The sequence below is a fragment of the Diabrotica undecimpunctata genome, chromosome 3 (genome assembly GCF_040954645.1).
Source record: "Diabrotica undecimpunctata isolate CICGRU chromosome 3, icDiaUnde3, whole genome shotgun sequence".
Lineage (NCBI taxonomy): Eukaryota > Metazoa > Arthropoda > Insecta > Coleoptera > Chrysomelidae > Diabrotica > Diabrotica undecimpunctata.
In genome coordinates, this window is record NC_092805.1 from 79,089,124 (window position 1) to 79,211,019 (window position 121,896).

General features: G+C 32.2%; 1 protein-coding gene across 1 annotated transcript; it reads left to right on the forward strand.

The window, feature by feature from the left end:
- The first annotated feature begins 19,907 nt into the window (after positions 1-19,907).
- Positions 19,908-121,541, forward strand: LOC140436943 (lysosomal acid phosphatase-like). The gene is made up of 5 exons (XM_072526122.1): positions 19,908-20,205; positions 70,894-70,992; positions 78,535-78,800; positions 99,086-99,312; positions 116,226-121,541. The coding sequence occupies exons 1-5, from the start codon at positions 20,071-20,073 to the stop codon at positions 116,627-116,629; spliced, it is 1,131 nt and encodes a 376-aa protein (XP_072382223.1). The 5' UTR covers positions 19,908-20,070; the 3' UTR covers positions 116,630-121,541.
- Positions 121,542-121,896: the final 355 nt, after the last annotated feature.

The following is a 121,896-nucleotide window of genomic DNA, read 5'->3' on the forward strand; positions in this document are numbered from 1 at the left end:
ATGTAGGTATTTACGAACTAAGCAAACAGTTTCTAAAATATATAAAGAAGGAAGTAAAATCCCGTGATCTTTGAAGTAGACTCTGCAATGTGTTGTTCTTCTGAGGCCAAACAGATACTTTATTACTTTTTTTATTTAATAATATCAACGGATTGGGCAGCTGTACCAGAACCCCCAAAAGAAAGATCACATCGAAGATGAGACTCGAAGAAAGAAAAATATGCAATTTTGGAAGATTATAAATTGATCGCCTTCGAAACAGATCTTATTGCATAGCAGGCTGAGGCTAGTTTCTTACTTAACAAATCGATATGAAGGGACCATTTAAGGTTGCTGTCTCAAAAAATACCAAGAAATTTTACAGAATCAGCGGTACTGATCTGGCTTTTAAGAGTTGAAGAGCTCCTTGATAGGATAATGCTACTGTTTTATCCAGGTTAAAAGAAATTAAATTAGAGTCGGACCAGGTTTAAGCTGAAATGTTAAATAAGGTTTTTAAAATGGAAACTTTTAAATACAAAAACATATAAAAAACAAAACGACTCAAAACCAGAATTGGAACAGTTTAAAAAATTATGTGACAAATTTCCTAATAAATTGTGAAATCTCAAGCACTGTTGCAGAGAAAAGTACCAAAGGCCAGAATGTATTCAAAGAAATACAAACAATTCGCTTTCACATTATACTTTTTGAACCCAAAACTTAAAACTTTTTAAAAAAAATTCTTTATTTGCCAACTAAACGTTGTTTGGAAGAAATGACTGGAAACATTGTTTGTAAACCTGGATTAACTCAGACCTCTGTATTTAATGCTATCCAGTTTAAAGTTAAGACTATGTCAGAATTGGATAAACATTGTAGTATATGCATTTATGAAGTTGTGCTTAAGTCAAATCTTTATTTTCATTTTAGTTTTGATGAAATTGTTGGATTCTAAAACATGGAGAAAGAAAAAAATCAGTCTGTAGTTGCATAAAACTGTACAGTTATTATGGAAAGAGGACTGTTTCAGAATTGGAAACAGCCAATTGCTTATTTTTTTAATTCAACCTGTGACGCGAACGACTTCACTAAAGTTCTCACTGAATGTGTTACTAAATTATCAGAATCTGGTTTACATGGTCACATTCTACTAACTGATTTAGGTCAAACTTTATAAAGCTTTCCAGAAAATTAAATGTCACTGCTTAAGCTTATTTAATTTTTGATCCTCCACATCTACAAAAATCACCTAGAAATAACTACCGACGCGCATATTCAACCAACAAACTTTCAAAAAATGAAAGTGAAGTTAGCTACTCAAGTTTTAAATGGAACAGTTGCAAGCGGTATGCAGACTTACATAGTACCCCTAGTAACACTACCCCTTTATGCTGCAGGTATTATTGAAATGATAAATAAATTTTGATATATTCAGTTCCACCAATATATGTCACCACATAAATTTAAAAATGTTTTTTTAAGATTTGGATTATCAGCTCAATTACCTCGACAAGATATGGATATTTTTGGATAACTTAAACGTATGTAAAGAAAACATCGATGTATGATCAAGATCTAAACTTCGTACCGGTTGGATGGTGACAATAAAAAGTCTAAACGTTCTTTGGCAGCGACTGGAAAGGGCAGGATTTATTAACTTAAAAGTCAGCGAACAAATCAAGATAGATTAGAAAATTATTTTCGGAAATTTAAGACCACAAGGGGGAAGCTCTGTAAACTCTACTCCAATTCAATGTGAAAGATCATTCAAAAAATTAATTTGTCTTAATTTTTACACCTGGAACATATGAAGTAAGCAGATGACTTAGGGATTATATTAACAGGTTTAAGTAATATCAAACATAATATTTTCGAACTTATAAATGTTACAAAAAATATAAATACCGCTATATCCATTTCAGATTCCAACTACAGGTACAGAAAATGCCTTTACTTATATATGTGGATATTTGATCAAAAAAGCTTGACAAATGCATGATTGCGCTGTGTGTAATAAAGTTTTTCAAGAGGCTAAAATTAAAAATGACTGGTTTATTTACTAGACTAAAAGCATACAGTACTAAAAAAGTGTCGTGTTACATCTGTTCCATGGTTGTGTGGATGCGTGTGTGATAAACTTATTTTCCACGGAAACAAAATAAAAATAATAATAAAATCTAATAAAATGTAACAAAAACTGTTAATCGTAAAACGTAATTAATTCTCGAATGGAAGGTATTATTGTATGTATCGCGGACTGATGCAAATTGTGACTGTTTGATTACTAAACTAAACACACATTCTTTGTTTTAAAAGCCAGACTATAAACTCAAATATTATCGGCCTGTTCTCATGTAATGTCATTGCTTACAATAGAATATTTCGTTTTCCATACATATAAGATTTTCCGTTTTTGTATAAGAATTATTAACTGCGAAAATGTAAATTTTATTATGAGATCTGTTATTTAATTTTTGAATAGAAAAGTTATAATTATTCATAATTAGCTTGTCGCTACACAAATTTATTAACTTTCTTAAAAAGGTAGAATTTCTAAAACTTAATTTAAGGAGATGTCAAAAGAACATTTTCATCATCCATGTCTTAATTTTCCAATATCGTACATTGTAAAACTATTTATCAGATCCTACATTATATTGAATCCTCTGTATTATTATTTTGTTGCCTTAGTAGCAATAATAATAAGTGCATAATAAATAATTTATAAATGAAGTATTCCTAAAAATTGATTTAAAAATTTGAATCTTAAAACAATAATAAGTGCATAATAAAAAACATAAAAAAAATCTTGATAGGAGCCCTCTTAACTTAATCACTATATTATTTGCTTGAGTATATTATATATTGCTATATATATATATATATATATATATATATATATATATATATATATATATATATTGTTATGATATGTAAAATCGAGAAAAATATTGGGTTGATTAAAATATTTCAAAGTTCAAAAACATTAAAATAATTCAGATAAGTAGGATAATAACCAACAAACATTTCGAAGAAGGAAAGTTATTAAATTCTTGGATTACCTGTACTAAACAAAATGTAAGCTATGCATAAATTATTTCTTTGTTATACTTGAGTGACCCGCATAATTTTAAGTGAAATCCAAAGACAATTGAACCGGGTTTTCCAAATACATTAATGCAGTGATTAAAGACAATAGAAGAGATTTTAGAAAGAGGTTTTTGTTAGTTTTTAAGAATTATAGAAAAATATTATTTGTAAATAAGTTTTAGGAAATTTTATAATTATAGGTAAAAATTTGTTTGTTATCGAAATGAAAAAATGGGGGAATTGTGACGAGTTTTGATTGGCGGAGATTGAAAAAGGTGGGATAGGTATGTAGGAATGAAAGTTTAGCTAGATTTAGGGGAGAGAAAAGATAATCAGTTGGTTTTCCAAGTCTGTAAGACGAACAGTGATTGTTCTCTGGCGGTTCCCGAAATATAGCAAGCAGTAGTGTTGAATGTTAGTGAGTTTTTGTGGAGTTAGTGTATCTGACAGAAGCTGAAGCAGCAAAATATTGTAAGTCATATTTCTCTACTTATATTCCAAGAGTCACTGTTCAGGCCAACGAGAGATTCAGTTTATCGTAAAGAGAAGATATTCCAAGAGTCATTTTTCACTCGGGCCAACGAGAGATTCAGTTTATCGAGAGGAGAAAGGCTATCATAATTTGAATGATTTGTGCTTTTGAAGGAGATCATTAAGGACGATATACTTGCAACAATCGGTTGTAAGATTGCTGATTACATAGGGAGCGGTTGAGAGGAGATAATATAGTCTACAAGGAACAAGGATTTGGACCACTCATCATCAGAGAGAGATATTTTTGTTTTCTGCAGTTTTTTTCTTTTATTGATAACACAATTTTTACACTTAATTTAGAAAGGATATAAATATTTTGATTAGGAGAGTTAGAATAGTTTGGGATTTTGAGATTTCAATTAATATAGTTTGTACTATTAATTTTGATTGTTCACGTACGTAGAACAAAATTTTGAGAATCATTATATGAGATTTGTTTATTGAAAACTTTTGAGTGTGAATTATTTCATTATTTTTATTTCAATATACAGTGTTAGATCATATGTGTTTTTTATTATTCCGGTATTCTTTGGACCTTACCTTTCACATGTAATAGCATAGATATGGAAGCACGAATTTAACCCTGAGATAAAAGAATTAAAAATTGTGATAGAGTCATAATCATATCATTTAAATAATTTTAATTAATCAAAAAAATGAATTAGCTAATTATTGCTTGGCGCACCAAGACTTTGAATATCACAATAACTGGCTTCCAAAACGTGGGGCTTGAAAATATCGCAGCTTTACATTTGAAGGAAGGGAAAGAGATCTGGAATAAGTACAGGTGATCCAGAGATAAAAACATATAACATTGAGGGAATTTAAATTTGAAAGTAGTTTGACAATTTTTCCAGGGAATATAAATTTGATTTATTGATTGATCGTAGTTAGTGGATATTTACTGCTATTGAATTATTTGATTTTATTTTCTTTACCAATCGTACATTTGATATTTATTTTGAATTATTTGAATTTTACTGATTGCATATTTGATATTTGTCGTGAAAATTTAATACATTTGGGGAGAAATATTGTCGTGTTCTGAAACATATAGAGTGCTGTAAAATTTCACATTTGGCGGGGACAAAAACAGTAACGAAAAGAAACAACATGTCGACCACAAGAAGTCAATACAAAATGCAAGAAAGGAAGGAGGATAACAGAGAAGAGGAAACAATTGTTGAAGAAGGATCGGATAATGAAGGAAATGTTACAATAGTTGAGGAGAAAAAAGAATTATCAGGAATAGAGAAAATATTACAACTAATGCAATTACAGACACAACAAATACAAGAATCAACAAAACAAACAATGAATGAAACAGCAAAGAGAATGGAAGAAAACCAACGGGAAACAAGACAAGCAATAGAACTAAATAACAGGAATATAGAGCAGCGTTTGGAAAACTATGAACAAGAAATTAAAGGATGTGTTGAGGGGATAAAGAAAGAACTGATACAACAGATAGAAGAAATAACCATAAAGAATGCAAAACAAGAGACAAAGATAAAAGATATCCAAAATACGATGAAGGAAATAAAGATTGTCCAGAAAAAAGAATTAGAACAGTTAGAAGAAAAATTTGAAATGGCGCTACAAGAAGACAGGAAGGAAGTAGAAAGAAGATTAAAGCAAAATGAAAAACAAATGGCAGAAATTGAACTAAGAGGGGTAGAGAGAAAAGAAGTTATCATCCATGGAACAAGCGAGGCGAAAATACAATTTGGCGGGGATATTCGGAACAGTCTACAAGGAACAAGGATTTGGACCACTCATCATCAGAGAGAGATATTTTTGTTTTCTGCAGTTTTTTTCTTTTATTGATAACACAATTTTTACACTTAATTTAGAAAGGATATAAATATTTTGATTAGGAGAGTTAGAATAGTTTGGGATTTTGAGATTTCAATTAATATTGTTTGTACCATTAATTTTGATTGTTCACGTACGTAGAACAAAATTTTGAGAATCATTATATGAGATTTGTTTATTGAAAACTTTTGAGTGTGAATTATTTCATTATTTTTATTTCAATATATAGTGTTAGATCATATGTGTTTTTTATTATTCCGGTATTCTTTGGACCTTACCTTTCACATGTAATAGCATAGATATGGAAGCACGAATTTAACCCTGAGATAAAAGAATTAAAAATTGTGATAGAGTCATAATCATATCATTTAAATAATTTTAATTAATCAAAAAAATTAATTAGCTAATTATTGCTTGGCGCACCAAGACTTTGAATATCACAATAATATATATATATATATATATATATATATATATATATATATATATATATACTAATAATAAAAAACTAACCATAGATAGATAAACAGGTGTTCTACAAGATTTATTGTAATATTGAACAAAGTATGATAAAAAATTACACCAATTTTAAATACACACAACGCAGAAGTATAGGGATATTTTTATAAATAGACGTATTTTCTTTACCTGTAATAAACTTAAAAAAAGTAATACAAAATTTGTAGTTAAATTGTTGTTTAATATGTCAGAAACCATAAATTGCAAAAAAACAGAAAATTGGAACAAAAAAAAATATATTGCAAATCACGCATGTTTCACATACGACCATAAAATCTCAAAAATACGGAATAAAAATTAGATTATTAAGATTATTAAAATATCCTTAGACTTTTGCGTTGTCTGTATTTAAACATGGGATAATATTTTCAATTTTCTATCCCCCCTTTTTATTTTGTTACTTTTCAGATCCGCGTTAAAATATTTTAAAGAATAAAATAACCGTAAACGAATAAATAATTTTATAACATATATATATGGAAATGAATCACATGGATGTTTAAAAGGAACTTCTTTCATGACCCTAAGGTACGAGTGAGATATTTCACCTTTAGTAAATATTTCTTCAAATGAAGAACAAAACATTATTTCTAATTTATAAATATATTGTTCGAAGTTCTCACTTGGAGTTCTCAGTCCCCCATAATCACATTTATCAATATTGTATGCTTTAAAATGTGTCAATAACAAACTACTATCTAGTTCTTCTATTTCCTTTGAATATTTAATACATATATGACAAACGTGAATATTGAGAGCCTTTTTAATTAAATAACCACATACATATTGAAAAGCATTTTGGGTTGTTAGTTTTTCTGTTCTGTAATCACAATCTGGAAGCGAAATAGCCTTCACTGGAGAGTATTGTTCACTACAAGTTTTTTTTACATTTAAATCCATTAAACGTTTATCTAAATCATCTTTGCAATTCATTTTGTTAGAATGCATAAAATTTTGACAAAATAGTTTTTTAAATGCCCTCTGAAATTGTATGGGAGTTGGATTGATGGAATTTCCACCTTGTTGTCTTATACTACCAAAATAATTTTCCACGCAGTCTTGGTTAAGTCTTCTTGTTTTTAAGTATTTAAAATCATGAGACTTTAAGTTATCCCAAAGCTTTTTAACATCATTCATTGTTACAATCCAACACTTTTTTGATCGCGAACGACATGTTACATCTTTTCCTGTTTTATCTAATATTTTCAGTTTATGTACCAAATCTATCATAGAATCTAGGTAATTGATCTGAAAATCAGTTCCCTCAAATACATTTTTAAATTTGTTAGGATTATTCTTATCAGTAGAATTTAAAATATCAAACAAATTATTAAATTTTTCAATAATTTCTATTGTTCCCAATACATCTGATGGAAGAATACCAAGAGAAATATATGTATACATAGAACTTGCAACAGTGTTACTTAAAATTTGAGATGCTAGTTTTACTCGCATTTTTTCAAAAGATGTAGGATATATATGGGAGTGTGTTAGTTTTGGTGCACACTTATAGAACTGCTTTTTATCTTCATGATAAAAAGTTTCTATAAATGACCAAGATGTTTTTTTGTCATCAAAATAAAAAACATTATTAATTAAGTTATTTCTAGCGGCTTTAATTGACATGGATCAAATATATAAATAATTTTTTGTCCATTGACATCAAATTCTGAGTTAGCTGAAGAAATCCCCAGTAATTTACTCAATTTTAGAAAATTTGATCCCATATCAGTAACAAGACAATTCACATATAAACCTGATTGAAATAGTTTAGAAATACATTCTTTTATAATAGGAAGAAGGTGATTTGCTTCAAAGGTACTGTTTACAAAGAAATATGCTAGTTGTTGTTTCCAATTTGAATATAAGCCTCGAACCATTATCACAAGTACATTTTGTGCAATTATTGATTCCTTTTTCCCATTTCCTATATCATATAGACCAACAATCTCATCACGACCTGTATCAAAAAATAAATTACTTTTAATAGACATTTCATCAATACAAATACTACAGTGCTTGTCCTGATCTAACATTGTGTTCACTTTTAACTTTAGGGCATCAAATATTTGGTCATTATTCAAACCAGGTTTACAGACCAAATTTTCAGTAATTTTTTGAAGACTTCGTTTTGAGGGCAAATACAATATTCTTTCCATAAAAGCATAGGCTCTTGGGCCCAAAAAATATAGTGTTAATGCAAATTGTTTATATTCATCAGAATACCTTCTACTTTTTGGACATTTAGTTTTTAAAATTGCTTGATCTTTCACTATTTGTGCTAGGGATTTGTTTAAAAATTTGTCACACATTTGAAAAAAATTTTTTAAAGATTTATTGTCTTCCTTCTGTTTGGAAGATGCATATGCTTTCTTTGCACTTGCACGCAATTTTTTTATTTTCAGTCTTAGCTTCTTTTTCCTGGGTGTACCTCCCGACAACTTGGAGGGGGTTTGTGTTTCAGCTGTGAAACATTCTGGAGTATGGGGCCTAGGTGGGCTAGACACTTCCTGCCTATTAACATCTGAAATATAAAAATATATTTAATAACCAAATAACATATAAACGTTCAAAGTAGATATGTTAATGCTTATTAGTGATTAGTTGAATGCATAATACAGTTGTAGGAACAATAAATAAAATTACCTGTTAACAGAAACTCTTCCATCAAAGTATCAGTTATACTATGGTTATCATCAATTGGATTTTTAATGGCAACTCGCTGCACAATATCTATTTCTGTTATACCTAAAACCACAACATAAATATTACTCAGTATGTAACCATAAGATATATGTTCTTAATAAGGCTGATTAAATTAAATTTCACAATTCCAGATCTTGGTTATACCTATTATGAAAAACAACAAACAACTTTGTATATAGTTGTAAGTAGATACTGATTTTTATATGACTTTTATAATAAAGCACTATAATTGTGAATAAATAAAAAGTATCTACCTTCCAGCCTTATGACTTTCTTTAATGGTTCGTCTGTGTGTTTTGAATACTGAAGAGTATGTGAGAAAATCGTTGGATGCGCTTGTTGAAACAATCTCTTCCGTGTGTTTCCTTTGTACATATACGCCGGTTCGAAATGTTTCTCGCACATTTTATAATTTGTATGCAATTTAGCATGTTTGGAAAGCAGATCATACCTATTGGCCGCTTTCAGCCATAATTCAGCTCTAAAAAAAAGTGTATTTAACTAAAATATAAACATTCAGACAACATTTGTAATACGTTTGAATTTAAAATTTAATTTGTTTACCTGCTACGATCAGTCGGTATTGAAAAGAGACTAACTCCTTCACCAGTTTTCGATGGGCACCCACGAAAAACACAATAAAATCCTCCCTTTGGTGCAGTCATCACAATAAGTTTATTTCACAAATATATTAAATTAACTAAATAACTAACTAACTAAATAACTAACTAAATTAATTATACTAACTATTAAAAAACAAACACCAAACACTTCTCAATACATAAACAAACAAGACATCAAAACTACATAAAACATGGCGGATTTCGCACATGCGCAAAGAAATTTGGATTGCGAAAAAGCCCTCCGTTTCGCTTCTGGTTGTGATTAGTATTCTGTGGTCTCATTAAAGTGATCAGAATCGATTACTTATGGGAATATACAGTAAGGAAGTACTGAGTACTGTGGCTATCAGATGTTGAATTAATAGTCGGTTTGTCAATCTTTATCTATGATTTTTCAACTATTTGTGTGTGTTTTGTGTATATGTTTTTATTTTGTTTTATAAATAAAAACATTCTAGATAGGTATCACAAAAAATAGACCAAAAATGATTCTAATAAAAAAGTGTTTAAATATATTATTTCGTAAAATTAAAGTAATTATTTAGCTAATAACAAAACTTTCAGTATTCTACTGTTGTCTAAAAAATAATAAAAAAAAACAGTTTAAATATTAAATGAACATTAAAAATATAAATTAAGTATAAATAAAATAAATAAACACTCTAAAATATATCACAAAAAAATAAAACAAAAGCTTTCTTTAGAATATAAACTGTTTAAAAATATAATTTTGTCCAAGTTTTTTGGTAATAGTCGGTTTCAACGATCATACATTAATTGCCCTGCCTTCGAGAAGACTCATTTAGATGTAACCGAGGTCCCAGGAAGAGATAAATATTTTTGTGCCAGTTCATATAATTCTAGAAACATACCGCTATACTCATTCCAAAACTAAAAGGGGCATTTCGTCCTGTTCAACATAGGTATTTGTAAATTTGTTTTACAATAATTAATGCAGTGGCTGACGGTGTCTCTATGGATTTGGTATGCGACATTTTGCTATCAAAATATGTCCATAAATTTTTACTGAGATCAAAAACTGTAGTGGAACTTGAGGTATATTGAGTTTGAGGTTCAACATTATTTTCTTTATTAGCGTTCTTTTCACTTCATCAGTTAACCATGCTGCTGCATTTTTAGCATTTTCTTCTGTGTCGAAAGCCAACGACTTAAATCGAGGGTCAAGTAATGTAGCACTGGCCACAACTTTATCTATCTCAAAAGGTGCAAGTCTTCGACCTATGGTTTCTAAAAGAGAATTTTTTAATTGAATCCCAACCGGTGTTGTCGCATATGTTATATGCTTTAAGCTATGTTGGAGTCCCCTGATCAAAGAAATAACTAATGAAATTGTCGAAAACTTTTCAGCCAACATAGATGTCAGGACTTCAACTGGTTTAAAAATGGGTACACAATCTCAAATAATACTTCATTCAGTAGCATCTAAACTTGTAGGGGCTTTGGTCAAACTTGTTAATGTTAATGGATCTTTAATTTCTAATAATCTTTTTACCATAACTAAACTAGAATTTCATCTTGTTGAAACACCCTGCTTGACTTTTAAAATTGGAAAGGCCATTTGTTCTTGTGTACTAGTTAATTTCTCATTGGCAACCAAACTGTGCTTAAAATACCCAACAAGATTCCTCCATTTTTAAAAATCACAGATAATGCATCATTTTGTTTTAAACTGTCTTCTTCTTCTTCCTATGCCGTCCCCATTAACGGAGGTTGGCGACCACATTTTTAAAAGCTTCTCTGTCTTTTGCAACGTGGAATAATTCGTCTACAGTCATGTTTGTCCAGTCTCGAATATTTCGCAGCCATGACTTCCTCTTTCTACCTATTCCCTTTTTGCCATCGACTCTACCCTGCATGATGACCTGCAGAAGACTGAATTTATTATTTCTTAGTATGTGTCCAAGGTATGCAGTCTTGCGTACTTTTATCGTTCTCAACAATTTTTTGTCTCGACCCATCCTTCTCAGCACTTCCTCATTGGTGACCCTGGCAGTCCATGGGATTCTCAACATTCTCCGGTATATCCAAAGTTCAAAGGCTTTAATCTTTTTAACTATTTGCGCTTTTAGTGTCCATGTTTCTACCCCGTACAATAGTTGCGACCAGACGTAACATTCAACAAACCTCAATCTCAGCACAGTATTCAGATTTTTGTCACAGAACAATTGTTTGAATTTTAAGAACGCTGCCCTTGCCATTTCTATTTGTACCCGGATCTCTTGGTCTGGATCTAATTCTGTGTTGATGTAAGCTCCCAGATATTTATATTTTGTCACTCTCTCTATTTGCTGTCCACCAAGAGTTAGTTGTTCATTATTTATTGGACTCCTTGATACTATCATAAATTTGGTCTTATCTGTGTTGATGTCAAGTCCCATTTGAATGCGTTCACTATTTATTGCATCTAGTAAAGTTTGTAGTTCTTCTATACTCTCAGCCATAATTACCGTGGCATCTGCAAATCTCATGGTGTTTATGATTTCTCCACCAATTCTTATTCCCTCTTTTCTTTCCCATAAGGCCTTTCTGAATATGACCTGTGAGTACACGTTGAAAAGCGTCGGAGACAAGACGCATCCTTGCCTAACCCCTCTCGCAATCGGTAAATTATTTGTTTCTATATCGTTCACCTTTACTACTGCTTTCTGGTTCCAGTATATAGCCTTAATAAACTCAATGTCTTTTTTGTCTAAATTGATGTTTTTTAATTCATCTATTAACTTCATATGCTGCACTCGGTCAAAGGCCTTCCTAAAGTCTATGAAGCATACTATGCACTCTTGTTATATTACCGACATTTCTGCAAGAGTACCGTCAACGCAAATAATGCCTCTCTTGTACCCATGCCTCCTCTGAAGCCAAACTGAGTTTCATCTATCTGCTCCTCACATTTCTTATAAATTCGGTTTTGAACAATTTTCAAGAGAATCTTTAAAGGGTGGCACATTAGGCTTATCAATCTATAGTAGATCTGGGATTGTTGTTTTTTGGTAGAGGTAAAAATATCGATTTAAGCAATTCTTCCGGGATGTTGCCCTCTACATATATATGTGGTTGAGAATTCGGGTGAGTCTCTTTATATTACCGTCATCTAAGGCTTTTAACAGTTCAACTGGAATTTGATCAGGACCCGGTGCTTTTCCTTGTTTTACATTCTGTAGGGCATTCTTTACTTCTGAGGGTAAAATTTGTAGGTATTGTTTTTCTTCACCTATATTTTGTTCATTTTCTCTCTCGTCATGGAACAGATGGATTATATATTGTTCCCATACTTCCTTTATTTTGCTCTCTTCAGTAAGTATTTCTCCTTCTTCTAAAGTTAAACTGTCTACAATACATAAATTTAGAGTATGTGCAACACAAGGGTGGTGGTGTTTTTTCAGAAATTCGTTAATTGCACATTTTACGTTACTGCCGTTATCAGAAACAACAGTAACAATCCTACTAATTATTTCCCATTCGTTTAAAATAAGCTTTATAGCGTTGCCTAATATTGTCCCCATGTGGGGTCCTAAAATTTTGCTTGTAAATAACACTTAAGAATTTAGTTTATTATTATGAACATAGTGACAAGATAGACTTATGTATGCTTTGTTACTGTCAGATATCCATAGGTTTGTTGTCAAAGAAACAAATTTTATTTCCTTGAATACCTCTATTATTGCTGACCTTACCTTAGAATATTGATTAGTTAAGAATACATGGAGTTTAAATTATTAACAAACCCCCTAAATCCCCTATTTTTTATGAATGCAAATGGTTGGTAATCTAAAACAATAATTTTTAGTACACTATTGTCTATTTTACACTTTACGTCATCATTAAGTTCAGTAGTGCAGGGACCTCCAAAATAATCTTAATTGTTTTCTTCTTTTAGGAGGGGGCTGGGTTTAAGGTTTAGGTTGATCGGCTACATGAGGGACATCTTCTCTGGCTCGGCTGCACGAAGGTTGATTTATAAAATCTAGTTGCATTGGAAGAGTTTGATCATCGGAACCTTCAACTGCTTCTTTAAGTTGAAATGAGTGTATTTTTGTTAGGTGTTTTTTTTATTGATTGTACTACCATAATATTTAAGGATTTTTTTTTGGAAAAAGAACACTCAGCCTCAGTTTTATTATTATTTTTGTAAAAAATCCAAAACCAGCGAGTTTTCCATTTTTAACTTTCGTTGACTCTAAAATTAAAAAAAAAACTTGAATTAATAATTTTTTAAATATATTATATGTTATTATAGTCACGTACAGTTAAAGCCAAATAAAGTTGCGTGTACGTCACCAAGGTCGTAATTCCATTGTATGTGTGGCTACATTACTATAGAAAAGTGTATGTTACTTTAGTATGGTAAACAATCACTTCTAAAAATAACTCGATTAATAAAAGAACTTTTGTAAAAAAATATTGTACAATATAGCTTTTTTGGATTTAGACGTCCCTCATTGTAAAATTTTGTGTTGAAATGTTCATGAAGAAACCACCAATTAATTACGGAGTATTAGTCACTATCAGAAATATTGTCATGTTGCCGCGTCGTTTGGTGAGTTTTCAATCAGTGTTTTGTGACTTTTGTACTCGTGTTATTATCGATTTTTGAGGTTATATTGTGAAAAACATTTACTTATTTCTCAAAATGCCCAAACAACTGAACAGTCGATGCAAAGAACTAGTGGCTTCATTAGTTAACTATTTTGAAGAAGAAAGGAAAAATAGTGACCCTTTGTTAGCCCTTAATGCATGCTGTGCAAAAGATAATATGCGAATGAAATATCATTACTTTACTTTACAAAAATTTGTATTATTTTAGCGTGTAGCTGCTGGTTTAAAAATCAGTGTAAGAACAGTAAGCAGAATATGTCAAATGCAGAAAAAAGGTGAACAGTTCGAGTCACCAAAAAAAAGCGTTACACTAATAAACGAGTAACAAATACAACAACTTTATATACAAGCTCTATTCGTGATTCCATTTACAATATGTACCTGAGAAGTAAGTATGATTATAACGAATATACATTTAACATAATTTTATTTCTGTATGCTTTTAGAACAGCACGTACCGGTTTAATCAAAGTGGTCCCAACTGAGAGATAAAGAATTTTTAATGGTAATACCACTTTTTTAAAAATATTGTATCCACTCAATCAAATTTATCCACTAAAGTATCAAACAACTTGGGTTTGAGTGGATAAAGGATAATCAACGACGAAGAGTTATGGAATTACCTGACGTTGTTTGTAAAAGAGTACAATTCTTGATAACTTATAAAGAAGCGAAGGATGAAGGTATATACCAATTCGTGTTTCTCGATGAAACTTGGAACTGGTCGTTCTTGGAAAAATGAAAATATAAAGAGTGTTAAAACCACTAAAACGGATGGCAAAAGGTTTGTTGTATTAACGTAAGTTGTTATATGAACATTTAAATAATATCATTTCAGATATATTATACTCCATGCCGGAAATGAAACCGGATTTATAGAGGGTGCTGAAGCAATATTTTGTTCAAAATCTCAACTTACTAATTATCCTGAGAAAATGAACCAGGCAAATTTCTTGAAATGGTTTGAATATCAGTTGCTGCAAAGCTTAGAGAATCCTTCTCTAATAGTACTCGATAATGCACCTTATCACAGTATGTTATTGTATAACACTCCGAATACAGGATGGTCAAAAAGTGCTATTGAGGAGTGGTTGACAAAAAAAGCATTCCCTATTCCCATATGATGTTCAAAACAGAACTGTTGCCCATCGTTTCTCAGTAAATATACAGATATAATCTTACATATAAGTGTAATTTATTTTAAACATTTTTTTAGAAATCAACCACAAACCAAGTATATATTGGACGATATGGCAGAACGGTATGGACACAAAGTTTTACGTCTTCCTCCTGGAAGACTTGGAAATTAGTCCAATAGTAATAAATGTTATTAGTGAAGAGAGAGTGACACTAATGTGGAATCAGATTTAGAAAAAGTTTAGTTCGTTGATGTTGTTTTTTTAATGTCATGTTTTGTCTTTAAAAATACGTTCATTATTAAAAAATATTTTATTTTACTGCTTGTGGTTCTATTTTTATTATATTTATTGTTTGGTAACTCAGTAATAACCTTACTACTTTTATTGTGGAATTCCTTACTTTGTTAAATCTATTCATGAATGTAATTACCAAAAAACAAATGAAAAAAAACACTCATTTTCAAATTCCATTTAATATAGTGTGAAATTTGGTACCTTCACCTTTTTTGTTTACTTCAGTTCTTTTCTGTTAATTTTCATACTTTATGAACCATCTGACAACGCTGCAAATGTTGACAATAATGACGTGAACGCAACTTTATTTGGCTTTCACTGTATTGGAATAATTTTTAAGAATATGTCAAAAATTATTTTCCATAAAATTATGGGCAAGAGCACTTATTATAATTATATGAAATGAATTGAAAAAAAAAAAACAAAAACGTGAAAAATTTGGTTAAATGTTACTTGGCTCCCCGGGGCAACAATAAACGTAGCCAGGATATTAAAAAAATAAAATATTTTATTTTCGCACAATATAAACACTGTTACTATACACTGCATCTGCAAGTACTAACAAAAAGCAGATACATTTTTTCGAATTAGATTTAAGAAATTGTCATCTACTAACTATCTGTAGTAATTTAGCAATTCCTGTTTTGAGGTTTCTGGCTTCATTGCTAAATACATATATCAGTTTACAAAATAATTGACAAATATATATAAATTTACAAAATAATTTACAATATTTAGCTACATTTAAAGTAAAAAATAATAAAAAAGGTAAAAGAAATAATAAATTAGACTTACTCACAATCAATTTAATTTAACTAATCAGACGACCGATTTCGCTTTCTACAATATGCAAAGCATCTTCAGGTCACGATACAAAGTTAAATAAATGATGCCGGTACTCTATTAATTGATGGTTGAAAGAACATGGTTCAAACTATCTTGTATTGTTGATTGGAGAACTCAAGTCAACTATTGTAATTGTTTAACAGTAAACAGGGAAGTTCTTGAGGAGACAGATTTTATCCAATGAAGTAGAGATAGGTGAAATGTAATTGTTTGTTTGATGAAAGTAATGTTCTATACCATTAAGTTCTTTAAAGTTATTTATATTTATTCTGGAGATATATTTATGAAATGTGTGTTATTTATTAAGATTTTTATTTTTATTTTGGGAGGTGACAGTTGTAAGACAATGAATAAGAATAGATGTACAAATTGTGTGGGTGTGCAATTAGATTAGCTTGTAATTATCAAATTTCTTTGATAGAGTTATCTTGTAATATGTGGCAAATGGATGTAAAGTTCACTATATAAAGTTAAAAATTAAAATTGAGACACTTAAAAACACACAGAAAACACACAAAAACACTTAAAAAACGGGGGGACGAAACAGACATTAAATTTAAAAAAGTACGAGATTTTAAAAAGTACAAAAGTAAGAGATGTAGTTCTTCCAAATCCTCCCCATTTTTTAAATTTAATGTCTGTTTCGTCCCCCCGTTTTTTAAGTGTTTTTGTGTGTTTTCTGTGTGTTTTAAAGTGTCTCAATTTTAATTTTTAACTTTATATAGTGAAGTTTACATCCATTTGCCACATATTACAAGATAACTCTATCAAAGAAATTTGATAATTACAAGCTAATCTAATTGCACACCCACACAATTTGTACATCTATTCTTATTCATTGTCTTACAACTGTCACCTCCCAAAATAAAAATAAAAATCTCAATAAATAACACACATTTCATAAATATATCTCCAGAATAAATATAAATAACTTTAAAGAACTTAGTGGTATAGAACATTACTTTCATCAAACAAACAATTACATTTCACCTATCTCTACTTCATTTAATAAAATCTGTCTCCTCAAGAACTTCCCTGTTTACTGTTAACTAATTACAATAGTTGACTTGAGTTCTCCAATCAACAATACAAGATAGTTTGAACCATGTTCTTTCAACCATCAATTAATAGAGTACCGGCATCATTTATTTAACTTTGTATCGTGACCTGAAGATGCTTTGCATATTGTAGAAAGCGAAACCGGTCGTCTGATTAGTTAAATTAAATTGATTGTGAGTAAGTCTAATTTATTATTTCTTTTACCTTTTGAAATGGACTCACACAAGCAACACATTCATGATTTAAAACATAATATTTTATGAACGCTTTTTATGCTTGACTGTCTTGACACTCGATATAAAGTTAAATACTTCCTAATACCGATTTCTAACCATTCAATAATCAGTAAATACTTATCACTCAACACTCAATTGTATACTAGACTCTATTGTAACTCCGAATGACCCAAACATTACTGTAATTTCTGACCGTTCTATATTCGGCAGGTATTCATTTAATTCAGAAGGTGTTCCTTTGTCTGGAACAATTGTTGCCGAAAAAGCGTTGTTTTTCAACATTAAATTGAATGGCGATCCTTCATTCAAAGGAAGCAGCGGTTGGTTGGAAAAGTTTAAAAATCACTACGGTATACGGGAACTGATAATCGAAAGTAATAAATTGAGCGCCACAAGTTTTGAAGTCGTTGACGAATATAAAAGAAAGTTTCAAGCTATGATCGATGAATATGGTTTGATAGGCGATCAAGTGTTCAATGAGGATGAAACTGGTTTAAACTACTAAGCATTGCCAACGAAAACACTCGCTGCGCTTTTTGAAAAATATGCACCCTGATTTAAAACGCAAAAGCAACGAATCACAGCAATGATGTGTTCAAATGCAAGTTTTTACCATCGCCTTTCTTTATTATTGATTGGTACAGCAAAAAAACCACGTTGTTTCAAGGGCATAAATATAAACGCGCTTTCCGTTAACTACTACGCACAGCATAATGCATGGATGTACCAGGAAATATTCGCTGACTGGTTCAAAAAGGTATGTACTTCAAACCAAAATTTGTTTATCTATTTCTCTAACATCTTGTTTTTTAGGGTTTTATACCAGACGTTTGATAATACTTGCAAGCAAAAAAATTGCCACCAAAGACGATTCTCATTTTGGACAATGCACCTGCCCATCCTGAAGCCGATATGCTGCGAAGTGACGATGGAAATATCACGTGCTCTTTTCTGCCTGTGAATACATTATTGATACAGCCAATTGATCAATCGGTCATTGAAACATTCAAAAAATATACAGAAAAAATTTATTCAAAACCTAGTTATGGGAGAGGAATATTCTTTGCCAGAATACTGGAAAGCATACAATTTAAAACATGCAGTCGACAATGCTGTGGATGCTTGGGCTGATGTTTTGGAAGTAACGCTGAAAAGAGCGTGGAATAATATAGCCTGAGTCAACTCAAGATGACATGCCCCCTTGATAGCCGAGGGTAACAAATGAAGTTATGGCTGAATTAACTGTTTTGTTTTCGTTACCTAAAGATGACATAAACGAATGCTTTATTTGTGATGAGGACGCAAACGGCTATCGATTGCCGACAGATGATGAAATCGTTGAAATGGCAACAGAGGCAGACGAAATATATTCAGAAGCTGACACAGACTTTGACGGTGGCGATGTTGCAACTCACAAAGATTTGCGTAAAGAAGCTAGAGAAGCTGCATCGCACTTACAACAATTCATCGAGTGGTATTCTCGGCAAGAAGAAGCAAATAAGGTAGATTTGGTGATTTTCTGTCGATTAAGAGATTCAGCCGTTGCAAAATGTGAAGTAGCAATAAAACAAATAAAGATTTCGGAATATTTTAAATGAAATTGATTCGACTGTACTAACATAAATCCCTCTTATGTTGTCAAATAAAACATACAAATCAAATTTGAGAGTTATACTATGAATTTTTTTTAATGTTCTGTTAACCGTCTTTAAGATTATCCGTCATACCCTTGGTCCGGTGCCTTGACGGATAATCGAGGTTCCACCGTAATAGAAAAAAAGAAATATGTCGCTTCTTAATTCTGTCATAGTAATATTCTAATGTCGTATCCCATAAGCCAGGCTGGTTTTTAACAGCAGTAATAAATAGTTGTGTAACCACGTTGAAATCCATCTCGCGGTTAATGTGGAAGCCACGTGTACGTGGCGGCGTAGTAGAAACTGGCGTCCTCCCGGCTCACGTCACTTGCAAGTCGTTTTTTTTCTTGTTATATAGTAGCTTGCATGCCGCGACTCCGCTCGACTGTGCAATGCCTAATTACAACTCATGTTTCTCAACTCAAAGATTTTTCCATAGTCTAGAAACTCAAATAGCATCTCGTATTAACCTAAATTGCTCATACAATAATTTGTATCTATTTTAAATCAAAAATGCGTACTGTAAGCGCAAGTAACAATAAAGATGTAAATCACAGGGTTCCTAATAAAATAAGAAGTATGGTGTTTGGTGTTTTCAACCCATGAGTAGTTGTCATTCCCATGAAATTTTCATTTCAATTCCCAGGCGAATTATAGTAGAATACATATAATTATTAATAAATATCATCATTATCATTAAAAAAAATGATAATAATAAATACAATTTTAAGTGCAAAAATCTAATTTAATAATTTTGTAAACTGCTATTTTACTATATTGAATTATATTGATAATAATGACGCTGTCAAAAGTCTAAACCAAATTTAAGCAAATTATTTAAATGACACAAATTATGAATTATTCCGAAATATGCGGAAACTACATAGTAAAAATCTTCTACGCTGGCACATATTAAATATTTTCTCAGCCTGAATATGACACATGCGAATTTTTTAATAGTATTATTTTAAACATGAATAGATGTGACGCTGCAAGGTTAGCGATAATAGTGTGGAATATATTGTTATTGTTTACTCCTGTTTATTTTTCTCTAATAACAAAAAATACTTCAACTGAGGATAGTGGAACATTGGTAGCAGTTGTTGTGGTAAGTACGTTTGAAATTTTGCGTAATTTTGTAAGTAAACATGTCAAAAAAACCATTTGTTAGTAAAAATAATATTTTACAAACCTTTGAACATATTTCAGAAGATAAAAGAAAAAATTGTTGTGATTTGGACTAGCAGATAAGAACCACAAATTTATTAGTGAAGGTTAAATAAGAGAAAAGTTTATATTAAATGTTTGTTATTTTGTAATGTGTAATGTTGAGATGTGTAACAAGTAACAATCTCAACAGCGCCGGATAAAGGAGTGGTCAGGCCGGGTGAACGCCCGGGCGCCAAATTTTGAGGTGCTCTGAAATAGAAATAAAATAATATATTTTTACATTTATTATTATTTTTGATATTATAAATTAATGTTGATCTTTTTTCATGAGACATTTTTTTTATTATACCAACAATCTGAGGGTACTGTGTACTACAATCTGATCAAGAAGATTAGTGAGTAGTTTTATTATAACTTAAATAGTTGCAGCTGTCATTTTAAGAACTATAGTTTTATTTAGTAATGTTTCTATCCGTACTAACTTACTTACAGTAATATTTACACGTTGCACATGTATATTAAGCTCGCACAATGTTTTGCTTTTACGCTAACTATTTTCACTTCACTAACTCAAAGAGTTTTGCCCTCTTGAGCCTTCTTTTCATATCTATGTTATCGAGGAGTTGGATAGTCTTGATATTGACATATTGAAGTAGACGTTGTTTATGTTTGCTGGCACATTTTGCAATCATTTGTTCTACTGCCTTCATCTTCAGATCTCGGTGGATACAGCTGTTTTTTATGTAGCATGGGGCATCAACGCTGGTCCTTAGTACCCTATTATCAAACATCTCTATCACTTCAATGTTGACATGCACTGATTTTATACCATTACTTGTAATTCTCCTTTTTTTGTCCAATAATTGATTTTATTCACTGAGATCTGCAGTTTTCTTGTAGCTTCCTCATGGACTTTTTCAACTGATAGGATAGCTTGGTCGTCAGCGAAAGTGCCTCTCTCATTTTCTTCAAGGTCTGGAATATCAATAGTTTATAATAGGTAGAGTAGCGGTCTCAGTACACTACCTTGTGGTACCCCCGGTTTGATTTATTTCTGTCCAGAATACGCCTCCCCTTACTTGACTCTGAAAAATCTATTTAAAATATAAGATTCCAATAATTGAGAGAATTGTTTTGGTAGTACTTATTTTAGTTTGTCAAAGCCTGTTTGTAAAGACCTTATGTGATACTCTATCGAAAGTTTGAGCAGCATTCAGAAAGACGGCTGAACAAACTTTATTTCTTTCCAGAGCTCTTTCTATTAAATTATTTATCCTAGTATTTGATCATCCACCAAACTGATAAGGTGGTATGAGGTTCCCTTTAGTCTATTATTGGTTTCAATCTTTTTACCAAGAGTGTTTTAAATAGTTTTGATAATACAGGCAGCAGAGATATAGGTCTGTATGATGAAACTTTATTTGCTCCGCATCTTTCCAGTGAATCGACCCATGCTTAAGTCTGAATAATGCATTTAGTAAGTTAGTAATTTTCAATATAGCTTTTTTTTAAGCTGTTTTAATATTTTTCCTGTTACCAAATCGGAATCAGGCGTTTTTATAGAACTAATTATTTCATTTATTTCCTTTTGAACTTCTTTGCAAGTAACAAATTTAATTTCTATTTTGTCTTGGTAACTATCAGTCAGTTCCTCAAGGTCATCTCCCTCGCTTGGTTTAAATGTGTTTTTAAATATTCTACAAAACATTTAGCTTTGTTTATTGTTTATGGCTCAGCTATCATCTGCATTTTTTATTGGAGGGTTATGCATGATGTGTCTTTTCAGTTTCTTAGTAACCTTCCATAATGAATAGTCAGTGCTTTTTTATAGGTCAATTTGCTAATTGTCCAATTGATTCATTCGTATTTCGTCTGGTTTTCTATTTATAGTTTTTGCATTGCTTAGTTCTGTTTTATGAGGTGGATATCTGCCCTGTTGCCATTTTTATCTTAGCTTCCTATTTTCTGAGGTTATATCCCATCGTTCTTTTAGCTACTTTTTTCCTTCTATTCGACTTAGGTTGTTTGGTGTATTGTTTCATGCTACTTTTTGGATCCGTTTTGTAAATAGCTCGTCTTCAAAGTCAAGTTGTTCTATTGTTATTAACTTTACAGAATTGCTCACAGTTCTTGTTTGAAGCTTTCCCAATCAATCTTGTGTTTAGTTGCCTAAAAGATACCTCCTTTCTATACCTCTTCTATTTTCAGAAAGTTTGACGCTATATTCCTAATATGTATGTATGTATGTATGTATGTACAGCGTTAACAGGCCTTTTAGGCCCATTGCTGGATGGATAATTTCCATCGTTTTCTAGTCTTAGCTAACAGCTTCCAATCTCTGATTCCCATCTCTCTGACATCTTTTATCACTGCATCTCTCCATTTCTTTCTTGGTCTTCCTCTCTTTTTTTTTGCCCTCAGGTACTCTCCAAGCAATATTCTTGACTAGTCTATTACCTTGCAGTCTTTCTAGATGGCCAAGCCATTCTAGTCTACGTTTTTTCACCACATTTGTTATTGTAGGGTTAGCATACAACTGATACACTTCTGCATTAGTTCGTCTTCTCCATTCTCCCTCTACTACTTTTCCACCAAATATTCTGCGAAGTATCTTTCCTTCCCATGCTTCCAATGTGTTCTGTACGGTTTTGTTCATAGTCCATGTCTCGGCAGCGTATAGCATTGTGGGTCTAATTATAGTTTTGTATACTCTTATTTTTGTATTACGAGATATATCTTTGGCCTTATTATTTTGCTCATGGCTCCAGCACACCTGTTGCTCTTGGTCAGTCTCAGGTTGATTTCAGTTTCTTCTTTATATGCCTGATCAATAAGAGTACCTAAGTACATATATTCATCCACCTTCTCGAATTCTACAACTGATCCATTCTCCACCTCCAATTTAAAGGATCTCCTGGTGCTTATTCTTTTTTTGCTCGAGATCTCCATGTACTTCGATTTATCAATATTAACTTTCAGTCTCATTTTATAGCTTTCCCGAATCAGTCTTTTTGTTATATTTGATAGTTCTTTTCCATTTCTTGCAATGAGAACCACATCATCAGCGTATGCTAAGCATTGGTGCTCCTTGTATACAAGGATTCCTAATATGAAAAAGTCAAGCATTATGAGACATGAATTGACTAATTGTAATATTAAATATATACATATATATATATATATATATATATATATATATATACATATATATATATATATATACATATATATACATATATATATATACATATATATACATATATATATATATATATATATATATATATATATATATATATATATATATATAATATATGTAAATATATATATATATATATATATATATAATATATGTATATTTATATATATATATATATATATATATATATATATATATATATATATATATATATATATATATATATATGCTGTCACTATTTTTCCGGGTTTGACTCCGCGTTGTAAAATGCTGGTTTTCTTGAAAACCATTGTTTTGGCGACGTTTCGGCAAGGTCTCACTTGCCATTCTCAAGCCTGGTGGATCTACTTCTCGTCGTTACTCGATTAGTACTGGTCGACTGGGCATTTCGGCGCTCGTTTAAATACTCTCTCGGCGGCGCGCGGGCTCTTGTGATTGATCCTGCCTGTGTGCACAAGAGCCCGCGCGCCGCCGAGAGAGTATTTAAACGAGCGCCGAAATGCCCAGTCGACCAGTACTAATCGAGTAACGACGAGAAGTAGATCCACCAGGCTTGAGAATGGCAAGTGAGACCTTGCCGAAACGTCGCCAAAACAATGGTTTTCAAGAAAACCAGCATTTTACAACGCGGAGTCAAACCCGGAAAAATAGTGACAGCACATATAGCTCCCGCGGAAACCTCAAAACAAACATATATATATATTTATATATATCTTTATATACAGGGTGGTCCTTAAGTAATTGTACAAAAAGACACAGTAGATTCTACACTTTAAAATATTACGATTTAAGCCAAATTGCTTTAATAAAATGTTGATATTAAGAAAGATACAGGGTGTTAAAGTGTAAAATTAAAATTTTATTTTTCGCTATAACTTTCATATTTGTAAACATTTATGTATGAAAATTTAGAAATAGGTACTATTAAATATGAGACATTATAATTTGATGCACACTTTGATGTAACTGATAGAGGGCGCCACTTATGCCAAATATGTGGTATAAATTTGCACTTAACTTTTTTGCTCTTTAAGTTACCTGTATTTGGGATAAAAAATATTAAAGATACATTATTTTAACAAAAAAAAGTATACTTGTTAATAACTTCAAAACTCAACAGTTTTCGAGATAATCGCATTTTAAAAATCAGCTGCATAATTCTGATCTAAGGCAGTTACTCCAGGCAACGAAGAAAAAATAAACAAAAACATTAATACCTTTAACTAAATTTGTTATAAATAATTGAATTTTGTTATAAAATACCTTTAACTAAAGTTAATAGTTAACGAAATATTAAATAAAATAAATATATCAGCAGGATAATTCATAATAGGATTTGACAAAATAACAGAATAATAGGATTTTACATCAAACATTTTACGTTTTATGTTAAATTAAAGTCATAATGAAAACATTTTGTTTACAAACCAAATTAAGAAATAGTTAAACTAAATAACATAACTTTTTGGCAAAGTAAGTGTTCGATATGTCCACCATTTTCTTTAATTCATTTGTCAATATATTCCATAAAAGATCGTCCCATATTAAATATTATCATTGGTTCTAAAGAAACTGTTGCAGTATTTATTTCTTCCCATAGTTGGTTGCGAATGTGTATGGGATTCTTATAGACACGTTGTTTTAATGCGCCCCATACACCAAAATCAATCGGAATAAATTCGGGGCTACGTGGTGGCTATAATGTATAATGGATGAATATATTATTTTGGATACATATCCAAATCTTATGGTATATTGTGGAACTACATCGTATTTGTCGCAGAAGTTAAATATTGTATTAAAATGTGATGTATCTCGTTCATTGGTTACTTATATACATACGGAATAACCTATCAATGACATTACTTATTTATATGATTACGTTACAGCTTACGAGTTACTATAATTACATCCCGAACAAATGGACTATTATTAGTTATGAACCAATATTATGCTAAACTAAATTGCCTGTGTGTTTACTATATTTATAACAATATCGGTTATTAGGACAACGATTATGTTTTTGTAAAAATGCCGAGTCTTTCAGGTTAGATTTGTAGCAAAAGTATTATGAAACAGGACACATATGTGTTATTCAATACCTGTGCTCTAGTTTCTATTGGTTCTAATTAAAATTGGTAAACAATTTACGTAATCAACAATAAGTATTCTTTTCGGATTTTGATTATTATGAATTGACTCGAATTATGAATTAAATAATTATATCAATATCTCACCACATTGCCAAGGAATATGACTACCACGACCAATCCAACGTTCAGAAAAGTTGTATTTAAGTATGTTCTAACTGCCTTCTCTCTAGAATGTGGTGGTGTACCATCTTGCATAAACCACATATTTTAAGGTTTTGGAATTTTACAATAGAGAAAACGTAATACAACGCCATTATAGAAACTTAAGAAGCGATAGCAAAGGGAAATTGTAAATATGATGACGGCGAACGTCTGAATACGGACACGGCACCTAAAGAAGAAGATGAAATATCTTTTCTCCAATAAGACATTTATCACCCATAACAAAGCATGTTGTGATGTTACATTATCATCTTTGAAGTTTTTTTAATAAGAATAAACTATGAATTATGCTTATCTACAGGTAATCAGTGCTTTACCGCACAAATATCAAACTAAGAATTATTGTGCAGCTGACTTTGAAATGCATTTATCTCGAAAACGATTGAATTTTTAGGTTGCTAACAAGTATACCTTTTCTTTGTAAAAATAATGTATCTTTAATATTTTTTAACACAAATAGAGCTAGCTTAAAGAATAAAAAAGTTAAGCGCAAATGTATGCCACACATGTGGCATATGTGGCGCCCTCTATTAGTTACATTAAAGTAAGTATAAAATTATATTTTATCCTACTTAAAAGCATTTAACTGTAAATTTTTGTCCAAAAATATTCACAAACGTAAAAGTTATACCGAAAAATAAAATTTTAAATTTCCACTTTAACACCCTGTATCTTTCTTAATATCAACATTTTATTAAAGCAAGTTGGCTTAAATCGTAATATTTTCAAGTGCAGAATCTACGGTTTTTGTTTGTACAATTACTTAAGGACCACCCTGTATATATATTTATATATATGTTTGTTTTGAGGTTTCCCCGGGAGCTATATGTGCTGTCACTATTTTTCCGGGTTTGACTCAGCGTTGTAAAATGCTGATTTTCTTGAAAACCATTGTTTTAGCGACGTTTCGGCAAGGTCTCACTTGCCATTCTCAAGCCTGGTGGATCTACTTCTCGTCGTTACTCGATTAGTATTGGTCGACTGGGCATTTCGGCGCTCGTTTAATTACGTGTGCGAGTGGGCGGGGCCTTGTCTGGCGGTCTCGCTGTTTGTTTTTTCTGTGCGTTAACTGAAGTTGAATTTTTTTGGACGGTTCTTTGCAGAGCTGGTTTCCATATTGTTGAAAGTCTTTGGGCATCATCTCGAGTGTTTAGGTTATTTGGATATTTTTCTATTTCTATGGCTTCCCTGATTATTCGCTTGGTTTTGTGTTCGATGTTCGCTAGCATTGTTGTCTGTTCTAGATCGATTGTGTGTCCTGTTGTTAGGGCATGTTGTGCAAGGGAAGATGTTTTTTCTTGCTTTGCAATAGCGTTTCGATGTTCTTCTCGTCTTACTTGAATTCTTCGATTAGTCTGTCCGATGTAGGATTTGTCGCAGTCTCCACAGGGAATCTTGTACACTCCTTGGTTTTCTAGTGCGATTTTGGTTTTTGCGGAGTTAAGCATATTAGAAATTTTCTTATCCGTGTTGAATATTGTCTCTATTTTATGTTTTCTTAGGACTCCACTGATTTTTTCCGTAGTGCCCTTCACGTACGGTAAAATCGTCTTAGCAATAGGTTTTTCTTTTTCTTCTGTTGATTCTTTGCTTTTTCCTCTTTGTGATTTTTGTGCCTTTTCAATTGTGTACGTGGTGAAGCCATTTTTTCTTAATGCTGTTTTGACCGTTTTCATTTCTTTGTTCCTGTGTTCTTCATCTGTTAATCTTTCTGATCTTATAGTCAGGGTTTTGATGACTGACTGCAGTTGTGCAGGATGGTGGTCAGCGTGTAGATATCTGTCGGTGTGTGTTGGTTTTCTGTATACCGTGTATCCTAAAGTTCCATCTGTTTTCTTTATTATTAAAACATCCAAAAACGGTAGCTGTTGGTCTTTCTCTAGTTCCATAGTAAACTGAATTTTAGGGTGGATGGCATTAATGTGATTTAGGAATGTATTTAGTTTTTCTTACCCATGTATCCAGATAATGAAGGTGTCGTCCACGTATCTCAACCATAGTTTCGGTTTATACTCTGCCGTTGTTATTGCTCGTATTTCTATTTCTTGCATAAACAGATTTGCTATCACCGGTGACAGTGGTGAACCCATGGGTGCTCCCTCGACTTGTTTGTACCTTTGGTCTTTGTATATGAAATATGTGTTGTTCAGGCAGTGTCTCGTTAGGTTTACTGTATCCGGTGGTATTGGGTAATTTTTTTCTATAATCTCTAACGATTCTTCTACTGGGACGTTAGTAAAAAGTGACACCACGTCAAAACTCACTAGCAAATGTCCCGGGTCAAGACATAAAAAAGGAGGATCAGCCCAAGCTGATTCCACGCGAAAAATCATCTAGGTGCCCTAAGCTCTACGGTTTACCAAAAGTTCATAAAGTTGGGATGCCACTACGACCAATGGTTAGTTCAATCGGATCACCCACACAGCCGCTCGCAAAGTTCTTAGCCAATCAGTTACAACCGTACGCAGAGGAAGCGGATTCTTACGTCAAGAACGCAGGCCACTTCATCGAGCGTATAAAGGACGTGACTCTTGATATATATATATATATATATATATATATATATATATATATATATATATATATATATATATATATATATATATATATAATATATATATATACATATATATATATATATATATATATATATATATATATACATATATACATATATATATATATATATATATATATATATATATATATATATATATATATATATATATATATATATATATATATATATACATCATACTATCATTTTCGCATCGATACATTATGCTTTTACCATCAATTTAGCATCGTCTTGCAAAGTAGCATCTGTATATCGACGCTACTTTACAAGACCTTAATAACTTTTTTCCTGTACTTGCTACAAGAATTTTAACCATCTCATTGATTAGAGTGTTGATACCGTGTTGATATTTTAAAATATCCGCTTTCTCTTTTTAACCCTTACTGAGTTATACAAGTTTATTCCAGAAAATGTTTGAGTCTAAAATGATGGTACAGTGAAAATATTATATATATTTAGTTCAGGGTTTTACCGTTTACTCGCTGCCATTATATACATGAAAATGTATATCCCACTTTCATTATCAATCATTTTAGCATCAGAAATTTGGCATCGCTGTTGAATATAATATTACCCACAATGAAATAGTAAATTTAAGAATATATATATATATATATATATATATATATTCTTTTCATCCACAAATCATTCTGGCATCATGGTTGGTTAAAAGTAACGGGTTATGATATATTGTAACTACCTATTGTATCTTCGCTCCAATTGGTCCAGTCGCGACGTACAGCCCCTGAAATGATAGGATTTAACCAATAAAATACAATAAGTCAGAAAAATCAAATATAGCAGCATGTCAAAAAGGCCTTAATTATATATCTTCGTTTCTATAAGTCCAATCGTGACGTACAGTATCTCAAATGACAGGATTTAACGAATTGAAAAAAATGAAATAAAAAAATTAAATACAGCAACATGTCAAAAGGGCCGTAGTCACGTATCTTCGGTTCTGTTAGTCCAATCGTGACGTATAGTACCTCTAATGATAGGATTTAACATAGAAAATACAATGGGATACAAAAATCAAATACAGAACAATGTCAAAAGGGCCTTAGTTGTGTATCTTTAGATCTATTAGTCCAATCATGAAGTGCAGTACCTCAAATGAAAGGATTTAACAAATAAAATACAATGAGGTATAAAAATTTAATAAAGTAGCATGTCAAAATGGCCTTAGTTATGTATCTGCGGTCCTATTAGTCCAATCGTGACGTACGATACCTCAAATGATAGAATTTAACTAATAGAATACAATGAGATAGAAATCAAATACAGCAAAATGTTAAAAGGGCCTTAGTTACGTATCTTCGTTTTTAGTAGCCCAATCGTGACGTACAGTACCTCAAATGATAGGATTTAACCAATCGAATACGAGATACAAAAATTAAATAGAGTAGCCTGGCAAAAGGGCCTTAGTTATGTATCTTCGATCCTATTAGTCCAATCGTGACGTACAGTACCTCAAATGGTAACATTTAACCAATAGAATACTACGACGTAGAAATCAAATACATCAACACGTCAAAAGGACCTTAGGTATATATCTTTGCTCCTATATATGTTATGTCAAAAGAGCCTTAGTTGCGTATCTCCGGTCCTATAGGTCTAATCAGGATATATGGAGCCTAAAATGATAAGATTTAACGAAGATAATACGATAGTGGAGAGAAATTCAACATGGCTGCATCTAATAACACCTTAAACTGGCACCAATAAAACGAGGTATGTGGCACAGAGGTATGTGGCATATTACGTGACAGGATTTAGCGAATACCATACGATTACGTCATACATCTCTTTGCATACGTCCACTTTTAGTTAACTACTTAGTATGTATTCAGTACTTAGCTTTACGGTGTTGAGGCATATACTCTTAAACAGAAGAATGTTACAAATCTTGAAAGCTTTGAGATGTGGTGCTACTGCCGTATACTAAAAATAAGTTGAGTGGATAAAATTACAAATGAAGGGGTAAGAATACATAACGATCCAGAAGTTATACTGAATATAAAAAAGAGAAAACTTAAACACTTTGGCCACCTGATGAGTTAGTGATGAGTGAATTATTCAAAACAGCAGTAAATAAAATTAGAATCGCCCTAATGATATCCAATCTCCGATAGGAGAGGCACTCAAAGAAGAAAATATGAAAGACTCGAAAAATCTCCAACGTTCACTGTTAAACATATTCCTCCCGTTTACTGCACACATTTATTGCTCCTTGACACTGTGACGAGAATGAGATAGGATTTAACAAATAAAATGACAGAAAACTAAACAAGACAGTGTGTCAAACGTGGAATGCGTCGTAGAACGTGAAATAGCGTAAAATTATATGATGGCCATAGACGTTTTTTTAATACCCAGCAAACGACTTGCTTTGTAAAGTTATTTAGTAACGATCATTCGTTTTATAATCCAAAGGGGACCATAAAATATTCAACGTTAAAATGTGACATAATGTAACGTTATGACAAATCTTTTTTCTCCCGCACGGGTGCATGCCTGTGTACCTATACGAGAGGAGTCGTGCATAACCTTTAAGTTGATCGTAATACATAACTGCAACAACAAGTATGTTGACGGTTTGGGTTAGTATATACAGTGCATTCCGTACGTTTTTTAAACATGATTAGGAAATTGTTGACTGGAGGCTATTAAAGAAGTTCTTAAAATTTTTGCGGGTCACCCCCTTTTCTGTAAATGGAGTGAATATTGTTATCCGTTTAATTTTTTCCCCAGTTGAATAATTCCTGCTGGTATTTGGTCTAAGCTTACTTCTTTTCCCCATTTAAGCTGTTTCATAGCTAATTCTACTTCCTCTTTATAGTACCCTGTTCACCTGGCAATTTCGGACTATTTCATCTCTTATAACATAAAACAGTTGTTTCAGATATCTTTTATCGCGTTTCCTTTTTTTATGGATGAATATGCTGCCGTTTTCATCTTTTACTATTTCATATGGAGCTACACGATAAACAATTCCAAATCAAGAAAACACAAATAACAGTGCGAATTATATTATACAACTAATAGTCGAAAAATGAAGAGCAAGAGGTAGATGACCAAGAAGCCGAAATCTTAATGACGAACACAAATATAATCGACTAATCAGACAATTAACATCAGCGCTACATGACGCAAGCAATGCCACATTTGAACACTACATTAGTACATTGTCTAAAGAAGATCATTCAGTATGGATACCAACAAAAACACTTAAAGAGACCTGAACAACACAACCCACAAATTAAGAAAGATGATGTTAGTTGAGGAAGATCAGACCAGGAAAAAATGTCAACATTTTCAGAATACCAGATAATAATAATCAAGCAATAGAACACTGAAAACTTTTGTTTTTAACTGTACGCCCGCCGTGAATGACATACCATTTTTTAAATAACACTTAATATTGCACTTTTTTAGTGTATTTATTTCATGTTTCAAGATAATTCTTTTAGGAATATATTTATTTATAACATACGGTCTTATGGTCTTATTACGGCTTTCAGATTATACGATATAAATGTATCTTGTACCGCACTGCTAATTAAGAATTACGTTTGTAATGCGATAAGAGGTCCGGATATACGAGACACCAGTGACTCATGCCGCACTGATAAAAATCCGACAGGAATCTGCATTTCTATAAAAAAAAATAGATTCATTTGTTTTGTGTATTAATTTAGTTTAGGTCGAACAAGAGTTGCAGTAAAAGATTTTTCTAAATATAGAGTGTAAACCATATTTCCAATGCTTTATGAAAGAGAACCAGTTTATAATATTCCGGACGACGTAATAACACCTTATTTTAGAATATTGGTCGATGAATTGAAATCATTGTTCGAGAAACGAATTATTCATGTGCAGATGTTTTACTCTAAAAACATGTAAAACTAAAATCTCGATTAAAAAAGTTGCAACCAGTTATTCTCGATGAAATTTAACCCCATTATTGATTTTACGAGTGATAAAATGGGTCGACAAAAGACCAGTTTTAATTCTTGCAACATTTAAACATAATAGTTGTATCTTGGTTTAATCAAATAAAAAGAAAAATTATACACAAGTACTAAAACCACAAATTATTCTCGATTATAACTTGGTGAAAAAGAGTGTTGATTTTAGTGATCAAGTGGCTTCTTACCAAAGCCCAATACGCAAAATTCTGAAGTGGTACCGGAAAGTGGCAATGGAATTAATATTTAATACCGCAGTAGTCAATGCTTAGTTGCTAAATAATAGAAAACGTAAAAAAAGCGACAACCTATCCTTGAGTTCAGACTGGAGTTCGCGAAGGCATTTACAAATAAAGAAATGTTGTAACCCTCATGACCAGTTACACCCAAAAATACCATCTAAGGCAAAGCGATGTAGATAATACAAAGAGAAGAAAGTATACAAGATGTTACAAAGTTTTAAGAAGAAGCATGACTAGTAGAAAGGCCGATAGAAAAGTTAAAAAAGTTAAAACATACTCTGAAGAATGTGATGGCAAAACTGAAATATATCTAGTGTGCTCCAATGAAGCACATTAAAAAATAATTTTACTTATACAGGAACTATTATTGAGTAAAAACGTATTGTGCCCCAAGTGGCCTTATAGTATTGGAAGTCGTAAGTTGATAGTTTCCAGTAGAACGTTTTTATTGTTAATTACCTCCGTAAAAGTGAGTTATAGTATTTATAAAGAAATGGATGTAAATAATATGCCTTCGACATCCAAAAAAGGTAGATGTGAACATAAACGTAGATTGACCACTGCTGAATTACAATCATTGTTAGAGGCATCGAGCGAGGACGATGTAGATTAAATGAATGGTGGAAGTGACTGACGAAATACTTGCACAAAGTCGTTCAGAAAAATCGAGGATTGCGTTTTGGAAAGAGACAACACAAACAGAATTTAAGACTTTTCTCGAGCTTATGTTCCATATGGGGACAATCAAAATGAACCGTCTGCATGACTACTGGAAAAGTATAGGTAACTTCTCTAATAGTGTTGACTTGACTAGACAATTGTTCATAGCCCATATGAAGAAATAACCGAATCCTCACTTGTCAAAGAAACTAAAAAAACGTTAAGTGGTCTAAAAACTAAAAAGTCCCCTATTCAAACTGGTTTTTAATAAAAAATTTAATAATATGTTAAAAGTTTTTTTAATATACCCTAAAACTGATAGCGCAAAGAATCGATTGCAAGTTACAAAATACTTATAGAGTCATACGAGTTTGGACAAGTACAGTTATTTAAATAATTGCTTTCTGTGATAAACAAATTGAATAAATTGTAAAATATTTTTTGATCTGCTTGATATTTAGCACACTTTAATAACTCATCAATTGCCATAATTTCAAGTAGCTATATTATCTGTCGTTAGTCAAAAAACAAAGTTATTAACATTTATAAATTACTACAAACATATAATATCTTAGAGTTTATGGTTTTTTGGAATTATCTCAATTATTTATGTATTTAAATTTGGTATTTCTCTACATAGAAAACTTTTTATGGTCTACAACTTTTATTTAAATTATTTTTCTTTAGAATTTATACAAAACGTTTTATAAGCAAAATTTTTTTTTTGCTTTTTAAGATTGTTTAAAAAAACAAAGCAAAATCAACTGTACGTCTTTACGAATTTTTCGTCGGCTACCCCTCATACTATTTAGAATTTAAATTTCTGTAAGATTTTTTAAAACTATTTAGCGAGGTTCCGTTAACTACTTTCTTATGGCATGGTCAAAGTCAAATATTATCTTTTTTATGTGATTATGCCACAATTATTGGTCGATATTGAGATGAAAATTACATTTTTAATTAACTAATATTTAACGATACAATTTCCAATATTTAACCTTGTTTATTATACAAATGATGTAAAAATGTGTATACACATTTTGTACAAAAAGCGTTTTTTGAGAACGATTTCCTGAATTGAAATCAATATGTTAAACATTAAATAATTAAAAATGTGATTCTCATCCCAATCACAACCAGTATTTTTGACCCAATCCCATAAAAATCTAATATTTATCTTAAACTATTCACTGATAGCTTCGATTAAACAGCTTGGAAATTAAAATATGTAAAATATTCCCCTACACAACTCTCTGCGAAAAAATATCTAAATTCAATAAAAACAACTGAACCTTGATATAAAAAACTAGTTGGTTGACCCCAGCCGGTCGGCAGGTAGTTTCAATGTCTTCGTTTGAACCCAAACCGATCGATATTTTTATGTTTTCAAATATTATTTAAGTATTAACACTGGCAACATCTATTGGCTTTAAAATGATACCAAATACAGTAATTTTACCTCCCAATGTTAAAATGATGGTTTGATGTAAAAAATTTAATTTTTAAAAAAATCGGATTATTGAAAAACCGACAACGGTGCCAAGCCTACAAAGGTGCACTAAACGAACATACACGACTTATAAATAGAAAATGATAGCATTTCTTGGTGATGCTAAATTACTGCAACGTGAAAAGAGCTTAAAACGATAGTGGGATGTATATATATATATATATACATATATATATACAATATATATATATATATATGATATATATATATATATATATATATATATATATATATATATATATATATATATATATATATATATATATATATATATATATATATATATCATACTATCATTTTCGCATCGATACATTATGCTTTTACCATCAATTTAGCATCGTCTTGCAAAGTAGCATCTGTGTATCGACGCTACTTTACAAGACCTTCATAACTTTTTTCCTGTACTTGTTACAAGAATTTTAACCATCTCATTGATTAGAGTGTTGATACCGTGTTGATATTTTAAAATCTCCGCTTTTTCTTTTTATCCCTTACTGAGTTATACAAGTTTATTCCAGAAAATGTTTGAGTCTAAAATGATGGTACAGTGAAAATATTATATATATTTAGTTCAGGGTTTTACCGTTTACTCGCTGCCATTATATACATGAAAATGTATATCCCACTTTCATTATCAATCATTTTAGCATCAGAAATTTGGCATCGCTGTTGAATATAATATTACCCACAATGAAATAATAAATTTAAGAATATATATATATTCTTTTCATCCACAAATCATTCTGGCATCATGGTTGGTTAAAAGAAACGGGTTATGATTATATTGCAACTACCTATTATATCTTCGCTCCAATTGGTCCAGTCGCGACGTACAGCCCCTCAAATGATAGGATTTAACCAATAAAATACAATAAGACAGAAAAATCAAATATAGCAGCATGTCAAAAAGGCCTTAATTATATATCTTCGTTTCTATAAGTCCAATCGTGACGTACAGTATCTCAAATGACAGGATTTAACGAATTGAAAACAATGAAATAAAAAAATTAAATACAGCAACATGTCAAAAGGGCCGTAGTCACGTATCTTCGGTCCTATTAGTCCAATCGTGACGTATAGTACCTCTAATGATAGCATTTAACATAGAGAATACAATGGGATACAAAAATCAAATACAGAACAATGTAAAAAGGGCCTTAGTTGTGTATCTTTAGTTCTATTAGTCCAATCATGACGTACAGTACCTCAAATGAAAGGATTTAACAAATAAAATACAATGAGGTATAAAAATTAAATAAAGTAGCATGTCAAAATGGCCTTAGTTATGTATCTTCGGTCCTATTAGTCCAATCGTGACGTACGATACCTCAAATGATAGAATGTAACTAATAGAATACAATGAGATAGAAATCAAATACAGCAAAATATTAAAAGGGCCTTAGTTACGTATCTTCGTTTTTATTAGCCCAATCGTGACGTACAGTACCTCAAATGATAGGATTTAACCAATCGAATACAATAATATAGAAAAATAAAATACATCAGCTTATCAAAAGTGCCTTAGTTGTGTATCTGCGGTCCTATTAGTCCAATCGTGACGTTTCGTACCTCAAATGATAAAATTAAACTAATAGAATACAACGAGATACAAAAATTAAATAGAGTAGCCTGGCAAAAGGGCCCTAGTTATGTATCTTCGATCCTATTAGTCCAATCGTGACGTACAGTACCTTAAATGGTAACATTTAACCAATTGAATACTACGACGTAGAAATCAAATACATCAACACGTCAAAAGGACCTTAGGTATATATCTTTGCTCCTATATATGTTATGTCAAAAGAGCCTTAGTTGCGTATCTCGGGTCCTATAGGTCTAATCAGGATATATGGAGCCTAAAATGATAGGATTTAACGAAGATAATACGATAGTGGAGAGAAATTCAACATGGCTGCATCTAATAACACCTTAAACTGGCAGCAATAAAACGAATTTACGCACAGAGGTATGTGGCATATTACGTGACAGGATTTAGCGAATACCATACGATTACGTCATACATCTCTTTGCATACGTCCACTTTTAGTTAACTACTTAGTATGTATTCAGTACTTAGCTTTACGGTGTTAAGGCATGGACTCTTAAACAGAAGAATGTTACAAATCTTGAAAGCTTTGAGATGTGGTGCTACTGCCGTATACTAAAAATAAGTTGAGTGGATAAAATTACAAATGAAGGGGTAATACGTAGAATACATAACGATCCAGAAGTTATACTGAATATAAAAAAAAACTTGAACACTTTGGCCACCTGATGAGTTAGTGATGAGTGAATTATTCAAAACAGCAGTAAATAAAATTAGAATCGCCCTAATGATATCCAATCTCCGATAGGAGAGGCACTCAAAGAAGAAAATATGAAAGACTCGAAAAATCTCTAACGTTCACTGTTAAACATATTCCTCCCGTTCACTGCACACATTTACTGCTCCTTGACGCTGTGACGAGAATGAGATAGGATTTAACAAATAAAATGACAGAAAACTAAATAAGACAGTGTGTCAAACGTGGAATGCGTCGTAGAACGTGAAATAGCGTAAAATTATATGATGGCCATAGACGTTTCTTTAATACCCAGCAAACGACTCGCTTTGTAAAGTTTCATAGGCGGGATCTGTACGAGAAAAAGTCGATCATTCGTTTTATAATCCAAAGGGGACCATAAAATATTCAACGTTAAAATGTGACATAATGTAACGTTATGACAAATCTTTTTTCTCCCGCACGGGTGCATGCCTGTGTACCTATACAAGGGGAGTCGTGCATAACCTTTAAGTTGATCGTAATACATAACTGCAACAACATGTTGTTGTATGTTGACGGTTTGGGTTAGTATATACAGTGCATTCCGTACGTTTTTTAAACATGATTAAAAAATTGTTGACTGGAGGCTATTAAAGAAGTTCTTAAAATTTTTGCTGGTCACCCCCTTTTCTGTAAATGGAGTGAATATTGTTATCCGTTTAATTTTTTCCCCAGTTGAATAATTCCTGCTGGTATTTGGTCTAAGCTTACTTCTTTTCCCCATTTAAGCTGTTTCATAGCTAATTCTACTTCCTTTTTATAGTACCCTGTTCACCTGGCAATTTCGGACTATTTCATCTCTTATAACATAAAACAGTTGTTTAAGATATCTTTATCGCGTTTCCTTTTTTTATGGATGAATATGCTGCCGTTTTTATCTTTTACTATTTCATATGGAGCTACTTATGGAGCAAATTAAGAAAACACAAGTAACACTCCGAATTATATTATACAACTAATAGTTGAAAAATGAAGAGCAAGAGTTAGGTGACCAAGAAGCCGAAATCTTAATGACGAACACAAATATAATCGACTAATCAGACAATTAAGATCAGCGATACATGACGCACGCAATGCCACATTTGAACACTACATTAGTACATTGTCTAAAGAAAATCATTCAGTATGGATACCAACAAAAACACTTAAAGAGACCTGAACAACACAACCCACAAATTAAGAAAGATGACGTTAGTTGAGGAAGATCAGACCAGGAAAAAATGTCAACATTTTCAGAATACCAGATAATAATAATCAAGCAATAGAACACTGAAAACTTTTGTTTTTAACTGTACGCCCGTCGTGAATGACATACCATTTTGTAAATAACACTTAATATTGCACTTTTTTAGTGTATTTATTTCATGTTTCAAGATAATTCTTTTAGGAATATATTTATTTATAACATACGGTCTTATGGTCTTATTATGGCTTTCAGATTATACGACATAAATGTATCTTGTACCGCACTGCTAATTAAGAATTATGTTTGTAATGCGATAAGAGGTCCGGATATACGAGACACCAGTGACTCATGCCGCACTGATAAAAAGCCGACAGGAATCTGCATTTCTATAAAAAAAATAGATTAATTTGTTTTGTGTATTAATTTAGTTTAGGTCGAACAAGAGTTGCAGTAAAAGATTTTTCTAAATATAGAGTGTAAACCATATTTCCAATGCTTTATGAAAGAGAACCAGTTTATAATATTCCGGACGACGTAATAACACCTTATTTTCGAATATAGGTCGATGAATTGAAATCATTGTTCAAGAAACTAATTATTCATGTGCAGATGTTTTACTCTAAAAACATGTAAAACTAAAATCTCGATTAAAAAAGTTGCAACCAGTTACTCTCGATGAAATTTAACCCCATTATTGATTTTACGAGTGATAAAATGGGTCGACAAAAGACCAGTTTTAATCCTTGCAACATTTAAACATAATAGTTGTATCTCAGTTTAATCAAATAAAAAGAAAAATTATACACAAGTACTAAAACCACAAATTATTCTCGATTATAACTCGATTATTATTCTCGGTGAAAAAGAGTGTTGATTTTAGTGATCAAGTGGTTTCTTACCAAAGCCCAATACGCAAAATTCTGAAGTGGTACCGAAAGATGGCAATGGAATTAATATTTAATACCGCAGTAGTCAATGCTTAGTTGCTAAATAATAGAAAACGTAAGAAAAGCGACAACCTATCCTTGAGTTCAGACTGGAGTTCGCGAAGGCATTTACAAATAAAGAAATGTTGTAACCCTCATGACCAGTTACACCCAAAATTACCATCTAAGGCAAAGCGATGTAGATAATACAAAGAGAAGAAAGTGTACAAGATGTTACAAAGTTTTAAGAAGAAGCATGACTAGTAGAAAGGCCGATAGAAAAGTTAAAAAAGTTAAAACATACTCTGAAGAATGTGATGGCAAAACTGAAATATATCTAGTGTGCTCCAATGAAGCACATTAAAAAACAATTTTACTTATACAGGAACTATTATTGAGTAAAAACGTATTGTGCCTCAAGTGGCCTTATAGTATTGGAAGTCGTAAGTTGATAGTTTCCAGTAGAACGTTTTTATTGTTAATTACCTCCGTAAAAGTGAGTTATAATATTTATAAAGAAATGGATGTAAATAATATGCCTTCGACATTTAAAAAAGGTAGATGTGAACATAAACGTAGATTGACCACTGCTGAATTACAATCATTGTTAGAAGCATCGGGCGAGGAGGATGTAGATTAAATGAATGGTGGAAGTGACTGACAAAATACTTGCACAAAGTCGTTCAGAAAAATCGAGGATTGCGTTTTGGAAAGAGACAACACAAACAGAATTTAAGACTTTTCTCGAGCTTATGTTCCATATGGGGACAATTAAAATGAACCGTCTGCATGACTACTGGAAAATTATAGGTAACTTCTCTAATAGTGTTGACTTGACTAGACAATTGTTCATAGCCCATATGAAGAAATAACCGAATCCTCACTTGTCAAAGAACCTAAAAAAACGTTAAGTGGTCTAAAAACTAAAAAGTCCCCTATTCAAACTGGTTTTTAATAAAAAATTTAATAATATGTTAAAAGTTTTTTTAATATACCCTAAAACTGAAAGCGCAAAGAATCGATTGCAAGTTACAAAATACTTATAGAGTCATACGAGTTTGGACAAGTACAGTTGCTTAAATAATCGCTTTCTGTGATAAACAAATTGAATAAATTGTAAAATATTTTTTGATCTGCTTGATATTTAGCACACTTTAATAACTCATCAATTGCCATGATTTCAAGTAGCTATATTATCTGTCGTTAGTCACAAAACAAAGTTATTAACATTTATAAATTACTACAAACACAGAATATCTTAGAGTTTATGGTTTTTTGGAATTATCTCAATTATTTATGTATTTAAATTTGGTATTTCTCTACACAGAAAACTTTTTATGGTCTACAACTTTTATTTAAATTATCTTTCTTTAGAATGTCGTATACAAAACGTTTTATAAGCAAAATTTTTTTTTGCCTTTTAAGATTGTTTAAGAAAACAAAGCAAAATCAACTGTACATCTTTACGAATTTTTCGTCGGCTACCCCTCATACTATTTAGAATTTAAATTTCTGTAAGATTTTTTAAAACTATTTAGCGAGGTTCCGTTAACTACTTTCTTATGGCATGGCCAAAGTCAAATATTATTTTTTTATGTGATTATGCCACAATTATTGGTCGATATTGAGATGAAAATTACATTTTTAATTAACTAATATTTAACGATACGATTTCCAATATTTAACCTTGTTTATTGTACAAATTATGTAAAAATGTGTATACACATTTTGTACAAAAAACGTTGTTTGAGAACGATTTCCTGAATTAAAATTAAAATGTTAAACATTAAATAATTAAAAATGTGATTCTCATCCCAATCACAACCAATATTTTTGACCTAATCCCATAAAAATCTAATATTTATCTTAAACTATTCACTGATAGCTTCGATTAAACAGCTTGGAAATTGAAATATGTAAAATATTCTTCTACACAACTCTCTGGGAAAAAATATCTAAATTGAATAAATATAACAACTGAACGTTGATATTATAAAAAAACTAGTTGGTTGACCCCAGCCGGTCGGCAGGTAGTTTCGATGTCTTCATTTGAACTTGACCCAAAACCGATCGATATTTTTATGTTCTCAAATATTATTTAAGTATTAACACTGGCAACATCTATTGGCTTTAAAATGATACCAAATACAGTAATATTACCTCCCAATGTTAAAATGATGGTTTGATGTAAAAAATTGAATTTATAAAAAACTCGGATTATTGAAAAACCGACAACGGTGCCAAGCCTACAAAGGTGCAGTAAACGAACATACACGACTTATAAATAGAAAATGATAGCATTTCTTGGTGATGCTAAATTACTGCAACGTGAAAAGAGCTTAAAACGATAGTGGGATGTTTATATATATATATATATATATATATATAAATATATATATATATATATATATATATATATATATATATATTGAAATGATTTCAATATGTTAAAAAGGATACAACTTAAATGGATTTTTATATGAGTTTGTTGTTCATGAATTTCATGAAGACATCACAATGTGGGTTCGACTCTGAAATAAAAGAGAGAAAAAGATTAGTAAATTGTTAAATAAATTAATTTTGACTTACCTGGTATAGTGTTAATAATTTCTGAATAGTATAGTTGCCTAGTGTATAGGTGAATCGTCTAAACCTTAAAAAGAACAAAAAAAGAAGAATTCTTAAAAAATATTTAAACATAGAAATTTTAAAAAAACGTCAGAAAATAAACTGTCAAGCAAGTCTGTGGGAGCTAAATTAATAGGGGTTTTGTTAAATAAGAAATTACAATGATGTGGAGATGAAAAGAATAAATTGTATTAGCATTGTAATAGAATAAGTTTTATATCTGAACATTTTTTTTATGAATTCCCAAATTAGATGTGATTAAAGTGATTATGAGAAATTAATGTGGATTGACAAATGTGTCAGAACAGGACAGTTTTATGGTTTAAAAAAAAATAGAAGACGAAAAGAAAAAGAACGTTGGTTGCTGTTAGCAACGGATAAGAGGTTTTTTGGGGAGGCCGACGAGGATTTTTCGACGAAGGGGAGCCCTGAAACTGTGGAATAGGTCGGGAGTGTTTTTTAACTCGTCTAATTAGAATTTTAGTTTTTCCACAGTTTCCACAGCAGAGATGTCCAGAATTTGTTCCAGAGAGTAAGAGAAACAATTTGACTTATAAATTATTATTAAGTACAGAAATGTCGTTTAAATTGAGAAAATTAAAATTCATGAATTGACATAATTGCGATAGGCCTTAAAAAATTGAAAATATTAATGATCATTATTCAGTAATATCATAATATCAGTTTCACCGATTATTTTGCGAGTAGTTAGTTTTCTTTAAATAAATCAGAACTGTTTTAAAGTGAGGTTGGATAATAATTTTGGGGATCATTTGAAATTTGATTATATTTGAATGCAAGTTAAAAGTCAGCGGAATAAAGTGTTCATTTTCTTTTTCTTTATAGTTCATTTAAACACTTTATAAAGTTGCAATATTTATTTAGTTTTTAGGTACTTGTAGAGAGTCTCCACATTTTGTAATAAATTTTTATTGTCACGACACTAAACCACATTAAGATTTATACGATTCCTATTTTTGTAAATTTTTAAAGGCAACCCAAGTTGCAGACGAATTTTATTGTTTATATTAAATTTGTTCAATATTAATAAATAACGTGCTTCATTTGGGTTAATTTATCAAAAGTCTAAAGTAAATTTTGGTTTAATTTCTTTTTGAACTCTACCAGGAGACTACAGAGTCGACGTCACACAGTGACAGATTGCTTAGAACACATAATTGAGCTAGCTGAGGTATATATTAAATTAAACAACGAACCACATATTTGAAAAATTACAACATTTATTATAAATAAAAATAAAATTAATAAAATACAACTTTTTCAATTGGCGCCCAACGTGGGGCCTCTCGGAAAACAGAAATAAGGGTGTTTTTAAGCAGATTTATTAATATTACACAGATCGGAGTAAAAATAAATTGGTGTGATTAGTGTTGCAGAGATTCTGGGACAGTTAAAGTTAAATTTGAGAATAAATAGATATTAGGATAAAATGGCAGACCGAATGACTTTAAGAAATGGAAAAGAAGTCGTACCGAAAGAGAGTAAAGGAGAACAGGTGTTAGAACAGGAACAGGATATACAGGTAGATGAAGAAAGCAGAGGAGGATCAGGAGAAGTTGTAGTATATTTAGAGCAAGGCATACAAGAAGCAAGACAAGGTGATAGAGAGGGAAGTCTAACAGATAGTTTGAGAGAGGAGTTGGATGAGACAGTGAGAGATAGACGTGATGAAAGTGAGGATGAAAGTAGAGTGCAGGAGGAGAGACGCAGGGAAGGAGATGTTGGAGAGTCAGGGATGACACAGATGGATATGAGGCAAATAATGCGGATGCTACAAGAGATGGATCATAATATTAGGGGGGATATGCACAAAATGGATAGTAATATTAACAATATTAGGGGGAATATGAACAAAATGGAAAATAATATTAAAGGAGAACTTAGGGGAGAGTTAATTAAAATGAGGGAATCAAAGAAGAAGTGAAGATAGTCAGGGAAGAGATGCTACACATTACCCAAGGTTTAGAAGAGAAAGTAGAACAGGTCAGAGGAGAAAGTGAGAATTTTAAGAGGAATGTACAGGAGGGGATATCCAGAGAAAAGGCCATAATTAGAGCGGAAATAGGACAGGAAATTGGGAGCAGATTTGTAGAGTTGGGAACATCCATTCAAGAGAATTTACCAAGGGAAATAAACAAAGAAGTTAATAAGCAGAATAAAGATATTGTTAGGGAGGTAGAAAGTGTTAAAAGGCAAACTCAGGTTCATGAGGAAAAACTTACCATTATCAAAAACAATATAAAGATGGGATTGCAGAATTTGGAACTGGAAATGGGTAGGCATGCAAATCAGGCGGAAAAGGGAGATAGAGTATTACAGGGACAAGTTGAGGAATTGAGAGAGAAATTTAAAAATGCAAGTGAGGAGATTCAGCGTTTGGAATCAAATCTAGGACAAACAAGGGGAGTGAGTACTGTGATGCCGAGTTATAATGATGGGGGAATTAAGTTTGACGGAAACCTGAATCACTTACATCCTAGAATATTTGTAGATATCATCAAAAATAAGATAAAGAATGTAGGGAATCCGATAGAAATGAAATTGAATATTCGAAACATGTTAGTGGGCATGCCATTATTATGGTTTTGCAATAATAAAAATTCCATAAATAATGTGCAGGAATTTGAGGCCAAGTTTATTAACTATTTTTGGGGAGAAAACCAACAGACTAGTTTCAGGGAGCGGTTGTATTTTGGGAAATTCAATTATGAAAAAAGTACCAACTACAATCTGTACGCAATGCAGTTATTCCAGACAGCACAATACTTAGAACCAGCTATGCGAGAAGAGGAGATTGTCCTATACATCGCCAGGCAATATAACCATAACATGGCGGAAACAATAGCTCTCCACAATATAAAGACGATGGAAAGTCTGACAGGATATCTTCAGAGGATTGAGAGGAGTGTAGGGACGCAGAATCGAAATGGACAAGAGCAAGGGACATATAGGAATAACACAGCAAATAGACAGGGATATGTGAATCGAGGGAATAATTATAGGGAAAGAGAATTTGAGAGACAAAATAGAAGCAGGGATTTTACAAATAGGGGAGAGAATATGAACAATGTTAGGAGAGATATCGGAAGATATAACTGGGAACGTAGACAAGGGAATCCAAACAATGATAGAGGGAATAACTGGAGACAAGGAAATGACAGAGGCAATAATTGGATACAGAACCAGGAAAATTATCCACAGGAGACGAGAAATAGGGAAGTTTACAGAGAAGGGAATCCAAGATATAATAGGGGGAAAAATGAGGAGAGAAGACAGGTGAATGTAGTTAGAACAGAGGAGAATAGGGGGGAAGCAAGTGTTGATGCAGAAGGGAGAAATTTTGTTTAGACCGCTCCTATGTGCATAATATTGTCTACTTATCAAAGTATGAACATCCAAGGGAGTTTATTAGAGATACTGGGGAATTAAATAAAAATAATAACACTAATACTTTAAAATTTATTGAAGGGTACATACAAGATTCAGTATACAAATTATTATTAGATACAGGTTCAGAAGTAACTCTAATCAACAAAAACATTGTAAATAATTTAAATAAGGACAATATTATGGTGATAAAAACAAATAAATTATCATTAATAGGGGTGAATAATAAAAAATTATATGATACTAATAGTTCTATAATCTGTAATGTAAAATTGGAAAATAAAATGTATGAAATACAAATGTTAGTGGTAGATCACTTAAATTTTGAGATAGTATTGGGAAATGATGAAATGGAAAATCATAAAATAATTATTAACTATGTCAATCAAACTTTACAAATTGATCAAGAATCTATTAAATTTTGTAAATTAAATAAAGAAGAGATTTTGAATAAAGAAGAATTTCAGATTTGTCAAGTAAACAGTTCAGAAGAAATTATTTTAGTGCCAAAGGAACATGAAATGGAGATAAGAAGTTTGTTAAAGGAACATCAGAGGTTATTCAATCAAGAGGTGTGTGTGGCAAAACAATATGGACATAAATTGGAAGTGAACAAAGAAATCAAGAATTATAAAATGAAGACATATCCCATTCCGTACAAATTAAAGAATGAGGTGTACTGAGAGCTGGATAAAATGCTGAGGGATGGAATAAGAGAAAGAAGTAATTCTTCTTATATTAGTGCCATCACATGTGTAAGAAAAAAATCAGGAGAAATCAGGATATGCCTGGATGCTCGTAATATCAACAGCTATACGAGAAAACAATATGAGAGTCCAATGAATGTTGAGGGTATTTTTGGAAGAATCAATAAAGCTAAAGTCTTTTCAAAGTTGGACCTTCGGCATAGCTTTTGGCTTATTCCATTAGCCAAAGAAAGCAGATGTTATACAGAATTCATGGTGGATGGTATTGTGTACCAATTCTGTGTGGTACCATTTGGACTCCAGAGTTTATGTGCAGCACTGGTCAGAACTTTGCATTCCATTCTGAACAAATATGAAAGGTTCATTCTCCACTACATCGACGACATCTTGGTATTTTATGAAGATGAGTTTGAAACCTAAATAAAGTTTAGGGGTGGTATATGGAGAAGGAGATGATCAATTAGAGAAGAACTAGCAAAGAAGTTATAATAAAAAGAATGGCTAAGAATGGCACTATATATATATATATATATATATATATATATATATATATATATATATATATATATATATATATAGAAAATATAATTACAGTAGTGGGGCTACGGTATGCGAGGACCAAAAAGCCACGACAAAATTAAATATCCCCACTACTGGGCCAAACGAAAAAGTGTATTAGTAAATCTATAATCTAAGTCCATGGGAGAAGCGAAATCTTAACACTAAGGTTAGTTACGAAAGTTAAATCCTAGATAGATAAGGTAGGGAATATAAATACTAAAAAAAACAACCGTGACGGTTATACAAAAGAAACTACCTTACCTAACAAATATACGACTAATATGTGTCGAAGCAGCTAAACACCAGATCTATGTGTAAGTGTTATGCTTACAAATAGATACTGGGAGATATCTAAAGTGATCAAGTGTGATGAGTATGGCCAACAGACAGGAAAGATATATATATAATTTTTAAAAACCCTGATACATAAATTTCTTCCCTTCCCTTTTAAAAAGCGCTATACAAAAATCATGAACCCCTTCCCTAACAATGAATCTAATTTAATTAATTAATAACTATTTACCTAACTTTTTATAGATGTTACAAAAACTGTAATAAGTACTAACCTTGATATATGCATATACAAAGTTGTAAATTACAAGAAAAAAAACCTTAACCCTGAGAAACTAGTTGTTAATGTCTGTCACAACACTACAGCGGTCCTGGATAAGTCCCCTTAAGACTCTGACGATCCTTGAGGCTCCGAAAAAAACGAATGAAGAAGAACGCTGTGGTTCTGGAGACAATCGGTTCCTGGTTACCAATGGGTTGAAGTAGGTGTTCGGTTAAACTAATTCTAATATTAAACGTTATCCTAATCGGGTGAAATCTACAAAAAATAACATTTGGAGAAACATCAAGGCACCCAAAGATGACTGTCAACACATACTCTTACATCGAATTACCACAATAAACAAACATTTTATTTTATCAGCTGACTGTCATCCTGTCTATTTATTGCGTCTGCGCATTTAAAGAATATCTAGTAAATTAGGCATGAAAGTTTTTATACCGAGTAGGTATACAAAAAAACAGAAAAAACTAATTAGGTGTCCGATAAATTTATGATCTAGGCTCAAGGCCACATGATACATATGAGAAAACTCGGATTTTACACTTTTAATATTTCAAAAGACAATGAAAATATCAATAAAATGATAGGCCTATAAAACTAAATGATTTAATTGCTCACCTGGGTTTTAAATAATTATTTCGGTAGATTTGGAAGTCGGATTTTAAATATTCATTTCTGCAGATTTGGAAGCCGGTTTTTTAATCAAGATTTTTTATCATTTGTTCCAATTTCTCCCTTGATGTTCGGGGAAAACATTAAATCCAATCCCAGATTTTCTACCCGATTTTAAGACGAAAAGTGCCGGTAAAGGCTTGGAGAAATAAACCTCTCAGTGTGAGTTGTTGGCCAAAACTGCCTTTAGCCGAGCGACTCTCGACCACCTTAGTTGATTACACTCGCGCATCGTATCGTCTATTGCCCATAAACGTTTTATAAACGGGATTCTGAGGGGTTTTAGGATTTTAATAATAAATTATATTAATTAATTATATGTTAGCAGTTGTGACTGCTACAGGTTGTCACATCAGGATCACCTAAAAACATTAATGGAGGAGTTAGAAACAGCGGGTTTAAAATTAAATTTGGAAAAATGCTCTTTTTACCAAAAAGAAGTCAAATATCTAGGATATGTGCTCCATACACAAGGAGTCTCAGTATGGATCCAGAAAGGATACAAACGATTCAAGAATTTGCCACACCACATAATCTCAAAACACTCAGAGGTTTCTTAGGAATATTAAATTATCTTAAAACGATTAATTCCAGACCTAAGTAGGATGGAAGTGCCACTAATAGAACTGTTAAAGAAGAACCAGAAATGGGAATGGACTCCAGAAAGAAATACAGCTTTTTTACAATTAAAACAAATTTTTACAACTAATTTGCAAGTGTATCATCCGCAGTATGATAAGGAGTTTATACTAAGAACGGATGCATCATGTGAGAGATTAGCTGGAGTGTTGCTACAACAAGAAGAAAAGGAAGTTCCTATAAGTTTCGTATCTAGGGTAACCAAAGATTTTAAAAAAAGATATTCTGTGTTACCAAATTAAGATTTTTTTTGTTAGGAGCACATTTTGTATTGGAAACGGATCATTCTGCTCTGACAACTTTGTTTAAAAACAGGTTTGCCAACAACAGAATTCATAGATGGAGCCTTTTGTTACAAGAATATGACTTCGAAATTAGACATATTCCAGGCAAGTCAAACATTGTAGCAGATGTACTAAGCAGAGAAGCACAACAAAGAAGTGAAGGAAGAAAATATCAAATTGGAATCAACAGAATGAAGAATGAAGAAGGGCTGTATTCGTTAGAAAGAATCTTGGAAGATCAGAGAAGATTGGAAGAAGCAGAAAAGAAGAGAGCAATCAACATCAATGGAGTATGGTGTAAGAAGTTAGAAACCATAGAAGTTTATGTCGTAACCAAAGAATTAGCAGAAGAAATCATGAGAGATCTACATGCTGAATATGGTCATATAGGGAGCAGAAAATTATGGATGTTGTTTAGGGAAAATTATTTTACAAGAAAAGATATATCCATGTCGAAAAACATCACTAAAAGTTGTACCATTTGTCAGTTAGCAAAGGAGAAGAATTTCCACAATGTTAATGTAGCAAAATCCATAGTTGCAGAGAGACCTTTAAAATTAGTTGCTATCGATTTTGTCAGTAATTTAGCCATAAGTGAACAGGGTTGCAAAAATATTTTTATAATGATTGACATACATACAAAATTTGTAAAGTTATATCCCAGCGAAAGGACAAATGTAAAAACCGTAAAATACTATCTAGAAAAATACATAGAGGAAGTAGGTACTCCAGAAACAATTATCTTAGATCATGCCACATATTTTGAAAGTTGAAGATTAAAAAGAGTTTGTGAAGAAAAGAAAATCCAATTAAATTTCATTAGTATCAGAAGACCCGCATCTAATCCTGCAGAAAGATACGTCAAAGAGGTGGTAAAATTCTTAAGAATTTTGTGTGCTAGACAACATTATTTATGGCAGGAAAATTTGCCACAAGTTGAAAGATTTTTAAATGAGACACCACATGGAATCACCAAACAATGCCCATATTTCCTAATGTCTGGAAAGTATCCAGAAAGACCCTGGGAAATCAGTAATACAGGGGACATTCAAGAAGTAATGAAGAAGGTAAACCAAAATTTAATAAGAAATTCGTTATGTAAATAGAATCAATAAGAAGAGAAAGAAAAGAGTTACTTTTGAAAAAGGGGAGAAGGTACTTATCAGGTCACTACAGGTGCCTAAAAGGGATGAAAATCTGTGTGGAAAATTACTTTTGCCATTTGAAGGACCTTATGTCATTAGTACTGAACATGGGGTAAACAGTTATGAACTAAGACATCCAGAAACTAATAAAATTAGAGGGATATTTAATATAGAGGGAATTTATAAGTATTATGAATAAACATACAAGGGTAGGCAATATTATGACACGAATTTGGTATTATAAGATATAAGTTTTGTAAATAGAAGGATAATTAATAAATAAGCATGTCTTGAGATAAATTTGATAATTGAATAATTTATTAGGAACAGATGTACAGAATAATGATGAATTTATATAAACAAAAAAGGTTGATTTATTTTCAAGTAGATTTATAGGAGTTACAAGTATAAATACAAATTACAAAAGTATAAATGAGCAAAGTACTATGGATAAATCGATATTTTGTAGAAATTGGGAAATAGGGAATATTATAATGATAAATAGTATATGCGGAAATAAGATGAAAAATAGAATTATATGAAATATTGAAATATGAAATATAGAGAGTTATATGTAGAGATGATGAAATGAATATTATATGCGGATATAAAAAGAATAAATAATAATGCGGCAATGAATAAAGATACTGTAATAGTATATGAAATAGTATATAGGGGAACAATTATAAGAATTTCTACGAAAATAGTACAAGAAATAAATAGTACAGGAAAAGAAATTTAAGTAAAAGTAAAGAAATTGAGAAAGTACTTGGAAATTTGATTCTGAAGTTGATATAATTAGTGAAAGATTTGTAGATTTTGTTTGGAGAATTCTGTATTTGTCATAGAGTAAATTATAAAAAAAAATATTCAAGAGATATGCTTATTAATAAAAGTCAGTTTATTGTTATGTTAATATTAATGAAATATTTAAGTTTACCGGTAAGAATTTAGATTTAGTAAGTGCTGATAGTTAGCCCTGAACAAAATCCAAATTGGGGGGAAGTTGAAATGATTTCAATATGTTAAAAAGGATACAACTTAAATGGATTTTTATATGAGTTTGTTGTTCATGAATTTCATGAAGACATCACAATGTGGGTTCGACTCTGAAATAAAAGAGAGAAAAAGATTAGTAAATTGTTAAATAAATTAATTTTGACTTACCTGGTATAGTGTTAATAATTTCTGAATAGTATAGTTGCCTAGTGTATAGGTGAATCGTCTAAACCTTAAAAAGAACAAAAAAAGAAGAATTCTTAAAAAATATTTAAACATAGAAATTTTAAAAAAACGTCAGAAAATAAACTGTCAAGCAAGTCTGTGGGAGCTAAATTAATAGGGGTTTTGTTAAATAAGAAATTACAATGATGTAGAGATGAAAAAAATAAATTGTATTAGCAATGTAATAGAATAAGTTTTATATCTGAACATTTTTTTTTATAAATTCCCAAATTAGATGTGATTAAAGTGATTATGAGAAATTAATGTGGATTGACAAATGTGTCAGAACAGGACAGTTTTATGGTTAAAAAAAAATAGAAGACGAAAAGAAAAAGAACGTTGGTTGCTGTTAGCAACGGATAAGAGGTTTTTTGGGAAGGCCGACGAGGATTTTTCGACGAAGGGGAGCCCTGAAACTGTGGAATAGGTCGGGAGTGTTTTTTAACTCGTCTAATTAGAATTTTAGTTTTTCCACAGTTTCCACAGCAGAGATGTCCAGAATTTGTTCCAGAGAGTAAGAGAAACAATTTGACTTATAAATTATTATTGGAGTACAGAAATGTCATTTAAATTGAGAAAATTAAAATTCATGAATTAACATAATTGCGATAGGCCTTAAAAAATTGAAAATATTAATGATCATTAAATTAAAAATAGAATAGTACGTACCTTAACTTCCGAAGAGATATTCCAGTTTCACCGATTATTTTGCGAGTAGTTAGTTTTCTTTAAATAAATCAGAACTGTTTTAAAGTGAGGTTGGATAATAATTTTGGGGATCATTTGAAATTTGATTATATTTGAATGCAAGTTAAAAGTCAGCGGAATAAAGTGTTCATTTTCTTTTTCTTTATAGTTCATTTAAACACTTTATAAAGTTGCAATATTTATTTAGTTTTTAGGCACTTGTAGAGAGTCTCCACATTTTGAAATAAATTTTTATTGTCACGACACTAAACCACATTAAGATTTATACGATATTGTTTATATTACATTTGTTCAATATTAATAAATAACGTGCTTCATTTGGGTTAATTTATCAAAAGTCTAAAGTAAATTTTGGTTTAATTTCTTTTTGAACTCTACCAGGAGACTACAGAGTTGACGTCACACAGTGACAGATTGCTTAGAACACATAATTGAGCTAGCTGAGGTATATATTAAATTAAACAACGAACCACATATTTTAAAAGTTACAACATTTATTATAAATAAAAATAAAATAATAATAAAATACAACTTTTTCAATATATAATATATATATATATATATATATATATATATATATATATATATATATATATATTTATATTATATATATATATATATATATATATATATTTATATATATATATATATATATATATATATATATATATATATATATATATATATATTGTGACGATTGGGGTTTATAGAAAATAATTTATAAGTTATATACTAGAGAATTTTATAAAAATATATTTATGTGAGGGCATTTTTAAGAAATTATCATATAATAATTTTAAAAAGTTGTATTTTAATGTTGTAAATAGATTTAAGTGAGCCATGTGCCTAGGCAACCAACTATACAGTAAGTAATTGACAGATAGAAATTAATCATAAGGGAATATAAAGTGGGGTTATAATAATATATTGTTTGAAATGTGTATTTTATTAAATTAGAGTGTTAGTTACTAATTTGAATGTTTATTCTGATCTGAAAAGCCTAAATGTCAACAAAATTATTAATGGAACATTAACGAATTCTCCAGAGTGCAGAGTGTGACCATTGTTTACGGTAGAACATTCTGGAATAATGATTATGTCGATGGATGGAACAGATATTTTTTCGAGAACATCTATATAGAAGTTAATAGAACGAATGGAACATGATCTCTTACCAGATGATTCTGGAGGATCCAAAAGGATATAAATACCCGTGATTTGGATTCAAGATGGAAGTTTTTAGTCAGAAGTCAGGCCAGTTCATTATGAAAGTTAGTGAATAGTGAAGTAAATTGTTCAGAATTTTCAAGAAGTCAGTCAGAAAAGTTTAGTAAGAAATATGAAAGTTAGTTGGAGTCAGTGAATCAGGTACAAATAGTCAAATTGTTTAATATAGTGAGTTAAATGAAGATTAAAAATTATGCATATAATTTAATGCACATTTATAATTATACACAAATAATTATTGAAGATTAAAAAAAGTATATTGGAAGAAATTAAATTATATTATGGTTGGAGATTAGTATAAATCAACTTATAATAATTGGATATTGGTATATTGAAAAGAAGAATAAATATAAATGCTGTTTGCTGGTTTGGTTGGTGGTGTATAATTGCTGGTGAAGAAAACTATATCTTAAATTGGTAGAAGATGATAATTGGAAAAAGTAATTTCACAAAAAACAAGGATAACTGAAGTACGAAGACATTCAGTGGTGATTAGAATCTATATAGTGGAAAACAGTTCATTTAGGCATTCAGTGAAAGAAAGGTACAAAATTTTGTTAATATAATTTAGTTAGTGTCATAACAATTTCAATTTTGAAGATAGTTTGTTTAAATTTTACATTGTCTATAGAATTTAATTAGTTTTATAAGAATATCAATTTAAAGATAGTTTATTTTAAATTTACATTGGCTAGGTTAGATATATATGTGTGTTTCATAATAGTTATAATAAAGATAATTTAAAAAAGTACTTACAAACTAATTCTTTGAGAACCGCGATAAAAACCCTATATATTATTAAAAATACTCATTGCTCATCATTCAAACAAAAAAACACATCATAACAATTTGGCACCCAACGCGGTGGCTCTCTATTTAAAAGAATTAGTTTGGGAAGATAAGTGCTCTCATATAATTAAATTAATTATCAGTAGAAAGAAAAAATTATAGAATTATAGATTTTTAATTATATTTGAACAAGTAAAGTCTCAAGACTTCCACAAGATACTGCAGAAATGAATCCAGAAAGAGAGGAAAATGTCAATATGGCAGCTTTGATGTCATTAATGATGCAGATGAACAAGACAATGGAAGAGAATTCAAAAGAAATCAAAGAAGACATGAAAAAAATGGAACAGAAAATGGAAGAGAATACGAAAAAATTGGAAGAGAATTCAAAAGAAGTCAAAGAAGACATGAAAAAAATGGAACAGAAATTGGAAGAGAATTATAGAAAATTAGAAAAGAAAATAGAAGATAATAATAATAAAATTGTAAAACAAATGGATAAAAAACTTGAAGCTGCAGAGAAAAAAGTAGCAAATGAAATAAAAAGTATACGGAATGACTACAAGAAAAGGATAGACAATGAGAGGACAGAAGTAAAGAGGATTATTCAAGATAATAAGATAGATATAGAACAGAAAATAGAGTTACAGAAATGTAACTTAGAAGTAAAAATTAACGAAGACAGGAGAAACACAGAAGAAAAATTAGACGATATACAACAAAATATCCAAATAAATAGTAATCAAATAAGAAATGTGGAACAGAGAATAGATCATATTTCACAAATGAGAGACATAGGGAGACCTTACTTAAATTTAACAAATGAGACTGGGATTAAATTCTCTGGTAATATAAAAAATTTGCATCCTAGGGTATACATAAATAGTTTAAAACATAAATTAAGATTTGTGAATAATATTAATGATATTAAAGATTATATTAGAGTGACATTAAATGACAATGCAGCAACTTGGTTTGCTAGTATTGAGAATGATTTAGATAATTTTCAAACATTTGAAAATAAATTTTTAAATTATTATTGGGGTGAACTAGAGCAAGCCAAGTTTAGAGAAATTCTATATTTTGGAAAGTATAATCAAAATTTAAAATCAAATATGGTAGATTGTGCATTGAAACTGATAACAGTTGCAAAATATTTAGAACCACCACTTAGAGAGGATGAAACAGTCTTAAATGTATCTAGACATTTTGATGCTGATGTTGTGCAGACAGTAACTGTACAAAATATTCAAACAATAGATAGTTTTATTAATTTTATTCAAAGAATACAAAGAGGCAATATGACAAGTAATAATAACAACAGAAAAAACAATAATAACTTTCAATATAATAAAAATGATAATCAACAATATAGACAATCATATAACAATAATACTAGGTATGGTGATAGTTTACAAAATTTTAATAATAATAACAGTAATCCAAATAGACAGAACTTTAATAATAATACTAGTTATAATAGACAAAATTTTAATAATAATACTAATTATAATAGACAACATTTTAATAACAGTACTAATAATAATAGACAAGATTTTAATAATAGAAAAAATACAGAGCGACCTAACTATAACAGACAGGAAAATTGTGTTCGAAGGAATAGAAGCTGCGAAGGCAGGGAACGAAGTAGTACAAGGCAGGAAAATGTGAGTAGAAGTCATAGTAGGGAAAGACATAGGACATCAGATCCAAGTGGTCAGATACAATCTGACAATTCTAATAATCAAAATTTTGTGCAGTAAACTTTCTGAATTACAAGTTAGGCCATTGCTATTATGAAAAACCTTCTGAATTTATTTCTTTAGATGAAGAGAAAATTATTGAATCTATTAATTTAATTTATATAAATGCTTTGGCCAAAAATAAAATGATTAAGATTATGATAGATACTGGTTCAGAAAGTACTTTAGTCTCGGAGAATTTTATTTTTAATACATTAAAACTATCAGATATAATAAAGATTCCAAAAATTAAAATTGTTGGTGCCAATAATAAGAAGTTGGGTGAAATTGATAAACTAGCCAATTTTAAAATTAATATTCTTAATAAAGAAATTAATATGCAAGGATTTATTGTCAAGGATTTATGTGTTGATATATTAATGGGAAATGATGAATTGGAAAAGAAGAAAGTAAAGATAGATTTTGAAAAAAAAATGGTAACTTTGGAAGGGCAAATAATTAAATTTATGCAGAAAGATGAGGTGGAAGAAGGAATAAGAGTTGATAGGATATTATTAAAAGAAAATAATGATGTTTATGAAGAAGAAATATATTTTGATGATAGGGAAATGTCCCAAAAGAATGTAAAGAATAATGGTAGTGAATATTTAAGGAATGGAAATTTTAAGCAGATGGATGCCTACGAGGCGGAGTGCGTAAAATTGGAAGCAAGGAATAATGAGTACATATTGAAGAATAATGTAATTTGTAAAGAAGAAGATATGATGAAAGTTTTAAATTGCCCTGAAGAATATAAATCAATAGTCATTTCCATATTGCAGCAACACAAGGGACTTGTCAATAAAGAAAATAAAATTGCACAGAATTATATCCATAGTATAAGAGTTAAGGAGGAAAAAGATTTTAAAACAAAATCATACCCAATACCATATAAATACAGAGAAGAAGTAAACAAAACAATTAATAATATGTTAGAAGATGGGATCATTGAGAAGGCAGACACACGTTTTATCAACCCCATTTTGCATGCATTTGGATGCAAGGAATATTAACAAGATTACTGAAAAGCAATTTGAAGCACCAATGAGTATAGATGGAATATTAGGAAGAATTACAGAAATGTCATTTTTCACTAAAATCGATTTACAGCATAGTTTCTGGTTAATACCTCTAGAAAGAAAAAGTAGACAGTATACAGGATTTCAGATAGATGGAGTAGTATATCAATTCAAAGTAGTACCATTTGGACTTCAATCATCTTGCAGTGCTCTATGTAGATGTCTTCATGATATTTTGGATCAATATGAACATTTTGTAATTCACTACATTGATGATATATTAATTTTTTCTAAAACTGCTGAAGATCATGAGAAACACCTAAAAACTATAATAAATAGATTAGACAAAGTTGGACTAAAAATAAATCAAGAAAAATGTACAATTTTTCAAAAAGTAATGATATATCTAGGTTATAAACTTAACACTAACATCTTACTGATATATCCATTTTATTCAATAGACTTGATTTGTTAAATAGATGGTAGATTTCATTATTTTGAATCAATTTGACATCATACTTGTTGAATTTTGTATATATGGAAATTAATTTGTACCCTAAAAATCATAATTTGGGGTTAGACACAAAATTGATACTATAATTGCTATAAAAATGTCTTTCTAATATAATAAAGTGGACACTTACCAATTTATATTGATGAAAGTTATTTTGAATGGAAATAATTCCTAGATTTTGTCTATAAATAAACAGAACACAATATCCATTATATTTTAATTAAGGTTATATTTTATTCTCTGATATAGCATCCATTGTTCCATTTGACATGACAGTTTGACCATAGAATAGCCGAACTGTGATCCGTTGTTCTCTGCTTTGACATAGACAGCGAACAGGGATTTATTTAACACATTTTAAATAAAAAAAAAATTGAATTATTTTTAAGAAATTATCATATAATAATTGTAAAAAGTTGTATTTTAATGTTGTAAATAGATTTAAGTGAGCCATGTGCCTAGGCAACCAACTATACAGTAAGTAATTGACAGATAGAAATTAATCATAAGGGAATATAAAGTGGGGTTATAATAATATATTGTTTGAAATGTGTATTTTATTAAATTAGAGTGTTAGTTACTAATTTGAATGTTTATTCTGATCTGAAAAGCCTAAATGTCAACAAAATTATTAATGGAACATTAACGAATTCTCCAGAGTGCAGAGTGTGACCATTGTTTACGGTAGAACATTCTGGAATAATGATTATGTCGATGGATGGAACAGATATTTTTTCGAGAACATCTATATAGAAGTTAATAGAACGAATGGAACATGATCTCTTACCAGATGATTCTGGAGGATCCAAAAGGATATAAATACCCGTGATTTGGATTCAAGATGGAAGTTTTTAGTCAGAAGTCAGGTCAGTTCATTATGAAAGTTAGTGAATAGTGAAGTAAATTGTTCAGAATTTTCAAGAAGTCAGTCAGAAAAGTTTAGTAAGAAATATGAAAGTTAGTTGGAGTCAGTGAATCAGGTACAAATAGTCAAATTGTTTAATATAGTGAGTTAAATGAAGATTAAAAATTATGCATATAATTTAATGCACATTTATAATTATACACAAATAATTATTGAAGATTAAAAAAAGTATATTGGAAGAAATTAAATTATATTATGGTTGGAGATTAGTATAAATCAACTTATAATAATTGGATATTGGTATATTGAAAAGAAGAATAAATATAAATGCTGTTTGCTGGTTTGGTTGGTGGTGTATAAATGCTGGTGAAGAAAACTATATCTTAAATTGGTAGAAGCTGATAATTGGAAAAAGTAATTTCACAAAAAACAAGGATAACTGAAGTACGAAGACATTCAGTGGTGATTAGAATCTATATAGTGGAAAACAGTTCATTTAGGCATTCAGTGAAAGAAAGGTACAAAATTTTGTTAATATAATTTAGTTAGTGTCATAACAATTTCAATTTTGAAGATAGTTTGTTTAAATTTTACATTGTCTATAGAATTTAATTAGTTTTATAAGAATATCAATTTAAAGATAGTTTATTTTAAATTTACATTGGCTAGGTTAGATATATATGTGTGTTTCATAATAGTTATAATAAAGATAATTTAAAAAAGTACTTACAAACTAATTCTTTGAGAACCGCGATAAAAACCCTATATATTATTAAAAATACTCATTGCTCATCATTCAAACAAAAAAACACATCATAACAATATATATATATATATATATATATATATATATATATATATATATATATATATATATATATATATATATATATATATAGTAGTCCAAAGTTTTTTGACTAGTTTGGAAAAAATATATGTAAATACTTTTTTCTTTTTGGGTGTGGTAGTCAATAAAAAATAGAGCTTTGCTAAGGCGTACTATTTATTCTGAATCCAAGCTTTCGGTGGTTTTTTGCCACCTTTATCAAGGTCTACAAAGAAAATTACTATGAAGTAACAAACTGAATGGTGCCAAAAAGGCTGTAAAAAACTATAAAAAAAAAAATTACCCGAATGTAAGATTCGTGGCATAAACAACAACGTTAAATAACATGATAAAACTGAGGTTGCATCTAAACTTAAAAATGTTACTGTTAAAAAACACTTTAAAAATTACTAAAAACGTTAAAAGTTAAAAACAAAATGTAGGACGACATGTTGAAAACAGTCGTCGTTGCAGGCTTGATTTCAGTCACATTTCACGAGCAGAAAGAGAAAGTGAGTGGATAATTATTGTTTAAATAGTTTGGAGAAAATACAAAAAACAACTTTGAAAATAACGTCTAACAGAATACTGTTAGTGAATTTTTAGTACTGCCAACTGTATTACCAACTTGAAATTAAGCGGGAAATTAAAAATGTAAATTATAACATAAGCAATCGAAAGAAAATAGTATTTAGTAAATAGGTTTAGAAAAAACAACTCACAACAAACCAAAACTGAATTAGTAATTGCAGTTTGATCGTAAATATTCAATTAATAATGATATTTCAAAAAAGGAAAGAACCAAAGAAAACTCTGAGATGCAAAATAGCTCAGTCAAAAGTCAATATAAAATTGTAAATTTTGCTAAGATTCTGGATCTCAGATCTCTTATTAAGATTGTTATTATCACTCTTGCTAATATGTACCATCTCTAAGAAAGTTCTCTTGAATTTATTTTTCTCTCTGGCTAATATTTTCAACAATGTAAAAATATTAGCCAGAGAGAAAAATAAATTCAAGAGAACTTTCTTAGAGATGGTACATATTAGCAAGAGTGATAATAACAATCTTAATAAGAGATCTGAGATCCAGAATCTTAGCAAAATTTACAATTTTATATTGACTTTTGACTGAGCTATTTTGCATCTCAGAGTTTTCTTTGGTTCTTTCCTTTTTTGAAATATCATTATTAATTGAATATTTACGATCAAACTGCAATTACTAATTCAGTTTTGGTTTGTTGTGAGTTGTTTTTTCTAAACCTATTTACTAAATACTATTTTCTTTCGATTGCTTATGTTATAATTTACATTTTTAATTTCCCGCTTAATTTCAAGTTGGTAATACAGTTGGCAGTACTAAAAATTCACTAACAGTATTCTGTTAGACGTTATTTTCAAAGTTGTTTTTTGTATTTTCTCCAAACTATTTAAACAATAATTATCCACTCACTTTCTCTTTCTGCTCGTGAAATGTGACTGAAATCAAGCCTGCAACGACGACTGTTTTCAACATGTCGTCCTACATTTTGTTTTTAACTTTTAACGTTTTTAGTAATTTTTAAAGTGTTTTTTAACAGTAACATTTTTAAGTTTAGATGCAACCTCAGTTTTATCATGTTATTTAACGTTGTTGTTTATGCCACGAATCTTACATTCGGGTAAGTTTTTTTTTATAGTTTTTTACAGCCTTTTTGGCACCATTCAGTTTGTTACTTCATAGTAATTTTCTTTGTAGACCTTGATAAAGGTGGCAAAAAACCACCGAAAGCTTGGATTCAGAATAAATAGTACGCCTTAGCAAAGCTCTATTTTTTATTGACTACCACACCCAAAAAGAAAAAAGTATTTACATATATATATATATATATATATATATATATATATATATATATATATGTATATATATATATATATATATATATATATATATATATATATATATATATATATATATATATATATATCATACGTATGCAACAGGTATAACATAAATTACTCTCCAAAGCTGTATTATCAACACTCACTTATAAGTAAATAACTATTGTTATATTTTTTAAATACACAAATTTTTACACCGTTCTTCTTTATTGTGTAATTTTGGTTTTTGGTAATGTCCGTTGTCACAGTGTAACTTTAAAAAAACTTCTTTTGCCATCTGCTCTGTAATTACATATAGTTCTTTACCATCGACCCTCTTAAAATATTAAGTTATCTTCTTGTTCAGCCCTTTGCTTTTCTCTTTCATCCAATTCTTCCTGATTTTCCCTGATCTGAGCCAAGGAAAATAAGCCTGAGTGAAAATAAGAGTTATGTGATCCTCTTTGCGGAATTGTTCATCTCTCGTCAACGCATCTGCCAAGATATTGTCAGATCCTTTGATATATTTAAATTCAAAATCATACTCTTGAAGTAAAAGAATGCCCCTATGAATTCTATTATTTACCAGCCTATTTTTCATTATGTGTACCAACGCTGCATGGTCTGTTTCAATGGTGAATTTTGCCCCAAGTAGGTAAAAACGAAATTTATTTACACAAAATAATACACTGGCAAACTCTAATTCAGTGACGCTGTATTTTCTCTCATACGTTTTGGTTACACGGAAGACAAAACAGATTGGCACCTCTATATCGTCTTGGATCTGTGATAACACCCCTGCGAATTTTTTTATGGAAGCATCGGTCCTGAGAATGGAAGGTTGATCATATCTTGGATGGTGTACTCTTACAGCTGTGGAAAACGTTCCTTTTAAATTTTTGAAAGCCATTTCTTGTTCAGTTCCCCATTTTCACCTGACATTTTTCTTAAGTAATGCTATTAACGGTATATCTTTTGTGCCGATGTCTGGTATCAGCTTTTTGAAATAGTTTACCTTTCCTAAAAACCTCCGCAATGTTTTTAAATTGGTTGGCCTAGGGTAGTTATTTATGACTTCGATTCTATCTTCTGCAAGACCAATCCCTTTTGTGTCTAATTTGAACCCTAAATACAGTATTTCTTTTTGGAAAAACTGACACTTTTGAACATTTAATTTTAATCCTGCTTGATCAAGTTTTTTGAGAACAGTATGAATATGTCGTAGATGGCTTGTTAAATCTGGTGAGAAAATTAATAAATCATCTATGTAATGTACAACAAATTCTCCATGCCTATTTAGGATTGTGTGTAATGCGCGAACCAAAACAGCGCATTCACTCTGTAGTCCAAATGGTACCACCCTAAATCGGTACACCACTCCGTCGATAGAAAAAGCGGTATAATTTCGACACTTTTCTGCAAAGGTATTAACCAAAAACTGTGTTTCAAGTCGATTTTGGAGAAAATGTGTGATCCTGTGATTCGTCCAAATATGGCTTCGATGTTCAAAGGCGCTTCATATTGAGCGATTGTGTGCGAATTAATGTTTCTTGCATCTAAACATAATCGCAAATCACCACTCGATTTTTTTACGCATACTATCGGGTTCATATATGGAGAGTCACATCTTTCAATCACCTTGTCTTTGATCATATTTTCAATTTCCTGTCCGACGCTTTGCCTGTATTTATACGAGATTGGATATGTTTTCGATTTAAAATTAGTTTTTATTAAAGTTTTTAACTTTAAAGAAATGTTCATAATTTTTAGCCACTCGGCTTTCTTCATTAATAAGATCTCCATAATTTTCTAAAATCTTCTCTATTTCCTTTTCCATGTTTTCTTCACATTTTATTTTTCTTTCATCCTCGTTTTATTCACATGTGTTCACTGTCCATAATATTTCTTCACAAAATTCTGGATTCTCGTCCATAATTGCCATTTCTACTCTGTCCTCATCCTTTATTTCTTCTTCTGTTTTTTTTTCTATCTTCAATTTCCATTTGGTATTCCGAGCACCACGTTTCTACTCCTTTTATTTCTCTTATGATAACTTCCTTTTCCTCCGGCTTCCTTTCTGTTTTATCGTCGGTTGCCAACAATTCTTCTGTACCTTCTATTTCCTATTTTTCTCTTGTCTCCACCTTGTTTTCCTGCTTTCTTTTCGAACTCTTCTTATTTTTCTTCTGCAAAGCATATGTGATTCGTCCAAATATGGCTTCGATGTTCAAAGGCGTTTCGTATTAAGCGATTGTGTGCCAATTAATGTTTCTTGCATCTAAACATAATCGCAAATCACCAATCGATTTTTTTACGCATACTATTGGGTTGATATATGGAGAGTCACATCTTTCAATCACCTTGTCTTTGATCATATTTTCAATTTCCTGTCCGACGCTTTGCCTGTATTTATACGGGATTGGATATGTTTTCGATTTAAAATTTTCTAAGTTTTTAACTTTAAAGGAATGTTCATAATTTTTAGCCACTCGGCTTTCTTCATTAATTGCTAAAGCACCACGTTTCTACTCCTTTCATTTCTCATGTTGTTTCTTTTTGTTACTGTTTTTTGTCCCCGCCAAATGTGAAATTTTACAACACTATATGTTGCAGAACACGACAATTATTTCTCCCCAAATTTAATAAATTTTCTCGACAAATATCAAATACGCAATCAGTAAAATTCAAATAATTCAAAATAAATTTCAAATGTACGATTGGTAAAGAAAAAAAAATAAAAATCAAATAATTCAATAGCAGTAAATATCAACTAACTACGATCAATCAATAAATCAAATTTTTATCCACTGGAAAAATTGTCAAAATACTTTCAAATTCAAATTCCCTCAATGTTATTTATTTTTATCTCTGGATCACCTGTACTTATTCCGAATCTTATATCCGAATAAAACACTTAGAAAAATTGATGGTAAGACACTATGGGACAGAGCTAGAAGTACAGATATACGACATAGATGCAAGGTGGAGAACATCAAAAACTGGGTAAGAAATAGAAGAGTAGATTGGAACGATCATTTAAGCCGAATTACAACAAATAGAGTAGTAAAGACGGCAAGAGACGGTTCCCCAATATGAAGACGATCAGTAGGAAGACCACGCAAACGATGGAATGACAACTTACTGGAGGCACATTGAAAAACAGACAGAGTCATGTCTATATAAAAACAAGAAGAAGAAGAAGAGGAAGAACAAGAAGAAGAAGAAGAACTCTAGATGACAAATAATCGTACCAGTTTTCGTTTTTCTAATTGTAAGCGTTCTGGAGGTATTAAAAAAACTAATTACAGGGCGCCATCTTCAAAGATTTCTAGCTCCTTAGGAAGCATCTTCAAACTATATGAATTGGGTTAAATTATCTTAAAATTATTTGAGGAATCTCCAGTCTTCGTTTATCATGAGAGTTTTTATATACCCTGTATAATCATAAATATTAAAGAAAAATAATGGTAAAAAACTAGAAGCTTTTAACCTCTGGCTGGCAGAATATTATAAATTGCATGGCAGCTGAAAATTGCCAGCTTCGATGGGTTAAGGGGTAGGTAAAAGAAACGTAAAGGAATTTTCACTGATTGTTAACACGAGGAAACTGATCTGGTTGTAACACAGGATGAAAAAATATAAATGAAAATTAATTTAACTTAAAACATAAGAATATAGGTGGAAAATTAAAAATAGATAGAAAACATCCCTGGTTTAGGAATTTGCGCAAATGATTGAATACCGTTAAAACCATCTGTTTGGAACAGCAGTCTTGAAACTAGCAATAGACTTAATGATTACAAATGACTTTCACAGCAAAGGGGGCACTTAAAGAAGAAGACTGAAAATTATCGAACTATTAGATTTGGGTGTACATAATACTTATCTTTATTTTATTATGCATTATGGGATCGACCATGTCGATCGATTGTCTACTGGAACCGTGTAAAAAAATACTAAAGACTTCCGCAAGGAGAAAAGAAGAATGGACAAATGACGAGATACTCAATATAATAAAACAACGGAGACAACAATAAATACAGAGAGATAAACCACTAGATCGGGAAGATTATAAATCAGGCAAAAGAAGCATACTTTGAAGAGAAATGTAAAGAGATCGAAGACTTTCGAAATAAATATGATCTGTTTAACCTAAACAAGAAAGTTAAAGAATTGGCAGGACTAAGAGAACAAAATCCCACTCGTGCAATTCTGGATAGACCCGGGACTACTATAACACATACGGGCGAGAAAGTACAAAAAAGGGCAGAATATATGGACGAATTGTTCGATGATGAAAGAGGAAATCTGGAACACATAGAATTTACGTCAGAAGAAATAGGTCCATATATTACAAAAGAAGAAATATTACACGCAATAAAAACAACGAAGAGTGGGAAAAGCTCTGGACCTAACATGCTTTCCATAGAAATCCTAAAAATTCTAGATGAGAAGCACACTGATGTTTTAGTGAACCAAATTTATAGTTTACGCGTATTACCCAAAGAGTGGTTAAGGTCGATTTTTATTTGTTTTCCCAAAAAGAAAAACGCAAGAGAATGCAGCGACTACCGCACCATTAGCTTGATGTCTCATGTGCTAAAGTTACTACTAAAACTCATCCATAACCGAATATATCACAAACTGGACATAGACGTTAATGATATACAATTTGGTTTTCGCAAAGGTCTAGGAATGCGTGAAGCTCTTTTTTCACTTAATATACCGATATAAAGATGCCTGGACGTCAATCAAGATATATTCGCATGGTTTATTGACTATAATAAAGCATTCGATAAAGTACGACATAAACAATTATTGAATGTCCTGAAATCAAAGAAGATTGACTACAACGACCTCAGGATCATATCAAATTTATACTATAAACAGCGAGCAAAAGTACGTGTTAACGAACAGCTGTCAGAAGAAATTAAAATTAGACGTGGACTGAGACAGGGATGCGTATTGACGCCAATTCTTTTTAATACCTACACCAAAGAGATCTTAAAAAACGCTCTTGAGGGTGAAACAGCTGAAAAACAGGTAAATGGAATTCAAATTAACATTAGATATGCGGACGCCACTGACCTTAGCCGAAAATTTTGAAGATCTTCAGAGACTGGTAACCAGAATAGCGGAGTATGGAAAAGAGTACAGTCTAACAATGAACGTCAAGAAGACGAAATTTATGCGAATATCGAAAACTCAAAGAAATAACGAGAAACTTCTAATAAACTGAACCAACGTCGAACAAGTGGACAAATATGCATTCGTTCAAAATCAGAATAGAAAAGGCTAGAGCAAATTTAAATACAATGAGAAGAGTGCTATGTACAAGGGATTTAAAATTGGAACCAAGAGTTAGGTTGGCGGGGTGCTATATTTTTTCGACTTTGTTTTATGGGATGGAATCTTGAAACTTGAATGCAACATCAATGAAAAAACTGGAATCATTCGAGCTGTGGGTGTATAAAAGAAGTCTGAGAATATCGTGGACAGAACACATCACAAACAAAGAGGTTCTGAGAAGGACGAATAAAGAAATAGAAATTTTAAATACAATTAAAACAAGAAAATTGGAATATCTTTTACATATTACACGTGGGGAGAAATACACCTTGCTCCAACTGATTATGCAGGGAAAAATCCAGAAAAGAGAAGCATAGAGAGGCGTAGAATGTCATGGCTGCGCAACCTGAGAGAGTGGTACGGATGTACATAAAATGAACTTTTCAGAACAGCCGTCTCAAAAATCCGCATAGCTATGATGATTGCCGACCCCCGCCGCGGAGATGGTACTTGAAGAAGAAGTATCCTTGTTAACTTAGACTGCGTTATTGGTATATAACAAAAAAACACAGTTAAAAAATACGTCAATAAACAAGGAGTTGTAGAAAGTAAACAATGTGTTGCAATAAAATACGTTATTATATTAAATATTTTTTGCGAATATTTTTTATATTTGTAATATTAAAATATCGGGAGTAGGCAGATCTACTTTAGGCATTGCAAACCTGTCATTTCAGCCATATTTAGCTTTTCTCTCCACATGCTACCTCAGCATCTTAAAATCCTTAAAGCTATTGTGCTTAAAACTGTCGCACGACACTTGACCTCTAATGATGCCCTTGGGACACTGGGCGAAATCCAATCGAAATATCAGTCTTATTACTAAACTCAGGGCTCTACAGGAATCGATAAACTTTTCCCAGTTATTTGTGGGAATAAATATGAATACTTACCAACACGCCAATCAAGCATGGTGTTTAAATGACAAAAACCCGACCTTGGCAAACCAACTCCACTCAAAGTGCGTCAAAAAAAAAAAAAAAAGATAAACCTCAACGTTACTACACACAATACTCAATCACTTTTTACTCAGGAAAGATTTGAAGAAATGGAGAAAGAAGTCTTAAAAGTTTATTGGGATATTATGGGATTATGGGTATCAGTGGAGTTAAAGAAACGAAACTTTTATCACACTCTTATCTCTTATAAGAAGAGAAATCAACAGTCGGGGTCGTCAGTTTCTTTATACATAAAACAGTTACTTTAAAGAAAATACAGAAGACGGATATAGGAAAAACTTGACAGAAACAGAAGGAACGAAATTGACGATTTCTTAACAAATAAGAAATAAATATTTAAATACGTAAATGTGTTAAATCACTAATAATATACAGGGTGTTTAATTAAGAATTGAAAATATTTTAACTGTAGATTTTGTTTGTAGAAACTGTACAGTTTCTACAAACAACACTTAATCAAAAAAGAGATATGTGATTCATACAGGATGAAGCTCCAAATTATTGTTCTTTAATAGTATGGAACTATCTAGGTAACAATTTTTTCATATTTGGATTGGCAGAGGTAGTAAAGTTCCGTGGCCGCCTAGAACACCCGATGTAATCCCCTTAGATTTTTATTTTTGCAGTTATATGAAATCACTGGTATACTCACAAAAATTAAATAATCGTCAATCGCTATGACAGCAAAGAGTATATTCCGCTAATTGTATTACCAATCAACCAAACGAATTTTTAAAAGTTAGAAAATTGTTTAACGAAAGAATTCATAATCTTTATAAGGTAAATGGGCTTCACATTAAACATTTGTTATAAAAGGTTTAGTAAAATTGTGTTTTTTGATATTTTTGTGTTATTAAAATTGTCCTTTTATTTAGATTATAACAAATAGTTCTTTTAAGAACCACAATTTGTTTTTAAATGTTAAATTCATCTATTCGTTTCAAGAAATTTCAATAAATGACATTTATGTTTTGTTGTTGAAAATAACATGCTAACGACTTAATCGTTCCGAATAGTGAATATATTATTTACATAGAAAGTATTGGAGAATAGAAAAATTGCGCTAAAGAAATAATTTTTAAATTTTTAAATAAAACGCCCTTTAACTCAGTAACGAGCCACATTTTATTTAAGTTATTTGGATTAAATCTTAATATGTTGAGCTGAGGAATCTACAGATGAAATATTACCAATTATTAATAAAACAGCCTGTATATTAGGACACGAAATTGGAATTAAAAGGTGATAATCAGATTTATGAACTGAAGAGAAGAATCGGTCTTCGGTGGGCAGCGTATGGTAAGCCGAGAGTAACTTTTAAAAGTAAGCTGCCTTCATGTCTGGAAAGAAAAGTATTTAAACAATGCGTCCTATCAGTGTTGATTTACGGAGCAGAAATAGTGGTCCATGTTCGGAAGAACTATGCGAGACAAGATTTAATAATAACTAATACATTCTTTAAATTACTCCCAAGGCGACTGTATACGTAGACGTCACCTCAACACACTCCAGAAAAAGTAATCAGAAACCAAACAGATTACATAATGGTAACAAAAAGATACCGTAATGACGTGAAATCTACTAAAACTTATTCTGGAGCTGATATAGGTTCGGATCATAATCCAGTAGTATCTGTGATAGAAGCTAGACCAAAGAAAATAAGAAAAACCATCATTCCAGCGTTAGACTTAAGCCAGCTAAAAAGTAAACACCTACGACAAACAGTGTAAGAAGAAATAAACACCAGCCTCAGAATAGCGGAATGTCAAAAATCCGCATAACAGATAACATAGATGAAAAACTTAAGTATATAAACACTACAATAAGAACTACGGGAAAGAAACACCTAACCAGATCTGCAAAGAAACACAAGGTATAGATGACACCAAACATACTAGAACTAATGGATGAACGACGTAAAATGAAGAATAATGCACAAAAATACAGAGAGGTTGATAAGAACATAAAGCAAAGAATAAAGAAGGCCAAATAATTATGGATTGAAGAACAATGTGTAGAAATGGAAAACTATAAAAGAAAATATGACACATTCAATGTACATAAAAAAGTAAAAAAAATTACAGGAACTCAAAGAAGACAAGAACAAAGACGAAAAGATTATTATAGATTTAACAGAAAAAATTAATAGATGGAGTGAATACATAATAGAATTGTTTGAGGACAACAGTGAAACGGGACCTGAAATCCTAGAATGTGAAATAGAAGCGGCACTTAGAAATTCCAAAACTGGAAAGGTAAATGGACCTGATGAGGTTCCTACTGAATTGCTAAAGCTCTTGAATGATGACTGAATAGATATAATATTGCACTTATTTAACACAATATACAAAACTGATATTATACCTCAAGAGTGGCTGTTGTCTACATTCGTTACACTGCCAAAGAAATCCAATGCAAAAGAATGTTCAGAACATCGAACAATATCTTTAATGAGCCATCTACTAAAGATATTTCTAAAAGTCATCCACAACCGAGTTTATCAAAAGTTGAATTCAGATATTAGTGATACACAGATGGGGTTCAGAAAGGGATTAGGTACTCGAGAAGTTCTCTTCGGTTTGAATGTTCTAACACAAAGATGCCTAGACGTTAATCAGGAAGTACATGCATGTTTCATCGATTTTGAAAAAGCGTTTGACATAGTACGTCATGATAAGCTAAGAGACATTCTTGAAAGAAAGGACATGGATATTAAAGATCTGCGAATAATTCTCAATCTATATTGGAATCAGAAAGCTAACATCAAAATAGAAAATGAGATATCACAAGAAACAGAAATACGTAAAGGAGTACGACAGGGATGCATTTTGTCACCGCTGCTATTTAATGTTTATAGTGAAAGCATCTGTCAGGAAACACTTTTGCAAGCAAACGAAGGAATCGTAATCAGGAGAGGTTGTAAATAATATTCGATACGCAGACGATACTGTACTAGTCGCAAGAACAGTAGAAGAATTACAACGATTACTTACAAATATAAATATTGTCTGCAACAATTATGGCATAAGTATCAATATCAAAAAAACCAAGTATATGGTCTTCAGTAAGAACATGACACAACCAGCACATACTCGTATTAGTATAAACGGCATTCAAATTAAAAAAGTATCAAGCTTCAAATACTTGGGTACTTCAATAAACGAAACTGGAGACCAAAACAATGAAATAAAAAGACTTATCGAAATAGCCAGGCCACTTTCATAAAGATGAGGAAATTCTTCTGCAACAGAGATATAAGCATCCCTCTCCGATTAAGAATTCTAAGGGTCTACGTATTTAATACGCTATTATACGGTGTAGAGGCCTGGACTCTCAAGCAGAACAATATAAAAAATATTAAAAGTTTCGAGATGTGGTGCTACCGTCCAATGTTGAAGATAAGTTGGGTTGAAAGAGTTACAAACTTTGAAGTAATGCGAAGGATAGGAAAAGACCCAGAAATTTTGTCAACGATCAAACGAAGAAAACTCGATTATTTGGGTCACCTGATGAGAGGACATAATTACGCATTACTTCAAAATATAATGCAAGGAAAAATAGAAGGAAAACGGAATCCAGGCCGTAGTAGAATGTAATGGTTGCGTAATTTGAGAGAGTGGTTTGGCTGTACCACTAATGAACTCTTTAGACCAATGAAGGACAAAAGAAACGTCGGTCAACTATCTACACGATGAAGTAACGATTTAAGAAGGATTTAAAAACTGAATAAGAGAGGTGTAATATAGATTTGGCTGAAAACACAAGGAAGAGGCCTATGTTCAGCAGCAGACTTTCGAGGATGGATGATGATCAATATTACAATAATTAAATAAATAGGTTTTGCAGGCATATATCTTATTACAAATATGACAATACCGTTTTTTATATTTTAATACATTTAAGTTGCAATAGTAGGCTTTAAAAATGCTATAAACTGCTCGTGACGGTTTCTGTGAAACGTATTTAATTACACATGTTTCTGCATTATATTATTAAAACATTTATTGTTCTTGTAGATATATAGGCATGGGGACAGATCGCCTCTTATTTCATTTCCGCGTGACGAATATTACAATTTGACATATTGGCCCATGGGATTTGGACATCTCACAAAGGTAATTGCTATTTTCCTAATTTAAAAAAGCATTTTTGATTACTGTACTAGCTGATATCGCTGGTTTTCGAGAATATCGGAGTAATTCAAAATTCGGTCAAATTGAGGTCTACATGCCAAACAATCATAAATCTATAATATTTTATCGTGAACAGAGAAGCAACGCCAATTTCGCACCAGCGGTCGTTAAAAAGAGACAGCGTCATTATTCATTTGAGACAAAACACTCGAAGTGTAATCACAAACAAAGGCGCTTCTCGCATCTTAGTTCAGCCTGTGACAACGGTGTGAACGCACGGTCGAGTTTCGAAAATACCAACGTAATTACAATTCGGTTACAACAATTGTTTAATTTTGTTTAAGAATAGTGACACATTTAGTGATCCATCGTTGTTTCTGATCAAAGTAAGTATCTTTTTATACCTTATTTATATTTACGCAGGGGCCTGCGTAGCGCAAGCGGTAGGATGCTTGACTCACAAGCCGGTGGTCCGGGGTTCGAATCCCACCGCCGGCAAGAACATCTAGACATTTTAAAAATGTCTATAGGCCCCAGGTCGACTCAGCCTGAATAAAAATGAGTATCTTGGGTAAAACCAGGGGTAATAATAGACGGTTGAAGCGTAGCACTGGCCATGTTACCTTCCTTGTATACCGTAGGCCCTAGATATAGCAGACTACCCTGCTATACTCCCAAAGCCGCGACAGCGGTATAAAACGGGAGACTATTATTATATATTTACGCCTGTATTCTTGAATAAATATTGGTGATTGCTTATTATTTATTGTATTTTATACTGACTTTATGTAACTTGAGTCTAGATTCACGAAAAATAAGCAGATTTTATTTTGTCGTAAATAAGAAACGTCGTTGTTTGTGAATAATATGGGCATGGTTTTGCTTCTTATTACGAAATGCGTCTGTGTTCAAGGAATTTTTGGACAGAAATATTGACTTAATTTTTTTACATGATCTTCATTGATGATTAATCATTAACATTAAATTATTTGTTTCAGATAAATATCCACTTTAGAGCTATTCAAGATGGCAGAAAGAATTTTATTGTTGGAAAAGTTGAAAGAAGCGGCCAGTAAAAATAAAAAAAAATGAGGATCAAGAAGAATGTAATACAGAATCCAATAACATGTTAAGTTTAAATGAAAAAGAACTCCAAGATCATCTAGAAAATACAAGTGTAGAGTCGGTAAATGATAATATGAAATATGAGACTGCAGTAAAAAGTAGTTTACAAATAGAAAGTAAGCCAAAAGCTATTGAATTGGCCCATATGAATGCTAAAAGTGAAGAAGGAATGGAAGAATGGGATTTGTCATCGGATAATAGCATCGCAGATCCTAATTATCACATTGAAAATGACAGTTTGTAGTCGGATTCGGATGAAACAGTTGCTCAGAATGAAAAAAATAATATTTTACATGAACCAAACCAAAATATTACACGTAAGAGAAAAATGCAGCCAGATCTTTGGAAAACGAATGTAGCAAAACGTCTACGAAATGCAGGAAAAGAATATGTAGGCAAAAATAATAATAAATAAATTACGTGATTTGCAAAGTAAAAGAACTTTTGTCGCATTTAATATATCCTCTATTGTCCCGACGTATCAATATAAAAAAGGAACCCGTCGAAATAATAACGCGTTTTATTTGAAAGATAAAGACGGCGAAAAAATTCGAGTTTGTAAGAGTTTTTTCATGTCGACGCTGGATGTATCTGATAGATTTATTCGAACAGTTACCGAAAAATCAAGAAGTGACGTTTCAGGCATTTTAGTGGAAGATTTGCGAGGGAAACATGGAAATCACAGTTGCGTAGATAATAATATTAAAGATTGTTTGAGAAATTTTATTAAGGCGATACCAAAAATAGAAAGTCACTACTGTCGAGCAGATACGCGGAAAGAATATATTGACGGAAGTAAGACTATTGCAGAAATTATTAGAGATTATGTGAAACAGTGTGAAGAAAAAAGAGAAAAAAGTGCTAATTATATCATGTTTAATGGAGAATTTAATATAGCATTTTACCAACCTAAGAAGGATCAGTGCAAGGATTGTGTGGCTTACAATAACGCAACTGGAGAAGATAAAGATCGACTGAAGTCTAAATATGAGAACCATCTAAAAGAAAAAGAGCTCGCAAGAATAGAAAAGGATAAGGACAAGAAAAAAGCAGAAGATAAAGAATCAACTATTGTAGCAGTGTAGGACCTACAGACTGTGATGCCATGTCCTAGGGGAGAGGTGTCTAATTTTTACTATGTTTCAAAAGTAAAAAACTTTAACTTTACGATCTATGAGATGAAAAATAAAAATGCGTTTCGCTACGTATGGCATGAAGGAGAGGCAAATAGAGGAGCTATAGAAGTAGGGACCTCTGTTTTAGAATATTTAAAAAGTCTTGGCAGAGATCTAAGAACTGAAGCCAAACAAGATATAATTTTTTACTCAGATAACTGCTGTGGACAGCAAAAGGATAAATTTATTATCAGTATGTACATGTACGCTGTTCCTACTTTTACTCATATTAATAGTAGCACCCATAAATTTTTGATAAATGGGCATACGCAAAATGAAGGTGACAGTGTGCATTCTGTTATTGAAAGAAACATCAAAAAGACTTTGAAATCAGGATCCATCTTTACACCGGATCAATATATTTCAATTATTCGCAATGCAAAAAAGAACGGATCTCCTTACAAAGTCATAGAAATGGATTATACAAGTTTTTACGAATTAAAGTCGCTAGCTTCTGACGTGGGTAGAAATTTTAATAAAAATACTGATAATGAGAGTATGAAAATGGCAGATATAAAGGTTTTAAAAGTAGATGCTGACCACAAAGGATTCTTTTTGTATAAAACTTCTTACGGTGAAAATAAATTTAAGTGTGTGAAAGTTACTAGCCGTGCATCAAAATCTTTGGACAAAAATTACAGATTGCAATCTGGTTATAAAAAAAGGAACGGAATCTCAGAAAATAAGAAGAGGGGACTAGTATATTTAGTTAACAAAAATATTATTCCAAACTATTATCGACAATTTTACGAGGCGTTGTAAAATACATGATTTATGTTACTTGCATTTCCTTTTAAGAATTAATGTTTCTGTTTTTTTTTTCGTAACTTGTTTTGAAGACGTTTATTGTGATTTCATTTATTTTGAAAAACATTGTTTTTAATACCTAAATATATAGTTACTACTGTATGTTATAAAAATGTTTTTAGTTGTTATAAAACTGTTTTTGTTTGTTATACTTATAAGTACTGAAGTTTTAAACACTGTTGTAAGTTTTCATTTGTATTTTTAAGAGGCTTTACAAAACCTAATAAATGACATTAGTTGATTTTTATACGTTGGAGTCTCATGAATAAAGCTGATGTCTGAACCTCCCCTTTGTATGACGAATTTTCATATTATGATTTTAATAAAAGTTCTAAAAAGTTTTTGTTTTTTTGATACTACGAAAGATTTACCTTTACTCAGTAAACTTAACTCATCGATAAATCATTTACATTTTGCAATAGGCACTAAAATATTTACAAAGAAATTAAAAAGTGCTATTCTCTAAATCACTCATTTTTAGTTCCGTCGATATTCTCTCAAACCAGCGATATATTAGCAAAAGTCTTTTTATTTTTATAATACAGTTTAAAGTCAACAATAAGTTATCTGTTATTTTGTTGAAATATATCATTTCAAGTCTTTTCATGCCGATGTATATATGCTCCATGTTTTGATTGGTAATAAGTGTTTCGAGATCAGAATAATCTAAATTTTGTATTCTGTCATTCTATTAATGCATTTTTTCATTACTCTCTTTTTATCTTGTATCTAATCATTTTTATTTTCGATCTTAGACACGTTTTTAATCCCATTAGTACTTAATATTCTAATTCTCTCTATCAATATTTTGGAGTTCAAAGAGTGAGTGAAGCGCAATATAAGATGCTGTTTCCAGTTAGGATTCTCTAGCCTCTTCTACTCAATCCCTATCCTCACCTCCACGAAGTGCGGCTTGGGCTGCACGAGTGAACCCTCAAAAAACCTGAGCAACCTTGCTGGAGATTGGGAAACCAACCCCAATGGAAGGCAGGGTCAGGGCTGACGAGGAAGGGAGAAATGGTCCTCCGAAAAGGGAGTTGGTGAGCAAGGTTAGCAGCCGACCTACTGTCAAACAGAAGCCTCGGAATTGGACGGATACACACATGACGAACCACGCAAGAAAAAGTACAAAGAGACCAAATAATCGACGAATTGGCACTTGGAACATCGCATCGTGGAACAAATGGGAACAGGAAGTTGTGCAGGAATTGGAGCTCCATAAAATTGATATATGTGCAATGAACGAAACAAAAAAGAAAGGGAAAGGAAGTGCCAATAGAAACAAATTTATATTCCTGTACAGCAAAGTAGATAAAACCTAACGAGCTTAGGTAGGAGTAGGCCTCTTAATGCACAATAAATATAGTAACAATATTCAAGAAATAAGATACATCAACGAACACATGATGCTGGTTTGCTTTAAACTTTACCAGACGATACTTAATATTATCCCCGTATATGCACTGGATAACAGCAAACACAAGGAAGACAAAGATGCTTTTTATGGACAGCTCCAAGATCTACTGGACACCACAATAGCCGGTAGTAAAACAATAATTCTCGGCGACCTAAACGCCAGAGTAGGCAACATACCTGTGGCTGGAGTATCACAAAGATTTAACGAAGAAATGCTTAACGACAACGGAGAAAGACTTCTAGAACTTTGTTTAATGAATAACCTTTAAATTAACAACACAAACTTTGACCACCCAATACAACATAAGATCACCTGGTCAGATACAAGAGAACTCTATGATTGACTACATTATAACAAACAGACAAATACACCCCAAAAATATAATAGATGTGCGCACTCTATCTTCCGCCAATGAAGGATCCGACCGTGGCCTGGTATAGGTACTAGGAAAAATAAATATAGCAATCACCACACAAGGCAAGCGAAATACAAAAGTAGAAGAAAAGAAAGCTTAGAAGAAGGAACACAAAACTTGTATAGAAACAGACTAACACAAAAGCTAAACAGGCATAACCTAGAGACTAAAAAGAATATAGAAGAAACCTGGAAAATTATTAAAAAATGTATCCTACAAGCAGCGGAAAAAGCTTTAGGTAAAAGAAAAGTTAACAGAAATAAACGGGAATACAAAACTCCATGGTACGACGAAAGGGTGAAAGCACTAGCAAATGAAAAGAAACAAGCTTTCCTAACATACAAAGGAGTGAAGACACCGGAGGCAAGAGAAGACTACGTGAAGTAAGAAATAGATAACATCAAAAAATAACACTGGGAAAAATTTACCAAATATATGGAATACGACTTCTATGGATCCCAGAAAAAGGTATGGAAGATGATAAGGAGACAAAAAACAGAAAGGAATGAATTTGTACGCATAGATAATATTACGGAGGAACAATGGACTGAGCATTTTACGAAATTATATGGAGAAGGAGAAGAAGAGAACAGAGAAAGAATCATTAACGAAACTCACTATAGAGTACTAATATCAGAAGAAGAGCTACAAGAACGAATAAATAAATTTAAAAACAGAAAAGCACCTGGTCCTGATAAGATAAACAATGACCTTCTAAAATATGGAGGAAACACTACGCAAATGGCTAAAATTATCCGTCGATATAATAAATATCGGAGTAATACCAGCAAAATGGAAGGAAAGTATCATGATACCGATACTTGAAAAGGGAGACTCGAGAAATCCTGAAAATTATAGCGGCATTAGTCTGATGAATAGTACATTAAAATTGTTAACGGCAGTCATAATCAACCGCAGCACAATAGACGCAATTTTTATTATCAGCCAAATAATAGAGAAGTCTATTGAATATAAAAAACCAGCAGACATGTGCTTTGTAGATTTAAAAAGTGCTTTTGACAGGGTGAAGCGAAATGACATCTTAAATTTATTACAAGCTTAACAAATAGACCATCAGATAATAAGGACAATTAATGAAATTAACAAGAACAACAAGACCAGAGTTATAATGCCAACAGGAGAAACAGAATGCATAGAACTAAAACGAGGAATCCACCAAGAAGACTCGCTCAGCTCATTGTTATTCAATATGGTGATGAAAAAAATAATTCACGAAGTAAGAAAACGACACGGATACCACATGGGAGCGCATAAAATCGCGATACTACACCATGCCGATGATGCAGTACTAATTGCTGGTAACGAAGATGACCTACAAAGGCAGTTCCACATCTTCAATATCACAGCAAACAAACTTAATCTGAGAATATCAGTAGAAAAAACTAAATGTATAGTGATCAGTAAAGAGCCGCGTAGATGCAAACTAGAAATAGACGGCAAAATTGTAAAACAAGTAATGAAATTCAATTACCTAGGAGTAGAGATCACTAGTGACAGGGATATAAGAACAGAGACCACAAGGCAAGCATCAAAAGCGGCAAGAGTAAGTGATTGCCACCGAGAAACTATATGGAGAAACAAATATCTGACCATGGAAAGCAAAATGAAAGTATACAAGACAATAGTAAGACCAATCCTAACATATGCAGCGGAGACAAGGACCGATACAAAATAGACGAAACAACAAATCAACAATATCGAAATGAAAGTATTAAGATCAATACCGGGCATATCATTAAGAGACAGACAAATCAACAGAAGTATACGCGAACAATGCAAAATTCAAAATATTAAAAGGTGGATAAAAACAAGAAAAAAAAACTGCAAGGAACATGTAGACTGAATGGGACCAGATAAATTAGCGAACATCTGTAAAAACAACAAGCCGTATAGTAGAAGAACCGTTGAAAGGCCGCCAAAAAGGTGGAAAGATAATGTACAGTCAACAACGACTGAAACAGAATAAGAGGCAGACAAACAGGAGTAATCCTAGTCGCAGAAAAAGAAGAAGAAGAAGAAGAATATTTTGCCTGTGTTTCCCCCCATGTTTCTTATTTCTTTAGTTTTAAGTTTTTTCTATTGTTCTAGTTTCTTTGCTGTACGTCATAGGCTAAACTATTACTAGTTTATATATGTTCGTTCCTAATTTCTTTTTTAATATTGTCACTTAATAGAGAAAATTGCACTACTGTTTCTACAATTTGATTTACAACTTTAAGTTTGTCTATTTTTTAATACCACTAAAATTTAATCATCATTATTTTCTGCTATTAAAACTATATCCCAATATCTTTATTTTATTGTTTCGCATTCGGTATAATTCTGTCTACTACCATTAGTTGTTATTTCAATCGATTCTGTTGTTTCTGTCAGTAGTTTCACGTCAGTTTGGTTTCTTAAATATATGTTATCCATTATTTTATGTCTTATTGTATGTTTCACAACAAATTAATTAGGTATATCTGATATACGATCGAATACTTTTTCTAAGTCTACGAAACATAGATAGTAATAAAATATTTAATAAACCCAAAATAACATAATTATTTTGTATTTTTGTACAGTACGGTGTTACAAGACTTTACAATCTTGGCAAATGGTTTCGTGAACGGTACAAGAATTTTCTCAGTGAAACATACTCTCCCAATGAGATTTATATTCATTCTTCCAATATAGACCGATGTTTGATGTCGGCAAGTGCAGCTCTGGCAGGTCTTTACCCACCAACAGGTTTTCAATTTTGGAATCCTCAGTTATCTTGGCAACCGATTCCTGTCCACACTGACAATAAAAATTATGATGAGATCATTACTGAAAAACGAAAATGCAAGTTAGTATCTAACGTAATTGTTTTACATATATCAAGTAAACGTTTAAAAAGTTGAATACTTAATATAACGATAACGTCTTTTCTTACTAATTAATAATAATTATTGTAATAAGCTGAAACTCATTTTAAAGATTAACAAGAGCAGCAAAAAACGCTAATTCTTTAGAAGTCTGAGATTAAATTAAAACGGTAATTAATTAGGTATATGAAGAACGATTCTCCGAATATCTTCAAACCCTTGCGGAATACATAGAAATCAAAACTACAAAAGATGTAGTGAAAAAAAATCGTTACTGGAACAAGTCTAGAAATAAGCATTTCTTTTTTTTGAAGAGTTAATTACTCCCCCTTCTATTATTTAACTGTATATACAATATTCAAGTAATCTTTAAACATTAGTTTCAATCAACGTTGGCGATACCCAAGACGGCTACTAACAATTAGATTGATAAGCCATGTAATTAACTTTTTTCTGAAAATCATTCGCTTCAGAATAAATAATGTCAAATGTATAGAAAATATTGGCAAATCTTAGTTTGGGTTCAAAAGTGTTTCGGTACAAGAGAGGCGGTATTTAGCATCCACATTCGTATACAGAGATGTCGAGATGTACCTAAATGTTGATGTATATGCCTTCTTTCTCAATTACGGGAAAATATTGTATTGCTGCCCATAAGAATATAGTTGCTATTTTTATTGTTATAGTTTATCATGAAAGGAGTTCAACAAGACTGTGTTATATCTCCTCTTTTATTTAATTATTTTTTTCTTAAAAAAATTTGTTAAATATATCCAATCAAAAATTAATTCATCATATCTGTTTTTATTATTTTCTTGTATTTACGTTTAATTTCATTATTTTGATTTTCATTAAATTTCATTATAATGGATATAAAAAACAAAAAATTTCTCCTCCACGGGGAATCGAACTCCAGATATTCACGTAACAAGTAAAAAAAGTAAATAGGCGTAAAAGTAGCCAGGGTTTTAGTGACCTCAATCCAAAGAAGTATTTATAACTGTGAAAATAAAATTGTTGTTTTTACTAATTGTCTTATAATTTTATTATATTTTCTCACCTTGTAAATCTTCTTTGGACTTCTACAAATATTTCACAACTATAGTTTATTTTTATGAACGAGAGAGTAATTAGCATAATTTTAACTGGTAGCTCCGACCACTCCATGGGCGTGCTCAAGATTAATTGAAAAATTACTTTGAATAAGTGTAAAAACTAAATGAATTATTTCAGTGTTATAAAGTGTTATGTGTATGTAAACAAAAGTAACCTCTTTTATCACACACTATATTAGAACTGACTGGCCTACATTAAAAAGGGTTTTAAAAAATTCACATTTTTTTTAATTTTTAAAAATTACAAAAGAGAAAAAGAGTTTTTAAAATAGTCTAAGGTATGTTAAATAGATGAATAAAAATATTAATATAAAACTTACAGCTACTTGTTACAAATCCAAATCAGATTCAGAAGATGAACTTTCAGAACCAAGATTTATGATAACTGGCTCGATCATTTTATCAGTAATATTGTCCAGCTTCCACATTTTTTCCTCTTCTTTAATAGTGTGATTTACTGCCTTTTCCCAGTTTTCAGGTTTTACATTATTTACGGCCTCCAAAAACAACTGTTTAACATCATGAATTTTAAAAGTGGTATTTTTTCTTGAAACTTCACTCTTTATCTGTGCCCATACCAGTTCAATCGGGTTTAATTCACAATGATATGGTGGGGATCTAAGTACTGTCATTCCACGATTTTTGGCAATTTCATCAATTTCGTATTTTTTAAATTTTTCTTTATGAAGGGCACACAACGAATAGAGTTCCTTTCTTATAGATCCGGGATGGTACGTAATATTTTTTGAACTCAGCCAATTCTGCAAGTCTTTTTTTAACCACTTGGTTGTGGGCAGTCCTTCTATAAGTCTGGAGTGATAACTTGCATTATCCATTACTATTACACAGTTCTTAGGAAGAAGATCTATCATTTGTTCGAACCATTCTTGAAAGACATCAGCGTTCATGTCTTCATGGTAGTCACCGGTACGAGTTGATTCAAAAGTTAATAAACCACCTTCCACAAAACCGTCTGAACTGCCAATGTGTACTATTATCAGCCTGCGTCCCTTTCCTGATGGTGGGTTTAAACCAGTAGATAAGTTATTTACAAAAGCGTGCCTTTGACTTGTAACAGTTTCATCCCGCCAAAATTTATTTGGTGTATGACCCTCGTTGATCCATGTTTCATCAAGATAAAATATTTTTCTTTTTTGGTTTCCCATTTCCTTTATGGTTCTTAGAAAATGTCTTCTCCATATGACAATATCGCTTCTTTCTAATAAAATAGACTTTCTGGGATTCTTTTTCCAGCGGAAGCCTATTTCTTTTAAAAGTTTCCATAACGTACTTCGACTCATTTCTGGGTAATCCTTATCATCTCGAACTGAGACAAGAACTTTATCCAATGTTGGAAATTCTTGTCTAAAGAAGAATTCATGCACTTTTCGTCGAAGTCCTTCTTTAAAATGATATTCTATTTGAAATTTTGGTTTCCCTGGAGCATTACGTGGCATTTGAAAACTACCACATTTCTCTTCTTTAATAACTCTGTAAATCGTAGATTTCCCAACACCAAGTGTACTGCTAACTAACTCAACGGTCTCATCAACACTTTCACATAAACGTTTGTCTGTAAATGATTTAAAACAATTAAATATTAATGTTTTTTCATTAACTGTTAGAGGGCCAATTTTTCGGCGTTTACACGGCACTTCCAAATTTTCCATAACACTAGTATACACAATAAACTGCACCTTGCAACTGAAGTACCTACTTTTAGTGAACTGTTAAGAATTTTGAATACGCCACTTGGACCTTCCTATATACAAAATGGAAAAACCCACTATCACATTTTCTGTGGAATAAGTTTAGTAGGTAATTATCTAGTCAATTACTGTCGTAGATTCCTGGAATTAAAGAATTAAATGTTTGATTGTTGAAACCCTTACTTCGTGGAATGCACTCATTTCAGATAAAATAAAACGTTTTATTTTATCTAAAGAATTAAACTTTATTTTGCAAATAGGCAAAGAATTAAACTTTATTTTGCAAATAGATAAAATAAAACGTTTTATTTTATCTAAAGAATTAAACTTTATTTTGCAAATAGGTAGGTACTTAATAAACTTTTATTGGTTATATATAACCAATAAAATAAACATCTTACATTTCTTGCAAATTCATTCGTACCTGTTAACCTCCATCACTCCGACACTGGCAACCTTACTTAGGGTTTAGTAACCCTCACAACTATTGTATTCTATTCTGCTCCAACCTTTATACCTGGTGGTCATAGTCAATTTAAAATTGTTTTCCTATATACTTCTGTAAACTTGTTGACAAATATCTGTTTTTCATTGAGTCACCCGTATCAACAGTTTAGGGATTTGCATACATAATTTATTGTTTTATTACTCTCTCATACATAAAAATACACTATAAAATTAGCAAAATCGATCAAGTTGTTCTCGAGTTGTTATAAAAAAGTTATAAAAAAAATGACGTTTGTTAAACTACATTTTTATTTTCATACGTATATATTATATTATATACGTATATAAGATGGTGGTATTATTGAGTGTTGATTTAAATATTAAGTGGTGATTCTTGAGGATGCAGTCTATTTGGCCCGCAATTATTTTAAATCTGTTAACAAATTAATATAAAAATTATCTAGTTATAATTATAAATTTTCTTACTTACTAGTCGTGAGATTACAGAAAAATTTGTACTTTACAAACACCATTACACATGTATAAAATTTTTTTCAAAAAATTTTCTTAAAATAACCATATTGTTATTATGTATGTCATTGTAATGTTGGCTTGATTAATATACATAATGTGTGAGTGAATATACAGTTACTTTATATGGAAAGCAAAACCAGTAACAATAGTTTTTATTAATATTAATTTGATTGTCGATGAAAAATAAATTAGTCCAGTCAGTTTAGATTAAGCATATATGAATTTTTTTATGTTTTGATGTCGATAGAAAATGAGATTATGATGTTATGCCAATTGGTTGTTGATACGTTAATATGTAACAATAAATGTTACTTAATTTATCAATATCATATAAAAAAATGTATAAATAAAAAATCAGATATTGGCAAATCAAAAAATATCCTTTCCTGTTGAAATGTACTTATAGATATTATTTTTCAAACAGTCCACCCTCTTCATCCAGAAATTAAATTATAAGCACATATTACTAACCTTCTTCTTCTTAAATTACCCTCATCTCAATGGAGATTGGCTACTACAATTGCAAACTCTTCTCTGTCTTCAGCGGTTCTTGTTAGCTGTTCAAAATTTAGCCCTGGCCGTTGTCGGATGTTTCTTTTTCTACGATAGTCTTTTTCTTACTAGTCCTTTCTTTTCCCCGATCTTTCCTTTTACTATTAGTTAAGCATATTGATACCTATTTTCTTTGTCAATATACCAACATACTGTTTTTCAACATGTGGCCTAGATATGATGTTTTTCTAAATTTCACTGTGTTGAAAAATTCTAGTTTCTTTCCTAACCTAACCTAATACAATTATAAAGATATAGAACTAGTGTCACATTTAGACAATGTAGATAAACTTTAAAACCTAATTATTAAAAAAACATACAGAAGTTAAAACACTTCACCATTGTATTTAGGTATATAAAATAAACATGTAGTTAAAACTTTTTAAAATTTTTACAAGTGTCGTCAAAATTTATACAATAGCAGCATAACGTTTTCGATCTAATCAGATCATCTTCAGTGCCTTATGTACTTGAAGCTAACAATGAAATTAGATTTCTATGACATCCATATATGGGTTACATCTTTCCAAACTTAAATTATGTGTTGACTCTAGGTCGATGACAATGGATAAATTTAATACTTGAGGAACTACATGTCTCTCTGCTCGGTTTTTAACACGTGGTTCTTGTCAGTTAATTAAAAGGTAATTAAAACTTAAAATTAAATTAAAACTAACTCAAGGTCAAAAAATTTACTATAGACAAAATAAAACGTGGTTACCTGCGAAATTTATAAAATATGGTAAAACACCACGAACAGTTATATTTTATGATGTCAATAACAAAATTAAACGTAGGAATAGAGTAGATATTAAAGGAAGTAACACATTGCCTAAAATTTTACCAAAAAATAATGTGAAAGATAAACTGCAAAATAGTGTAGAAAAATCGGTTTATTTCACATATAAACCTATTATTATAAATGATGAAGATCAAAATGTTAATATTGAGAATATTTTATATAGTGACATAGGTAGTGCGGAAAATATTAATAATAACAATGAAACATTGAGTCGTGGTACTCGGATAAGAAGACAACCAGTTTATTTAAAAGACTTTGTGACTGATTGTGGTGATAGCTATGATTCAAGTTAATTAGGGAGATGTAGTATAGTAAGCTATGAATATTGTGAGTTGGTAACACTAGTTGACAGTTGACAGTTGATAGTGGAGGCAGAAGACGACATGGTCGATCGCATGATACATCTATGTTAAGTGGTAATGTACAATAAAATAATTAAGCGTTAACAATGTTGTTTGACTAATGAGAACAGTACAATAATACAATACCTTAATTTGTCCACCTCCTTATTTATTTCTTTTTATTCATCATACTCCTATTCCACCATTTTATCCTATGACAGTTTCTTCTTTCTCATCCTCCTGCCAGTTCTTGTATAACTCATCCCTTCACAATTCTTTTCCTCATGTCTCCTACTTCTTAAGGTCACCTTACGTGTCTTTTTACTTTTTTCCACCATAATTCTTCATCTTTAATCACTAAATTTAAAATCTCATCACTAAAATTAAACTCCATCTGTCATCTTCACACATCCTTTTGACACTTTCAGTCTGTGGACCCCATTACCACCTATATTACACAAGTCAATCTAATCCCCTCACAGTTAACTCAACATATAGTCTCTATTATTTCATTCTTTCGCTAATACTTATCTAGGTTAGTAAATTAGTTACCTAATTTACATATTCGAAAAACCCTTAATTTTTAATCCCAAAAACTTTTTAAGCTGCATCTTGAACTCTCCAGTATTCTTAGTGTCGATGATTGGTCACTTTTAGACCGCATTTCCTATCATCAAGCCGATAAAATCCTTCTTCTAAGCAACGAAACTCACAAAAAGAAATTCCAATCCCTTGTATCTAAGAAAAAAATCACATTCCACCACTTCTACTTCTCATTCACCTCTTACTAACACCGTCGTTAATCTTTCTTCTCACCAATTAACAAGTGCAGAAAGCAGTCTTCTATCTAAAGGTCTTAATTTTGCTATCACTCCTTCCAGAATTCCTACCGAAGAAATAGTTTCAAATGTATAAGCGGCACTCCGCACAATTCCCAAAATTCCAGCCGACCGTATCCGCTTTGACGTCGCTAAATGTCTTGATACAGCCAAAATCCCTACTTCCAATATATCTCGTGAGGAATTCATAGCTCTCAAAAATCTCAGTTCTCTTTCTGAGATAATAATCCTTCCTGCAGACAAAGGTAATGCCACAGTCATCCTAGATACTCCTTCCTACATAGAGAAAGTAAACGACTTACTTAGGGATACATCCTGTTATAACACAATTTCTCGAGACCCCACTCCTAGAGTCGAACGCGAAATTTCCCATGCCATCAAACAATCCGATCTTTCCGATGATGTTAAGAAGTCCATAGTTCCGAAAAACTCCATCTGCCCCAGAATTTACGGTCTTCCCAAAATCCATAAAGACAACGTACCTCTTCGTCCCATTGTGACTACGATTAACTCTCCTACCTACAAATTCGCAAAGTACTTGTCGAATCAGTTTAAGACCTATACTGGTCGTACCTCTTCTTATGTCCGAAATTCCACACATTTCATCACCTTAATCTCCTCCCTCACGGTCGATCCCCAAGACATTCTCGTCAGTTTCGATGTATCATCCCTATTTACCAATATCCCCATACATGACTCTCTAGTTGTTCTGCGAGATCACTTGACCAATGATAACAAGTCTTTGGTTTTGGCAGATCTTGCGGAAAAATGCCTCCTTTCAACATATTTTTCTTTTAGAGGCAATTTCTACAAACAAATATCTGGAACACCAATGGGTTCTCCCCTTTCCCCCGTCATTGCTGACATTTTCATGGAAGCCTTTGAATCTTTAGCCCTAGAATCTTACCCCTTAAAACCAAAAATCTGGTTCCGCTACGTTGATGATACATTTATCATCTGGCCCCATGGTCAACATACCCTTTCTCCCTTCCTAGATCATCTTAACTCACAACATCCGAGTATAAAATTCACAATGGAAGTAGAAAATAATCGGTCCCTTCCCTTTCTCGATGTGTTAGTCACCTCCAAGCCCAATGGCCGATTGGGTCACTCTGTTTATAGAAAAAAGACTCACACGAATCGTTACCTACATGCTTCATCACACCACCATCCTGCCCAAAAGAATTCTGTGATCAACTCTCTCATCCATCGGGCCATTTCGATTTCTGAACCTGACAACCTTAGAGAAGAACTTGGCCACCTGCAAAAAACCCTTGTCGCCAACGGTTACTCCAAGTCCACAATTCAAAATATTACACACCGACATCTACATCCCCCTTTACACCCTAGGACGACAAATTCAGAATCTTCGGGTAATACTCCTGTGGCTTTTCTTCCGTATATTCGAAGTGTCACTGATAGGATTGGCAAAATTCTTCGCAAAGAAGGTATCAGGACTACTTTTCGACAACCCAAGAAAATCTCACAATATCTACCCTCTCCTAAGGACCCATTACCGCCCCTATCTTCCTGTGGTGTCTATTCTATTCCTTGTTCACGTGGACAAGTGTATATTGGCGAAACTGGTCGTTCCGTCAAAACTCGGATTCAAGAGCATCAAAGATGCATTCGATCAGGTCTTTTCTCCCATTCTGCAGTTGCAGAACACTGCCAAGAAACCGGTCATTCCATATTGTTCGAAAAAACCCATATTATTTCTAAGAGCCCCTTCTTTTATTCCAGGAAAATCCGCGAATCTCTAGAGATCCGAAAAAATCCACATAATATCAATCGAGAGGAAGGATACTACTTGTCTCCCATCTGGAATCTCAGTCTAGAGCCGCCGTCCGGTCCCGCTACCACGATGCAGCCACATGATTGGCCAGCGCGCGCTTCTTGACGTTTGCGCCACGGAGTGTGCCGATACGTCCCGACACGACAGGTCACCGCGACTATAAATAGAGCGGTAGCGGAGTAATCGTCGGATTCACTCCCCGCCTCTCGACGCGTTAGTGTTCTGAGCTGTTGGACGTGAATCCCTGTCCTGGCATTTGGTTTTCACCTCTGGCTGCGTTAAGTAGTTGAGTTACTGTGACCAAATGCCCATCTTGGTAGTTAGTATTCGCCTCTGGTTGCGTTGAGTAACTGAGTTACCGTTGCTAACTACCCATCTTCCTGTCTTTTGTTTTCTTTTTCTTTTTTGTTCTCCTGAAGAAGCTACATACAATTGTAGCGAAACGTCGAGATGAACCCACTTTTGGGTCACTCACAAATGACACGGTCCAAACCCGGAAGACGAATAAACTATAATTCTGACTCTGGCCGTGGAAGCCTACGATTTCAAAATTTTCCTCTTTACTTCTTTTAAGCAAATTTTTTGCTATATTACCTGCTTTTTCAGCCATTGCATTTCATCTTGCATAATATGGACTTGATGGCACAATTTCAAAATTCCAAGCTTGCAAAATTGTTAAATTCAAAAGATGCAAATGGCATATTGTCTGCACTTACCACCTCAGGAATACCATGAGTTGAGAATATTTGTTTCAAAATTAAAATTACAGTTTTAGAATCTTTATGTTTTGTTTTAATTATTTCTAACCACTTTGAGTAATAGTCAACAACTACTAAATAAGATTCACCTGCAAATTCTAAAAAATCTGTGCCAACCTTTTGAAATGGATATTTACTTAATTGTTCAATGATCATGGGTTCTTTAGGATTTTTATTGCTAAAATTTTTACATATTGGACAATTTGTTATTGTTATTGTTCTATTTCATTTTCCATTTTAGGCCAATAGAATAATGATTTTGCTGTAGCTCTTGTTTTTATTATACCAAAATGGGTTTTATGAACTTTTTGTATTATTATTTTAGTTAATTCTGCTGATACTATTATTTTATTATCTAGGAATAATAAGTTATTCTCAACAAAGATTAAATCTTTTGATTGATAATAATACTTTAACTCATTTGAACACTTTGAAAATGACTTTGGCCAACCATTTAAACAGAATTCTTTGACAGTATTCAAAACTGGGTCTTTTGTTATACATACTTTGATTTTTTCTGTAATTTCAGTGGATACATTAACTGAATGAACTATATTATTTAGAGACATATCTGTTGCTTCTTGTTTTGCTTTTGAAGAGGCCCTACTAATAGCGTCTGCAATCAGCATTTAATTACCAGGCACATATATTAAATTAACATCATAAATACTTAATTTTAATCTAATTCTCTGTAATCTATTTGAACTTATTTTATTAATGTCTTTTTTCATTAAAGATACTAAGGGTTTATGGTCTGTCTGCACAGTAATTGTTCGTCCATATACATAGTTGTGGAACTTTTTTAAAGCAAACAAAATGGCCATAAACTCCTTGTCTATCTGTCCATAGTTAGTCTCACATTCTGATAAACTTTTTGAAGCATAACTTACTGGGTGACCGTTTTGAATTAAGACACAACCAATGGTTGTTCTGCTACTATCAGTTTGAACAATTATGTCAGAATCAGGATCATAATTTTTTAGAACTGGTGCACTACATATTAACAATTTCAGTTCATCAAAAACCTTACTATGTACTGATTTTTCCTATCCGAATGCAGTGTCCTTTTTTAACAATAACCTTAGCGGATAGGTTTTTTCAGCTAAATTCAGTATAAAATTTCTTAAATAATTAATTACACCTAAAAATCTCTGTAGGGCTTTTTTATCAGTTGGTGTATCATATTCACTAATAGCCCTAACTTTTTCACTGTCTGGTTTTACTTCACCATTACTAAAAGTATGACCCAAATACTTAACCTCAGTTAACAAAAATTGAAATTTTTCTTTGTTTAATTTAATGTTTATTTGCCTAGCCCTGTCTAACACATTTTTTAAAATTACATTATGAGCCTCAACTGAATCTGCAAATATTAACAAATCATCTATGTATATATTAACACCGTTAATATCCTGAAAGTTCTCAGACAAATATTTTTGGAAAACCTCTGCCGAAATATTAAGACCAAACGGTAAACGTTTGAAAGAATATAACCTAAAGGGTGTTGAAAATGTACAATACTTTGAACTGTTTTCATCTAAAGGTATATTCCAAAATGAATCTTTTAAATCCAAAACACTAAAGTATTTAGCATTTTTTAACTTACAAGCTAGGTCTTCAAGCTTTAGTATTTCAAAATATTCTTTAACAATACACTCATTTAAATATTTAGGATCAAGACAAAGACGCAGACTTCCATTTGGCTTTTCAACAATAACCAAACTATTAACCCATTCAATTGGTCCATCTGCTTTGCATATTATATCTAATTTACACAATCTGTCTAATTTATGTTTTAGTTTATCCTTTTTTTTTTAAAGGTACTTTATGTGGTGGGCTAGAACAAGGAATTGCATTGGCTTTCAACTTAATACAATATTTTTTAGAAAATTTGCCAATTCCGCTAAATACATCATTATACTTTTTTTTTATTGTATAATGGCTTTGGCATAGCCAATTAGCCATACATCATTATACTGATTCATAACATTATTTTTAGGTTTTACAATCTCTGAGCATTCCTGTATACTATTGGATTTCTTAATCAACTTTAGCTGAATACACGTTTCAAGACCAATAATTGGAGTGAAATTATTATTAACAATTACAAATTCCACACTATACTTTTCATTTTGTACTGTAACATTTAATGTTATGTCTCCTAACACATTTATTGATGTACCATTATAAGCATGTAGTTTAACCTTACTTTTACTGTTCAAAACTAGCTGTTGTTCTGACTGTTGACTAACTAATCCAAAGATATTTTCAGGAATGAGATTCACATCAGATCCTGTGTCTAATTTAAAATCAATTAAAACATTTTCAACATGCAATTTATGATACCATGATATGGAGTTTACTGACATTACATCACTGACACTTATCATTTCACAGAAATATTCCTCTTCTGTATCATGCATATTTACTGCTTTTACTTTTTTATCCTTCCGAGTTTTACAAACCAATGAGAAATGGTTATCCCGTCCACACTTTGAACATGTTTTTCCCCATGCTGGACACTTTTTTTTGTCACATTCATGTGATCGTCCACACCATTTACAATCAATAACTTTAATTTTCATTCACTCTTTTTGTGACTTTTCTTTTGAAGACACTTGCTTGATTTTATCAACACTAGACGATGCTGTTTGGCACACCTTCTGGGCTTGTACTTTCTCCAATTCAGCTATTTTAAACAACTTAATAACTTCCTCGAGTGAAACTTTTTCTGTAGTTATTATTTTTTGTTTTGTTTCATTGTCTGCCGATCCAAAAACTAATCTATCTCTGAGTATTTCGTTTCCGTCTGTGAATTCACAATCTCTTGCCAACGTTTGAACATCTATTAAAAAGGATTCAAATGGTTCATCTATTCCTTACATATAAAATATGTGCCTACAATATAAAATATTTTTCTTTGTTGCACACCTCTTGAAACTTATCTAAAACAGCTGCATAGGTCTCTTCATTTTCTTCGAACTTGAAGTTGTTATATGTTCTTAGACCGTCGTCCCCAATACAATTTAGAAGGATCGCTATTTTAATATCATCAGTTTTCGACATCTGCCCTGATGCTCTTAAATAGATATTAATAGATTGTTTAAAAATCTTCCAATTCTCACTCACATTTCCCAACATTTTAAGGGGTTTCGGCAAATTAAATCCAGACATTTTGGCGGACTTGCTCCACGTGTTGCAAACTTTCCACACTAACTTTTATGTTATTTACACAATTTATATCTATATATATATATATATATATATATATATATATATATATATATATATATATATATATATATATATATATATATATAAATAGTTTCACTGACTGTCTTTTATTCTGACTGCAATTGCCTCGAGGTTTGTTTTTAATGGTATTTCTATACTATCAATGTCGTTCTTTATGTATATCGCTACTCCTCCGCTGGCTATTTTAGCATGTTGTCGAATTTTAAAGAAACAATTAAAGTTTTTTAGTTTATGTACAGTGTTGCTTTTAAAATTAGTTTCTTGTAAACATAAAATCATTGGTCTGTATTTTGAAATTAATATTTGCAACATTTCTAAATGGGTGTAATACCCATTTAGATTCTATTGAATTAAACTGCTGAATACTATTTTATGTTAGTATGTGTCTACAGAGGTATCGCTGTCTGCCTCGATATGGAAGTTTGGATCAATTTGTCGAAGAATTTTATTTCTAATTCGGGTGCATCTACTTTTAATTTTTCTGTCATTTAGTTTAGAGTAAATTTTTGTCATAGATCTGTGACTTCATAAATTTCATTGGTATATATTTTTGCGATACTTAGTGGGTCCGAAGATCCTGTACAGTTTTCGAAGAAATCTATTAGTTGTTCATAGTTTAAGGGATAATTGGAATTTTGTTCGTTAAATAATTCTTCTGTTGGTTTCAGCATTTCCTCTAGCGTCTTTATTGGTTTCTTTTCTTGGTTTAATTTAGTCTTTTTGTCTTTGTTTTTTGGTAATTCAAAGAGGTGTTCTGATGAAGGAGTTGGGGACGGTGTAGAACGCTCAGAAACTGTGCGTTTTTGTGGTACTGGATCTGTTTCTATTTGATTAGTTAGGAGTTTTGTACTTGGTGTTTTATGTTGCTCAGTTTGTTCAGTTGGGTTTGATTTTGTTGGATGGTTCTTCTTTAGTCACCTGATTGTTACTATTATCAATAGGGTTCTGACCGACTTCTATATTGTGAGGTATAGAAGTTGTGTCGCCTGATACAGATACTTTTGCTGGATAGTCTTTTGCTAAGTGCTTGGTGTTTTTGCATATTTGGCAAGTCTGGTTATATAAAGATAAGTATATTCTATATGATGTTTCCTCATGAGTAATAACAAAAGGGTAAGGTATGGCTGGTTAAAGGGGATATGTAGGTTTGCCGCCTGAAGCTTAATATATGCTGGAATTCAGGACTTGAAGTCCCTATTCGTAGAAATGATAGGGGTGACAAAAGTTTGACACCAAGTGCTTGCAATTCAAATTCCAAGATTAAGTGTGGAATGGACGGACATACGTTAGAAAGTACTAGTCGTTGTCTGGGGGTGATTAGTCGACGTGCTTGCAAGAATTGTTGATTAATGTTGATTTTTCCGTGGTTGGTAATAAAATCATCGACCAATTTTTCATTTGCTAAGTAAATGCATATTCTGTTGTTGGATAGCCTTGAACAGAAAATAATGTTAATTGGTCGAATTATTAGGCTTAAACTGTGAAGGTAATCTTCAAATTTAGTGTTGTCTATTGCATCAAATACGATTGCTTGGTTTCTTGACGGAAAAACACTAGTAGTTCGTTGTCTGGTAACGGAAGAGTAACTTTTAGGTTGCACAGGTTGTTGATCTGGTACAGAAATAGGTTGAGTTGACGTAGATGATGATGCCATGATGTAAAAATTAATATTTTGTTTGCCAAACTATTAATTATTTGGAGCCATAAAATACTGGCCTATTTATATAGTTGTCGATATTATTTGAAATAAAGGTACCTTACCAATGTTTATCATTAAAATAAAACACTTTCACAAAACGCGTTTTTAACTTTGCAAAAACAGGTAAACGAATAATTAGAATTTAACGTCTTTACTCGTTAGCTGTTCTGATAAGACTCTTTTTGAATATTTGAATATACAGTGTGCAAGATAGTTGTGTATTAGTCATCGATTTGCTATATCTGTAGTTTGTCATCTTGTATATTAGTCCCTTGTGTCATAGTATGTCAAAGGCTTTTCTAACTTGTATACTGGTTGTTGTTGTGTTCGTAGCAGATATATTCGGTTGGTCTTAGTAGATTACTGTTATATACTAGATTGTAATATTATCGTTATATCTACATATAATAAAAAAAGGTCAGAGAAACTTTTTTTTTATTTAGAAAAAACATATAATCCACATCCACCACGCAGGGTTATTAGTGGAGTAACGTACAGAAGAGTTCATTTTATTTACATTAAATAGATGTATATAAACGTAAATCTTTTAAATAATTTATTACATGGTCAGTGTTTATGGTTACAGTGATTTTCAGAATGGTCAATCAGAATATGCTTCACCGTCAATGGAAGAGAACAGTTTCTGCAGGTTGGAGAAGATTCTTTGTTGATTAAGAATTTATGGGTCAGTGCAGTGTGTCCAATTCTTAGTCGATTAGTTATTACTTGGTCCCTTTTATTGGATGGATTATTCAAGATGGTCTTCACAAGGGGATAAATCTCATTCCTGAATCTTTCCAGTACTCTTGCCGTATGTTCATATAGTGGTATTTAATTAGGTTTTTGAGATCGAAGTAAGGGTAATTTTTTTATTTGGTTGTGTATTGTGAGTTTATTCGACTTGTGTTTGGTAGGTTGTCCACTTTCTCATTTCCAGCTATTCCTACATGCGACGGTACCCAGATAAATGCTACTTCTTTTCGAGTTGATTGAATTATATTTATCTCATTTTTTAAAGCCCGAAATATTGGATTTGTAGGGTATATTTGTTTTACACCTAATAGAGCATTTAATGTCTCAGTGATGATGACACATTTATTCTCACTACGCGTTTTGAAGAAAATTAAGGTTTCCAAAATGGCTGTGGTCTCGCCTGTGACGATGCAGCAGTTTGTAGATATGGATATAGTGTGAGTAGTGTATTCACAGTAGTATGCAGCACGGTGTCCGTCATGAGCTTTAGAGGCATCACTGAAAATTTGGAGATAATTAGGATAATAATATATTACTTCGAAGTACAAGTGTTTAATGAAAATCGGATTTGTAGTTGATTTCGGGTATTTTGTGGGGGTTAAGTCAATGGTAAGTGGTTGGATTGTCCATGGAAGAACATTTACACTGACTTGTAGAGATTGATTTAGCTTATCCATATCAAAGTTAGAAGATTTTATTCGTTCTATAAGGGAAGTACTATTTTTAGTTAGTTTTGTAGAACCAATACTGAGATGGCAAATTTGAGAGAATACTAAATGTTGTTTCTGTGCTCCCTGGGTGGGAAGGCACCCAGTGCTAATCTCAAAGCTGTAGATTGTATGCTATTTACTTTTTTTAAAGCAGTTTTGCTTGCAGCACCGTAATATATGCAACCGTAATCTAATTTACTTCTAATAAGTGATTTGTAAAGGTTAATTAATGTTTTACAGTCGGCACCCCAAAATTTATTAGATAATATTTTAAGTATGTTTAACCGGTTTTGGCATGCTTGTAATTTATTAATATGCACATTCCTATTTAATTCTTTATCGAAAGTTAGGCCTAATCGAAGTAAAAACTTACTTCCGTTGACTGCTTTATAGGTAAATCATTTAATGTTAAATTAATTGTATGGTGAGTGATATTTTTACTAAAAATTACGTATTGAGTTTTTTCTGTATAAAAATTGTTGTAATTGTTGTTTGTAATGCCCAGTTTTGAAGTCGATTTAACATAAGTTGTAATATATTTGTTGCCGAAACTAGGTTATTAGATTTGGTGTAAATAACAATATCATCCGCCTAAATGCTAGCTTTAATAGGAATTACATTGATGATGCTATTAAAAGCCACTAAAAATAGGGTTGGGCTTAAAAAGGATCCTTGAGGGATTCCATGATCTAGCATTTTTAGACAACTTGTGATTCCATTTATTCTAACTTGTATAGAACGATTATTAAAAAAATTTTTTATAAAAGCAAGCATGTTACCTTGAATTCCATAATTATTAAGTGTTGCTAAGATAGAGTGTTTCCATGTCCTATCAAAAGCCTGGGTTATGTCAAAGAATATTGCAAGTTCATTATTGAAATAGGATTGATAGGATGCCCAATTAGATTTTTTAATTTCCAGGACTGATATATTGGAAAACCAAGGGGATGAATGTGATCTGATGTTATAGAAATTGGAAAGTGGTTACTATTATATAATGAGTTCAAAGTGTTCCATGACAATGTAGTTGAGAGTGATTGACTACATAAGGATATATTAATGGCGGAGAATGAGCCATTATAAGAATTAAATCTAGTTGGATTCCCTGTATTAGGTAACAATAAATCAGAACAATCAATTAGGTTTTTCAACAAGTTACCGTATTTATCAGTTTTGTGACTTCCCCATGCCGGGTGGTGGCAGTTCATATCTCCTAAAATTAATTTAGGATGTGTAATTTGGTCTATAAGATTATTTAATTCGTGCATATCTAGATTACTAGGGTGTGGTAAATAAATGTTACATATGTTAATATTTTTATGAGAGGTAATAGAGACTGCTACAGTTTCAAGATTAATACTTAGCGCGATCGGTTTAGCTTCCAAATCAGCTCAGGAGAAAATAGCTACTCCACCACCAGCTTTTTTAAAACATTGAAAATTTTTTAAATTTATGTTATTTTGTTTGAAGTGGGTTTCTTGAAGACAAAGAATTAAAGGGGAAAGCTCGCCGATTAGTAGTTTTAACTCTTCATAATAGGTATAAAACCCATTTATGTTCCAATGCACTATAAATGAATTAGTCATCCCTTGATTATCCTTCGACTAGTGATGATTCGTCAGTTTCGTCAGCTGAACAAGGGTTAGGGTTTATTTTTGTCTTTAGTCGGGTGATATTATTTCTTGACCTAGAATTTTGTGTGTACAATAAACAAAATTAAGGATCTGAATTAGTTCCTATGGTTCATTGGGGTAATATTTAGAAGTTAATTCGGGGTTATGATAGTTTAAAACATTTTCCATAAAATCACATATTTCATTGAAATTTAGTATAAATGGAGGTGATCTATTTTCAATTTTATCTTTGGTGGATTCTAGAAGTGAATGACATCTTCGCGGGGGGTTTTAGAAGAGGTTTTGGGTTTCTTTTTTGGTTTATATTAGTTAGGGGTATTAAAAAGGGATGAATCGGTTTTTGGGTTGTCTTGGTTAATTTCAGGAGATGATATGTTATGTCTTTTTAGCTGTTTAGAATTTACTGCATTATTTAAGGTTATTGGTGTATCTGGTGTCGTAGTATTTTTAGTGTTATTTACAGCTGGTGCTGTTGTTTTGAAAGAAGAAGACGAAGTGTTTGGATTATCTTTAGATATGTTTTGGATGAGGTCGGTTTCCGTAGATAGATATATTTTATCATTAGGTTCATTAGGTTTAGATAATGACGAGGTGGTTTGAGTTGAATCTGAAAGGGGAGTTGAAGGGGTATCATTAGGTTCATGAGGTTTAGATAATGATGATGTGGTTTGGGTTGAATCTAAGAGGGTAGTTGAATTAGTTTGGTTTGAAATGTGAACGCCTTCTGATTCTTGGTGACTAATGCTGTTACATTTAGATCAACTGAATCCGTCTATGAAGAGAAATACCCGACAGAAAGTATTATCATAAGTTATGGTAAAAGAGTCAGGAATAGACATATTTTCCGATACTGTGTGAATACCAAGTTTTTGTAATTCTTGTTCAATTATTTCGTTCGGGATTGTAGGGCATGCATTAGATATTAGAAGTCTCTGGGCTGGAGAAATTAATCTTCTTACTTCGATTTAACATCCATTTATTTCGATATATTTATAAGAATCCACAGTGTTTTTTGAAGAGAGGTATATGCATATCCTATTGTTAACAATTTGGAGGCAAAAATTACATTAGTTGGACCCACTAGTGATACAACAGCTACGACGTAATCATGGTTTTTTGTACCTTCAATGCTGGAAATGACTATTGCTTGTTATTTTCTTGGATGTTTAAAATAATTTACGACATCTCAGTAACTGTGTTTAGTGGAGTTGTGTGTAGTTGTGTATTGTATGAAGTCATTTTATTAATTTTCTTGATCAGAAGTTGAGCCGGTCCTGCAAGCAAGCAAGCAATTTAATTAAACCCAGCCTGTGAGAAATGTTCACCCCTAAGAATTACGTTCGGGTGTAACAATTCATTGGAGCGAGGTGTATTAACTCGAGTAAAAACAGGAGTCACTCCACCGCGCTCGAATGCTCCAGACCATCCCTTTCCCCCCTATAGCACTCTGATGCGCGATAGGGGCACAACTATCAGCCAAATGCTCTTCATGTGGAGATCCTGGGTAATAGAACCCCAACATGGTTTCCTAACCGAATTCAAAACTCAGGACAGCGCATTGTCGCTATATTCCTGTTATCTTAATGTGGCTTATCCGCGAACTAAAATTGCCTACTTGGGCCTCAAGTCTCCGCTCTGAGCTAGGCTCAGTTCGGCGACTTGGTGCTCAAGGGGTTGGGCCCTACATGCCCGAGTTTTTAGTGGTTTTGTTAATATTTTTTTGTGGCTTGCGCTGTTTTTTTTTAGTAGTTTTTTGATTTTTTTGGTGGCCGAAGCCGTTTTTTTTTGTTGTTTTTTGGATTTTTTTTTGTAGGATGCCTGAAACATAAAATCAGAATTAGTGCATATTTATATAATAAATTATCTACATAAAATTTACTGGGTCCACGCTGTACGTTGCGATTGTCCACAAGGGTTATGAGCTACGAACTATCTTCATTGTGCGTTGTTGTTGTTTTTTAAAGTGTTTTCTCTCTGGTGTTTTGTTTTCTCTCTGGTGTGATTGTTGATTTTCTCTCTAGTATTATGATTTTATTCTACTATTTGTTGTTTGGGTCTTTTGTGCTTCCATCTGTGGAAAGCGTCGTACCTCAATATCTCTCGCAATATGTGGTTGGGGTGGTTTTCTATCTCCGCGAACTTTGTCCTAGCTTTTTCTTTCATTGTGTCGGTCACTCTGATTTGTTGTAGTTCTCTAAAGAGGAATCTTTCTGCTACGTATCTCGGTACGTTGACTGTTGTTATGTGTCTTAGGCTGTTGTTATGTGCCGCTTGTATTTTCTTTTTTGATGTATTGCATATGTGTCCCCATGCGAGAGATGCATATGTTAGTATAGGAAGAATTATACAATTTATTAATCTTATTTTTGTTTTCAATCTAAGTTTGCTTTTTCTTCCTGCTAGGCCTCTTATTGATGCTCTTGCCATGTTGGCTTTTTGTACTGTAGCTTCTACATGTTTTCTAAATGTTAAGCCTTTGTCCATGATTACTCCGAGGTATTTTGCTTCACTTTTCCACTCGATAGAATTGTCTTGCACAGTTACCTGGTCTTCTGGTTGTTGGTGCCTCTTTTTGAAAAGTACAGCCTGTGTCTTTTCGGAGTTTATAGCGATTTTCCATTTTAAACTCCATTCTTCTATGTCATCTAGCGCTGTTTGTAAGTTGTTTACCGCTATGTCTACATTTCTGTGTTTGGCCGCTATCGCTGTGTCGTCGGCATAGAGGCTTAGTAGTGTACCTGGTGTTCTAGGTATGTCTGCTGTGTATATCGTATACAGTAGAGGTGACAGTACCGCTCCCTGTGGCACTCCAGCCTCCGGGTTCCCGAGTTCGGATAGGACTTGTCCTATCCGGACTCTGAAACTACGATTGCTTAAGTACGAAGAGATTAGTCTTGTCATTGCTCCGCTGTAGCCCTATGGCCGGTCCAAAAAACTGGTCAAGACCCAACTGGAATTTTTGTTATCTCTTTACGTAGGTATTGTTTAAAGGTTATTTTGTTGTTGTTAGAAAAATAATAAGAAAAGAAGTGCTACTCACTTGAGATAATATTGCCAGCACTAACCAATGCACTTAAATTTGTAGTAGAGGTATAAAATAATAAATTATGATTTGTTTTTACCATTTAAAATGACTGTATTTCGGGACAGTTGATAACGTGGTAGATTTGATCGCTATCAGGGCCGAACTCTCGGTGAAATCTATTTTTGTAATATTTTTCATAAGTGTCATAATTATGAATATTAATTATGACATCTATTCACTCCAGTTTCTATTTATTAGATTGTAGGGATTATTTTAAAATTAAATTTATAATTTTTAGAAAGTACGAAGATATTCTTCTAACTCTTCAGAAAGCAACATATCCGTCTTACGAACGTAATTATACGGAACTATTCCAATTTGTTTCCAATAAAACAGGGTGGACAGTATCACTTCCTGAAATAAAGACACTTTATAGCGTTTTGAATTCTTACAATTCCTACAACAGCTCGTTTGTACCCAAATGGATTGAAAAAATAAACTTAGATATTGTGGAAACATTAGCTGGTAAGTAATATTATGTACATTCAACGAATGTCTACACTGTATATACAATATTCAAAATATAATCGATAATGAATAATGGATATATTTTGTTAATATTTTCCGTATTTGATTTCTCTAGCTATATTTGTGCATATTTTTTGTAGGTATATACTTCACATATTTTTTGAACTAGGTCGATTTTGATAGTTTATCTAGACTTTGAAGAATAGTACCCTGCATATTGTTGTTTTACTAGTGGTATATACTAGTGGTATATAGCAATCGTCATCTATCTATTTCTCTTATGTCTATTTATATTTCCTGGTACAGTGGTCGTTTAAGAGAGAACTTAAGAAAATTAAAGCAACTAATCTGCATTTTACGTTATTTTTTACATATTACATACAGTTTTAATTAATTGTAATTTTAATTTATTAGACACATTAATAAACACAATCACATCAATTTAAGAACAAGATGAATTCTGTTTTTAAACACATTGTACCTATAATAAAATTTTTATTTTTTTTTTAATCAAAAATTAACGATTGCCTCATGATTTTTAATTTATTTTTACAAAGTTTAGAATTACACTTTATTAAAGCTAAGAATTATTTGTGGATATGTAAAAAATTGTTCACATGAATAAAACTTTTTCTAAATATCTGAGATTTGCGTAGGCTTCAAATAGTGTTGATATATTTAACACTAAAAAAACCACTGATTCTTCTTTCTCAGGTACAAACTAGGAATAGTTATATTTAGTTCTTGTATTTCTTCAATATAATAGTTAATAGTCAATTTTCCATTTTCTATTGGCATATCACTATCCATCAAGGCGAATTATTCTAAATCCTCTAATGCATCTTTGGTAGTGGGAAATAGCTTTGCAAGTGGAATATTATCCTCTTTAAAACCATCTGCATCTATATTACACATAAATCTATCTTTAGCAAAGCTTTTTTTAATTGTCATTAGGGAAACATTATGACAAGTCACTGTAACCATTATCATGACAGGCGTTGATGTTTTTCTCTATTTCTTGAAGAAAAAAATCATGGTATATACAAGTTAAAAGCCTCTTAATAAAATAGCTTCTATATATCAATATAAAATTCTGAATAATACCTTGCTAAGAGGCTAACATTAAAATGTCGAGGATTTTTGTTTTTGCCTATGATAACTGATTCCTCCTCTTCACCTTCCATTTACGCGGAACCAAATTGTAATTCGTTATATTGCAATTTGTTATTTCAGGACACCTGTCATTTTTCAATGCATTGTTCTTGTTAATAGCCTGTGATAGTAGATATAGTAGTCTTGCTCTCTCTAATATCACGATAAAAAAATGTCCACTATTACGCGTCAAGCTGATAAATCAATAAGCAGAACGCAAAATTAGTTAACACATAACAGTTTAAAATTGAATTGAATGTTAAAACCAGATCTTAAAAGGTTAAGAAATAAATTTTATGGGTCCGTCTACCATTAAGGATTTTGTACCCTATTTATATTTCTCGAGAATGGTCAAATTTTATTGCCCTTTATTGAGGGTGATTTTATAATTGATTGGTACTAGGAGATTTCGATAATGGATGCTCGCGGTCGTTTAAGGGAATGGTCGGTAAAAAGAGATATAAAAATAACGGAGATTTCCATTTCTAATGACCGGGAATTCAGAATCGATTCGGGAGTAATCTCTTACAGTGGTTTCACTGTATATATGCATTTTCATCAAATGTGTTTAAAATATTATGAGAGATACTAGTTTAAAATGCATATACTTCTTATATCAACTCGTATGCATAACCCTGTAATGGCCTGTAATAATACACAATAGGTTGGATCAAGTATTCACCATCGGTCAAATAATTCCTGAAAAAGAAAAATTCGTAAAATAAAGGATAATACATCAAGTTTTTAAAATACAACTTGTTAGTTTTGGCTAGTGAGACGATGTTTCGAAGCAATGAATTGAGTCACAGAACTGTTTCAATGTTTCGATACATTAAACATTAAACGTTTACTGTCTCGAAACATCGAGTCAGTATGTGTCATATCTGATAATGATACTTAATTATTCATTTAAAAATGGTAATGAAAATCTATACTACCGAGGAAAAAAACCTAATTAAATAAAATCAGACTAAACATATCTAACTTACACCTAAAACAATAAATTTGTGCTTAGCAAGCTGAAATCTCTAATCGTTCAACAATCCTCGTAACAATACTTTAACAATAACATTGCTGTCACGTGCCTTACAGAAAATGAATCTGCACGAAATATTGTATCTTTGCATAGCGACCGACAATGAATTGTTATGATATGAAACATATTATGAAGTTACAGTATCGGGTAAAATGTGTCAATTGTTTCAATGTTTCGAATCATCACAGTGAGTTAATTCAAATGATTCGAAACATTCAAATGAGTCATTTCGCCCATCACTTGAAGTTATCTCAATTCTAGAGAATATATCGTGCCTATGTATCTTACATAAACTGACATTTTTTACTAATCTTTTAATATTCCTAATTACGTGGTTAAAATAGTTAAAAGTTTGTATAAAAAATTAAGCAATCGTGATATTGTAAACATATACTTACCATCGGTCAAATAATTTCTGAAAAAGCCAACTTTGTAAAATGAAGGAGAACACGACATCAAATTTTAAAACTACAGCTTATCGAACATCAAGAAATATAACGTCCTATTTATCTTACATTTAATGACTTTTCTTTGACCAATTTCTATTAATATCCCGAATCACCTGAATAAAATAGGTCGTATGAAAATAATGCAGCAATCGTGATATTGTAAACATTTTTCCGTTATTAACTTTAAAACGCTTAAATTCAGTTAAAAAATCAATCTCTTTATTATTCTATATAATTATTCTCTATATCTTCCGACCAGGGAAGAAAGAAAAGCTGAAAAAATCTTATACAGGTTTTCGAATGTTGTGAAAGGTATATGAGGGATAGCTGATGACGTGATGACAAATCCTTGAACACGTAAAGCTCATTTCGCGTTGTTTTTTGTAAACAATGATAAAAAGTAAAAACATAATTTTTTGCCTATAAAACGTTTATGCATTTTAGAAAAAAATGTTTTAAGTAAAAATTTTAAAAAGTTCTTGAATTTTCGAGTTTGTAAATTAAAATACATAAATAAGTGAACGCGATAACTGCAAAAACCCTTTTTTGTAGTAATTCATAACTGTTAAAAACTTCCTTACATAATGACAAGTAATATAACCGCTTGAAATTATAGCAAGTAATGAGTTATTTATCCAAATCTCAGCTAGATCGACCAAATTGTTTATAAGTTATTCAATTTGTTTATCTCTTAAAGCAATTTTTTTAAATATCTGCACTTGATCAAACAGTGATTCTATAGATATTTGACAGACCGCAATCGATTCTTTGAGGCTTAAATTTTAACACATGAAAAAAATTTTATATAGAACATTTTAACAAAATTTTAATTATAAAAACCGTTTGAAATGGGGCTAATTTTTAGTTTATAAACATTAATAATAACTTTAATATTTGTTATGTCACCCAGTCGTAAGTACGCTTACTGAAAATATGGTAAAGAAACACAATCTTTAGAAAAACAAAGAACCTCCTGTGATCAATAGAATGAAGATAGTATTTTTCTCTTAAAATCATATTTCCATTGTTTATTAATATTAAGAGCTGAAAATTAAACAGATTTTAAACAAAGATCTATCTTTAATTTTCCATTATATAGATGGAATATACCGAGAAGGAGTAAAGGTATAACCTGTTAAAGTGATGGTTCTCGTAAAATAGCGCCTGTCCTAGTTCCGTTGTTTTTAATAGAACTTCAAATTGGAGCTTCAATTTGCAATTTCTCGATTTTTATGGCACGCAGGACCTTGATTTTTCTTAAATTGCAGTATCTAAAAAATAATAAGAATTGTGCTATTTGCATCTCCCGGAAAAAAATTTTCCATAAAAAAAATTCATGGGGTTTTAACCTTTTACGCCGCGCCGTCTCTCTATTACTCCAGTCGTCAGAAACGAAAATGCCACTGAACCTCACCACTTTTACCCCTGGGCTTCCTCCTATAACCCCCCTCGCAGGGGGGTAAAAACGGAAGAAAAGCGATTTACCACGAATCTTTACACCGTAGAAAAAAATGTTTGAAATAAAAAATGTAGCTGGGATAATTTTAAATAAAAATGTTGGTAAGGATTTTTTGTGTAGAATGAACCGTTCTCTTAGAAACAACGCTTGAAGCGACCGTCGATTTTGCATGCCAGTTAATCACGCGAAATCAATGTTCAATAAAATGTATATCAACTCGACGATAAAAATTCGATATCTTTTGATACACGTGACCTATTGACAAAAATCAAGATGCGTTTTAAAGCTAAAGAGTTAAGCTTTCATATGCAGTTTTTGTATTTTGCCGCAGATATATAACCAAATAAACTCAGCTTTTATACAGTTGTTAAATAAATAAACGTGGCCCGATGTTTGTCATTTTTTATGATTCTCACGAGATCAATACAATCTATCCCTTTCATTGACTGGCCACTATAAAGTTTCAATTACTAGAGTCTAACCTTTAAAACCTATTGTACGAAATTTTAGTTTTGAGTTTTGGCAACAAATGTGAGGCATTTGAAATACGCTTAAAGAACGCTGGATTTAAATTTTCACACATCAAACGATCTTAAACATTTAAAACTTTTTTTTCAATTACACTAGTACGTTTTTTAAAAGAACAAAGCTTTTGCAATAAACTACAACCAAAACTTTCTTCTTGGAGGCATTTCCCGTGACGTATGATCGTTTATAATGTCAAACATTAAATTCTGCGTTTTTTATTCATATCTCAAATGCCTTATATTTGTTACCACAACTCAATATTGAAGTTTAATGTCATATGTTTTAACGATTGATCTCTAGAAATGAAAATTTTACTACAAGTGGTCAATGAAAGTGATTAATGTTATTGATCTCACGAAAATCGTAAAAAATGGCAAAAATGGCGCCACGTTAATTTATTTTACACCTTTTTAAAAACCGAGTTTATCCTCGGCAAAATACAAAAACTGCATACAGAAGTTGGACTCTTTGCCTTTAACACTCATCTTTTTGTCGATAAGACATTTGGATTCGTTTGGATGGGTTTTTCTAACACAACGGTTCATGCTAGATAAAAAATGTTTATAAACATGTTTGTTTAAAATTATCTCAGCTACATTTTTTATTTGAAACATTTTTACATGTGTACAGATTCTTGGTAAATCGATTTTTTTGCGTTTTTACCCCCCTGCGAGGGGGTTTTAGGAGAAAGCTCGGGGATAAAAGTGGTAAACTTTTTTGCATCTTTTTTGTGGTCCCAAAATTATTATTCTCTGCAAAATTCTGCTTGTTCGTATGATCTTTAGGGGTCAAATCTCTGACGACTGTACTATATATGCTGTCCATAATTGGATCATAAAGTATAGATATTTACTTAAATTCTACTCAATTTTTAGGTCTTAATAGTAATGAACAAACAAATATAGAAGTTATTATAAATGTTTATAAGCTAAAAAGTAAGTCCTTCTTCAAACATTTTTTTTAATAACAATTTTAATATGTTATTTTTTTTAATCATCATCATAACTGGTTTGACAATCCGTTGTGGATCTTGGCCTGCTCACAAAGAAGTTGACACTCCTGTCGATTCCTGGTAACTTCCCTCCATATTGTGACCCTTAGAATCTGTAGGTCTTCTTCCACATCATCAATCCTTCTTCTTTTTGGTCGTCCTCTACTTCTTCTGCCCTCCGATTTTGAAAATGTTAATCTCTTCGTGTATTCGCGATCTGACATCCTAGCAATGTGTCCAGCCCAACTATGTCTCTGCTCTTTAACGAATTTCACTATATTTGGATCGGTGTATAACTAATATAGTTCAAAGTAGTATCTTCGACGCCATAGCTTATTTTCATTTACGGCCCCAAAAATCTTTCTAAGAATTTTTCTCTCAAAAACACCAAGAAATCTTTCATTATTATTATGAGATAAGGTCCACGTTTCAGCCCCATATATCAAAACTGGTCTTATTAAGGTCTTGTATATATTGAACTTTACTGCACGTTTTATATTTTTATTTTTTAAATGTTTCTGTAGACCGCGAACCGTTCTGTTTGCTATTGCTACGCGTCTTTTATGCATTCAACTTTGGCATTAAAGTCTACTGCTATTATGTTGATGTCATTTTTTGGGCACTCATCGTACTCTCGCTAGTAAAGTGCCTCATAAAACATGTCTTTTTCATCATCCTTCTTTTCTTCCGTTGAAGCGTGGATGCTAATAATGGTAATATTAGCGAACTTCCCTTAAGTCTTATTCGACATATCCTAGGATCAATTACTTTGAAATCAATTACAGTATGTTTGACCTTGCTACTTACAATAAATCCGGTACCAAATTCGTGCCGGGTGGGATGTTGTAACGTTATAAATGTCACATCTTTATTAATTTATATTTAAATAATTATTTTATTTTAATTTCCTTATTAATTTATTAATTTTTTTGCCTTCTGTTTCCTTTTTACTATTTTTTTTAAAGTAGTTGGCGCCCTCTTTCTCTTTTTTTCCGGTATAATAAATAATATTCGCCCTCTCTCTTTTTTTCTGGTAGACTAAATGTTCTGTTCTATGTTGAAAGAAGAGCTAATTCCATCATAGGCATACGTCCTATGTCATCTGAGAAAACTTCATTTTAGTCTCCCTACTTTATGTCCCTATCAACTTTTCTAAACGTGGTGGGATTATTTTTTGTCAGTAATCGAAATTTATAAAAGAAGGTAGGAATTATTATAAGCTTCATTTTATGGTCTGCAGAATTCTCTTGGATTTATTGGCTGTATAGAAGATTTTATTTACTTTATGGAATATTTCTGAATATTTTATGGAATAACTGCAGCTGTCGGGAGGACCTAACCACTTAATTGGGAGCCCACACAAGTATAATATGGAATAACTGCAGCTGTCAGGAGGACCTAACCATCTAATTGGGAGGCCACCCGATTACCCATCGGTGCCATAAGTATCGTCCAAATTTATTTACTGTAAAGCATTGGCAGGGTTGATTATTTCTTATTTTTAATAAATATGATTAGTTAAATAATTGTTTTATTTGCTATCAGCTAAAGGTTCATGGTTTAATTCATAGTTTAAGACAAGACGAATTCATACTTGAGAGACTGAGTTAGACGAAGCATAGACGATAAGCTCCCATGGTTGATTGAGTCTTATCGTTCCAATGTCCACTGTAGTAAATATTGCAGTTATTTTTTTCCAGGATGTCTGAGCTAGTCCACCTCATTTCCTGTAAAACAATGATATCTGTTTTGGCTTTATTCATTTTTTGTATGAGCAAAGACTGATAAAGGCCAATTACTTACGGACCACCCTGTATATACAGGGTGGTCCGTAATAAGTAATTCTACAAAAAGAAACAGTAGATTCTACACTTTAAAATATTACGATTTAAGCCAAATTGCTTTAATAAAATGTTGATATTAAGAAAGATATAATGTGTTAAAATGCAAATTTAAAATTTTATTTTTCGCTGTAACTTTCATGTTTGTAAACATTTATGTATAAAAATTTACAACTAGGTACTTTTAAATATCAGAAATTATAATTTGATGCACACTTTGATGTAGCTAATAGAGGGCGCTCATATGTCACATATGTGGCATAAATTTGCACTTAACTTTTTTGCTCTGTAACTTACCTGTATTTGCGATAAAAAATATTAAAGATACATTATTTTAACAAAAAAAAGGTATACCTGTTAATAACTTCAATACTCAACAGTTTTCGAGATAATCGCATTTTACAAATCAGCTGCGTAATTCTGATTTAAGGCAATTACTCCAGGCAACGCAGGAAAAATAGCCAAAAACATTAATACTTCTAAATTTTGGTATAAAATACCTTTAACTAAAGTTAATAGTTAACGAAATATTAAATAAAATAAATATATCAGCAGGATAATTAATAACTGGATTTAACAAAATAACAGAATAATAGGATTTTAGATCAAACATTTTACGTTTTATGTTAAATTAAAGTCATAATCAAAACATTTTGTTTACAAATCAAATTAAGAAATAGTTAAACTAAATAACATAACTTTTTGTCAAAGTAAATGTTCGATATGTCCACCATTTTCTTTAATTCATTTGTCAATATATTCCATAATGGATCATCTCATATTAAATAGCATCATTGGTTCTAAAGAAACTGCTGCAGTATTTATTTCTTCCCATAGTTGGTTGCGAATGTTTATGGTATTCTTATAAACACGTTGATTTAATGTGCCCCATACAACCAACTCAAGCGGATTAAATTCTGGGCTACGTGATGGCTACAATGTATAATGGATGAATATATTCTTTTGGCTACATATCCAAATCTTATGGTATATTGTGGAACTACATCTTATTTGTCGTAGAGGTTCAATAAAGTATTAAACTGTAATGTATCTCGTTCATTGGTTACTTATATACCTACACACGGAATAACGTATCGATGACATTACTTATTTATATGATTACGTTAGAGCTTACGAGTAACTATAATTACATCTCGAATAAATGGACTATAATGATTTTTACTAACGAACTAATATTATGCTGAACTAAATTGCTTGTGTGTTTACTGTGTAATGAATAATAAGTATTTTTTGGGATTTTTTATGAATTAAATAATATCAATATCTCACCACATTGCCAAGGAATATGACTACCACGACCAATTCAACTTTCAGAAAAGTTGTATTTAACTATATTCTCACTGCCTTCTCTACAGAACGTGGAGGTATACCATCTTGCATAAACCACATATTTTGCGTTTTTAGCATTTTACAATATAGAAAAAGTAATAAAACGTCAGTATAGAAACTTAAGAAGCGATAGAAAAGGGAAATTGTAAACATAATGACGGCCAACGTCTGAATACGGACACAGCACCTAAATAAGAAGATGAAGAATCTTTTTTCAATAAGACATTTAGCTTATTCGTCTTCCGGGTTTGGACCGTGTCATTTGTGAGTGACCCAAAAGTGGGTTCATCTCGACGTTTCGCTACAATTGTATGTAGCTTCTTCAGGAGAACAAAAAAGAAAGAAAAAAGAAGAAGAAAAAGAAACAAAAGACAAGAAGATGGGTAGTTAGCAACGGTAACTCAGTTACTCAACGCAACCAGAGGCGAATACTAACTACCAAGATGGGCATTTGGTCACAGTAACTCAACTACTCAACGCAGCCAGAGGTGAAAACCAAATGCCAGGACAGGGATTCACGTCCAACAGCTCAGAACACTAACGCGTCGAGAGGCAGGGAGTGAATCCGACGATTACTCCGCTACCGCTCTATTTATAGTCGCGGTGACCTGTCGTGTCGGGACGTATCGGCACACTCCGTGGCGCGAACGTCAAGAAGCGCGCGCTGGCCAATCATGTGGTTGCATCGTGGTAGCGGGACCGGACGGCGGCTCTAGACTGGGATTCCAGATGGGAGACAAGTAGTATCCTTCCTCTCGATTGATATTATGTGGATTTTTTCGGATCTCTAGAGATTCGCGGATTTTCCTGGAATAAAAGAAGGGGCTCTTAGAAATGATATGAGTTTTTTCGAACAATATGGAATGACCGGTTTCTTGGCAGTGTTCTGCAACTGCAGAATGGGAGAAAAGACCTGATCGAATGCATCTTTGATGCTCTTGAATCCGAGTTTTGACGGAACGACCAGTTTCGCCAATATACACTTGTCCACATGAACAAGGAATAGAATAGACACCACAGGAAGATAGGGGCGGTAATGGGTCCTTAGGAGAGGGTAGATATTGTGAGATTTTCTTGGGTGGTCGAAAAGTAGTCCTGATACCTTCCTTGCGAAGAATTTTGCCAATCCTATCAGTGACACTTCGAATATACGGAAGAAAAGCCACAGGAGTATTACCCGAAGATTCTGAATTTGTCGTCCTAGGGTGTAAAGGGGGATGTAGATGTCGGTGTGTAATATTTTGAATTGTGGACTTGGAGTAACCGTTGGCGACAAGGGTTTTTTGCAGATGGCCAAGTTCTTCTCTAAGGTTGTCAGGTTCAGAAATCGAAATGGCCCGATGGATGAGAGAGTTGATCACAGAATTCTTTTGGGCAGGATGGTGGTGGGATGAAGCATGTAGGTAACGATTCGTGTGAGTCTTTTTTCTATAAACAGAGTGACCCAATCGGCCATTGGGCTTGGAGGTGACTAACACATCGAGAAAGGGAAGGGACCGATTATTTTCTACTTCCATTGTGAATTTTATACTCGGATGTTGTGAGTTAAGATGATCTAGGAAGGGAGAAAGGGTATGTTGACCATGGGGCCAGATGATAAATGTATCATCAACGTAGCGGAACCAGACCTTTGGTTTTAAGGGGTAAGATTCTAGGGCTAAAGACTCAAAGGCTTCCATGAAAATGTCAGCAATGACAGGGGAAAGGGGAGAACCCATTGGTGTTCCAGATATTTGTTTGTAGAAATTGCCTCTAAAAGAAAAATATGTTGAAAGGAGGCATTTTTCCGCAAGATCTGCCAAAACCAAAGACTTGTTATCATTGGTCAAGTGATCTCGCAGAACAACTAGAGAGTCATGTATGGGGATATTAGTAAATAGGGATGATACATCGAAACTGACGAGAATGTCTTGGGGATCGACCGTGAGGGAGGAGATTAAGGTGATGAAATGTGTGGAATTTCGGACATAAGAAGAGGTACGACCAGTATAGGTCTTAAACTGATTCGACAAGTACTTTGCGAGTTTGTAGGTAGGAGAGTTAATCGTAGTCACAATGGGACGAAGAGGTACGTTGTCTTTATGGATTTTGGGAAGACCGTAAATTCTGGGGCAGATGGAGTTTTTCGGAACTATGGACTTCTTAACATCATCGGAAAGATCGGATTGTTTGATGGCATGGGAAATTTCGCGTTCGACTCTAGGAGTGGGGTCTCGAGAAATTGTGTTATAACAGGATGTATCCCTAAGTAAGTCGTTTACTTTCTCTATGTAGGAAGGAGTATCCAGGATGACTGTGGCATTACCTTTGTCTGCAGGAAGGATTATTATCTCAGAAAGAGAACGGAGATTTTTGAGAGCTATGAATTCCTCACGAGATATATTGGAAGTAGGGATTTTGGCTGTATCAAGACATTTAGCGACGTCAAAGCGGATACGGTCGGCTGGAATTTTAGGAATTGTGCGGAGTGCCGCTTCCACATTTGAAACTATTTCTTCGGTAGGAATTCTGGAAGGAGTGATAGCAAAATTAAGACCTTTAGATAGAAGACTGCTTTCTGCACTTGTTAATTGGTGAGAAGAAAGATTAACGACGGTGTTATTAAGAGGTGAAAGAGAAGTAGAAGTGGTGGAATGTGGTTTTTTCTTAGATACAAGGGATTGGAATTTCTTTTTGTGAGTTTCGTTGCTTAGAAGAAGGATTTTATCGGCTTGATGATAGGAAATGCGGTCTAAAAGTGACCAATCATCGACACTAAGAATACTGGAAAGTTCAAGATGCAGCTTAAAAAGTTTTTGGGATTGAAAATTAAGGGTTTTTCGAATATGTTGAATCCGTTCACGAAGTAGAGATAGGCTGGCTCGATGTAGAATTCGGGAAGAAGATGAAGAGGAAATGTGATGTTTTAGAACAAGAAAATTGGGAACCAAGTTATTATCACGACATCTAGAGAGGAAGGTGAGCGAAGAAAGTAGAGATGAAACTTTAGAGCGAAGATTGGAGAACTCTGAGGTTTTGCGGAATATAACCTCCCCGTAGAGGTTGGTCAAATGAAATCGTAGGCTTCCACGGCCAGAGTCAGAATTATAGTTTATTCGTCTTCCGGGTTTGGACCGTGTCATTTGTGAGTGACCCAAAAGTGGGTTCATCTCGACGTTTCGCTACAATTGTATGTAGCTTCTTCAGGAGAACAAAAAAGAAAGAAAAAAGAAGAAGAAAAAGAAACAAAAGACAAGAAGATGGGTAGTTAGCAACGGTAACTCAGTTACTCAACGCAACCAGAGGCGAATACTAACTACCAAGATGGGCATTTGGTCACAGTAACTCAACTACTCAACGCAGCCAGAGGTGAAAACCAAATGCCAGGACAGGGATTCACGTCCAACAGCTCAGAACACTAACGCGTCGAGAGGCAGGGAGTGAATCCGACGATTACTCCGCTACCGCTCTATTTATAGTCGCGGTGACCTGTCGTGTCGGGACGTATCGGCACACTCCGTGGCGCGAACGTCAAGAAGCGCGCGCTGGCCAATCATGTGGTTGCATCGTGGTAGCGGGACCGGACGGCGGCTCTAGACTGGGATTCCAGATGGGAGACAAGTAGTATCCTTCCTCTCGATTGATATTATGTGGATTTTTTCGGATCTCTAGAGATTCGCGGATTTTCCTGGAATAAAAGAAGGGGCTCTTAGAAATGATATGAGTTTTTTCGAACAATATGGAATGACCGGTTTCTTGGCAGTGTTCTGCAACTGCAGAATGGGAGAAAAGACCTGATCGAATGCATCTTTGATGCTCTTGAATCCGAGTTTTGACGGAACGACCAGTTTCGCCAATATACACTTGTCCACATGAACAAGGAATAGAATAGACACCACAGGAAGATAGGGGCGGTAATGGGTCCTTAGGAGAGGGTAGATATTGTGAGATTTTCTTGGGTGGTCGAAAAGTAGTCCTGATACCTTCCTTGCGAAGAATTTTGCCAATCCTATCAGTGACACTTCGAATATACGGAAGAAAAGCCACAGGAGTATTACCCGAAGATTCTGAATTTGTCGTCCTAGGGTGTAAAGGGGGATGTAGATGTCGGTGTGTAATATTTTGAATTGTGGACTTGGAGTAACCGTTGGCGACAAGGGTTTTTTGCAGATGGCCAAGTTCTTCTCTAAGGTTGTCAGGTTCAGAAATCGAAATGGCCCGATGGATGAGAGAGTTGATCACAGAATTCTTTTGGGCAGGATGGTGGTGGGATGAAGCATGTAGGTAACGATTCGTGTGAGTCTTTTTTCTATAAACAGAGTGACCCAATCGGCCATTGGGCTTGGAGGTGACTAACACATCGAGAAAGGGAAGGGACCGATTATTTTCTACTTCCATTGTGAATTTTATACTCGGATGTTGTGAGTTAAGATGATCTAGGAAGGGAGAAAGGGTATGTTGACCATGGGGCCAGATGATACATGATGATACATTTATCATCTGGCCCCATGGTCAACATACCCTTTCTCCCTTCCTAGATCATCTTAACTCACAACATCCGAGTATAAAATTCACAATGGAAGTAGAAAATAATCGGTCCCTTCCCTTTCTCGATGTGTTAGTCACCTCCAAGCCCAATGGCCGATTGGGTCACTCTGTTTATAGAAAAAAGACTCACACGAATCGTTACCTACATGCTTCATCCCACCACCATCCTGCCCAAAAGAATTCTGTGATCAACTCTCTCATCCATCGGGCCATTTCGATTTCTGAACCTGACAACCTTAGAGAAGAACTTGGCCATCTGCAAAAAACCCTTGTCGCCAACGGTTACTCCAAGTCCACAATTCAAAATATTACACACCGACATCTACATCCCCCTTTACACCCTAGGACGACAAATTCAGAATCTTCGGGTAATACTCCTGTGGCTTTTCTTCCGTATATTCGAAGTGTCACTGATAGGATTGGCAAAATTCTTCGCAAGGAAGGTATCAGGACTACTTTTCGACCACCCAAGAAAATCTCACAATATCTACCCTCTCCTAAGGACCCATTACCGCCCCTATCTTCCTGTGGTGTCTATTCTATTCCTTGTTCATGTGGACAAGTGTATATTGGCGAAACTGGTCGTTCCGTCAAAACTCGGATTCAAGAGCATCAAAGATGCATTCGATCAGGTCTTTTCTCCCATTCTGCAGTTGCAGAACACTGCCAAGAAACCGGTCATTCCATATTGTTCGAAAAAACTCATATCATTTCTAAGAGCCCCTTCTTTTATTCCAGGAAAATCCGCGAATCTCTAGAGATTCGAAAAAATCCACATAATATCAATCGAGAGGAAGGATACTACTTGTCTCCCATCTGGAATCCCAGTCTAGAGCCGCCGTCCGGTCCCGCTACCACGATGCAACCACATGATTGGCCAGCGCGCGCTTCTTGACGTTCGCGCCACGGAGTGTGCCGATACGTCCCGACACGACAGGTCACCGCGACTATAAATAGAGCGGTAGCGGAGTAATCGTCGGATTCACTCCCTGCCTCTCGACGCGTTAGTGTTCTGAGCTGTTGGACGTGAATCCCTGTCCTGGCATTTGGTTTTCACCTCTGGCTGCGTTGAGTAGTTGAGTTACTGTGACCAAATGCCCATCTTGGTAGTTAGTATTCGCCTCTGGTTGCGTTGAGTAACTGAGTTACCGTTGCTAACTACCCATCTTCTTGTCTTTTGTTTCTTTTTCTTCTTCTTTTTTCTTTCTTTTTTGTTCTCCTGAAGAAGCTACATACAATTGTAGCGAAACGTCGAGATGAACCCACTTTTGGGTCACTCACAAATGACACGGTCCAAACCCGGAAGACGAATAAACTATAATTCTGACTCTGGCCGTGGAAGCCTACGATTTCATAAGACATTTAGCAGCCATAACAAAGCATTTTGTGATGTAACATTATCATCTTTGAGTTGTTTTAATAAGAATAAACTATGAATTATGCTTATTTACAGATATTCAGTGCTTTACCGCACAAATATTATTATGCAGCTGACTTATAAAATGCGATTATCTCGAAAACGGTTAAATTTTGAGGGTACTAACAAGTATATCTTTTCTTTGTAGAAATAATGTATCTTAAACATTTTTTAACACAAAAATAGCTAACTTAAAGAGCAAAAAAGTTAAGCCCAAATTTATGCCACACATGTAACATACGTGGCGCCCTCTATCAGTTACATTTAAGTATGTAAAAAATTATAATTTATTCTACTCATGAGCATCCAATTGTGAATTTTTGTCTAAAAATATTTACATAGAAAAATTTACATAGAAAAAATAAAATTTTAAATTTCCACTTTAACACCCTGTATCTTTCTTAATATCAACATTTTATTAAGGCAAGTTGGCTTAAATCGTAATATTTTAAAGTGCAGAATTTACGGTTTCTGTTCGTACAATTACTTAAGGACCACCCTGTATATATATATATATATATATATATATTTGTTCCTAAACTTGTACATTGTAAAATCTTGAAAGCGGCAACGGTTTCCTGCCGAAACGTTGATTTCAATGGACAATAAAATCTAGTTCCAAATTTATTATTACTTATTGAACCTAAACCCAATGTATATATATACATATATACATATATATATATATATATATATATATATATATATATATATATATATATATATATATATACATATATATATATATATATATATATATATATATATATATATATATATATATATATATATATATAAAGGTAATTGTATGTAGGTTTCATCTTATACACATATTTTTTTATTTTTTTTTCCTTTGTTGCGAGCTATGCCGATACCTTTTACCTTTATTTTATCATCAACTCGCATTAACCTTTTTCTTATGTATATATATATATATATATATATATATATATAAACATACATATATATACATGAGTATATATACAAACGACACGATATATAATTATAGTTTTGATCTCTGACATTGAGTTAGAATCTATGGAGAAGCTATGAGCATATTAACGTGTGTATTAAAAACGGCGTAGGTAGGCGTGGCTAACGATAATACCAATATGGCGATGGGATCATGGCCGGACTCAATAATATTAAAACTACTATAAAAATATGACTAGTTATTCAGAAGATCTAATCATAATCTAAAATAGTGCAATACATTTTGAATAAAATATGATTTATTTATCCCGCGGTACACACTAAAAACACAATATATTATGCATAAAGATAAATTAATAGAGTCAAATACTATTAATTTATTTTCTGAAGTACGGGCCATTACTTTGTTTACATATTTGTGTACTAACCTGTAGAAACTGAACCATTATTCCTAAAGATTTTTTAATTAACATTGCTTCTGCTACTGCAACTACGTTAAGAACAAGAAACCATTATTATGCACTATCACAATATATTATTACAGTTTCTATAAAAGTATTATAAAACTAAAAATATTCGAAAAACAACAAACGTAAACAAACATATACGATCTGTCAAAAGTGTCAAAACAATGTTAACAATATGGCCGAAGTGAGGTCGTTTTTAGTCACGTCATGCCCTCTCCATAGATTCTAACTCGATGATCTCTGAGCTACTCCTCACTATCAAAATTTCATAATGTCCAAAATATTCGAGAATCAAATGGTTTAAATGTTAATTTTAATATTCCTATTATATTTTCAAAACTTTTTTGGATTTTCTTTGACACCACCAGGTAACATTATTCTCGAATTTGTTTTCTACTTTTCCAAGTAGTTTAACTACAGTACCTTACATTACATTACGAGCGATAATTTTTAAAAGTATATTAGGGTTACCTTTCTTCCTTCCTATTTTTTTCATCTATTTTTGACATCCATTATGGTGTGTTATTTTCTCAGATATGTATATTTTGGTTTTGTTTTTCTCTTTGTTATTCTCTTAATTATTCAGTTGGCTTTTTTTTTCTAACAATCCGTTAATAAACGATGGTACGTATTCAGTTCTACTGCTAGTTTAATTTTATCATCTCCAATAAACATTCAGTTCTAAAATGTATTGTGTATATTTTATAAAAAAAAAATAGGAGTAAAATAGTTCTAAAATATATATTTTATTTTTTTGTAGCTGTTGTCTACGGATTGACCAGCTCCACAACTGAAATAGCCAGACTTCGCATTGGTCCTTTCTACCAATATATGTTTGATCTCTTTGATACTTTCGTCACCTCATCTTCATTTAACATGCCAAAATTTCTTATGGTATCGGCACATGACACAACATTATGTGCTGCACTTGGAGCAATGAAAGCATTCAGGAAACCAGTGAAATTCGGAGAGACTTTAATTTGGGAACTTAAGCAAGATAATAATGGAACCTTTTTTATTAACACTTATTATAAAACTGGAGACAAAATAAGTGGTATCAGTGTAATGGACTGTCACTTTGATTGTGATTACTTTATATTTAAAAAAAAGTTGTCAAGTATTACAGTAAGTTATGAAGAGTGGGCCATTGAATGTAACAACTAAAATAAAGTATTTTTAACAAGTTGATTATTAATAATAATGTCTGTAATTAATTGTTCAGTAAGTAACTACGATATCATAGATACTAATGGTGTACTGTACCAGTTCTTCGATTTCACTACTCTTCCACTCTATTGTTATGTAATTGGTAAAGATATACAAAGTTTTTCAAGTTTGTTAATTGGTATTGAATAAATGAAACTTTTTAGAAACACCATATAAAATATAACATGTGTTTAAACTTGGCTATTTAGTTTAAGATAAAAATGTTACAAATTATTAATTTGATTTATGAAAACAACATGGAAATGGAAATAACATCCTAGACTAAGAAGCCTGAGGTGTTTATATAAAGACATAGTTTTTTACTTTGCAAAGCAAATTTCAAATCCAGGATTATCATTCTGTTTTTCTTTATTACTACGATGGGTCGGCTTAACAATATCTTCATAAGTTTTTATCTTAAATCATACCAATATAAATTCCCTTTACCGACATGTCCTGTCTAAGTATGTTCCCCAGACCATCTTTGGTCTTTCTCTCTTACTTGTCTCAGAAACTCACATAACGGCAATTCTTCATATTGGGTGATTAACGTCTCGAAATTTAATATGATCAAAGCATCTTAACCTATTTATCTATCATTTTGGCATCTAGACTTACCCTACTATACTCATTTTTAATTGTAGGTATATTTTTTTGTCAGTCCATGTATCCATCATCAAGTGTTCTCATTTCCATTACGTGTAGCCGTTATGCCTCTATTTTTTATACTGTTAAACATTCTGTTTCGTACATCTTAGCAGGTTTTATTGATGTTTATAGAATTGTTCCTTTATCCTTATTGGAAATTTAATGTCACACAACACACTGTAATACCGATCCTAGGTACTTAAAGCTATTTCTTACAATCATTTCACCCTCTAAAGATACCATTTTATTCGTAGTAACTACGTCTTTAACCCTACAATGCTCAATTTTTAATTTTAGATTGGAAAAAATTCTATGTATAGCTATTTTATAAAGAAGTTCGAAAAAAATAATTAAAAAAATTTAAAGTTATTTTTTTTTTTAATTTCCAGACATTTTCGGTAATGTATCAAATTTGATACAAAGTGCATTTGGGCAAAATTATATATAGAAAATAAAATACTTAAGTACCTTTATAATATAATATTTTTATTGATGAAATTTTTGTACACATGCAGGTAATGAAGAATCACCTTTGAATGCTAAAACATCTTCATTTAATAGTAAATTTCTTTTCTTCCACAAAATATTTTTAAATTTGTCTTTAAATAAATGCATCTCGTTAGGATTTCATCTAAGTCTTCGCTTATATATTCGTTTTAGGTCTTATTAACGTTTACCTCTAATTCATTTCTTATATCTTCGATTTTCCTTATTTGTTCTCTGTAATTTTCGGCTGTATCTTCCAGTTCTGCCCCAATCAGCTTATCTTCAAATACCACTGGAATATTTGATATCTCTATTTTCTAAATCTACATCATTATTCAAGTCTTCAATATCACTTACATTACAATCATCTTCACTATCATCCCAATTGTCGACTATATCTTGAGATTCTTTACCTTATAGAGGCCTCTACATATACCAGCTAGACATCTAAAATAATACCCACATTACATTTTTCTTAAGGTGCCTTCTCCATTACTGAAGATTGGCTATAACTACAGCAAATGGCTCTCTATCTTGAGCTGTTCTTAGTATCGAATGTGTGTCCATGCCTGTCCAGTCTCTTACATTCTTCAACCAGGAGCATTTTCTTCTTCCTGGACCTCTTCTTCCTTCCACTTTCCCTTCCATTATAAGTCGTAGGAAGTTGCATTTTTCTCCTCTGTAAATTGCATGCACATTACATTATGTATCATAAATGATACAAACAAATTTTTTACCATACCTTTAAAAATAATAGTAGTAAAACGCAATTTTGCGCATTCAATTTTTATTAATAACCACCTATAAAAAATTTTTAAACTCAGCGTTATAGTCAACACGACGGTTAAGTGATAACTGGCTAATTCGCGCGTTTTATAAAATATTAGATGACGTTGCCAGGTTACAAAATGTGTATATATAATAGAGTGGTATATATCGAATATTTTACATAGTGCTGTTAATATTGTTTCACTATGTTATACATGTAAATTCTCGTTATGTTTTATATATGATACATTGAGCAGTGTAGAGTTAAGAGAACATTCCAAATACTCTTATTTTGTTCCACTAAGTTTTAAAACTTTTTCCTCGATAGTTTGTACCCACTGTTCCAGATTTTTTTAAACCACTTTCACAATTTTCTACTAACACTAGATCATCAGCATACATTAAGCACCAGGAAATGTTACCTAATCCTACACTAATAAGAATAAATTAAGGACTAAGCTCTAAGCCTTGGTGCAATCCTACTTTAACATGAAATTTATCAGTCTGTCCTATACCTGGGATGTAAGGGATAGTGATGCGCAACGTATAGCCTCTACTATCCAAATTTCAACCTCACCTGCCCGTATGATGATCTTGATCCTAATTATTCGGTGCATCTGCCAACTACTAACTTACCCACAGAAAATTTATCCAGCCGTCTCGTTATTCGTGCAGAGGTGGAGTATACTAGTAACTTAGCAAAACTGGGCAAGGCCCCTGGACCGAATGGCATTACTACGGAAGCCATAAAACTATTGGAAGGTGACATCAATATGCTGGTAACAATTATAACACCGGCCATATTCCAACGGATTAGCTTTATTCAACCTTTATACTGATCCCTAAATCACAAAAAGTAGTAAAATGCAAAGATCGCAGACTGATTAGATTATGAAAAAGTGTTTGACATCGTAAAACATGATGCAGTGTTAAGAATGTTATACAACGCTAAAATTGGCGGGAAAGATATAAGAGTAATCCTGAATCTCTATTGAAATCGAAAAGCACGAGTGAGGCTGAACAACTCGATTAACACATAGGAATTTCACATTTTAAGAGCGACAGGTTTTGTCTCCTGTGCTGTTCAACCTCTATGTGGAGAATGTGTTTCCACAGGCATTCAAAGGCTCCATGAGTGAAATAAAGGTCAACGGGTACTCGATAAATAACATTCGTTACGACACCGCTATAATCACAGACAATGAAAATGCTGTGAAGTTGATGCTAAATAAAATAAATGCCATGGAAAAAATATATGGCTTCAAGATAAATGCTGGAAAAACTAAATGCATGGCAATAAGAAAAAATGCACTTTTAAGAGTACAGCTGCAAGTAGATAAGGCTCCAATTGAGCAAGTGAAAATATTTAAATACTTGGGAACGATATTGATGGACCAATGGGATGCTCAACAACAAATAAAATGGCGTAACCAACAAGCAAGACAAGCTGTTATTGAATTTGAACAGCTACTATGTAACCGCAATCTTTCCTTCAATCCTCGCTACAGGATGGTAAAATGATATGTATGGTCCATATTTTTATACGGCATGGAGACTAAGTTAATTAACAAGTTGGAGGCCTTCGAAATGTGGACCTTGCGAAAAATGTGCAGCATACCATGGACAGATAGGGTGGGAAGCGAGAAAGTCTTGAGAAGGGCAAATACTGAGACAGAATTACCCAACTTAATCAAGGTACGAAAAATTGGATATCTTGGTCATATTTTGAGGGGGGAAAATACGTAATCCTTGAACTAATTATCCAAGCAAATATTGAGAGCAAATATTGAGATAAAAAGAACTGAATAGGCATAAATAACACTGGCGAGCTTTTACATGCCGCCAAAAATAGACGTCTGGCCTTACGATAATTCGCCAATGCACTATAGGTGCACAGCACTATAAGAAGGAGTCCTACATCTGTTCTAACACTGTTATTCCCTCATATATGTCTCTCATCAGATTCACATATTCACTGGCGCCTCCTTTCTTATTGAGTACATACCACAGAATCTCTCGAGGAACTCTATCATATGCTTTCTCAAGGTCAATCAAGATTGAAAATTGCATCTGTTATTAATCTGCCTTGCATAAAGCCAAACTGAATATCGGAAATTTTGGTTTGCTTGCGTGACCGTCTATCAATTACTCTCTGCTATATTTTTATGGTGTGACTAATTAGTTGTATGGCGCTAGAGTTTGTATCTTGTTTATAATTCCCTTAATTTTTAAACAGGTACTGCTTCACCATTCGTCTGGAATTTGCCCCACTTCCATAATTCTATTAGATAAACCTGTTAGTCAACTTGCTCCTGACTCTCCTAATGCTGTACATACTTCCTCAGGACTATCATCCAATCCAAATCATTTTTGAATTGCCATTGCTGTTACTGTCTCCGGTTAATCTGTTTTTTTTTTCTATCAAATTTTTTTATTTAAGAAACTGTGAAATCACTTTTTTCATCTCTTTTTGATATCATTTTCGTGAACTCGTCTTTTATTATCTTTATCTCGAATACACCTCATTTAATTAAAATTTTTTGAGCCTTTGCTCTATGTTTGGTTATTTTATATATATTTTTTTTCGGTCCCTGATATTAAGTTAATCATATAGATTTGTATACGTGTCTCATATCGTATAGCTTTTGATACTTTAAAACCTTCTGATACTATCTCGACATAATAATTATTTGATCATATTTAAAGATGAAATTAATAGAGAGAAAATACTTTGATTAGTAAGTCAAAAATAAATCCATGATACATCATTTATGTTTTTCAACAACAAAAACACAAAACTAAAGTTTGATGTTAACATTGAGTGCAAACTAAACTTAAGATCAAATACCTACCATGTTGGGATAGCATCATAAGATTTTTTCCTCATAATTTAGTATGATTACTATCAGGAGAATTTTACTGTCATCATTAAATGTGTATTCTTAAAGGTAAAGTTGATTTCATGTAATCAAATAAACTATCCTCTAATAAAATTTGTTTTAAAACAAAAACAAAATTTGTTTAATTTATTATTTTTTTGTTTTTCGAGAACGATTTTTGAAATGGAAATCGAAATGTAAAATAAACTTATTTAAAAGTAAAATTGTGGCTTATTCCCAGTAAAAATAGTAAACTGTATTACGATGTCACAAGAAAATAGCTTCAGAACAATATTATAGGAATATCATTAGTTAACAACGCTTACAAAATCCTCTAAAATATCCTTAATAGTGAACTAGCGCAAAAAGCTCACCAATAGATTAACTATTCATACTAAGACAGCGTCTAGAGAAATAATAGCAATTTATCAAACCCATACATAA

What these genes read in the sequence shown, in the direction of transcription:
- LOC140436943 (XM_072526122.1), top strand. Translation starts at nt 20,071, where the DNA reads ATGAATAGATGTGACGCTGCAAGGTTAGCGATAATAGTGTGGAATATA. An exon ending in GATTTGGACATCTCACAAAG is followed by an intron (nt 70,993 to 78,534) that starts GTAATTGCTATT and finishes ATTTTTGTACAG; the next exon opens with TACGGTGTTACAAGACTTTA. An exon ending in TATTGTGGAAACATTAGCTG is followed by an intron (nt 99,313 to 116,225) that starts GTAAGTAATATT and finishes ATTTTTTTGTAG; the next exon opens with CTGTTGTCTACGGATTGACC.